At 30.9% G+C, this 118,825-nt stretch overlaps 8 protein-coding genes and 1 non-coding gene across 16 annotated transcripts; 4 read left to right on the top strand and 5 right to left on the bottom strand.

Annotated features, from left to right (window-relative positions):
- The first annotated feature begins 20,434 nt into the window (after nucleotides 1-20,434).
- On the top strand, nucleotides 20,435-21,955 carry LOC108341523 (protein NETWORKED 4A). Its single transcript, XM_017579198.1, has one exon. The coding sequence runs from the start codon at nucleotides 20,435-20,437 to the stop codon at nucleotides 21,953-21,955; it is 1,521 nt and encodes a 506-aa protein (XP_017434687.1).
- A 1,067-nt stretch (nucleotides 21,956-23,022) lies between these two features.
- Nucleotides 23,023-31,983, bottom strand: LOC108341746 (DEAD-box ATP-dependent RNA helicase 20). Of its 3 annotated transcripts, XM_017579391.2 has the most exons (15): nucleotides 31,516-31,983; nucleotides 30,564-30,656; nucleotides 30,265-30,429; nucleotides 30,047-30,142; nucleotides 29,582-29,656; nucleotides 28,660-28,821; nucleotides 27,963-28,043; nucleotides 27,539-27,637; nucleotides 27,287-27,382; nucleotides 25,616-25,747; nucleotides 24,538-24,612; nucleotides 24,225-24,314; nucleotides 24,064-24,138; nucleotides 23,484-23,715; nucleotides 23,023-23,363 (listed from the first exon to the last, which is right to left on the bottom strand). In XM_017579391.2, the coding sequence occupies exons 1-14, from the start codon at nucleotides 31,819-31,821 to the stop codon at nucleotides 23,539-23,541; spliced, it is 1,722 nt and encodes a 573-aa protein (XP_017434880.1). In that variant the 5' UTR covers nucleotides 31,822-31,983; the 3' UTR covers nucleotides 23,023-23,363; nucleotides 23,484-23,538. The 3 variants fall into 3 exon arrangements, with proteins under 3 accessions (XP_017434880.1, XP_052735234.1, XP_017434883.1); XM_052879274.1 differs by lacking the exons at nucleotides 23,023-23,363; nucleotides 23,484-23,715 and having other exon boundaries at nucleotides 24,080-24,138; nucleotides 24,225-24,377; nucleotides 31,516-31,973; XM_017579394.2 differs by lacking the exons at nucleotides 23,023-23,363; nucleotides 23,484-23,715 and having other exon boundaries at nucleotides 24,080-24,138; nucleotides 24,225-24,341; nucleotides 31,516-31,973.
- Nucleotides 31,984-45,041: 13,058 nt separating this feature from the next.
- LOC108341749 (trans-cinnamate 4-monooxygenase) lies at nucleotides 45,042-47,997 on the top strand. Its single transcript, XM_017579396.2, has 3 exons — nucleotides 45,042-46,044; nucleotides 46,747-46,880; nucleotides 47,343-47,997. The coding sequence occupies exons 1-3, from the start codon at nucleotides 45,260-45,262 to the stop codon at nucleotides 47,939-47,941; spliced, it is 1,518 nt and encodes a 505-aa protein (XP_017434885.2). The 5' UTR covers nucleotides 45,042-45,259; the 3' UTR covers nucleotides 47,942-47,997.
- Nucleotides 47,998-48,745: 748 nt separating this feature from the next.
- On the bottom strand, nucleotides 48,746-48,852 carry LOC128197597 (small nucleolar RNA snoR100). The gene has a single exon (XR_008250227.1). It is a non-coding gene; the product is annotated as a small nucleolar RNA snoR100 (small nucleolar RNA).
- Nucleotides 48,853-50,062: 1,210 nt separating this feature from the next.
- Nucleotides 50,063-53,131, bottom strand: LOC108341751 (probable glutathione S-transferase parA). The gene is made up of 2 exons (XM_017579398.2): nucleotides 50,857-53,131; nucleotides 50,063-50,507 (listed from the first exon to the last, which is right to left on the bottom strand). The coding sequence occupies exons 1-2, from the start codon at nucleotides 51,172-51,174 to the stop codon at nucleotides 50,163-50,165; spliced, it is 663 nt and encodes a 220-aa protein (XP_017434887.1). The 5' UTR covers nucleotides 51,175-53,131; the 3' UTR covers nucleotides 50,063-50,162.
- An 819-nt stretch (nucleotides 53,132-53,950) lies between these two features.
- LOC108341748 (oxalate--CoA ligase) lies at nucleotides 53,951-56,956 on the bottom strand. The gene is made up of 4 exons (XM_017579395.2): nucleotides 56,633-56,956; nucleotides 55,482-56,529; nucleotides 54,589-54,692; nucleotides 53,951-54,438 (listed from the first exon to the last, which is right to left on the bottom strand). Exons 1-4 carry the CDS (start codon nucleotides 56,846-56,848, stop codon nucleotides 54,250-54,252), a joined length of 1,557 nt encoding a protein of 518 aa, XP_017434884.1. The 5' UTR covers nucleotides 56,849-56,956; the 3' UTR covers nucleotides 53,951-54,249.
- Nucleotides 56,957-59,890: 2,934 nt separating this feature from the next.
- On the top strand, nucleotides 59,891-69,502 carry LOC108341745 (uncharacterized). Of its 2 annotated transcripts, XM_052878703.1 has the most exons (18): nucleotides 59,891-59,981; nucleotides 60,152-60,640; nucleotides 60,769-60,953; nucleotides 61,216-61,332; nucleotides 61,441-61,477; nucleotides 62,120-62,190; nucleotides 62,364-62,465; nucleotides 62,700-62,754; nucleotides 63,487-63,580; nucleotides 64,558-64,747; nucleotides 65,283-65,442; nucleotides 65,537-65,574; nucleotides 66,439-66,508; nucleotides 66,586-66,654; nucleotides 66,754-66,779; nucleotides 66,919-67,822; nucleotides 67,938-67,987; nucleotides 69,232-69,502. In XM_052878703.1, the coding sequence occupies exons 2-18, from the start codon at nucleotides 60,582-60,584 to the stop codon at nucleotides 69,375-69,377; spliced, it is 2,373 nt and encodes a 790-aa protein (XP_052734663.1). In that variant the 5' UTR covers nucleotides 59,891-59,981; nucleotides 60,152-60,581; the 3' UTR covers nucleotides 69,378-69,502. The 2 variants fall into 2 exon arrangements, with proteins under 2 accessions (XP_052734663.1, XP_017434878.1); XM_017579389.2 differs by having other exon boundaries at nucleotides 59,891-60,640.
- A 12,146-nt stretch (nucleotides 69,503-81,648) lies between these two features.
- Nucleotides 81,649-88,747, top strand: LOC108341743 (B3 domain-containing transcription repressor VAL1). 5 transcript variants are annotated; one of them, XM_017579386.2, is made up of 15 exons: nucleotides 81,669-81,805; nucleotides 81,925-82,033; nucleotides 82,221-82,346; nucleotides 82,906-82,944; nucleotides 83,713-83,794; nucleotides 83,881-83,982; nucleotides 84,654-85,312; nucleotides 85,408-85,504; nucleotides 85,672-85,846; nucleotides 86,131-86,207; nucleotides 86,314-86,730; nucleotides 86,882-86,931; nucleotides 87,200-87,313; nucleotides 87,402-87,469; nucleotides 87,856-88,747. In XM_017579386.2, the coding sequence occupies exons 3-15, from the start codon at nucleotides 82,243-82,245 to the stop codon at nucleotides 88,608-88,610; spliced, it is 2,739 nt and encodes a 912-aa protein (XP_017434875.1). In that variant the 5' UTR covers nucleotides 81,669-81,805; nucleotides 81,925-82,033; nucleotides 82,221-82,242; the 3' UTR covers nucleotides 88,611-88,747. The 5 variants fall into 5 exon arrangements, with proteins under 5 accessions (XP_017434877.1, XP_052735092.1, XP_017434876.1 ...); XM_017579385.2 differs by having other exon boundaries at nucleotides 81,904-82,033; XM_017579388.2 differs by lacking the exon at nucleotides 81,925-82,033 and having other exon boundaries at nucleotides 81,649-81,805.
- A 6,853-nt stretch (nucleotides 88,748-95,600) lies between these two features.
- Nucleotides 95,601-98,151, bottom strand: LOC108341522 (isoleucine N-monooxygenase 1). The gene is made up of 2 exons (XM_017579197.2): nucleotides 97,192-98,151; nucleotides 95,601-96,265 (listed from the first exon to the last, which is right to left on the bottom strand). The coding sequence occupies exons 1-2, from the start codon at nucleotides 98,134-98,136 to the stop codon at nucleotides 95,636-95,638; spliced, it is 1,575 nt and encodes a 524-aa protein (XP_017434686.2). The 5' UTR covers nucleotides 98,137-98,151; the 3' UTR covers nucleotides 95,601-95,635.
- Between the last annotated feature and the right edge of the window lie 20,674 nt (nucleotides 98,152-118,825).

Genomic DNA, 118,825 nt, shown 5'->3' with positions numbered 1-118,825 from the left:
AATGAATAATCTACCACATGTACATGTGACATAATTACAATTTCAATTACATGTTTCTGTGTTTTTCATGGTTTGGTTTATGGTAGACCAAGCAAAAAAAAGTAACTAAGAGTTTATTTATAGGGTACATAGGCCACCCTAAGATATAGCAATGTGACTGTATGTGTTGCATTGTCACTCAACATATTGATGGAAAAGTCATCATGTAATACACAAAGTTACATTCGCAATGTCAGACAACTTCATTCACTTCCAATTTTGGTGTCAATATCAGAATCACAAAAAATAATAAATGATAAATGTAATAATTATGATATTATTTCTTTTAGAGATTACGCTTATTATTATATATTTAGTTAATATTTAACTTCGCTAGTAATGCAATTTAGATACCTGATATCGATTATGTAGAACAATGTCAGCTTTAATGATTTAGGCTGATAATGATAAGAGATTTTTAAGGTTAATAAATATCTCCTTTTGTCATTATAACATAAATTTGTTCATTAGGATTTTTTTCATTGAACCAAATTTAGGATGTGATTCAACAAAAGAAGCGTGATTATGCAAACGTTTAGCTTCCAATGATTCACACCACATGCAAATTCTTGTATGTTCTATCATATATTCAATAGATAAGTGTTTGGAGATGTATAATTAATGTTAAGAGTCCAAATTATAATGTTATTCAATGTGAAAATTGTTTTGAAGTTTGATGTTTTAAGTTTAATGGTTTGTCTAAATGGTTCAGAAAGTATTTGTAGAAGATAATCTGATGTCAAAGTCAATTTAATATTGATAATTAAAAATTAATGGCACAATAAATACAAGATCACTTATTTCCTTACTTCAAATATTTACTTATAGGTTTTAGAGTAAGTTTTTAATTAGTAATAGACTAAGGAAGGATCAATTTTAGGTAACCACCTATCAAAATGTGTTTATTTATGACATATTTTCATTGATAACTCATTGAATAATCTGAATAAAGAATAAAGAATAAAGATTGATTGTTTTATTTGTGGTTAACTGAACAGTCATATAAATAAAATAAATGTTATAACATTAATGTTTGGTTTTTTCAATTTTTTTTAGAAAGTGGTAATATTATTATATACAGTATAAGGGTTTCTTTAAATATTTAATCCAGCTAAAACTCCTATTAGTAGTATTGATTAAAGAACAACATTATTTATTCCATAGACTTAGATTAACTTATATGGTTCGACATAATGTGGTTTTACTAGTGAAAAAGGTTAATTTAAGCTCTCTTTACGAATGAAGATAAATTATCACATTTTACATTATTTTTCTTAAAAAAATAGTAATAGATTGACCCATCTTATAAAATACCGGATTTCCCTTGTATCACTTAACATATAATTAAAAAAAACATTAATTCAAATTGACCCACATGAATTAGTAGATTATTAAAAATATAGATTTACATAAATTTTAAAATAAAAAAAAATCCATTTTTTAGTTTTTGTTATATGTAAAACTTAAGATTCCACAATCAAAACTTAAAATTTTAATATTACATATTTAAAAAATAAAAAAAAAATGTCAACCCAACTTTATTTGTCAATTTTTATAAACTTAAACTTTTATTTTAGGTTGTAAAATTATTTTAGTTTATCTGTCTACTCCAAATTTTCACATCATAAATAATAAGTTGAAGAATTCATGCTTTAATTCAAATTACTTTTGTAATTAAGATTTTTAGTTAATGTTTAGGGTGTAATTTTTAACATTCAATCAACCACATATAGATGAGATTCAAATTTTTACACATTATAAATATTTTTTAAAAAAGGTTTTAATCTAACCCAAGTTGTAATAATATGAGTTGACCTATAAATTAGAAGTGTTTATGCCGGCTCTAGTAAATAAATAGATCCACTAAGAAAAAGGCTATTTTAGGCTTTGAATGACGTGAGAGGTACAAGGGGACAAACCACATACCTAAAGGTGACAACACTTTCAAAGATTATTCAACAAAAACAAAACAAAATACATTTTGAAAACAATTTGAGAAAACGTGATCAGTGATAAAATATTTAATAACATATCTACTGAAATGTTTGTATTTGAATCGTATAAAAACTCATTATATTAACAATAATTATAATTTTTTTTTAAATAAAATCAATATTTAACCTAACAAAATATGCAACTTTGTAATAAATAAAAAGAAACTAAATGCAATTGAAAGGAATAATAAATTTTGAAAAGTGCATAAGGGGATAAAGGAAGGAAGGTTCTGCGAAGGTAATAGCAAACTTTTTTTAATGCGAGTAGTTGTGTTCTGCATCAGATCAGGTAGGCCAAGTATATGTAATACACACTTAAACAAACTTTTGTAAACATTATTTATATTTAATTGAAAAATACATATTATTATTTTCATAAAAAATAATGGTAAAAATAATTTAAAATTTAGACTTTCTGATAGGCTTATTTTTGGGACATGAAATCAAATAATTGGAAATTGGGGAAGATGCCGACTTTCACTGTTCCTTCATTTTGAAGAGACCATTCTTGTGGTCCCACAATTGAAGACTCAAACCCAAATTATCATTGTTTAACTATTACTATTATTTTGATATTCAATACATTTTTACACACAATTTATATTTTCGTTATTTTATTTTTCAATCTCCCTCGTTCTTTACAAATAAAAAGTTATTTTTTTATAATCAAAATACCTCTAAATATTGGTGTAAAAAAATATTTTTTTATTTAATAATATGCAGTTTTATTGTATGGTATAACTTGTATATTATCAATTGTACCATATAACTGTTTGGTCAGTTATAGATCAGATGGTTAATTATTGATTAAATTATTTAGCGAGTCATTAGTGAACTTGACCGATTACCAAACAAATCAGTCGGTCATGAATCAAAACACATTAACCATAATGTTGATTAATTTAAAAATAAAGTATAATTACTTGCAATTAGGCAAAGGTTAATCAAAAACTCACTTCTAAATCTATAAATAGAGGTTTGAAATTACGAGATAAGGTACATTTATTCACTGTTACATTAATTACCAATTATCAAACGTTGAAGTAACTTTGATATTAAAATACTTTTTGAATATATCCTCCAAACGAACAGCTCAATATAATACTTTTAAACAACTTTTGAACTTTAGATCATAAAATACAAGCCAAATAGTTAATCTTAACTCATACCAAAATATAAATTAAAAGTGAAAAGTATAAATAATTTATATTTAACTAAATTTTAATGGAATTTATGAAAGAAAATTTTATTAAATTTAGAGCAATGTTCGTGTGGAAAACAAAAGTGGGTTTGAATGAAGGGAGTAGCATGAGATACACGTGAAAGAAAAAAAGAGAGTAAATGTTGAAAAGTGGGACTTAAGAGGAAATTTCAGGAACAGTGATTGAGAATAGTGTTTAGGAGAAGAGCCAAAATGAATGGAGTTTGGAAGAAAACAAGTACATAAAAACAACCAAATTAATGTTTCATTAAAACCAAAATCCAAAACTCTACCTTCCAAGAAACCTCCCAACACTTTTTCTCATCCCAATTTTAAATTCTTTCTTTCAAATTTCAACAACAAACTTTAACATTTGCTTTCAACTTCCCTCTAATGCTCCTAGATTCTAGAATCTACAATATACAATTTATCGTATTTTTTAATATTCAACTCTCATTTTTATGTTAATAAATAAATAAAGGTTAAGAGTTAAAATAATATATAATTTTATTTATGAAGCAAAAATAATGTATATTTTAATATAATTATAAAAAAATCGCTTTTTAAAAGAAGCTGAAATATAACTATTTAAATTCTTAATATTTTTTGCATATTAAAAAAAGTACATAAGAAACAGTAAAAATTTACATATCAGAATTACTATACTATAAAACTAATATTTTATTGTCAAAGAGTCAGTAAAGAATTACTTTTCATTTCAGAAATTGATCAATATGAGAAATAAAGAGAGACAATAATAAATTTATGTTTTACTACTTAAAGATAAAGAGATGGTAAAGAAAAAACATAAAAAAAGATTTCAAATTTTTACTCTCCCTATATATATTTATTATTTATTATATTTAATTGTGTGTTTTAATATTTATTAAATTAAACAATGCAATTTATAAAATAAACTAAAATAAATTTAAATTTAATTGTTATTATTATAAACATAAAATTCTAAAAATATAATTCTCTCTGGTGGTTGGGACCTCATTCTTTCCGTGTGATGATAGTAATGATGGACACTTTTGCCCCTACCATTTAAGTATAGTTTAGGCACCATGTATTTATTGTAAACAATTATAGTATATGAATTGGTGGCAGATATTGAAAATAATTACATGTGCAACATTAATTTTTGTAATGTACATACAACAAAACATTCCCAACCTCTTTCTGTTTTACTCTTGTGTGATGATTTAGTTCTTAAATCGTCATCTTATCAAACATACAAAACATCATATGTTTCTAAACTCGTACCTCTTTTAAATTTTAAACGTGATTTTTAATATTATGAATGAAGTTCTATGGTTTTACAAAACCTGTGTTTCTTACAATAGCTAATATTATATTTTTGTTCACAATTGTATTATAAATTGTTGTATGATTATTGTTTTCAAGGATTAAAAATTAAAAAGAAAAAAGAAAAACTGTTTTTAAATCAAAATTATCAAGTACGACTATTCAGAAAATAAATTTACTTATGCTATCGATTCTTTTTAATACCTTCATTAAAAAAAAATCTTTACCTTTAAGCTTAGTTCGAATGAATTGGTTTTCTTATATTTCTTTCTACTTTCCCATAAATTCTTATATCTCAAATGATGCAATCAATGATGTAAATTTTATATTTTCAAATATAAAATATAAAATTCATTTTTTATTTTATATTTCAACAATTTATAATATCAATCTTTACATTCTAAAATATAAAAAACATATTTAAGATTGTAAAATCCAAAATATATTTATATTTTAAATTATACAATCAAAAATATGTTTTTTATTTATATTTAAAAATATATAATTTGAAATAAAAGAAATTGTAGATTATTTATTACAAAGTACACAAATTTGAAATCACATTGAATAAAACATGAGCCCACGATGAACAAAGTCAAAGTATCTACACGACATCTTCAAATTGGTGGCATTAATTGCTCCCAAAAGTATAATATTTAAGCATTTAGAGAAAAAACAAATGCTCAATTGGCATTACTAAAACAATCATTTTGATATCTCTTAGTTTTTCTTAAATGAGCTATCAATTTAATCTATTATACGTAAAGTTATCTAGTTCCCAAATCATTTTTCTTTCTCATTTTCTTAATTCATTTTGAAATTTACATTATTAACTTATAGTTTCGAATTATGCAACTACCCCTGTATTGAGCGATTATTACACGAATCAACAATTTTTCTAAGAAATAATTACTTCATTATTTTAAATATCCGATATACAGCTTTTTTATCAGTTGGAATAGTTTTTTCAATGTTTTTTTCTTATAGTTTGGAAACAAAAACAATTTTAGACATACATTTAACATTTAAATGTAGTAAATATTAGCACACGGAATATAACATGTGGAAAATTAAGTAAAACCCGATCTACAAAATTATTTAATCTATAAACAATATTATGGTAAAAGTCATAATTGTAACATCCCAAGAATACAGTGTAAAACTATATAGAGAATAATTACATGTTAACAATATTACAGATCAGTTCAACGCTTGGCGATATACCATTACGGCCCAATGGCCTTACATAACAGCAAAGAATTTAAAAATTAACGCTAGCTACTACCAGACCGAACGTTTACCAAAAATATATTAATACCGCACAGTTTTTACAAAAGATAATGCCAACACCAGACCGAATGCTTTCAAGGTTCGACCTTCACATCCGTTGCATCTTCCAACACTTCTTCCAGTAGTTCTTTTCCTTCTGCTCACATCCACATGAATGATCATTGCAACAGCACAACGATAGGACAGACAACACAGACAAAATGATAAACAGGGTAAACTTATGTAATTTAATTTCTTCCATAACAACAAACAACATTCATAAATAAACCAACGACACTCAAATCAATCATTCATATATTCAAGGCATGCAAAAACGACCACATGACTCTGACTGTCCGGACTGTATGAATCTTGTGTAGCTATGACGTTCGTGTACCCGGGTGATGTAGTAACTGGGATACCCTCAACAGCTGTCACCCGAGGTTGATCCGTTCCGTCCAAGTTAACCTTATGGACTAGGACCTCCTACCATTCCCACACGTGATTTATGCCTCTCTACATGAGAACGAGTAATCATGGAATATCAGGATGAACACCCGCTAAGCTTTGCCCACACTCATACTTTACCAATCAATAACCACTTTCTGAGATATTCCTCCCCGGAATACTCGTTCATAATCCACTATTTCATACACATCACATCTCAATTTTCCTCATACTTAATCATCCATACAATCAAATAAAATAAGATCATACGCTCTTATCATAGTCCAAGTACGACTGGAATAACGCTTCTTAGAGACTAACAAGACTGAGCGCTACTCAGCTACTTCAATAAACAGACTCCTAAAAGTTCAACCGGACGTCACGAAGCCTAGGTCGAGTACTAAGACTCTAGGCCGAACACCTTTTAAAGACCAACACTGATTTACACTAAATACTAATACTGATGAGAAACTATGGAGTAACGAACACTATCTAGTTTGAATGAAGACTCTGATTTTAAGCACAGTAATAATATATTAAAGAAAACAAGACCCAGCGCTTGGTTTAAGACCGAGCCCTATAGAAACCGAACACTATTGGACGAGCGCTGGTCCAAGACCAAGTGCTTATCAGGAACAAGCGCTACTGAGACTGAAAGATTGGTCCAAGACTGATCGCTAATAAACTCACAGAAAACGAATTAATATATATACAGCTGAGCCACCACTTATTATGAATGAAAAGAACGATAACGTCTACGACCTTGAGTAGTATATGACACGTTAACTAAACTGTTCAGGAAGTCTAAAGGAGAACCACACTTAGGCTGATCACTCATATTTACATTCTAATATTATAACACGCTCGTTATTACCATAATTCCTTGTATAAGAGAACCTAATATAGACGGACGCTCGACCAGATTACCACCTTTACTCAGAATACTACAGTTGACGATCAATTCCTATCTCAACTTAATTCACCACATGCATCATTCATCCATCCACATGTCCAAACAAGCAGTGAACACATATCTCATATTCATCAAATAATCAAACAACGTATCATGCAAACATGCCAATGTTCAAACAAGAATTTAAATCAAATTATATAAGTTTCCCTTTCCTCTATACGTAATCGAACGCTCAACGAAGCATAATAGAGCTCCCCTCTACCAAAGAACTAACGTTCGACACTCCCGTTTTGGAGCACTAGACCAACAGAAAATCAGAAACGCTCAGAATTATACTATCTACTAAGGCAACCAGAAAAAGAGGGTTGCATGCAAGACTTAAACGAACGCACTAGAGAGAAAGAGACTCATCGACTCAGAATCATAAACCGATCGGTTTAAATGGAAGCTCTTGACGTCGGGAGTGTTCCAACGGTGCCAGAGAGGTGATCGAAAGAAGAAATGGTGAGGTTTTCTTAGAGAGAAGGAGGAGATTTTAGAGAGAAGAAGGAGAAAATGGTTTCAGCAGGATGGGGAAGAAGAAAGTCATGCAGAGAAGTAGCACAACATTTGAAATTTGGCCTTAAATACTGCCGTCGCCCAAAACGAACGACCACTCTCCTGCAACCATCTGTTCTCCACTAACTGAGACGCTCACTCACTTCTTGACACATAGATCCCACTACTTGAAATTTTTGGATGTGTTTTTAATGAGTTCTGACAGTAATGCAAGAAGAATAATTATCACATAATAAAAAAGAAAGGTCATAAGTGTTTATACTATCAAATTGATCTTCGATGGAATGAAAAAAACATATATAATAAAATTGTAACCCTAGAATATAACCTAAAAGTCGTTATTTATTTAATAATTAATTATGGGAAGTTATATATATTTAAATAGTAATTGTTTTTATCGAATTTTGTGATAACTTTTTTTTACGAATCTTAGCTTTTGAATACCGATATTGTGGAGTAGGCTGCGAACTCCAAGTGTGATGGAAGGGGGGACATCCATCCGCAATTCTATACATTTTTTAATTTATTTTTATTTTCATCACACTTAAAAGTTTTTTATTTTTTTCAAAGTTTTTTATTCTTTATATTAAGCGATGATAAATAAAAATTTCAGGTATTATGATACATCATATATATCCTATATGTTTGAGATAATAATTTTAATATTATTTATATATTTATAATTTTTTTTCTTATAATTTTTTTTATATTTATATATTTATGATATTTGACTAGTGAAAAGTGTAAAAAACACCTACTAAGTAACGACTATAGTAATGTTAAATTTAAATAAAGTATCTATATTTGACTAGTGAAAGTCTAAAAAATCACCTACTAAAGTATATATATTATAGAGGGTTTCTAAACTTAATTGTCTTAATAAGTTTTTTATTATTTCATTATGATAGTTTTATATAGATGATTCTATGTGTATGTTAAATATATTGAATTTTATGAACTGTGAATAAATCTTTTAGTATAAAATAAATTACAACTATTTTGTTAGGGTTAGAGCTATGATTTATGACTTATGGTTTATGATTTAACGTTAAGGGTTAAGGATTAAGGATTAAGGGTAAGGTTAAAGTTAGAGTTATGGTTAGGGTTTAGTGTTAAAGTTAATGGTAGGGTTTTTCATTTAGAGTTTATGGTTTAGGGTTATGGTTAGAGTTAGAATTAGAGTTTAGTAAGGTTATGTTTAGGTTTTAGGCTTCATGGCTTAGAATTAGGGTTTAGGTTAAGGGTTATGTTTTATGGTTTAGTGTTTAGGGGTTAGAATTAAGGTTTAGGGTTTAGGTTAAGATTATGGTTAGAGTTACCATTTATGGTTGGGGTCAAGTTTAGGATTAGGGTCTAGATTTAAGTTTATGGTTAGGGTTTAGGATTTGATTGAGTAAAGAGTATTGTTTAGCGAGAAGCCCAAGTAATACTATAAAAAACTGTTATTTAGTGGAGATTTTTTTTTTAATTTACGAAAGTTTCTATTCTTCACAAATTAATTTGCGGGGTTTCTCAAACTTTCCCAGTTAGAGTCGTGGAATCAATTTGCGGAAATTTTTTATAACTCTTGGGTATTAGATATATATTGGAAGGTTTTTTGTGTGAATGATTTTAACCTCTTTTATGAGTAATTATTATTTTATAGAGATTTGAAACCTCCTTTATTTATAATTACTCACCTACAATTATAATTTCTTAATTTAATGAAATTTGTTTTTATAGTAACAAATAAATAAAATATATAAAATTGTAAAGTACACAAAAATGAATCAAAATTAATTTTATTGATAATTTAAGATAAAGTACATTTATTGATAATTACAATATAAATATAAAAAAAAATACATCATATTTAAGGAACATTGTAAGATTGACTAAAACTTCTAGCATGGTAAAAAAAAATGAGGTCAATTGAAAACAGATGAGCTAATGTTAATGACCTAAATAAAATCACCAGAAAACATCATCTTATTTCAGTTTCAACTTTTAAACAAATATTTACTACATTTAATAGGTACTTCCAACTATGATTGTAAACTTCACCAATATTTATTGTTAGCATATGCTAATGCAAGCATGTAACAAAGCCACCAAGTAAAATACTATTTTATTCATTGCATCAAGAATGTAATGACAATTCGTTGTATAATCAAGAATGAACACCACAAATTAACAGTCATACGTACCTTCCTATTCAACTAACAAGAGAGACCAAAGAAATTCCAATTCTAACATAAAGGAAAGGTAATAAAACCTAAAGCCTCACAAGAAGTTCAATAATCAACTACCATTTCCTTCACGACCTAACAAACATATAACTTGTTTCTCCATCAAATTCAGAAACTCATCAAATAAATTCATTCCTGATGTCATAGCATACAATGTTTTGATTTGTGGTTATCGCAAATCAGGAGATATAAATAAAGCCCTGTAGGTTTTGGAAAGAATGAGTGTTGCTTTGGATGTTATTACATATAACACCATTTTGCGTAGTTTGTGTTACAGTGGGAAATTGAAGGAGGCAGTTGTAGAGGAAGTGTTATCCTGATGTGATTGAATCAAACGCTGCTGATAAACTTACTTTGTCCGCCTTCTTGTGGGATTGATAGGTGGCTTGGTTTTTGATATTTTCTTTGCCCATTTCTTGTAGGCTTTTGATATAGAAAATGAATGAATAGAGGAGAACAAGCGTCAAGAAAATTGAACAACCCAAGTAAAATATTTCTATGTATTAATATGATGAATATCTTTGCTTAAAATAAAGGTGATTGCATAATCTCCCATTATGTTATCAGCTTCAAGATCCATCCCAACTATTCAAAATTCAATACAGTTCTTTTTATCAGTGAAACCCATGTCTACATCAGATGTTTGGTATAAAATTGGACAAGAAATAGATTGTGATATTCTTACCAGCAGCTGTAGTCTCAACAAGAATATCCTTGAATTGGTGTGAATCAAGTTTAGGACCTGAACAAAGCATTGAATAGAATAACCCGCAAAGGGAGGGAAGTTTACCAGATATCAAGCTGGAATCCTTTATCTGACAAAACGTTCTTGCTAATCACAATGTCTCTACCTATTCATTTTACTCGTATTTCTTGTAGAGGTCAATCAAATCATTTTTTTCTGATTTAGATCCCCGATAGTTTGCTCCAAACATCTCAATATCAGCTTCGATGACCTATTATAATCTAAAAGTCAGAAAGTAAAAAATGTATTATAATTTGTGTAGTTAATTAACCTCTTAAAAAAAAAGTTAAAACGCCTGTTTTTATTGGCTTTGAGTTAACAAGTTTTGAGAGAACTTCCTAAATCATGTTTTTATGGAAGTTTTTATAACCTCCGAAAAATAATCTCAGAAAATATAATTTTTTTTTTGTAGTGTAAGAAAAACTATCCTTATTATTTATGGTGTATGATTTTGACTGTCTTGATTAATTGTTTGTGATGATGTTATAAGGAGAGTCAACTGGGTTTTTCTTTAATGTGAATATGTGATTTTTGGTGATGTTGAAAATTATTTTATTAAGGTATTGTGATTTCTTTTAATGTTTTCCGAATTGGTGTAAGGGAAGATATTTTTACTGAAAATTATTTTATTAAGAAGGAATTGTGATTTTTTTGATGTTTTTGGAATTGGTGTAACGAAAGATATTTTTACATTTACGTTGATTATATATATAGAATATGTGAATGATGCTGGTTACGAAAAGAATTTGGCAATTGCTGTGTGAATTTGCTTTATATATATATATATATATATATATATATATATATATATATATATATATATATAATTGCGGATTTAGTTTCTATATACATATATGTAAGAAATTTGCAGCTAGGATTAAATTTTTTTGTGGTATATGTAAGGGGATCTAATTTGTCCATTTGAATATGTGATTATATTGTTATCGTAACTTTGATATATGTTTGATTGAAAAAAATTATTGTGATTATGGGATTTGATGGGTTGGCAAATAATAGATTCAACAAAGTTTTCTATTGTGTTCATGGATGAATTGAAAGTTAAATTGCAAGGGGTTAACTTTATGGTTTTTTTTTTGTTGCTTGGACTACATATATATAAATTATATGATTATGAAATTATGGGTGTAGATTTGGAGGAACAATTTGATAATGGTTATGGTGCAGAATTTTGAGTTTAATAATGATCACGTTTTGCTTTTTAAGTGCAGTCTATGTTATGGTTGTTAAATGTTTAAGTTTTGGAAGATGATACTTGATAATAGACATGGTGCACTGATAGTTCTAGTTAGAAAATTTTACGTTTTAAATCTTGAATGTGCAGTAGTTGAAGGTGTTGTTTTCATTATCCCTATTCATTATTTGAATTGGCAAAGTTAATGGGCCATTTTGTGGAAGTTGAGGTATGGAGTTAATCTTTGTATAGTAATATTTTTTTGGGTTAGAGAAATTATTATATTTGAAATTCTGAAGTTCAATGTTGATTGAACAGTGGGTATGGTTGGATTTTGATGTTAGTTGGTTCAATACTTTGACATGAGAAATTGGTATTAGGTTTGGGTAAAGTTAGGGTTATGGTTTACCGTTGAAGTTAAGATTTAGGGTTTTGAATTTTTATAGTTTATGGTAAGGGTTTAGAGTTAGGGTATATAGTTAGGATTACTGTTTAAGAGCTTATGGTTGGGGTTATGGTTAATGTTTAATATTAGGGTTAAGATTATGGTTTATGGTTTAGGATTAGGAATATGGTTTAGGGTTAGGGATACGATTTATGATTAAGGTCTATGGTGTAGGGTTAGGGTTTAGGGTTTTTATGATTTAATGTTATTTTTTGGGTAAGAGTTTATGATTGGTGTTATGGTTAGGTTATGATTTAGGTTTACGGATAGGATTAGGCTTAGGGATATTGTTTATGTTTAAGGTTAGGGTTACAATTAGTGTTTATATTTAGGGTTAGGGTTTAGTTCTTAGGGTTGGGGTTAAGGTTTATAATTAATGTTTGTGTTATCGTTAGGGTTATGGTTAAGGTTTAAGGTTTATGGTTTAGAGTCACTAGTACAAAAACAGTGTACGCATTCAACGTTCAACCACTGAATAACCAACGTTAAAAATGAGTGGTGACATTTTTGTAAATAAATACAATTATTAAACGTCGTTTAGAATTGTAATTCGACGTAAAAGGATATAAAACGTCGAATGACTTTTAAATTCGATGTCAAAAGGTTAGTGAATTCAATAAAAATTTGAGCGGGAGATTGAAAATTCATTCACTTTATCTTAGCGCGTAATATCCTCTTCTCTTCTCAAACTTTTCTTGAACGAAGTTTGACGAGCATCACATGTAATCTTTCTTTCAATTGATACAAATGCATGTTAATTAATTACTTTATTTATGATTTTTGTTTGTTTTAACCGATTATTTTCGTGCTCTTGTCCTTCATAGACGCATTCTGCTTTCTCTCTCACTATGACAAAACTTTATTCCGACGAACCCACCTTTTGAAGGTTACCTTTCATTTTCGTTTTCATTTTGAAGAACTTATTTGTTGAACTTGTTTGTTGTTTCTTTTTTTTTGTTGAACTTGTTTGTTGTTGTTGTTTGGTTGAACTTGTTTGTTGTACGCAAATTTATCATTAAAAGCCCAAAATATTTGACGTTATACGCGATTTTTGTACTAATGAGTTTAGTGTTAGGGCTAAGGTTAAGGACTAAGGTTAAGGGTTAGGATTAGTGTTAGGATTAGGGTTTATGGTTATGGTTTATGTTTAGGTTTTAGGATTAGAGTTTATGGTTATGGTTTGGTGTTAAGGTTATGGTTTAGGGTTGGAGTTAGTGTTTTAGGGTTATGGTTTAGGCATAACATTTAAGGTTAGGGTTTGAGTTTAGGGTTAGGTGGTTTAACGTTAAGGTTGGGATTTGGTGTTTAAGGTTAAGGTTTAGGGTTATGGATTAGGGTTGAGGTTAGGGTTTAAGGTTTGGGTTACGATTATGGTTAGTGTTAGGGTTAGGTTTAGGGTTTTTGGTTTATGCTTTAGTGTTTAGATTTAGGGTTTATGGTTACGGTTAGGGTTTAGGGTTACTAGTTCAGCCTAACATTTAGGGTTAGGGTTAGGGTTTAGGGTTATGGTTTAAGGTTAAGGTTACATGTATGGTTAGGTTAGGGTTTATGGTTATGGTTAGGATTTATGATTGGAATTAAGGTTATAGTTAGGGTTTAGGAAAGTTTCATGTATACATTATTTCTCAATAATTTACATGGAAAAGTTTTCAAAACATAAAACTAAAATATTTGAAAGAGGTATTTTATGAAATACGAAAAATGTAACATAACTAGTTTCAACTATCTACACTCCTCTATGACTATTTCACTATTGATGTTTTTACTCATATTATCTTATGCTCATATATAATGTACTATCATTATGTGAAATTCTAACAAACACAAAAGACAAGATAAGATAAAATTATTAAATATTTACCAACAGTTCTATATTATAATCATGATAAACTATCATACATATATTTATATATGTTTTACACATTACATTCATAAAATATTTATCATATAATTGTATTGTTATATCATTTCATAATAAAAAGGATAAGTTAAAATTATAAAATTTTTATCAACAGTTGTATATTATGATCATGATAAACGATCACACATACATTTATATATGTTTTACACATTACATTCATAAAATATTTATCCTATAACTTTATTGTTTAAAAATAAATTAATAGTCTCAAATAATATCTCAAAACTTCTTCTTCTTCTTCTTCCTCCTCCTCCTCCTCCTCCTCTTCTTCTTCCTCTTCTTCCTCTTCTTTCTTCCTCTTCTTCTTCTTCTTCTTCCTCTTCTTCCTCTTCTTCTTCCTCTTCTTCCTCTTCTTCTTCCTCTTCTTCCTCTTCTTCCTCTTCTTCTTCCTCTTCCTCTTCCTCTTCCTCTTCCTCTTCTTCTTCTTCTTTGTCTTCTTCTTCGTCTTCTTCTTCTTGCTCTTCTTCCTCCTCCTCCACCTCTTCTTCTTCTTCCTCTTCTTCTTCTTCTTTTCTCTCTTCTTCTTTTTCTTCTTCCTCTTCTTTTTCTTTCATTTTATTCATACTCATTATTAAATAGACGTGAACTATTGAGTACTTCATGTATTGATTAGAATCTAAGACCTCGTTTCTATTATATTCACCATCATCTTTCAAGGGTCCTTATGATTCTGTGGTCACATCTCATACGACATTTATTAATGGGCGGTTGAATAACATGTGGAATAATAAGCCAAACAAAAAGCAAATATTGTTATGATAGGGTCTAACTTATGTCTTGGGTGCGACATTAAGAAGTGAACTTTAATCCTAACTCATCATCATAAAATTGACTTCTAAGGTGAGGTTTGCACCTACATATATACTCTAAATTGGTTTTATCTCTAGTTGATGTAGAACTTCCAACAGTCAAATATACTTATAAGGATCTCCTTCAATTCTCACCTTAAGTATATTTCTCTATGTAAATCCAATGCTTACTAGAGTCAAGATAGTCTCATTCTAATTCTAGCATCAGTACACCTCACACAACAAATCAACAGAAGATTTTCCACCTTTGGAACTATTACATTCTCATACCAAATCATACATTTCAAACCAAAGTAAAAATACAACAACTTACAAGCACATACAACATTAACACTTGGTTCATAGATCGCATCTTTATGAAATCTTAAATTATCAAACCATGTTATACATATATTTCCTACTTCCATCAAAATTCATCACATATCATTTAATTCAATTGAAACATTAATAATACATCATTTATTTTCTATTGCATTAGCCTAAATTTCACATACAACGTTTATATTAAGTACATCAAAATGTTGAATACCATTTGTTTAACCCCAGACACCTAATCAAATATCCCAATGGTTCAAATAAATATTCATATATCTGGAACTAACAATCAAAATTTTAGTTCGATCTAATGGTTAAAGAAGCAAGAATCCCAATTTTTCTAAGATTTCCTAGAACTAAAACAAGATAACGCCCAACACCTGGTGCTTGTTGTAAAGTAAGCGACCAATGGTCCCAAAGTGGAGTCTGGCACCATAAACCACTATAACCACTAACATAGTAGCACCTAGTGGTCCTAAGGTAACGCTTTGGAACTCTAATGCTCACTATCCATGTTCCCACGAATAGTTCCTGATAGTTATATGGTATCGCTTGGGGCTATATCAAAATTTTAGTTCTGAAATTGACTTAATTAAGCTATTTGACTTGACCACTTATGCATATTTAGTTCCTTCTTAGTTTAAAATATCTTATTTTAGTTAAAAAATAGCCATTATTAAATATATCAAATTTGATTATCCTAGCCAAATCAATTTAGTCTCACAGACAATAAAACTAGAACAACCTAAGAACAATGGTTCAAGCAATAAACTCACAATGAAATCTCATCCTTATGCTCAAACAATTTATCGATATAACATATGACAAATCAACTCATACCATAGAATTTATAAACACTCCACGTGCTCATCATATATTAGTTTTTAATCAAACAAAATCATAATCATATATTAGTTTTTAATCATCATATATTAGTTTTTTAAAATTACTACTAGCTTCCCTTACCTGGATAGACACTCTTAGACTAAGGTGCTCCACAGAAACTCTACCTCACATAGGTTGTTTTACCTGCATATAAAAAACTTTAATCAACAATCAAAACACATCTTAATAATCCTAATCAAACAAAGATTCATATTGAACCTTTAAACATTACATGCAATCCCAAAAGAATCCACTGCAACAAATTTCTTAGAATGCCAAAAAGAATGATAAATAATAACTTACTATGTTCAAGATTTTAATTGGATAAGAAGAAAGAAAAAGAGTGTAGAAAAAAAATTTAAAGAGACAGTGATTCTTATGAAATGAAACTCATTTAATAAATATTTATTTAATTGAATCTTTTATAAATAAAATAATTGAATGTAATCATTAAACCACTTATTCTCTTTACCTATTTTCTAGGACCTTAAAACATTCAATAATAATATTAATTATTTATTCTATTCATTTATAACTAAAAAAACTTTCACTATGTCATAATACTCTAAATTCAAGTCAAATGTAAACAAATTAAATGAATAAAACATTTCAAATAAAAAATATTTATAATTATGAAAAAGTTTGAATAATTAATTTCCCCTGTCTTAATTAAAATATACATTAATAGAGAAAAACATTCAAAATTGTCAAATGGTAAGTTTGAAAGTTGAGTCAAGAAAAAATTAACTATGTTTACGTTAAAGTTGATATTTTAATCCATGATTAATATTTTTTTTACATATCTATGTAAAAAAAAAAGTTAAAGTATCATTTAGAACATTAAATTTCATAAAAAAAGAAAAATATTTTTCTAAATTCATTAATAATTTTTCAATATAAGTTTGACTAAATGGTTTGAATTCCTAAAAAGGCTATTTGGTGATCTTAAGGGGTGTTTATTAGAGAGAAGTCTTTTAAGTTTTACAAAAATCTTACGATAAAAATATCAAATTCATTCATCTATGGCAATTTTCAAAATAATTATCAAGAATATGTATAAAATTCTTAGAAATCTTTTTTTATTATTAAGTCTTTCACTATTTTTTTTCCTATGTCTAATATTTTAAACATTTCAAACATGACATTTCCAAAAAAAAAATTCTTAGAAATAAAAAAAATATATATTTTTTGTATATCAAACACTTACATTTAAGAAAGTCAAAAACCAAAATCTATGAAGTTTTCCTTTGTTTTATTTAAGTTTATTTATGTGATGACGCTGTTTTAGTCTCTAAACATAAATATATATATGTTCATATTATAAATTGTTTGCACTTTTCTACTTAATACTTATAAATTGTTTTGTGCCTTTTTTTTATTCTTTTTACTTTCCTTAATTATTCAATTAGAAGCATTAGAATAAAGAGGGATAGAGGTTGAAGAGAAAGCAACACAAAACACACACTCATATCATTCTCCATTTTCATCAAAAAAGTTTCACACACACCAAACGGGTATTTCTTTCTCATTTTAAAATTTTGCTTCTTTGTTCATCGTTTTTATTAATTTTCTTCTATTTTTATTTTATTTATTTTTGTATATATGATGGATTCTTAGCCTTCATCTCATGCTATTTCAATTCATTTTCATTCATTTTCAGTCAATTTGATTTTTACTGTTAAATTCATCTCATGGAGGTGTAATTTGGTTGCTTTCATTTTTATTATAAATAAGTTTTATGTATTCTACCATTGGTATGGATATTTAGCACCTAAATTTAATTGCACACATAAAAAAAATTCTTCAACTTATCATACAAATTTTAGGGGCTAGTTCTGTATTTTCAGATTAAAAAAAAATGTTTCAAAATATATACTCTATGTTATTAATTTTTGCCTGTAGAATGTCAAATACTCTTAAGTCGAATCTTGTATGAAAATTTTCTTTGATTTTTCACATTACCCAAACCAAAAAAATAATGTTATGTTTAAAGAACACAAAAAAAGAAGCTTATGTCAAATTTAAATTAAAAAACTAAAGTATATTTAAGTCTAACTAAAATTAAAGTACAGTTACAAATGTCAGAACATCAAGCATTCAAAATTAATCATGAAGCTAAATTTCATAAAATTTAAGCCTCTAACACACAATAGTGTTTATTAAAAATAGAGCTATTAAAAATAGAGCTGTCAAAATGGCTCACAATCCGCGGATTAATTTAGCCTACCACAGGTTCGAACCGGGTTAAGTTTGAAAAAATTATAATTTTTTATGCGGGTCAGATTTTAACCCGGCTCATTTAAACCTGGTTCATGCGGGTTGAACCCGTGATAGGCCAATGTCCACCAACTCACCTGCCTAATTTTATTTTATAAAATTTAATTTTAATTTTATAAAAAAAATATTTATTATTTTGTTTGCTTGAAAAAATTATTTAAATTCTTTATTTTCATAATTAATTAAATGTTGGCAGTGAAATTTGGGAGTGAAATTTGTTTAGATTTGAATTATAGAAAGTTTATAAAAAAATTTATTTAAAAGAAATTTTAACTAAGTGAGTTAGTGAATCAACCCGTTTACCCACCAATCCATGGTGGATTACACCGGAGCAGTTGGGTAACCCGTTTTGACAACTCTAATTAAAAATAAACTAAATAAATATAATTGACTCGAATATCTATCATCACAATTCATCGAGGAAAGTCATATCAATTATATAATATGTTTTAAAAAAGAAAAAAAAGATATCTCTCAAACAAAGTACAATAACATATCTTTTGTTTTTCATTTTCAGATTGAGTCCAAGAAATAAGTGAAAGATGGAATCAAAAACGTTGCAGTCTTGGATGTGGAGCAGACTCATCAGGTCCAAGACTTCTAAGTGGCATTCAGAAAATCTTAGAAGTATGTAATGCAAATTACAATTGGAATAATCTTGTCATCTGCTTTTTTTATCATCGTCAAAAGCAAAATAAAGAAAAAAGCAAAAATATAATGTCGGGTAAATAATTATTCATCTTTTGCTAAATATATTTAAAATAAATATAATTACAACTTTATTAAATATCACTTAATTATGTTCTATATATAAGTAATTAAAAAGTTGTCAACTTAATAACTTGACCACACCCATATTAATTTTTGATAGGATTGGTGACTTTTTACTACATTAATATAGTTAAAATAATGAACAAATTCATTTAATACCTTTAATTACTTAAATCAAAATAAAAATTGCATGTTATGTTATATTATTATTTAATTAAATATGTTATTAGTTGTTATGGAATTATCTTTAATGTTTTAAATTATGATATATTTTAATATTTAAATTTTAAAAGTAAATGGATATAGTTATTTTAATTTAATAACTATTTTTTTTACTTGTTAAATGATATTTTTGACTGATATTAAAATAGAAACATGTTTACGCTTAAAATATATTTGACATGTTAAAAATATTAATATTATTATATTTATTTATTTTTTTTAAATTTGAGAACAAAATGTAATAAAATTTTGAAATAAAAATAAATTTTAATTTCGTTTCAAATGCGAACTAAAAATATATTTTACCTTTTATTTTGAAAATACATGTCATTTATGATAAGCAAGAAAATTAACAAAATGGAATATTTTGCTACATTTACTATTAGTATTGAAGTCCATGAAGCTCACAGCAAATATTAAGAAATGGTTGTTAGAAATGTAGCAGTGGAATTCCTTAATTAAATCTATCTGTGTGTGTGATAATTAACGAAGCAAAAGGTTATTGTTAACAACATAATCATATCTTCTGTTCTTCGAAACAGACATTTTGTAGCTAGCTTTAACAAGGTTAAGGGCACTACCACATTCTAAACAAGGAAAAGATAAAACAAGAAAACAAAAAATAACGTTGGCGTCATGTTATAACGTCTTCTTTCAATACTGTTCCTCAAAAAACATACTGGACATAAAAGGGGTTCACCATTCCCAACTTTTGTTTGCACTGCAAAAGTTGGGAAGGGTTGTTTGAATCTTGTTTTTTCCATTCGTTTGTCATAGGTTTCTCATCCAAATCTCAAAGCAAGATAATCTTATTCCATAATCGTTTATACATTACATACTTTCCTCCTTGCGAATGATCATGAAAAACATGACAAAACGATCCTTAACCACAGAGATGGAACGCAACGTGAGGCAAATGCAGAAGCTGATTGAAGATAGCGGAGATTCCTTTGCCCAAAAGGCTGAGATGTATTACAAGAAGAGGCCAGAGTTGATCTCTCTTGTTGAAGAGTTCTACCGTGGCTACAAATCTTTGGTTGAACGTTATGAACACAGTTCCACACCGTGTGATCTTCAATCACAAGCTTCTGGTGTTTCAGATTGTGGTTCTGAGCCACCTTCTAGCATGCCTTCTCCCTCTCCGAGGAAGATGGGGCGTCGCTTATCCCCCAACCGTGCCGCGGGGTTCGATGTCTTTCTAGGTTCTGGTGGGAACGTGAATGGTTTTGATGCATGTCCAAAGGATGGAGATGGTTCTTCTACTTTGACAGAATCTGATGAGGATTATTATGATGATAGCTCTTCTATGAACAGCTTTTCAGGATTCTTTGGGAATGGAAATGATCAGAATGGTATGAGCAGAAGGGTGATGGAATTGGAGATTGAGATACCATCTGAGGGGAAAGAAAAACTGTTCAATGAGGAGGAACGTGTGAAAAATGCTGAGGATTTTCGTGCCAGGATCAATGCATATGAACAGGAACTACGGAATGTGAATGAGAAGTTGAGGCTTTCTGAAGGGGAGATTAGTATGCTGAAGAATGAGCTTGAAATATACAGATCAAAGGAGAATTTGAAGGGTGACGTTGGATTATCTTCATCTGTAGAAGGGGTAAGGATGGGAGAGGAATCCTTGGAGTTGAAGAAACTTGGGGAGGAGCTAAGGATGACCAATGAAAAACTTGAGTCTGCAGAAATGCAAATTGTTTCTTTGAAATTTGGGGCTACTAAAACGTTTGAAACTATTCAGCAATTGCAGGAACAGCTTGAGGTGGCTGAGAAGGACGTTGCTTCTTGGAAAATGAAGTTCAACGCTCAGAAAAGAGAAAACTCAAGACTCCTAGAAAGGCATGCAAAGATGAGAACCAATGTAGCAGACCGGGATCATGAGGTCGGGGATTTAAAAGCTCTTCTGTCTGATGTACAACAGAAAATGTTCTTTGAGAGATCAAGTTTGAAGTCTGAAATAGCCAAGTTGCTGGGAGAAAAGACTCTTTTAGAGCAGAAGATGAAAGAATGGGAATGTCAATGCCAATGTTTAGAAGCAGAGATAAAAAGAATCCAGTCTGAAAAAATAGAGATGGGAGAGAGGCTAAAAGGAAATATTGAAAGTGGTGAGTGTTTGAAATTAGAGAGAGATAACCTGAGTGCAGAAGTTGGTTCACTTAAGAAAGTGATAGAATCAAGAGATAATGAGATTGAAGAGGCTCATAAAGAAGTGGAAGAACTAAGATCAAGAGGTAAGATCCTAGAGGAAGAGATTGAGAGGCAAAGGGTTGAGATATTAGGTGGAGCTGAAGAGAAACGTGAGGCCATAAGGCAGCTATGCTTCTCACTTGAGCATTACAGAAATAAGTATGATATACTTAGGCAGGCTTTCAGAGGAAACAAGAGGCTTCTTGTTTCGGCCACCTGATATGTCAACATGCATGTGAACTTGTACAATACCACCCTTCCTTCCTCCTGCTGTATATTTATTCTCTTCATGTTTCTGTGTCTGTCATGTCTTTCTTATACTTTGTGGTGTCTGATGTATATCACCCAAGTTTACGATAATGTAGAACTTAGAAGTCCTAGCCATGTTTCATGGTTTGTGATAATGTGGCTTGTTTGCATATATTTGTTCCAAGTGTCATCAGGTTCAGTTAGGAAGCTCTGCAGGACCAGCTCTTCTTGAGGAGGAGGAGGCCCGTTAGAAGATTCCTCTAAAACTGCTTAGGTTTGTATGCTCTCCATCTTTCTGTTTAGTTGGAAGTTAGTTGTGCTGCATAAGTGAGAAATTATGTCATCCGTTCAGTTCAGAACAATATATGATCATATCTCATTATCATGAGAGTTGTTATTCTTATAATTTCATAATGTATTTCACAATTATAATTTATTTCACAATTATAATTTATTTTCTGTCACTTTCCTCATATAAAGGGAGAACAATGTAATTTGTCTGCATTCATAGATTTTATATAGAAACTACTCGTTACTGAAATCACACACTAAAACTTATAATACAAATTCTTTCCGGTACATGGACAATAAAATCCCCCACAATCAACTACTACGCAGTGGTGTTGTGATGTTCAGAGATTTGAATAGGACATGGTGTTTCGTATGCAGCGAGAAAGAGATACAATGTCCCGAATGTTTCATTAATTAACTGGTCACATAATTAATCTCATTTGATTTGGTGATTGTGATAAACAATCAAAGGTGAAAGATAAATCCTTACCACTACTATGGATCAAATTTATTCCATTGCAAAACCACTACTTTCTCAAAATTGCTTCGATAATCTCGTGCACACAAACATTTGAATCATTTTATTTCTTAATATAAGATTTTGCGGAGAACATCTAATATTTATGCCCAAAGAACGTTGCGTCAAGACCTCTCTACGTTTATTTGGGTGGCATGCTCAACACTGGAAAGTTTCATTCAACATATATTTCGAGGGTAGTCTATGAAAGCTCAAAAGTCCTAACATAGTTGCGAAATGCAGCAAGCAGGATATATATACATTTCATGATGATGATGAAATATCTATGCGAATAGAGGGTTATTTTTTGACGCAAAACAATTAAAAAAAAAAACATGAATATTTCTACGATTACAAAAGATGCACTACCTATATGACTACTCTACAAACCACCTAAGCGTCTAGCAAGCTACTTGTCACTAGTGTGCTAGCTACCTACCACAACGATGCGAAAAGAACACGTAGCGTAGACTTGGAATCTTAACTAGAAACTTCTCCATCACCGTCATCAGCAACAGACCTATAAATGCACTTGGTCTGAAGAACATATCATATCAATAATGCACCAGCACTGCAAAACACAAACAATATGCACGGTGGAGAGGAAAAGAATTGTAGAAAAACCAGAGACCGACCGCTGAGAAGATGGAAACAATCCCGCCCCAAAATAAATAAATGTCATATCACCAACCTTAAGGGCTTTATCAGGTGTCATCAATCAAATGTGGCAAGCACCAGACAACACATTAATCGTCCCAGGCACTATCTGCTGCGCCCTCTCTTTTAATGTTTGCGGCAGTAATCATGAATTTATACTTATCTTCGATATTAATTGAAGCAGCTCCCAATCCTAACTGTTTGGATAAAGCAATATTTGCCTCTTTTTGTGCAGCTGCAGCTTCTTTCTCCTTCCGTCTAGCAACCTACAAATCAAGGGTCCAAAGTCAACCGTGACATATAAGGTTAAATACAATATATTGAAAATGAAAGTTTTTTGGGAGAAATTGAGCATGCTGGACCGTCAGACCCAAACCTCCAGCGCCTATGTATAATAACTAATCAAGGTAAAAATTAATATAGATGTATAACTGTCTAGCACAAGCCCATCTCAATAAAACTACTAATACCGTAAGACTTCTAAACCGCTAGTTATCTGTTTAGTATATCTTTTATTATATGAGTAGAAACTCAGTTCTTGAACCCTCATCTTTAACGGTTTGCGAAATGAACTCCAAGACTCTTAATATTATGGCAGAATAAAAATATAGTACCTTTCCGGTTGCAAATGTCAGCGTGTTCCCAGATTCGGCGTCAGCTATTGCCTTCCTTATATTTGCAACAAGGAACTAAAGAGAAGAACCATATTAATGTTAAAATCTAAAGAAAACATACAGTTCACTTTTTTACAATAAAAAAGGAGAGTAGCAAGCACCATGTCACGATCAGTGTAAAATGAAGTAGCTAATCCAGTTGATCCTGCACGCCCCGTCCTTCCGATCCGGTGTACATAATCTTCCATGGTCTATAATTGAGGCAGCCATAACTGATGCTTCAGGTATGCATTTGTCAAGAAAATTAAATTTGACTGAAAAATACCAGGCACATGAGATGCCAACATAGCAGTTGCAGAAAGGCAATCCACAAATAGTGGAAAATACCTGTGCGCTTTCTGATAATCTTTTCCTAGTGGATTACAGATAAAATTCAGTCATCAATCAATCAGTATATGCTTGAAGCAGAAATACCTTGGGAAGATCTAGATTGATGACATGGGACACTCCAGTGACATCCAAGCCACGAGATGCAACATCAGTGGCAACCTGAATCGTACAATATAGTTAGTGGATAAAAGGTACCTGAGCCTTTTTAAAGTAATTATGCAAAATTGTTAAGATTTCAATATTTTAACAAGATTTACCAAACAGTGTGTTTGGATAAGGAATTTTAAGAAGGTAATTCCATTTATTTTAAGAATTTCAAAAGCTTTATGACTATATTTTTTGGGTACAAAATTTTTGAAAGAAATTAAAATTCTAAAATTTTATTAGAGTAATTTGATTACTTAAAATTAAGAATTTGAAATTCTTCATACTATCAAATTCATATTTTGATCTTCAAAGTTTAGCTCTACCTAGGTCAGGACACACACACGGCTCAACCTAGGCCAGGGCTAACTTAGCTCAACCTAAATCAAGGCCTACTTGACTCAAGCTAGACCCAAATTGACTCAATTCGACCTTACACAATCCCGACCTAGTGCTATCTTACTTGGATTGAACTCGATCTAACATTTCGTAAGTTGAAATAATATTGTTTAATGTAAAGTGAGAAAAAGTTTTGCAAATATAAAATAAAAAAATATTGAAGAACTTTGACCAAAAAGTAACGTCAATCAAGATCAATTACAAAATTTTATCAACATTGACATTTTTAATTTTTAACAATTACTTGATATTTAAATAGATTTTTGAATTTGATGGTAATTGAAATACTTTATCCAAACAATATCTTGATCGTGCAGAAAATACAACATGGTACCTCAATGGGTTCACTAAATTAAACAGCAATTAGATATTTTTATCATAACAGTAACAACTTTGCCCTTAACATTTTCTTCTTTCTCCGTTTGATACAACAAGAAATGTCATTTAGCAATCAGGGAATAAAACAAGCCCAACACTATATTTAGACAAGCCATAGCAGGGTTATTTTCAACGATGTTCTTAATAAGTTAATACTGCTAAATAATGTAGAGAATATCAAATTTTAGACCGGAAGAAATGCTAAAAAAATCGAGTAACATGCACTGGTAGTAGAGATTACCAAAATGTTGGTAGAGCCACTCCGAAAATCATGCAAGGCAGCCTCTCTTTCACTCTGACTGCGACCACCATGAAGAGAAACTGCAGATAATCCTTGAGCTACCAATGCTTCAGCAACTTCATCGCACCTTGTCTATGTACACATTAAAAAAAAAAATAACAAGAAACATGCACACATCAATTTTCAAACAATCTATTCAGATTTTCAAGACCATAAACAAAAAAGTCCATGCATGAACCTCCTGCATAACTATCTATGATTTCCAATTTTCGGAACTAATCCACTTAGATCTTCAATACCCAGACTTGAGACAGAAAATATGAAAAAAATGTCCAGAAGAGCTTAATCATCTCTTAGTTGATTCATCCGTTTACATAGATTCTTACATTTCCATGGCAGTCATTCTTCATTGGCGTCTTCATCAATTAAATATTAAAAATGTTGTTCTACATGGCTATCTTGAGGAAGAAGTCTACATGGTGCAACCTCATGAGGTTGTTGTTTAAGGGGAGTTTGGTTTGGTTTGTAAGTTGCGCTGCTCTTTCTATGGTCTCAAAAAATCTCTCCATGCTTGGTTTGGAAAGTTTAACCACATTGTTCAATCCTTCGGATTGAAAAACAGTGAGGCAAACCGCAAACCACTATGTTTTCTATTGTCATACCTCCCTTGGAAAATGTGTACTTAATAGTGTATGTTGATGGTATAGTTATTATAGGGAATGGTGCTACTAAAATCTCTCAATAAAGGAACACTATGCAATCATTTTCAGATCAAGGATCTGGGAAATCTCAAATATATTTTTTAGCATAGAAGTAGCTCAATCAAAGGAAGGAGTAGTAATATGTCAAAGGAAATATGCTGTACATCAAATAAGAGACAGGATAGGTTTTCTCTAACCTAGAAAGATATAGAAGACTGATTGAAAAACTTATTTATCTCACTTTTACCAGACCATATTTGTCTTTTGCAGTTGAAGTTCATTAATGCATAATCCTTGTATTGATCACTGGAATGTTGTCATTCCTATTCTAAGATATCTCAAAAATTCCTGGAGGACAAGGACTACTCTATGAAGATAAAGGGAATATCCAAATCTTCGGATGTTATAACACTGATTGGGCTAGTTCTCATATAGATAGATGCTCTAGTAAACTATCGTTATCTAATCGTCTACTAAAGTTGAGTATAGGGCAATGGTATCCCTCATTAGTGAGCTTATTATTAGGGCAATAGTTCCTCCAAGAATTAGGTTTTTGTGACATTCAGTTGATGAAGATTTATTGTAATAATCATGTCGAAGGAAATTTGCACTAAGTTTGTTGGATCATATGATCAACTTGCAAATGTATTAACAAAAAATCCTTGAAAGGCCCTCAGATTAAATTTATTTGTTCCAAACCTGGCATATACAATTTGTATGGTCCAACTTAAGGGGAGTGCTAAAATAAATAGGAATTATTATAAGAAGTTGTGTGTTGTGTTGAACCTAATTCCTAAATGTATCTTTCTGAATTCTCTTTTCTTCCCTCTCATATATTGTACTTGATGTATCCAAAGTGATTATAAATTTGAAATACTAAGAGAGGGAAACATGCTCTCTCAAATTTATTCTAATTCCGTTGTATCTTCAACTATATTGATGCATATCAGGATCACAAAACAAAGCATACCTTCCTCTCAACAAACACAATTGTTAATGGAAATGGATGGCCACATTTTTCAGCCTGTGATGCATCCTCTACAAGTAAGTCTAGAAGTCGGTCAATCTACAATAACAATACAAGATTTCAGAACAGAGTGAAAACATGGATCATGAAAACAGAACCTAGAAACATTAAAAAAAAATCTTTGAAACCAATGAAACTAAACTTTTACTCCAACTATTCACAAATATATTTCATTTTTAAAGTAAATAAACAAACCTTCTCGTTTTCAGAAATTTTCACAAGCGTTTGTGAAACATTAGTTGTTGGGCTACTCACTTTCCCCACCTTCACTTGCACTGGGCTAGCCAAGTACTCCTGAAATTAAACAAATGATTGGTGAACCCCAAAAATATTCCTTCCACAACTGAGCATACAAAGAAATATATTGCTAAATACAATATTATCAAAAGAATGTATTTTGGGGATATATTTAATTTTAAGGAAGAGAATCATGGAAAAAAAAGATAAAATAGAAAATCCTAAAAGATTTACTATACTTCAATTACTACACATCTAATGTACTACATGTTATTATCAAGTAGCTAGGCTGCTTACGAAGTTATGCAAAAAGCAAATAATTAATGATAGAACTATTGCATGCCTAAACATCATTTTCTGTCAACAATGAAGGAAACCTGACCTTTGCTAATGCTTCAATCTCCACAGGCATTGTTGCACTAAAAAGCAATGTTTGATGCTTCTCAGGAAGACTTCTCATTACCTGAGGATAATATTAGAATATTCATATTTTCTTGAGTAATCTAGAAAAGGCGACTATTATTAATTTCACGAGAATGCTATATGGAAACAAAATAAAGATTAACATAATATTAGAACTATTGCTGATAACCCATTCCAATGGGACCATAGTATATATACAAAAATAACATACACAAATTTCAAGCATGGTCATAACAGCTAGATCACAAAAATCAAACTAAGGTACAAACTAAATAAACGTTGTAGAAGATTAAATTGGAGAATGAAAATTAAGTTTTGTCGAAAAAGAGACTATTTTTAATGCTATTTTTTCTTCAAAAAGTGTAGAATTGTAACCTCTCTATGCTTTCTGATTGAAGGACATCTTCTCCAGTTAAATGTTTAAAGAAGTGCAACTCAATATAACTAGTTATAGTGTGGCGTCATTGGCTTGACTTCAAAACCGCAACAGTTTAAATAGAGAGGGGAAAAGTTATGAGGAAACAAAAGTTTTGAAAACACCGTAAAGAGAGCACAAACACCACAAATAGGTCACACTAGTTATCTTACATTAGGTATGAAGCCGTCAAGAAAATAAAAGAGAGCCCAAATACAAACAAAAAGCTCAAAATACAGACCTCTCTTATCTGTGGTTCAAAACCCATATCCAGCATTCTATCTGCTTCGTCTAGAACAACAAAAGAAATTCTAGAGAGGGAAGTATTGCCTTGTTGCAAGTGATCAATGAATCTTCCAGGCGTGGCAACTGCTATTTCAATCCCTGCTCTAAGTTCTGCCCTCTGTAATAGAGACCAGAAAGAGAACACAAAGAAAACTGTTACCTTCAAGAAGTATAGCTTAATTAAACTTGAAATAAAATGTGTTGCAAGACTCCTTGGAGAAAAAACTTTTGCTTTGTAGGACACTATTTACAAAGTCCTCATTACCAGCTCCCAAACTAGCCTCTAAACTATGAAACACAATGATACGTGCATTTCCTCCAAATACAAACATAAAATAGCATCCACTAACACTACTAAGAGATACTTCTATACGAACATGAAAGAGCAACCACTACTTAGAGATACTTCACTATAGAAGTATCCAGTGTTAGACATTAACAACTACATCATATCTTTATTTTAATGTTGCATTTGCATAATTATAATTGTATATCTGTATGTTTTATAAATTTTATTATATACATAACTCTGTATCCTGCATGTGTTGTATCCTATACCTTTTAAGAATAGTTGTATCAACAAATTGGAAACACATCATATAAGTCCGTCATATAAATAACATAAATATCAGCACATCAGGAGAGCTGGCTGTGCAAAACTGAATACACAGCGTCTCCAAGTTCCAAAGGAAAAACATAAAATGACATTAAATATTGCAAAAGCTTATGCATAATTAACATACAAAATCTTTTATTATGCTGTCAGATCATACTTAACACATAGAAAAAACAAATAATACCATCATTTATCTTTGTGCAAACTTTTAAAACAGCAGGCAAAATAGCCAAGAAATAAAGATTATGTCAACATTTATTACCTGCTTTTCAATGTTTGTTCCGCCCACAACAATAGCAGTTTTTAATGACTCAAGGGATCTGCTAAAAGCTTTAACCTACCAAAAATCAAAACAAGAATGAAAAGAAAAGCTGATAGTTGGAGAAAGGAAAATTATTAAGTACTAAATAGAAAGGAAAAATATTAAGTTCGAAATGACCTAATGTAGAACATGTTTTCAGGCATAATACGAGAGATGTCAAGCTCAAAACAAAACATGTAATTCAAAAGTAAGATAGCAAGAATCTTGTACTACTACTGACAATATTTATTAAGATCCAAATTTCAAAAAGGTAAAAGCATAGAGAATAGACAATCGGTGAACCTAGACATATGAAAATCATTAGGAGAGAGTTTAAAAATCATTACAAGATGGGAGAAATAAACAATAATTTTGTACCCAGATTACCCATTATTCATCCACAACAAAAACAAATACATATATCACCTCTTTTTCTATTTGTTGAGCTAGTTCTCTGGTAGGAGCCAAAACTAATGCCAGAGGACCATCATTGCGCCGAATTGAAGGTTGGGCTAAGCAATGCTAAAAAAGGAAGGAGAAAAATTAAATCACAACTAAAAGTTTGATCATTTATATTTGCTTTGTTTTTCACAAATATCTAAAGATGAGTTCTGTCCAATATGTCATATCTAATAATTTCCGACCTGTATCATAGGAATTGTGAAAGCTGCAGTCTTTCCACTACCAGTTTCAGCACAACCCAATAGATCCCTTCCACTGAGAGCAATTGGCATGGCTTGTGCCTGGATCGAAGTTGGCCTGGTGTATTCATGGTAAGCAATGTCCTTCATGATACTTGAGTGCAAACACTAAGAACAAGAAGTTCACAATTGCAAACACATTTGCAACAAATTAAATAACAGTTCCAAAAAAAATCGGTACAAACACCTCATAATTACGTAGAAGAATATGACTACGATTAAATGTTAACAAAACTAAATACCATATCAGTAAACGATTCTATTGGTGCAGGTGCAGGAGGAGAATCAGATGCAACAGTAACATCAAGATTAAGCCGGGAACGGACCTCTTCAATCTGGACATGACAAGCACATGAATTTCAGTAACCAATATTTGTTTGTCTAGTCACAAAAAAAGACAAATCAGGAAGACAAACAAACATCGAGATAAAACAACCAGACGATAAATAACAACTCTATTAAAGGTATTGGAAAAGAGTACAAATTGAGACTGTCAAATCAAAGCAGGTGAAAGAGGGAGAGATTATTAGGGCAAAGTAAAAAAGACAAGCAAAAGGAAAAACTCATCAGCGTTCAGAAAACTGAGGAAGAAGAAGAAGAAGAAATTCTGTAATAGTCCTCAATCAACCACAGAGTTGAAGCAAACTTCATTCATTTATTTTCCCGAAACATATCCTACCCGTACTAGGCATAGTTACAGTCTAAATGCAGACAACCTTCCAACAGTGATGTCAACCTTAATAGTCATGTTAATTTTTTCAGCTAGACCAAAAGAAAGCCCTTACTCACTTCATGACAATACCACACTGCCGTACAGTTTCAAATTCAAACAAAGCCTTCAACTTTATAAAAGTAGTCAAAAAATGACTCGGATTGTCATCGTTACAAGCAAAGCATTGCATTTTACTATAAGCCTCGCTCAGATTAATCCGAACCCTCAGTCCTCGTAATCAGCTTCCTGAACTGACAAGCAAATTAGCAATTTCCCCAAACACGCAAACACTTGAATTGAAACACAATTTTCCTCCACCGAGATTCAAGAAAAACCCTAACCACGCGAATTTGAAAAGAAACTCACATTGCTCCCAAAAAATATTGAAATCAAAACATTACACGCAAAGGTCAATAGAGAGAGAAGCCCGTGAGATACGAGACTAAACAGAAAAGACGTGAAAACAGAGATTGGATTGGGACCTGCTCCGGAGTCATACGCGAAGCGCGTTCAGAGGGTTGCCATTGCGGGAAGACGGGGTCAGGTGTGGCGAAAATCCTCGGCGACGGAGGTGCGGCGGAGCTCCGGCGAGAGGCATTGTGGAAGGAGGGGAGCGAGGGAGAGCCATTGGCGTTGGTGTTGTTGTTGTTGTTGGAGGTGAATGCAAGCTTGTGGTGGTTGTTATGGTTGTGGTGGTGGTTGTTGTTGTCTAGGGTTACGGAGGGGGTTCTGGCGGTGGCGACGGTCGCGGAGCCGTTATTTCGGAGGTGCGGAGGCACATACGACATCGTTTGGCGTAATCTTCTTGTTGTTGTAGTTGCTCTTCTTTGTAAGAAATAAAAGGGATGAGGGAGTGAAGTGAAATATGATAACGATAATAACGAAAGAACGATGATGAGTGTCCTCACTCTCTCTCTCTCTCTCTCTATATGGGCTTACAACTTCACCTCGAAACCCAAACTACAAACAAAAACTGGTTTTAACCTATCGCACAAAACCACGTGTGAATTATAAAAGTAAGTTTTTATTTTAATCCAAATTTACAAAATAAAATATATACTTTGTTTGTAAGAAAAAGTATTTGTCTTGATAAAAATATCAGTTATTTTTAAAAAATTAGTTAATAATTATATCATAGAGAATATAAATTATATAAAAAAAAGGATTTTATATATATATAAAGGATAAAATGAGAATAAAAAATGTGTATACAAAAATATATCCTTCTTATATATAGAAAACGGTGATACATCTATATATAAATAAAATGTAAAATAAGAATAAAAATTGTGTATATAAAATGAAGCATGAGAGTAAAATGGAAATAAAAATTATATAACACAAAAAAAAGAACTATCCTTTTTTATATATAAATAAATGATAAAATGAAAATAAAAATTATGTACACATAAAAAAATATCTCTTTATATATAAATTATAAAGAATAAAATAAAAAAATTGTAAAAACAAAAACAGGTATCTATATAGATAAATATAGATATAAAAATAACATTTAAAAATCTTATAATTTGGTTTCTTCGTCATTGTCCACACAATAAATAAGTTAACAATTCAATTTGAACCATGTTCCATTTGTATTTGCTCCTTTTTGTATGAGTCTGCATGATAAATTATTTGAAATTTGTTAATTTGTTCTGTTTTACGTATCTCACGATTAAATGGGCTAATCTACAATTGAAAAACTTAAAAAGTTGTAAGGGAGTATGCTTTAGTAAAATTCATTGTTTATCTTCTATTACAACAATCAAATATCAGAATTATATAATGTTTAACAAATATAAAATTACATAAAGATCACGATTTCTGTATTTTATATTTTTCTTGTCTCTTTTTCTAAAAAGTAATTTCATCTACATTTGTATTTAGTTTAATATAAAGTTATTATTTCCTCAACTTGTATGGTCACATCATTTGACATGCATTAATATATGTTTAAATTGTAATGCAATGCATTCAACATCACTAATTACCATTTGATAACACACTAAAAATAAACTTGTCAAAATAAAATCATAATGAGTTGAATATAAAAGTCAAACTAAATTGTTAAGATAATCCAATCTAACAAATTATTTTTATTATAATATCTTTAGTTCATCATTAATAAATGATACACTTAAATTATATTAATATTTATTTCATTCAACTTTACATGTTTAACAACCTTTTCTCACTAGAATGTAAATAACACTTCAATAATCATAATAAAATTGTAATATACTAGTGCATAAACGCGTCTGACGAAACAAAAATCAACTTAAAAAATGATCAATTTTGTAAATAAAATATCATTATAAGAAGTAGGTTAGATTGGTCGGTTAAATAGGTCTCTGACGTCAAATAAGGTATAGACGTCGACTCTCCCAGACTTCAAATGGTCTGCATACAAAACTGAAAAGTCACTATTTTATTACCTTTAGTCGTCGGCTACAGCCCCCCTCCCCGACGTGTAATTAATTAGACGTCGGCTTCCCTCCACGGACATCCGAAAATATCTCATTTTAAGCTCCATTATTAATTTTTTTACGACATAGACGTTGGTCCCTAGACCAGACATCAAATCCTCCACAAAATCAAATTTAAAAGATCACTTTTTCAGTCATTAAGCGTCAGTTCCCCTTCTCCGGATGTTTGTGAAAATACTCCAAAGTAGCGTCAAAATGAATTTTTTTAGCAATTAGACATCGATGGTGGAGGAGGATAACGTCAAATGTTATTTTTCGTTTCGTTCACGTTTGTCATTGTTACTGCAAGGTATCACTAGTGTAAAATAGGCTTTTTATAGCTATTGTTTATACCTATTGAAATTTATAAGGTATAGAAAATGATGCACTGGTAATATTGTAAATAAGATAAACTATTTTACACCGATTATACTAAAAATAGGTATAAAAGATAGTATGATGACAAAATCGTAATAAATGATAAATAATTCTACACCTATTAGATTCAAAATAGGTATAAAAGTTCATTTTTTATACCAACTACGTTTAAAAACGGAATGAAATATTTTTCATTTTCATGCTTCACTTCCTCTGCGCGCGTTTTCATTCTCATGTTGCATTTCTAATTCGTCTGCAACACTGCGGCCCTTGCGCGCGTCTTCACTCTCATGTTGCATTTCTAATTCGTCTGCAACACTACGACCCTTTCCCGTTAGCCAAATCACTGCTTCACTTCCTCTGTGCGTGTCTTCACTTTCACGCTACACTTCTTCTCCTTTGCTTCTAAATCACCAAATCACTCATGAAAACCCTCGTGCTCTTGGACCGCGACTTCCTAGAAGGGTTAGATCCTCTCTTTTGCTATATTTGGGCGATTAGGGTTCCGCGACAACACAAGAACGAAGAAGGTGCATGATTAAGGGGATGAAATGTGTTTTGGAAGGGTCTTTCATTGAAACTCAGGTACCAAAGCTCACCTCATAACTCACTTTTACATTGAATAAAAGATTATTGATCCACTAGGGTGTTTATAACCATCGTTTGGCTTTGTTGCCATCATCATTTTGATTTCAATGTTTCTTATAATTGCCAACATTTGTTCAAACCGACCTCACAATTCTCCAACCAGAATCTATGATTACTTAATGAAACTTAAAGAAATTATGAGGAAACCAGAATAAAACAGAGGAGAGAAAGAGAAACGTAAGAAAACCAATGCGGTTGGTGTGGGTTTCCTTTCTAAGAAAAACATAAAAACAGCATAGAAGGGAGGGAAGGATGAGGGAGGGAAGGATGTAAGAGTGTGCTATAGAAATTTTCTGAACCTCTAAGAAAGTGAGAGCAAGCAAGGGAGGAGGCTTGGGATTTAGAGCACCAAGAGTAGAGTTTTCTTTGCTGGAAAATGAGGTAGGGGAGCATTAAAATATTTTATTTTTATTTATGTTAGTATTATCATACAATAAAATGATACTGGTTAAATCACATCACAACTGATTAAAAACATGTTGTTACTGATTTTAGCTTGAACAAGTGGCTCTTAGATTGTAGTTAGTTTTTATAAAAATTATTTCTAGGCTCTTTTGTTTGTTTGAATGTGTTTAGAAAGTAGCCATTGGCCATGGTAGTTGTAGGTTTTTGTGAAACATCACCACCAGCTTAGTAGATGAAGATGAAAATAAAAGTTAAATTGAGTTCTTAGAACAAGTGGCCATCTGCCTTCTGTCATTTAGAATTTTGTTATAAATCTTTGCATGAAAGGTTGGGTTCTTGTGCAGGGCAAGATGCCTCAAGATTACATGCGAATGCTTGAAAGAAAGCAATCTAAGCATTATTTGTATCATGGTAAAATTTTGTATACCAGAATTTGCGATTTAATTATACCAGAATCAAATTTAGGCAACTTTAAAACCAATGTAATTTTGTATCATTCATTGAATTTGTTGTTTTAACATTAGATGTATAATTGTGCATAGGAATATGAATAAAGACAATGCTCATTTCCTGTAAGTTTACAAGATTTTCTGGCTGAGATTTCATAATGTTAGAATTACTAATCAACCTTTTGGGATTAGTCAACCTTTGGTTCCAGCTAATCAAAGTTTAGTTCCCAAAAAATAATCAACTTAGCTAGAACTAAGAAGAACTGAGACAGGAAATCAGGAATTTTCTACCTTAAGTGGACCAGCTGAAAGATTTTATTCTAAATTAATATTTAAGATTAGTGAAAAGATTATATCCTGAATTGAGAGTAAAAATATTTCACTCTTCTTTCCAAGAACAGATTCTCTGCTATGTGTTTATGAATGAGCATCCAATTATGTAAATGTGATACAACATTTCCTTCATGCACTGAATATCTAGTTGCTTGGATGATGTGTTTAGGTGTGCAGGGGCTGTTTTTGGAAGTGCAGATTTGTAATATCTGGTTGCGCCAATCTCTTCCTTTGTAGGCTTGCTGTTTTGGTACTTCCAATCATGAAATGATTGACTGGTTTGGAAGCCTGTTGAAAAGTGATTCCAATTTCACTGAATCTACAGATCCTATTACCTTAGAAAGTAATTTCATTGTCTCTTTAACCCTTCCTGCAGTGCTGCACCAACCTTTATCAAATCCCCTTCCTTGAATCTGCATACAGTAATAGAGAATGAGATAGTAGGAAGCTATTTTACTTAACCTCAAGAAAGATAAAATAAAGAAAACGACAAATAATGTTAATTCATTATTATCTTTCAATAGATTTTCAAACGAAGTTAATTGGCATCTTAAGAACATCAGGTTGAACTTTCTTAACCTTTTTTTCCAATCTTTTTATGTATATATTTCAATGTTTGATTCACTTATGCCTTTATTTACCTTTCCTTGATAATTAAGGCTCAACAAGTATTCTAGCAAAGGATTTATGCTTTGGGAGCCTTTACTCAACCTTGATGTCAAGATCTTGGTGGTATAAAGTTCATTCCATTCCCTATGGAAAAAGAAAATCTGTAATGCAAGGGGTGGTGAAATCAATAGCTCCAAAATCTAACTCCAAAGAGTTTTCATCATTTGCCCTACACATTCAAGAGTTTTCTGGTAAGCCTAAAGAAAATATGTAAGTATTTCTACCAAAACTCATGTATTAATATCCTCTGTCCTTTGCATTATTGGCTAAATGATAAATTACTATGAACATTAAATCTGCATGTTATCTTAGTCTTGGGACACATGGCCACAAATAAAAACAAGAAAGAAAGGATAATTAGTATTCGTCACTTTGGCCCTGATAAGTAGAACATATGCTAGATTCTTTTTTATTATAAAAACAAGCAATTCTCTATATGGTCTCCTATCATTATATGAGAGCAGAGGTTGTAGAGGTTGCTATGGTACTATGTACAAATGTCCAATCACCATGCATTGTTAACAAGAAAGCATATAAACTTTCAAGAAAAATGCCATTTGTCCTGCAACTAATATGTTAGATATAATTTGACTTTGAGAGGGTGGCCACTCACTGTGAGTAATTCTGTTTAATTTGTTTTTTTTTATGTGAATTAATATTACCTATCCTAGTGAAGGCCATATTATGTCCTGTTGAATAATTCTGTTTAATTTGTTTTTTATTATGTGAATTAATATTACCTATCCTAGTGAAGGCCATATTATGTCCTGTTGAATGTGATATCATATTTTGACAATTATTTTCTATTAAAATCACATGATTATAAATTTATGTCCCTGAATTTGACCGACCTGATTTTTGTACCATACAAAGAGTACTAAATAGGTTCCTAACATGATTATTTGAATGCACTTCAGGTTTAAAAAAAACAAATTGGTAACTTATTATTATGCCATTAATATTATAATTAAGATATTAAGCCATTAATATTATAATTAAGATATTAAGCCATTAATATTATAATTAAGATATTAAGCCATTAATATTATAATTAAGATATTAAGTCATTAATATTATAACTTGACTCAAAGTATTCATTGTGTAGATATTTGATGACACATTTCCAATGGAGCAACATGTCATAAAGGATGTTCGGGAGCAGTGGATTGCATTTTTTTTAACCATTTGTAAATGATTAGATGTTTCAATATTACATTTTGAATTTAGGAACTATTTTATGTGTAACTATATTAAGTAACTATGTTAGGTAAATATATTTAGGAACTTTGTTAGGTAAATATTACATTTTGATGTGTTATTAATTGAAATAATATTGATTATTTTACTCGTTATTGATTATTTAAACTGTATTCTGGGATTGAATTTTATGTAGGTTTGAATATGGATAGTAGTACATACAAATCAAATATTTTAAAAAAAACGTCACTTTTTACACCGGTTAAATCTATATCAGATATAAAAAGTATTGTTTTTTCACACCGGTTATAGTACCTATTCTAGCACCAGCAGGTATAAAAAAAGTTTTTTATATGGTGTAAATATCAGACTTTTATACCTATTATAAACAGAACAGGCATAAAAGTAAAACTTTCTACACCGGTTCTAGAACAAGTATAAAAAAATTGAAAACTTTCTATATCCCCTACTTCTATACCTACTCAAAAATAGGTATAAAAAGCCTTTTTTAAGAGGTATGAAAAACTTTTTTTGCACTAGTGTATGTTTGATTAATTTTCTTTGCACCGATTAAATTTCATTTGCATCAAATTTTGTTTGCACCAATTAATTTTTGCTTATGATGTAGTTTTGTGCACGAGTTGACAGATCTTAGCGGGAGCATTGAGTAGTTATTCTCCATTGCTTGAAACTCATAGTATATACAATTTTATCATGTGCTAGAATCATTTTTCTGTATTTCAGGTACGGTAATATTGTAAAGAAATTAGAAAAAGAAAAGAAATGAATGTCTGTTTAGAAGGGGTCCTACGTCAAAATTGACATCCGAAAAGAGGATCTAACACGTTAAAATTGATGTCTCCCAATAAAACGTCAGATCTAAATTAAATGTAGAATGTCAAAAATAATCGTCATCAAAAATATTTTTTAAAGTAATGTATAAAGATATTGAGTTTTTCTCATATATTTATAAAATAGTTTAATCTTCACTTGAATTAAGAACTCACTAACACGTGTGATTTATGATATTAAAGTAATCAAATTAAAATTATCATTATTATTATTATTATTATTATTATTATTATATATATATATATATATATATATATATATATATATATTCTGAACATATATTTAGTTAATACGGATAAATATCATAAAATTTTTAAAAAAATATATAGTTTTATATTAATTTTTATTTATGTAAAAAACATTTAGAAGGTCAAAGCCCTCTCAAGATGCATGAAGCTATATCACTATCTTACTCACTCAAATATTACATTTATGTTTCAATCTTATAAGTTTCTTGGTTATATGGCATATTAATCTTATTACATTCATTTGATTTCGTAAATTGTTATTCAAATGATAGTAAATTATATATATATATATATATATATATATATATATATATATATATATATATATATATATATATATATATATATTTATTGATGAAATGCAGTGACCATAATGTGTGAAGAGAGATGAGGAATAAGAAATATAAGGGTGTGCTTGCTTTGAAGACATGATGGTTCATGAGGACGATGAGAATGGATGAGAGACTGGTCCACGTGCTTATATCAAAGAACTTGCATGGGATGAATTTGAGGGAGATTAGAGAAGATTTGCATAAATTTTGAATGTGTTCCATTCTAATCCTTCAAATTTAGTAAAATATGTTTTTATCTCTCTACTCAGTTTGAAATATTAAAAACAATTTAAAAAACTTATTATAATCTCTCAAATGCCTTGAATATTTAAAGTTCAATAATTAGATATCACACTACACTTTTTCAACCCCAATTTATTATATATATACACAATGATACACACGATTACAAATCAATGTGTTATATATTTAACTATACACATAATCATAAATCAGTCCCTCCTTTAATTTCACTTAATGTCTTCAAAAGTTGAATAAACATAGCTAAATTTATGACTTTACCACTTCTTAAAAATAATTATTAAGCACTTAAAATATACACTAGAAGTAAAAAGTCACAATCAACCTACTCATACAGTCATTCACACAAATGAAGATATCATTTTCTACAAGAAAAAATGTTCAGCAATTTATCACTTTCGATATCCTCTTCTACATAGTTTATGTACTATATGAAATATACCGATCAGAGTTAATGGTCATTTATGGGCAGTTAGCAGGTATATTAGCATATTTTAATGGTTTGATTGTCGTATCAAATATGAATATACGACATTATTGCCATATGAAATATGAATTAATGAGACATAGGGTTAAATATAGGGTTAATGTCCAGGTAAAGATATTTTGATCTATCGTAATAAAATAGTGACATTTTTATGAAACATATATGATTTGAGCGTCAGAGTGTCTTTTGCAGGTCAACAACCCATCAGAGTGGATTGCGTTTTTGAAGAGGATTGGACGATCGAAGCATAAAGTAGAGCAAGGAAGTCGACCCTCAGACCAATTCAACCGAAACAGTTTACATATAGGTTAACTATTTTTTTGTCCCTGGACTATTAAGTGATTTTGGTTTTAGTCCCTATTCCAAACTTTCATCTAGATAGATCCCTCACCTTTTTGAAACTCGTGAAATTTGTCCTCACTGACCAATGGCGTTAATATTTTTTTTACGTGCCAAATTGAGTGTCACGTCACCTTTCCCTTATTTGAAAGGTGTCGACCCTCATGGTTTCATGTTCTTCATGCGGGAGGTTTCTCTCCCTTCCCCATTCATAGGTGAGTCACCCACCTAACTGGTCATCCTTCATCGATCCACCCACCAATGGTGTTCCTCACAGCATTGCTGCAAGTGCAATTAGATCCCCAATTTTTCTCACACTTCCTTAAGAGTCATTCACATCCTCGCTTCAAAGAGTTATTCATCATCATTGTCGCCATTCACACTCTCCAACAACTCATGCATCCATCATAATTTTCATGTCACGCCTCATGACAACCATATTCACACCTAAAAACAGAGAACAATCATGGTCCCTTGTGGTCATCCAACACGTATACAGAAAAGATCCTAATTCATTCAAACCAATCCCATATCTTCATGAGCATACAACGTTAAAAAGAAAAATAAAGAAGAGTGATTCACACACAAATTTATCAGATTAATTCAAAACCAACAAAACAGTGCAACATTCAACAAAGACATAATTCCCATAATCATAAAATTGAGGGCATGTCCATAGAAGAAGAAAAGAGAAAAATAGAGGGTGGCCCTCAATCTCGTGTTTGAATGTGTAAGCGGTGGCACCTCCTGCGATAATGATGCGATGTGGCAACAACCCTCATTCAACACAAAGAAGAAGATAAACAAGAAACCCTTGCATGTGAGTGAGAAAAAAGAGAAGGATTTTGCAATGGAGAAGGGTGGTTAAACCCTAATTTCAATTTAATTTGAGACGTTAATTGTACATGTGTCTTGAAGACGTGACACACAGTTAGTCATATTAGAAAAAAAAACTAACATTGTTGGTCATGGAAGACTAAATCTGAGACTTTCTAGAAGGAGAGGAATGAAAATAAATCAAAGTTTCAGAGATGGACGGAAGCCAAAATCGTGTGATAGTTTAAGAACTAAAAACATATTTAACACATTTACATACTATTGAAATATAAACATCATGTCATTTTTAGCTTATTGTATACACACATATCTCAAAAAAAAAATACCAATTATCACTTAAGTAAATTAGTATTCCCATGGACCATATTTATATAAGTTCAAACACAACAAATTTTATTACGTAAAAATTCAATTAATTGATTAAAACAAAACAATAATACAAATATATACATTTATTTTAGTAATATTATCAACAAAATCATACAATAGAAATTGAAATCCTATAAAACATACATTAAACTAATACAAAAATATTACTTGAATGAAATTGTCTTTTGAAGTAATATTGATGGATAGGTCAAAGTTTATACGAGTAACAAAATCTTATAAGAGTAGAATTTTCATAATAACATTCTTTTTATTACTTAAACTATCACTCAAATATTAGACATCACCTCTTCCTATCATAGCATATGAGATAGAAGTTTTATAATATAAATTTTCTTACATAGCCAAAATACATTATTTTAAGACTATACGTGAAGCTCTTTCTCATACTTTTCAACCTTCAATTCGAGATGTTTTTCTTTTGATTGGAGGTGGTTTAAGATGTGTTAAAGATTCAATGTCATTTTCGTTCAAGATGGAAGATGTGTTTTAAAAAAAGACAATATGATATAGTGTAATATATCATGACACACTTTTACATTTATTTGACATAAAGTATAAGGGTAAAATAGTTATAAAAATGTAAAATTTTATATTTTTTCAAGAAAAAAAGGAGTAAAAAGTAAATAAAGATGGTATTAAATAAATATAAAAAATTTAGATATATCAAAAAATCATTTTCTCCCTAATATATGCATTAGACAACAATAAATATTATATTGAATATATATATTTTATTTTATAAACAATGCTGTATATAATAGATTCACCCGTTTTTATCTAGTTGGACTTAAGTTTTCTAGATGTTTACCTTTTTTTTCTAAGCTATTTAAGATTCTAATTTATTTTGTACCATAATATGCTTATCTGCTTAATTTTTATTAATTTTGGTTGAGATATTCTTATCCATATAATATCATATTACGTTAAGTGACATGGTTTGGATAATATATAATTAATAAAATTATACGTAATTAAATTAAAACTTAAAACTTAACCATTTAAAATTATTTTCACATTAATTTTTTTCACAGACAAACCTTTTTAGTGTTATAATTATTTCCTGAGATAAGTAATATGATTGAAGTTCATATAATCTATAAACTAAAAGGACTTGATTTTTTTTACTCAGATCTTAATAGTTTTAAAGTAAATGAAATTTAACATCAAATTTACTAATAAATTTCTAATGGTGTCAGGCGAAGAGAATTTTATTTAGTTGCTGCTTACATTAATTGCAATGATGCGACACTAACATGTTCACACAATTCTGTTTGAAATTAAAAAAAAAAAGGGATTTGATGTGAGATTTGATAGATATCCTTTAAATTTCAACCAATGACATTGTTAGATGTGATATGTGAATAACCCAAGACACAAAACCCTATAATTCAAAAAAAAAAAAACTAATCGAAGAAGAAAATTTTAGACCGTAAAATAAAATAAAAAGAGGGAAACATTGGTTAGAAGAAGAAAATAAGAAACCAAAGAAGAGAAGACAAAAATCAAAATTAAAAAATTACTTGCATAAATATTAAAATAAATGATTTTCAAATATAAAAAACTATTTAAACATGGGATTAAAACATAGAGTTTTTCAAGCATAAAATCAAAAACATAAAAAGCAACGAAGATTAGTGCCCATGTCAGTCTTTTTGCTTTTCGCGATAGAACAAAAACAGATCTTAAATTATTGTGGAAGAACTATCCAATATCTAACCTAATGATTAGCATAAATGGACAAATAACACAGACATCATTTGACTCTCATTTCTTCGACTACGAGTCAAATTCCTCGATATTTATTAACTTGGTGGTGGCTTCTCTGCCCACTCTTAAAAACGCACTTTTAAAACATGCATGTGATATGAAAATTTTGACACTTGTAAGAGTCTAATAAATAATACAGAATTTATCAATTCAAACTTTTGAAACTGAGTTAACATTTTGAATAAAGTTTAAATTTTTTTACAAATAAGTATTAGATACTTTTTAGGAGTTAGACAGCTTGTGAGAAGTGTTGAATATTTAAATATTTTTATAAATTTTTAAAAAGGTTTTTAAGATGAAAGTAATAATGAAAATTTATTTGTATCATCAGTTATTCCTTAAATATCAAAGAGTTTTATTAATTTTTAAAAGATTATAAACAAATTTGACCATCTCTGATTTTATAAATTAATCTAATTAGTTAAACAAATTTTGCCGGTTCTAACTACTCCAAGTGACTATATTGTTTAATTTTACTGAGTTAAATTAATAAGTATTTTAATTCACTTCTTAATATAAAAAATAATTAAATGTTTTTGAAAAATAAGTATACATTATTATTCTCTTATAGAGTATATATTTTCAATATAATGAATATCTGAAAACTTAGAATAAAATTTTTCTTTTTCAAAGAAAAAGTCTGGACGATGTAAGCTTGAGAGAGAATGAAGATAACATAAGAACAATAATAATTCTTGACTATTGTTCTCTTTTTTTTATGTATAAATTTCTACGGAAAAAAATTCATTACTCAAAGAGTAGTAACTTTCATGTAGGGTGGATAACCTTTAAGTACGAAGTCAGATGCTATATTGCTTCTTATAAAGGCAACTGTGCTATTTGTACATATGCACTAGAAAGCATTGAGAAAATTAAATATTTCTATCTCTTAACGTACTTTGATGATCAGAACAAAAAAAAAAGAGAACATAATAAAACAAACAATAGAGTATTATTTTGCATATGCATTAAGAGTTTTAGACGTTCTTAAGTACTTAGGCATTATATGTGTATTAACGTTTAGTCAAGTCTGTTTGGAATAATGTTTAGCGGTAAGATATCGCTTACACATATAACATTTTGCGTGTTTATCCTAAACGGTTCGTTTGATAGAGTTATTTCATTAACCAATTATGTTAAACTTCAAAACAAGGTTTACTTAAACGATTTTGTCTTAACAACTTTTTTAATCAAGAATATCTATTTTTTGACACTTTTTAATCACTTTTAGATATAAAGTTTTGTGAAAAGAATTTTATTCGATAAATAATAATAAAAATAGGTTTAATTACTCGTTTAGATTTAATTTATGTTTTTATAAAAAAAATATCAAATTGGTCATTCAAAATTTTTTAGTCTAAATTTAGTCGTAATTTATGAAAATTAATGCAATTTGGTTTTAATATTTAAAAAATTGATACAATTTTATCTTTTTTCTTAATTTTATTGAAACAGATAATTTTTTTATATCAAAATTGATACTAAGATTATATTAATTATACATACAAAATAAACCATCCTTACTAACAACTTTAATTTTAATAAAAAATTATTGATTTGTTTCAAGAAATTTAACAAAAACAAAACAGACTACAATAATTTTTCACATAATCAAATTGTATCAATTTTTACATATCAAAACTATATTAAGACTTCAAAAAATTGAAAAAATTACCTTAACATTCTTGAACGAAAACATTAACCAAATCAATAATTAAACAAAGAATAAATAAAATTGTTTATTTTCTTATAAAAAATGTATTTCCCTCGCCAACACCAAAGCACGTCGCGGCGCGCGAACAGACGCACCGTTCTTTTCATTCTTACTAAAAGTCAAATTTGACGCCGTTAACTACTTCACTTCGCTCTCTCACACACTTATTACAGTTCCAACAACTCTAATGACACCGTCACACTCCCATTTCTACATAAAGTCCCACACTCTCCCTTCATTCCATAACCATTTCTTACACAGTTTTTTCGCTCTCAAACTTTCTTTCTTGTTCCTTGATCCATCTCAAAGAAAACTCTTCAATTGTGTTCATGTTTTGGACAAGATTATCCTAAATCATTTCATGTATAACTTGTTTTGATTAAAGTTATCTTTAATTTTAAACAGCGTCTATCAAAGTTTATCGAAGAAGATTGGTTTTGGAGTAAGAATTTTGAATGGATCTTCTCTTCTTACCAAAAGTTCTTACCGCGCTTTTCTTTGCGACGGTGATTGCAGTGACGGCTGCAAAGCTTCGCGGGAAGCGGTTCAGGCTGCCACCGGGACCGTTTTCTGTACCGATATTTGGTAACTGGCTTCAGGTTGGCGATGACCTGAATCACCTTAACCTTGCCGACATTGCACGTTGCTTTGGCGACATATTTCTCCTCCGCATGGGGCAGCGGAATTTGGTGGTGGTCTCTTCGCCTGAGCTTGCGAAGGAGGTTCTCCACACGCAGGGCGTGGAGTTCGGCTCGCGCACGCGCAACGTCGTCTTCGACATCTTCACCGGGAAAGGCCAGGACATGGTGTTCACCGAGTACGGCGATCACTGGCGCAAGATGCGCCGCATAATGACGGTCCCGTTCTTCACCAACAAGGTCGTGCAGCAGTACCGCGTCGGGTGGGAGGACGAGGCGGCGCGTGTAGTGGAGGACATACGCCGCAGCCCCGACGCCGCGGCCGGAGGGATCGTTCTGCGGCGGAGACTGCAACTCATGATATATAACATCATGTATAGGATCATGTTCGATAGAAGGTTCGAGAACGAGGAGGACCCGTTGTTTCAGAAGCTTCGAGTTTTGAACGGTGAGAGGAGTCGTTTGGGGCAGAGCTTTGAGTACAACTACGGTGATTTTATCCCTGTTTTGCGGCCATTTTTGCGTGGGTACTTGAAGATTTGCAAGGAGGTTAAGGACACCAGGTTCAAACTCTTCAAGGATTATTTCATTGAGGAACGAAAGTAAGTGGTTTCTTTTAATTTCTACTTTCCATTACTAGGAATTTTATGTGACTTGTTGTGGTTGTTAAGTTTACTGTTTTTTCCAATAAATTACAAAAAAAAAAATGAGATCAAGTTTATAGTTCATGATGGTAATTTTTTGGCGAATGTCGAAGTTCTTGAGTCATGATAAGTGTTTCTCAATAAGAATTGACTGGATTACAAGTGTGTACTAATACAATTTAAAGTTTTGTTAAAGTTTGATTGTGTTCTTTAATAAGTAATTTTATTGGAAAGTTTTAATTGTGTTTTGATGTTGATTTTGTTATAATAGTAATTTTTTGTAAATTTAGCGGTTTGAATTTGTTATGCTAATTAGTTTTCACTATTTTTTTGTACAACTTTGATGTTGTTATTTTAGTATTTGAAAAAATTATTGACACTATATTGTATTGCCAACTCAATATGTATTCTGATATGGTAATTTGCATGTCAACATGTTTTTAAAATGTTAGCTTTTAGATCAAAAGTTAGACTAAGACCAAGATTATTTAATTGACATGGTAAGGGATCCTATTAGAAAAAACAAATTTGCAAAAGGAGACAATGATAAAAGCTATATAACATCAAAACAATAATAGAATCTGTGCACTAGTATAGAAAGGGTTTCAGTTTGACTTTTTGGTGTTGTTTTGTTTGATTTGATGAAATGGAGAGTGACAGGAATCTTGAAAATACCAAGAAAAGGGACAATGGAGGACTTAAATGCGCCATCGATCACATTTTGGACGCTCAGAGAAAAGGAGAGATTAGTGAGGATAATGTCCTTTACATTGTTGAGAACATTAACGTTGCTGGTAATTACCTTCTTTCTCTCTTTTAGTTTGTGTTCAGAACAAATACAAAATGCCAATAGAAGGGAAAAGGAAGGCCTGGACAGATAATAATTTAATATATAATTTTTTTTACAATTTATGATGAAAATATATCAAATCAAGATTCAACTCACGGAATTATTATGCAAGAATGTTGAGGCGTTATTTGTATTATATGAAGCATCTTTTATGGATTTAGATTAAGTAAACAGAAGAAAGGCTTTTCACGTAACTTTTAAATGCTGTAATCAATTATGGGATATGATTTTCCTGCTCCTATTTCCACAGACTGTGGTGACCACTTCATCTTATAGGTATTGGTAAACGGATACCTTGGTAAGAGGGTGATGTTATAAATGTTATAATTGGTAACAGATGCATTATTTTTAGTGAGAGTTTTGGAAGAAAAGTTTTCTGATGGACATAATGTTGAATTTGGAGCAGCAATTGAGACAACTCTGTGGTCAATTGAATGGGGCATTGCTGAGCTTGTGAACCACCCAGAGATCCAAAACAAGGTGAGGGAGGAGATTGAGAGAGTTGTAGGAGCAGGACACCAAGTGACAGAGCAAGACATTCATAAGCTCACTTACCTTCAGGCAGTGATAAAGGAAACTCTTCGGCTGAGAATGGCAATTCCACTCCTCGTCCCACACATGAACCTCCATGATGCTAAACTTGGAGGCTATGACATCCCTGCAGAGAGCAAGATCTTGGTGAATGCATGGTGGCTTGCCAACAACCCTGCTCAGTGGAAGAAGCCCGAGGAGTTCAGGCCTGAGAGGTTCTTGGAGGAAGAGTCGAAAGTAGAGGCGAATGGGAATGACTTCAGATACCTTCCCTTTGGTGTTGGGAGGAGGAGCTGCCCTGGAATTATCCTTGCATTGCCTATTATGGGCATTACTTTGGGGCGTTTGGTCCAAAATTTTGAGCTCTTGCCTCCCCCAGGACAAGACAAGCTTGATACCACTGAGAAAGGGGGCCAGTTTAGTCTGCACATACTCAAACACTCAACCATTGTCGCAAACCCAATATCATTTTAAGCTTACAGCATCACGCACGTTAATCTCTGAAATCGAATTATGGTTTTGAGGATTTCGGAATAAAGGTTATAATTCTCCTTGGTGAATTGTATCTTAAAGGTAATTTATCGACTTCTTAAAAACTTTGCTTAACTCTCCATGTTTGATCCAAGTAATGTAACCATTCTTAAAAACTTACCGTGTTTAAAATTATTTAATTAATCTCTCAACATATAATCGAGAGTAAATACTTATAAGATCTGAAATAAATTTGGGTTAAAGTCTACATGCTAATTAGGTGAGTTGGATTTTGATTCAGTTCAAATCAATTTTAAACTGAGTTAGATTAACTCTGATAATCCGTAGTGGAGGGAACAAAGTTAACAAGTTTGATGTTTTTAAATCATTATAAATCTTGAAATCAGTCAGTCCTTAGCAAAGAGTGTGATTTCATTTTTTCAACTTTCCTATTCTTTTTGAAAAAATTATTCGTTTATTTATTATTTTCTTTCTACATATTTCTTCGGTTCACATTAAGTGACTTTCGTATTTCACATTTTTTCATAATCGTTTTATTTTCTCAACTAAATTTCCTTTTATAATTTTCATACTCTTAATTATTATATTTCGTCGGCATCGTTTGGCCAAAATAAATGTATATTCAAAGATTTGGTATAAATTCAAAACATTAAAAGTGGAATATACCAAAACAAAAATGGGTCAGATTACCCTGAAAGGGTCAAAATCCTGTTTTCAAAAAAATTCATGCGATATAAGAAACTAAAATTGGAAACAGCAATTAAATATTAGAACTGAGATAGAAAAAGATGTAGGTCGCAACCAGGCCCTCCCATCATTGCGTTCATCAGGGAGAGCAGACATATTGACCTAAAAGATCCATTTCCGTGCACACAACCATGCTGCCTTCATTATTGTAATCCAGAGCATCGGCTTATTGTGCACGGTTTCACGTTCTTATCGCACAGATCGCAAAAACATTCACAATTTATCGAATGAATAAACATGCATACTAATACGCAAACCTAATTGATAACCCTAGAAGAGAATAGTAGACGATACGACGCTAACCCTGCGGCTGCAACAATGCTTTATCTATAGACGAGGCTTACAGGGTGAGGTGAGACGCTATTTATAACGGGAGAGAACTGTTTAGGGTTCGCTTGCGCCGTTGGATTGGAGGTCAGTTTGGTGAATTTCTCTGCGTCGCTGTATTTCACGGGCTTCCGTACTTGAGATGCCTGGCCCAAATACAAAGTTGTGAGACTTGGCCCAAAGAATTTCACTCAGCTAATTGTAAATAGTTGTTGAGATATTTTTGTTTTTCGTTATGCCAGTTATTAGATTTTTTAAATTATCAGAATTTATTGGTAATCTACAATATTCATTGAATGAATTGAATTGTTGAGGAAATAATTTTTTTATTACTTATATTTGCCTGAGTCAAAAAAATCACGCTTAACAAATTGAAAATATTTGCAAAATCAATTTTCAGGCAAATTTGATTATGAATTTTTTTCAAAATTTCAAAATTTATTTATAAATCTGCAATATCCGAAATAAATGCCCTTATCCACTTCGAGGTAAAGAAGTCTGGAAGCAAAAACACGATCTATTCAAATGATGTTTAGTCTTCAAATTGTATGTAATTAGTAGTTACTTTTACGGTCACAAAAATAGGTCGTGATTTGAGGATCGGTTTCCAAAAATGGAACGGGTCAAATTGCAAATTTTAATTCTTTAATTGTTTTGGTTTGATTGGCTTAGCTTGTTAAATTAATGGATTAATGTCCTGTTAGTGCTTTTTAATTAAAACAAAAATAATTTACAATATCAATCGTTTTATATTATATTTTTAAAAGATACAAATATGTAATAATATTATAATTTAAATCATTAATCATTAATATTTACAAATTTTACTTATTTATTATAATAAAATAGTTTAACATGTCGAATCAACCTTCTTACCCTCTTGGAGCCACTTTTTTATTGAGATTTTGGTGCACATTTTTTACTTTCTTTTCTGTTTTAATCTATAAATATATACATGGACATATAATTATGACTGATTTTCTTTAATGATAGCAATATGAATGCTTATTAGGTGTAGAAGACATGTAATTTATTTATAAACAAGAGATTCTAACTTCCAAGAAAAAAACACAGACACACACGTAGTACATATACTTCTTACAACGTAATTGTAGTAACAGACATGTATCTACTGAAGTCCATGTCTGTGTTTATATTGCAGGGCAAAAGCATAGATCTGTTCAGGGTGAGGGAGTGATGAGGCCACAGTCTCTTTCTGCATGCACCTTTTGGCCCAAGCCACAAGTGTTGGACACTCATCTTCAATGCTTAGTTTCCCAAACGTCTCAACCGTGTAAAACCAGCTAGTGAAAGGAACAAGAGCCACATCCACATACCCAAACTCTTCACCACCAAAATATGCCTTGTCTCCAAGTTCATCTTCCAGCCTCTTCAAACATTCTATCAGTTCTTTCTTCCACTCTTCTTGCTCTTTACCCTTCCCCGACCATACCCTCTTCACAGCATTGTATACCTGCATCAAACACAATCACAAAATCCTTTATCCTCCTTATAATCAAACTATCTGCTATTAGACTGTGGTCATGTTGGTGTCAAATATGATGGTAAATTCTGTTAAGAATTAGACTGTGGTCATGTCGGTGTGAAATATGACGTAGATTCGGTACATTTTAAGTCTAATTTAATCTCATAAAACCAACTTTATAAGACGAGGTTTCTACTCACTTTAGATTGATCTTATCTCTAACCATGTAAGACTTCCAACAGATTTTACATGTATCTTTGTATGACCAGGACAATATTTACGAGTGAGAAAAACTTGAATGAAGAAAAGTAATTTTGAGTGTATATATATAACTTACATTTTTGTCAATGTAATCGCCCCAAAACCTGGCTTGGGATCGCTTGTAAGGGTCAGAGGGAAGCAGAGAAGATTTGTGTTTCCATGCCTCGTCAATGTACTGAACAATATTGAGTGACTCACAGATGGGTTTTGCATTATGAATCAAAACTGGTATCATTTTGTGAACTGGGTTCATCTCTAGAAGCAGAGAGCTTTTAGCTTCTAAATCTTCTTGCTTGCACTCATACGAGATACCCTTCTCTGCCAAAGCGATTTTCACTCTCATTCCGTAAGAGCTTGGCCAGAAATCCAGTAGAACCACATTGGAATCTGCCATTTTTGCCTTGAGAATGTGTGTGGTTTAGTTGGATTAGTTTTAATCTGAGACTGAGATTGTTCATATGGTTTAGTTGCTTCTGGGTTTGGGGTATTTATGCATGTGCATTACTTGTTTGCCAAGAATGAAACATGGAAGTTTTACCAAAGATGGTGTCTTTGTTCATTTTGGATTTGAGATCTATCTTTGTTATGCTTATTGGTCGTTGTTCAACGTGATCTTTTGACTTCTATTTCAGGGATATCATTATCTGATAATTTTGTAATATTTAATCGTTTCTTTTGTAGAATAAGAGCATACACGATATCTTTATTGGAAGCACTCAGTGTGGAAGGAATAAATTCAGATGCATTTCTTATATTACAAAAGAAATCAAATTTGACACGCTAAGTGTTGAGTACAAGAGTGGGAGAAAGTTGAAGTTAACCATGTTATCAAATATATAGATAGATGTACACTGTGTATGAAAACATATTTCATATCTCTCTTCTCACTAGCTCTTTTATTTTAGGAATTCATCCAATAATACGTGCAATTTTTTTAATTGGTAAAAAGGTTTACTGTCACTTCAGCTTAATGATAACAAAGACCAGGACCGTAATGATTACAAGGGGAGGGATATATCTTGCATACATTTGGTGCCTTCGTGTGTTTTTTTTTGGGTGTAGATCCTATTTTCAATACTACTACCATGCTAACAATCCAGCCATCGAAATTGACCCAGAAGAGAACAAGGTCTTTGAAGAGAACAAGGTCTTTGGAGAGAAGGTCGTGGAAGAGGTCCGTGGAGAGAAGGTTGGTTGAGTAACTCAAATATTAAGTGCTTCAAACGTGACAAGTAAGGTCGTTATGTAAAGAAGTGTTACTAATAAGTGCTTCAATTACAATAAGGTCAGACATTTTGCTAAAAATTGTCAATATGAAAACAAGAAGGAAGAGACGATCAATCTTCTCATAGAAAATGTTGAAGAGAAAGCGATGTCATTAATGATGGGACATAGTTTGAGAGTTGAGTATAAGCAAAGGGAGAACTCGACAAGTAAGCCAGGTGTCATGGAGAATTCAGCAAGAAGGCTGAATACGATAACTCGACAAGTCAATTAAGTAGTGTCGGCTTGACAACAAGGCATCTAGATAGATTAGTGGTGCATTTTGATAGCCCACTAAGGTGCATGGAGAGCTCAGATAGATTGGTGAGAAATCTAGATAGCTTGATAGCAAATTTGGATAGCCTAGGTATCTTGGTGGAGCAAGTGAACAACTTGAAAAGTTTGTTGGGAAACTTAGGTAGCTCAGTGGAGCATGTGGATAGCTCGGTTAACTTAGTAAAGCCTATAGAAAACTCAATGGTACATATATACAACTCGAATATCTTAGGCATGTGGGGAGACAAGCTTGTTATTCAAAGGTCAAAACTTGCAAAAGACGATTTGCAACAAAAATTGAAGTTAGAGGCAATGCAGAGTTACAAACAAGCTTAGATAGAAGAAAACAAGTTTTGAATAATTTGTGCTTGAAACTTGAACAGAATTTTCAAAATTGCAAAAACAATTCCAAGGTGAGAAAGATCATAGAGCTGCATTGGAAGTGCTAGACAAGAAGTTGTGACTTAAAATGGATTATATGTTTGGTTGTGAAGAAAGTGTGAAAATTGCTCAAAAGGAGCTCGACCTATTAACAAGAACCCAAGAATCCGGATAATGACAAATTGGCCACAAAGATAATAAAAAACCTAGTTAACAACAAGTCTACCAAGGTTAAAAAGAAGTTTGTCAAAGAAAAAAACAAATCAATTATCAATAACGAAAAGAACAAGTTAGCCATAATGAAAACAAAGTCAGTCATAAAAGAAGTGAAGAATTCAATCAATCATGAAAGGAACCAAGACAGAGTGAGAGAAATTACTATATGTGAGAAAAGCTGGATGAAAAATAGAAAAATCCATATGATGAATTAAAAAAACATTTAAGTTTATGAAGGGATTTTGCTAAATAAACTTAAATGTAGTTAATTACATTCAATAAGTTTTATTATAATTAATTGTCTTAGGAGATTAAAGATCAGGTGTGATACTTTGTAATGATTATGAGATGTAATAGAAGTTGAAAAGAACAAGAATAAAGGTCTATAAATAAGTCATGTATTCTTAAGAAAAAAAAATGTGACAGCAAATAATAGTATTAAAGAGTATCTTTCAAGCTTTTCAGTTGTCAACTAGATTAAGCTGTTTAGTAGGACATGGTTGCATGTATTGAGACGAATTTCTTTATAAATGCTAGCGACTAGTATATAACTAGCTGTCTACCCACCTTTATAATGCCGTAAGATGATGACCTGATATAGCTAAAGCATTTACTGTTACATCAGCTTTGTGGCAATGAAGACCATCTTTGTTGATTGTCATTCAATGTTAGCACTTGAAGAATCACAATCTTTTGTGCTGTGTAGTGACTTTTTTCCTAGACAGCAGCACATTGCTAGCTATATACAAGTTTTTATATATATTAGTTTTGCTTTCCAGCGTTTTTATCTAGTTATCTGGCTATATCATGTTTGTTTTCTCCAAAAACAATGTACACACTACTCCACAGCTCTCAATTTTGCCTCGATATAGTTTTGCTAAATCAAAATCGATCCTCATAAAGTTGAACGACAAGACCAAGAAGTATTATTCTTCTTGTATCTACCAATTATAAGCTACAGGATATAATTTTACACTGTTAAAATAAATCTTCAGTTTCTCACACATATATCATGATTCATGTAGTAAGAAATGCTTACAAAAAATGATTAAGTATTTAAGATCTATAAGTATTACATTGTGTACCATTACAATAAACTTTGAAAATTACAATCTATCCATTGTATGAAGTATTCGAAGAAATAGCCTCTTCTTCAATGACAATTACCAAATTATTGTTAGAATTTATGGTCTCATGTTTCCAACTATGTACTGGCTAAGTATGTAGGCATCAAATAGAATATTTGGTTTCTTGTATATGATTTTCCTTATGTTTTCGATGTAATTTCTTCATTTTGAAGAAACACAGGCTAAAAGCTGAAGAATTAAGTAGCTCAAATTTGAGAGACGAAATGTTCTGCCACAAGTCGGCGCAAAATCTTTCCTGTGGCAGTCTTGGGCAAAGCATCAGTGAAGAAAACCTTTTTGGGGACTTTGAAGGATGCAAGATTCTTCTTGCCGTATCTTAGCAACTCTGCCTCATCCATGTTTGATCCTTCTCTTGGGATCACAGCACAATATATCTGTTAAGATGTAAAAAGATGTGATCAGTACAATATAGTTAGCCTCAAATTTCTGAACTCTGTCATTTGTTTCTTTTAAGAACACACAGACACACTCAGCTTTTGAGCATTTTGAGGTAAAACTCATAAGTAAATCAGAAAAAGACATACCTCCTCCCCATACTTTGGATCAGGCACTCCGAAAGCAACTGCTTGAGCAATGTCCTGGTGTGAAAGAAGGACAGCATCAACTTCTATTGGTGATATCTTTTCACCTGAAAAGACAAAAAACCTTCATCAACATTTTAAATATGAGTTCTCGGTAACATAACAATACCAAATAAAAAGCCTACATCAAAACATCTTTCAACATCTTGTCAGTTTTGAAATCTAGAGTCAGTTAACATGATGTCAACGCCAGCTAATTAAGTTGTTTAATGTTATTAAATATAATTAACCATGATTAGTTTGAACACGCTCAGGTATTAAGAAGTTTCTTCACCAATTGCGCGTGCCCACAAATTCAGCAAGAATGAAACTCACGTCACCAATGCTGAATTCAACCTAATATTTTCCTTTTAAAACAAAGATTTCACCAACATTTTCAAAGGTAATTTCATAAAATTACACGTTCACAAAATCAATGGTTAAGCTTAATTCAAGCTAATACTTTTCTTTAAAAAGAGTTTGTGTACAGAATTTGAAAACCACTTAGAAATTATTTAATCCTCGTACCCATTCAAAGAAAATAAAAGGGCATTATTATTGCTTCATTTATTATTCTAAGGATTAAATTTAGATTTGAACATATAATGAAAATGTTATCTCAACAATATACATGAATATGTAATATAAGTTTTTATTAGCTAAATTAGTGAGATAAAAATTTAATTTTTATTAACAAATAATAAAATAACATCTAAAAACGTATTTAAATTGTTCTTTTAAAAAGTTAAAAATTCACAAGCAAAATAATACTTTAATTTGTGAATCAAAATTAATTTGCTTTTAAGTAATGAATATAATATAATAAAGAAAGAGTATATGATAGAATGTGGATATACCTCCGCGGTTGATGAGTTCCTTGATCCGACCCACTAGGTGCAAATACCCATCAGAATCAAAGTATCCAATATCACCGGTGTGAAACCAACCGAACTGAAACGCCGCCGTGTTAGCTTCCACGTTGTTTTTATATCCGTTCGTTACATTGGGTCCGCGAATGCAAACCTCTCCACTAACTCCAGCCTCCTGGACCCGACCCGATTCATCCAGTATACCCATTTCTTGGCCTACGGGCTTCCCAACCGACCCGGCCTTGTGGGGCCCATCTTGGGGTAAAGGGTTCGAAGCCATGAGATGCGAGGCTTCCGTCATTGCATAAGCCTCCAAGACGGGGGCACTGAAAGCCTCCTCCAGTTTACCCATGATAGCCGGTGCAAGAGACGCGCTGCAGCTCCGGATGAACCGGAGCCTCGGGTAAACTGGTTCGGGATTGTTAAAGTGGCGATCCAGTATGATCTGGTGTATGGTAGGAACCGCAGTGTACCACGTGGCGTTGTACTTAACCATGTCCTTCCAGAATGCTGAAGCGGAGAACCTCCCTGCCGCCGGCAACGCCACAGCCGCGCCGGCGCCGAGAGAACTCAGCAGCCCGGCGATCAACCCATGCACATGGAACAGCGGAAGCACAATCACCGTCGAGTCAGACTCAGTGAGTCGATACACCGAGTCAATGTTCCTCACGGAAGAGAGCAAGTTGTGCTGGGTCAGCGGCACCCCCTTGGGACGGCTCGTGGTTCCGGAGGTGTGAAGGAAAAGCGCCACGTCAGCAGGATCGTTAACGAGTGACTCAACCGAGTCAAAAGAGTGGCTCAACGAGAGACTAAGCTCGGCTTCTTCGTTTTCGCTTTGGGTCAAAGAAGCTGCGGCGTGAGCGATATTGAGTTTCGAAGCTGCAGCTTGAGCCGGCGTGTTTCCTTCCAGTGATGTGACCAGAAGCTTTGAATCTGAGTCGGATAAGTAAAACTCAAACTCATCGGCCGTGTAAGCTGGGTTTAACGGCGCGGCTGTGGCTCGCGCTCGAATGACGGCTAAAAACATGACAACAAACTGAAACCAAAACAGAAAACAAAATGTTAAGACATTTCTACGTGGTCTTAAAAAAGGATGTTATGGGAATTTAGTAGTTAGGGATTATTATGGGGAAAAGAACCTCGACGGTGTTAGGGAAGACGAGGGCGACGACGTCGCCCGGTTTGATGCCGGCAGCGACCAATCGAGCGGCGGTGGATTCTGTGAGGTGGTGGAGGCGGGAGTGGGTGATGTCGTATTTGCCGGCGACAGAGATGGCTCGACGGGAGGGGAATTTGGCAGCCACGTGGCGGAGCAAGCCGGTGAGTGTGATTGGAGTTTGAATTGTGTCTTTCATTTTGATCTGTTTCCCTTGAAAGATGATAATGGAAGCGTGTTTGTGTGGTGTGATTTGGGAATTTGTGTTGGGTTAGTATATATAGGTTTATAGAGAACGCGCGTTGGGTGACATATGGGGATGAATGGAAGATACGAAAGAGAAGCGAAGTTGGGTACGTGGTAGAGTTGGCATGCATTGACACACGCCGCGTAGTCAAATCTGGCCACCACTCACAAGTCATCTTCTCATAACAAACAATTAAATCAATAAATAAAAGAAAATTAACTATGCATCAAATTATAAACTATAATTTAATCATAAATTATTTATTTATTATTTTAAATGTTGTGTTAATCTTTCTTTTGTGGAGTGATTAGATTATTTAACGTGATTAAAATCCTTAATTCTAAATGCTTCTAAAGGGTGGGTTTTGTTTGTTGTGCCGGGAATATCTGGGCGTGGGTTGGATCAAGTGTACATCTATCTTTTAGAGAAGTACTGAAGTTTTCTTCTTTTGTTTGTTGGTCTACATCCTTTTATTAGCTTTTTCCACTGCTACTTTTTGACAAAAAAAAAGTTATAATAAAAATTTAACATGTAAATCTATGTATATAAAATTAGCCATACAAAATTGTCACAATTTAAAAAATAAAACACAACTTAAATATATTTTTATTTTTATAAACGAGCACTTTTTAATTCTAACTTTTATAAAAAGTTGCAATTTATAAAAGTGATTATTATTCTTGTGTTTTTTACGCCACTAATTAAAATATCCATGTCTAATTATTAATCAAGTTCAAAAAAAAGAAGGAATGAAATCAAATAATATTAATGTGGAGCAATATACTATGTAACCTCTTTTTTATAAACAAAAATATAAAGTGAAATTATGATAATCAACAAAGAATCAAAATCTTTTATTTTTAATAATTTAAGACTAAAGATGTGATTAGACTTATTACTTTGACCACAAGTTTCAATATAATCTCGTTTTCTCTCATTGAAATTATTGAAATGGTTTTATATGTTTTAAACCCATCTAGTATAAGAGTATAAAAATTTCTAACTTACACATTTAGAGTTAGATTAGTCCACGCGTCATAATTATTTTAATTTGTTTTCAACCATTTAAAACATATTTCAATTGCATAAAAATAAATTTTAACTAGTCTGAGATAAAGTCATTTTCACGGATGAAATATTTGCTTTGATTGAGACACTTTTGACTTCATCTTAAAACATGTTATCTTAGTTATGATGAAACATTTTTTTTACTATCTTTAGTCAAAACATCTTGTGGTTGGTCTTGATAAGGGCTTCTTTTCAACCTTTATGAAATTTATCTTTATTACTATATCTTAAGTTTAATCTTGAAAAATCTGTCATGGTTATATGATATTTAAGGTTAGCTTTAGTAAAAGACATGGTTAAAATATAAGCAATAATTCATAAAACTAAGCACAAGTCTAAATACAATCTTGTAAAAACACTTTTGATTTTGATAATAATAAATATTACCGTACTTTTATAAGATTAAATGATGATTAAACGTAGATGGGGTTTAAAGATAAATTAGATCATTAAAGAGTTTAGAGAAAATCTTAAAAGAAGGGTTAAATGAGTGTTTAAAAAACGAAAACATGCCTAAAGAAGCCATAGGCACGAGATTTTGAAGCCTATAGACGAAATTTAAAGAAGTGTTTGACGATACTGTGTCAAGATTGAAGTACATATTCTTAAAAGATTTCTTATGAATCAAAGTTAATATCTTATTAATTATGATTACATTGTGAGAATTATAAATCTTAAGATTTTAGAGTGATTTTTTTAAATGGATTAAGAATGTAGGAAAATTACAAATTAATTTACACATACAATACAACCCCTCTGTTATTAGTGAGTCCATGCATAATAATAAGATGATGAAATATACAAGATTGAGACTTATTTGCAATGTATTATCAAAGTTTATAAGTGTTTATTGTAAAAGTTTATGTGCTAGATGATTTAGAGTAGGAGTTTTATTTATATATTCTTCACTAGTCCAATGAGAATTTAATTCATATATAATCTCTTTGAGAGTTTTTCTTGCAAACATCAAACAAACTTTTGTTGTATTGTTATGAATGTTATTGTGTACATATGACTCTTTGCTGATTTTGCCAAACATTTATAAAAATATTTGTGAAGCATTTCAAAATTATTATACGACCTTCAATCAACATGTATTAGACATTAGTTACATTGTGAAAAGTTTCCAAAATATTTTTAGATCTATACTCCCCTTCATAAAGTTAGTTATCCATTTATTTAAAATATCATTGAGTCAAACTTACTAAAGACATTTTCAACTTGATTTTGTCATTAGTTAAGATGTATTTTCACCAACTTTGGTCAGAACATTTTTTTGATGAATCTTAATCACAATATTTTTTTAAGCTAGCCTCGACCAAGATGTTTTTTTGGGACCTTAAGTAGAAAAGTATTTACTGTTGGACTTCATTTTTATATGATATTATTTTTAACTTATCCAACCAAGCTTGAGACACAATTCAAATTAGACAAACAAATTTGATTCAAATTCAATCAAAACATATTTGATTTTGATCTTAATTAAGACATTTTGTATTGGTCTTTTGATTAAGGTCATCTATTAGTTAACTTCAGGACGACATCATTTGGTCTGTTAAGCCAAATTACATTTCAATATTTATTTCTTTTGGTGTTTTTTTTTTCAATTTTATATTTTATATAATCTTTGACTAAAGCAAACTAGCCAATTTTGTTAGCCAATATGCTATCAAAATTTATTGGCTATTGGCTCTGACGTACGTAATTCCATAGTTCTACTTATCACATCACAATTCACAATAACATACATTACAAAGTTCACACCGAAATTCTGAATATAATGCAGAAAAACTTACGATAAAACAAGTAAAATTTTTCCTAAAACTTTACTAGATAAACTAGGTACTAAAAAAACTTCTTTATATAGCATCGGGTTCAGTTTTTTCCCGCGGTGGCATTCGAGTTCAAAATTTCGGTTTTCGCGGAAACAAAGAGATCCTCAGCTCCACCTTTCAACGATCATTTTCTCTTCATTACGTTCCGAAACAGAAATTCAGATCTCGATTCGCCATTATAGGTATCATTCTTCTTCTCTGTAATTGAAAACTCTATAAATGAGACCGCGTTTGCTTTTAGAATTTCATTTCATGATAATGCTGATTTTTTTGAACTATACTTTTTCAATCGAAATTCCGAACGCGATTGTTTGAACGTTGTGGTTCGGCTTTGTTTCGTGTGAGGTTGTAGATCGCATCCTGCACGATGTTGCAATGGATGGGAGGATCCAGGCGGAAAGTCGCTACTGTGAGTTGGAGTTTTGCTGTAGTTTAAATGAGCTAGTTGCATATTGCAATATAATTTCAATCGAATCGAAATATTATGTGTAATTAGGAAGAAACAAAATCTGTTTATTGTTTGAAGGATTAACAGTATCCTATAGGACCACTGAATTTTTGCATTTGTAGATGTTTTGGAAATCACAAGGTTTTCTGAATGAAAAATGAAAGTAAAAAAATACTAGTCATTGCCTCCGGCGCAAATTAAAAATTTGATTTTCATGTTATGCTAGCTGACGTAGTTGGCGTGACGAGCCATTCAAAATTGCAAATTGTTTAAAAAATAAATTGAATGATGTTAATTTTTCTTCTGATGTCCAAACATTATATCTAATTGATGCATGATGATCATTGGCGCCGGGATGGGAGATTTTCAGTCAAGGAAGTCTACACAAAAGAGGTAAAAGTTTGATGTTATGTTAGTTACAAACCTATATGGAGTTTGGTTGGTTGAGGCTGGGAAGAGTGGTTCTGCTAAAATTGGAAGGTTAGACTGTAGAATTGTAATGAACTCCTTATTTCCACCAGACAGAAGCAATACTTTGAACAAAGAAAGCGTAAGCAACAAAATTTGCATATAATGGGATCAGATAACTGTTATGATAGTCCAGGAATAAGTGGACAAAGCCTCAAGGAACATCGGTCTCTGGACATTCTCAATTTGCTTAACTTGTCAACAAAAGCTCAGCAGTGTAGTCCATTTTGTCCAGAGGGTAAGCATCGAATATTCTTTCTGCATAACAGATTTGTTGCTGCTAATTCCTGCCTTTTGGTGAAGTAGTCATTAGGCTAAAATATTTCATGTTCTGAAAAACTTCCCGAATTACAACCACGTTGGCAGGGAAAAGGACAGCCAGCTAATGCAGCTTCTTTTTTGTTTGCTTTGTCCTGATGACTCTGTGCTTCTTTTCTTGCTTATGTCTTGTTTAATAAAATTACCAATTTCCCCCCATATTAACTGTACAACAACGAAAGAGAGGGACGATGGAGACATCGATATTTCTACCCTGCCAGTCAATGTCTCAACAGATCAGCCAACAATGTTTACCAATATGGATACTACAGTAAATTCTTTCAGATTCGAAGAGGCAAGTACGTGATCTAGTACATTAGCCAACGCAAAAACTATCAAGTCTGTTTGGTTCAATTTAAATGCAATTTGGAACTAAGATGTGAAATATATAATGAATGTATATGCAGGGGAACCTTTGTGCCGCCAGACTGAAACATCACGGAAGTGAGTGATACTTTTACATTGTTATTGCCTTCTAGTATATTATTATATTGGTTAGTCTTAGAGAAATTGAAAACCAAGGGGTTCTTATGAGGTTGGAGAAGGATTGCACTACCTACTTGTAGGTATTGTTTCGTCTTAACTTATTGCTCCACATAGTAATACATCCATGGCTAGCAAACATAAAAAAGGTGTCTGCAACGAAGCTAGAAGGAAATGTGAAAATATTACATTCGCTGTTTTTTTCTGAGTTCATTGTCTTTTTCTTTCCTTTTATGGGTATGCAGGAATTGGGTTGGCGTGGATCAAAAGCTTCTAATCGTTTTATTTATCGAGTTGGTTCAGTCTGGCTTCAAAATTTTCAGAACACTAGATGAAACTAGTCAAAATAAATTTAAAGGCAAACCAAATGACAGATTTTGAAACTGAACCGAAATTTTTATTCATTTGCTTTCCTGTGGTTGTTTTACGGTTTCCTTCTATACTTTTCTGACTTATCTTTAGTTTTCCTTCTCTTTTTGGGAGTTGGACGAATATAGAAAAAAAAATTATAAGGGGATTCTTTCTAAATGTATTGGCTTGGTATTCTTAGGCTAACCTGCAACAGCTTTCGAAAAATTGATACTTTTTTTTTTAACTTGACAGGAGTTCTTCTGATCACCGCAATACTGCCTTTAATGGACCCCCCAATCAATGGAAGACAGTATCCGATCAATGTAAGTAGCATATTATAGATATTCAATTATGTTGTATTTCTTGCTTTAGTAAATTTTAGATTATATCTTAGCATATTTTTCTTTCGAGGCCGCAATGGAATTTATTGAACATTTATCTTTACATTCAAATTCAGCCTTCCTCCTCTCACCTATTGGTTTGTCCTTGTTCTCAGACTCGGAATTTTCTGTTATTGATTTGGTGTGTGATGATGAACCTAATGCCACTGCAGAAAAGTGTCCCACCTGCGAAGATCATGTTTCTTTTTCACTTGAAGGTATATATTGTTTTTCATTCATCTTGGTTCGCCTCCAGTTTCATATTTCGTTATTCGTAGGATCACTATGACTATTGTTATATACTCGTCCACTAACACGTAAGGATATATCCTTTTAGTTGATTTAAAATATGTTCAGATAAAGTGAAACTTTACATATAGCAATTTTATGAAATTGTTTTTTACTCTGACATTTTCTTCCCATATATATATATGTTAATTGAATCCTTCTAGGCCTGGGTAAAGTTGGGACAGAAACGCCAGTTCATTCTCCAGAGCAACGTGCTAGGTGATTAAATTGATGCTTTTTGCATAATTCTATTTTTTTTTGTTTCTTCTCTCTGTAAATTGGTGCAACTTTGCCAATTGAATGACTTTGTGGCTAAATATCTTCATTTAATTACAATGTCGAAAATTTCTTCAGTTCACATTATCACCATATCATCTCACGCATCTATGAAAATTTTAGTTAAGCATATGTTTAACATTTTTCATTTTATACATGACCTGTTACTATTTAATATCCATCAAGGCATGTTAAATTGTTTACGAATAATGATGCCCCTTTTTTATTGTTTAGTAAGTTTTTTCTGTAACAAATACTACAAAGGTAAATTTTATTGCTACCAGTCGCCTGTTTGTAACAAAAAGCAATGGTCTCATTGCTGTCTGAGAGAAGGATGGTGTTTGCTATCTGATAGCCGCCCTTTTGATTTTACTTGTATCCTATTTTTCAGTGTTTAAAAATGCCTAAAAAGAAGCCTTATTTTCATAAAACAATAGGTGTTAGCTATAGTTGGTGTTCTTCTTTTAAATTCCATATCTTATGCCACTTGTAAATGTTCGGGGCTATTGTCCCTTCAGTTTCATGAAAGGTAGGCTTAATGATAGTTTTTTGTTTTAAAATGAACAACATAACCTCACTTGTTCTTTTAAAAAATCGATAGTAGCATTCAAGAATTTCTCTGGTTGTCAAAGATTGATTTTTTTGTGTACGTGTTTTGGAATTTTTTATTTGCAGAATCCCATATAGTTATTCTCCATTGCAGAAGGATGGAAGTAAATCAAAATTGAAGAAAGTTAACCATGAGCTGGATGACATTGAACTTGAAGTGGTGAAGCAAAAAATCATCTTTACGCACACAACACACTTGCATAATCCTATCTGCATCTTCTATAGCTATATGTTCCTTGTCAATCATTAATGATACCTGAACTGATATACATCTTCTACTTTTTGTTTTATCATGAAAAATCAACGAGTTCTTGTTTTATTAAAGTACTTTCATAATTATATCTTATTTTATTTTATTCCAATTCCATGGAATAAAAATTTAGTCTGCCATTGATGACCATTAATTGGCAGGGTACATTGAGAAAATTGTATAACATTGTGTTCGTAAAGTTATTGAACGCTGATTAGTCGAGCCATAAATTAGTCCACAATCTTCAGTGGTAATATGATATTTATGCACAATACTGAGATTGCTGCTTTGGAAAAGTCAGATTAGTGTGTGTGTATATATTGGGTTCTTGAAGAGAAACTTCGGAGAGTTCGGTAATAACCATGACCCAATAAGAGTTGGCTTAATGAATCATCACTTAGTTGTTGCATTTTAATTAGAAACAGTCATGAGTAAGGCGACGGATCTATCGGTTAAGCAGAGATGACTTAATGATTACTGGGAACGATCATATGGTTAAAGATATTAGGGAAAATTACACACTCTCTACCGCTTCACCCTTTTTCAAATTATATTCTCATTTTTTTCTATCTCTTAATCACCTCAATAAAAGCTGCCTATAGCCCTTGGATACAAGACAGCAACCTTACCATGGCCCATGCCACTTATTTTACATAGTATCCCTTAAATTTTTTGAGGGTGTTAACTTTTTACTGCTGTTAATGTTAATCTTTTATTCTATTTTTCCTGTTTTAGTTTTTTGATTTGATCACAGCTGGACTTGAACCTATAATACTGTTCCCCTGATTGATAGACTTCCAATAATTTTCATTATATTCCGCCTAATTAAATTCAAAATGAGCTATGTTGGGTAATTATGCTATTATACATTGTGACACTACTTATAGGATACAATGGTGCAAGATATCAAGGTCTCGCCCATCAGTTCTTCGGACTTCCCATTTAACAAATTAAGGCGAAGCTCAGGAAATGTTGGAAACGGCAATCGTTTTTATGACATTGATAACAGAAATGGCTCTGCCGATAGGGAAAAATTCTTCTACAAGACTGAAAATAGTGATGGAGACTTGTGGAATGGTAATCTATAACTATTTTTTTCTTTCTTATTTGTTATATCTAATTACTTTTCTTTCAATACTTGTGTTCTCTAACACTTTGCTAACATGCATATGAAATAACTTCAACCGATTTCTTATATACATGGTAACTATTTGTTATTCATCAAGATCTATGACATGTAGCAGTAACAGATGAAAAAAAACATAAAACTGAAGAACTGTAAACTAAGAAAAGGAATGAAAAAAAAAACGTGAAATGCATGTAACTTTTAAACTTCAGAAATGACCACATTATTTGAATCAGATAATTTATATTTAAGCACTGGAGCTATTGACCATATCATCATTTGCTTAATGGATTCCGTGAATCGCAAGTCAATGATTCAATTAAACGTATCTATCTGGACCAACCACAATTGTCTAGATTTTCCCATACTTAATGTAGTAAAGATTAGAGCTGATCATTGGTCACATATTTAGGCTTTGCAGTAAATGACATGACTATCTCTTTTCGGTTATTGAAAAAATGTTTCTCCGCCTTTTATGGAATATAGCATGTTCAGTTTTCCTTGATGAGACCTTTGACAACGAGATGGGATATGATACCTCGTGTAAGAAGACTTTTCAAATGGGTTCTAAATCTCCTGAATTATCGAAAAGTGGAACCTACAAATTGGAGAACTATGCTTTTGAAGACCTACTGCCGAAGAAATGGTATTTTCTATACTAGAGAGGGTAGAGCGCACCTTCACTTGTTTCCCCTAATGATATTTTTGACTTAAAGATGGTTGTATGTATGACTATGCAGGTCTTCAGCTGTAGCGATGAAACAGATGGATATGGGCGGTACAATTTGCTTCCTTAAACTACCAAATATAACCTTACTTCAATGTTTTAAAGGTTATTCTTAGAATGGAACACTAATGACACTGACAAGATAATTTAATTTATGCGGCTTTACCTATTTTAATTAATTCGCTACCGTGACCGTAAGTTTCTGTTCTTCTGTTATGCCATGCACCGAAAATTTAGAAATTACCTGGTCATTTTACACTTCATGAACATATTGGGAACCTTATGTCCTACTCTAGAACGACAATAGATACAATTGTCGGTTAAAATCAATTTGAGTTACAATTATGCATGTGTGATCACAATTAACGTTAATTCGTTAAGCAACAGTTTCTCAACCCTTTCCTACCAGCATGTTGTAAATGTTAAGCATCTTCTCTGGAGAGAAACTACATCTACTACAGGACTAACTATTTAGGTGATATGTAAATGTTTTTTCAAACACAAAGACCTTATGACCGTTCTTGTGGTTGTGTTGTACTTGAATGTTAATGTTGGGCACAAACTATTTGACACCTAGCGAAAGAGAGAAATCTAAGTATGATCGAAGATACATATTATAAAAAGAATGGAAAATGATGAAATATTTCGAATCATTAAGTGTATCAATTTATTACTCATTTTCTTATTTAAATTCCGCGCTTACCTGTTTTAACTGCTCATCTTCAAAATTTCGTTTGCTAGATGGATAGTCAATGAGATCCACTTATTCATAGATCTGATGTCATGTAATGAGCATCTGGCATGTATGTTTATGTTTGATTGGTTTGAGTCCAAAACATATTTGACGCAAGTAACGATTTATAAATCACTCCAATATGGTGTTTTTACTCTTTTATGCTTTTTCTTTATCTTCAGAACCACGGTCTTCATTTTCTAAAGACGAATTAGAGGAAGATTTTGACTTTTATGTTGCTAGCAGGTCAAGGTATGAACATTATTCTTTGAAGCTCTGCAATGAGATGAGCATTTTCTTATGTTTTTCTGCTGTCGTTAATGTTACAGATTAGATGGGAACTTCGATGCTCAAAATTTCATTCCAGAAGATGTAAGGGATAATTCGAGCTTGCTGAGGTAAAACCAAAATACTCTTGTGTTTCATGATCATTTTTTTTTTCTTTTCTGTTCCTTTATATTGTCACCTTGTCTGACTGTATGTGGACCTTGTGTCAGCGAAGAGTCAAGCTCATGCGCTGCGGGTAATATAAGTCTCTCTCTCTCCGTCTCTTTTGACTCCCAAAAGCAAACTCGTTGGGGTTATGCATATGATTAGCAGATCTATTTGATTCATAAGGCATAGGTGCTATTCTTAATTGGAATGTCTTCATTTTGTGTCAGTGAGGGGTGACTCCACCGCGCATTCACCAGCAATAATATTGACAGGAGAGAACAGAAGAAAGCATAGAAATGCTTTTTCAAGCCCTAGAAAGCATAGAAATGCTTTTTGTAGCTCTAGAAATAGGTACAGTACCAAGGACGAAAAGTACAGAAGTATGCCAAACTCATCAAAGCCAGTACCATCTCATTTTTCAAACTCTATTCTCCAGGAAGAGCTGGGGCCACGTAACAGTTGGCACTTTGAGGAAAGAAAGCCTTCATTTGATAAAAGTTCTGTTGCCGCCCCATTCTGTCTAGATTTAGAGACAGATTTTACAGTCTTCGGATCCAAGAATAGAATTGAAGATCCTTTTAACGTCTTTAATACCCTCGAATTAAGTGACAAGGCGAGTCCTTGCTTTGGTGGATTTAATAAAACTGCACCTCGTGCAGATTCAGCTCCTTGCAGTTTTACCTCTCAAAAGTTGGCATGTGACTGCTCAGCTGCATTCCCTAATGTTGATTCCTGGCCAACGAGCCCAAGTTTATCTCCAGATTTTCATTTCAAAGGAAAGTCTGAGGATGCTGGAGGTTTTCATTGTGCGACTTCATCTACTGATATGTCAGGGCAGGGAAGTGTTTGCAAAAGCGAGAAACAAGTGAAACTGCAAAAAGACAGACGCAAGAATTTTGATCAAGAAAATGTTTTCATGGGAGATGATGAATTGTCCTCTGAAAAGAAACTAGCAGATGATGCCCCATCTTTCAAGAATCATGAGCAAGAATGTGAAGGAACAGAGGACACAAATCCAAAAGCATCAGCAACTGAGTGTCGTGTAACAGCTGACTCTTCGGGTCATGTGGAGGAGATATCATCATTACTGAAGAGACCTGACAAAGAAGAAAGTCAAGTAGATAAAAGAAAGTATGTCTATTCTTAATTCTACATCTATATCTTTTCTCTTGCCCTGGTGGCAGGGTCAACACTGTCATAATACTTCTTATGAGATATATACTGAGGGGACTGAAATTTTCACCAGGAGCAATTGTGAAGCTGAAACTCTTCTTAGATGTAAAACTTCAAACGAAGGTATGTGATTCATTTTCTTTATCCATCTAATTTCTTTGCTTTTGAAATGAATTCTGTTCACATTTACTTCTGAGGCTAGCATGCATTGAATTTTTAAAAACTTAATATTTGTCAAATCTAAATTCCAGTTGAATTTGAAATCCAAAAATTAAATGGATTTGAATTTTTTTTTTCAATTTAATATAGATTCATATCTATTTATTTTGAATAAAATTGATATTAAAATCGAATCTATCATTTTTTATGAATTTGAGTTATTTGAATTAATTTAATTTTTATATTTTTTACTAAATAATTAAGATATTTTTCAAGATTAAATTGGTAACTTTAAATATAATATAGTGACTAACAATGGTTCAAATTGAGAATAAAAGTATTTAATGTTTGTAATTGAAACTTTTATTCTTTTCCTTTTATGTCCAGTTTAATTATTTTTTCTCATAAAAATTTCTTTTCATTTTGACATGAGATAATATAAGTATTTTTATTTGACTCTATTTTTAATATGATATAATGATTATTTTTGTTGAATTTTTATTTAATATTAATCTTTTTTAGGTTAATAATATATACATACATATATATGAATAACCATATCCTTTATACTTTTTAGGTTTAATAACCTAGTTAACTTTATTGATTTGTTTGTAGGTATGTTCATAAATAAAACAACAAAATAAGACTATGAGGTTATGTCAGACTTTTAAACATTTAAATAAGTCATATTTAGATTTAAAATAAATTTATAATTTGTAAATAGGCTAATAATATCTTAATTAAAATTGTGCTAATGATGTTTAAGTGGACACCAAACAAATCAAGTCTCGATTGAGGCCTAATTGATAATTTCTAAATGTAGGCTGTGTTGATGATATTTTAGTCAATGTTGAATTGAAAATGATTTAGATGAAGTAGAATCAATAATACCCCATTCAAGACCGACTCAACAATGTCCTTCGTCCGAATATTAAGAAACATTTTACAAATCGAATAAGAAATCTTTAATTCAGAATTAAAAAAAATATCTTCACCAAACAAGTTCTTCAAAATAACATTTAATTTTATTTACTATAAAAAAATCTCCAAATCCAATTAAATTAAATTAAAAGTAAAAATATATGAATTTAAATATTAAACTAATTGATTAAAACGTGTCCGTATAAGTATGGATGTAATTTAAATATTTAATTTTTTGCACACATTCCCTTATGTGATGTAGATGCCACACTTCTTTCTTTTTACAGATATGCAACTTTGGTTGCCCGAAGAAAGAAAGAAGAGTGAAAAACATAATAATGATACAATTAGCTTGTCAGGTCAGGTGATGTTTGAAAGCTTCGTCTTTCAGCTTCTGCATGTTCAGAAGGTATTGAAGGAGGCACCTACCTGAAGCAGTAACGCCTTCGTTGAACATAGCAATATCAATAAAATTTCTCTTCAGATGCCTCGTGAACAAACGAACATTAAATCATCTTTTTTTTTTCTCAGCGATCATTCCTAATATGGATAATTTTCTCGGCCAAGTTACTAAAATCGTTCTTTTCTTCACATTTTAATATAAACTATATTCCTGAAAGTAATTTAAGTATACATCTCAACTATATTTAATACCTAAAATTAGTTTGATCACATTTTTGAAAATACGTACGAGTCGTAAAAAAGTACTAAGAAAACTCTATGTTTTTTATAATTTGGAAGAGAGAGATTTAGGGTGAAATTTAAGTTAACTATGGAATATTTCATTGGTTTGTTTAGAGCATGTATTCTACGTTTTGTTGAAAAATGATTTATTAGCGACATAAATTATCTAAAATTTATTTCTATTTATATATAGTGCAGTAGTTACGAAACTTAACAATTTTATTAAAACATTATAGTACTGCTTGCGACAGTATTCCGTGTTTTTGTTAAAAGAAAATATTTCTTTAGTATCAAATTATTTTAAACTAACTTTTTAATTACGTAATTAAGACAATAACAATTTCTCTAGCACATTATACTACTCTAATGACTACTCATCAATTAATACATTGAATATAATTAGTTAATAGGTAATACATTTAATCACAAACCAACTTGATGAAGTCTAGGACTAAGATGAAATCTAAAACTCAATAAAAGAAACTCATTCTAATTTAACACAAAAGCTCATCATGAGGAAAAAGCAAAGGATTTTTGTCGCACTGAAAACGTAAAGTTGATTAGGCTACATATTTATTCATGGTCGTATCAAAACCTAAATAAAGAGTACCATCTTCATTTCATCATATTTAACAAAATATGGGAGGTAAAAATTTGACATGAAACTCCTGTTTAACCAATTTATTTATATTTTAATTATTTTTTAACTTCAAATGCCAAAATATTATTATATGATTAAAACGAATTATAAAGTGAAATTATGAATGACAAAAGGATTGATTGAAAACTGAACGCGATAACAAGAAATCTGTAGATACCTAGGTGTTTAATTCAGTTTATCTTTAATTTATAAGACTCTACCCCTTATTTTATTTATCTGATGAAGTTATTCAATTGCTGAAATAATCTCATTGTTGAGTTGAATAAATTCGAATTCACCATTTTTACGAGTATACGTGTATGATCCGATTCATCTAACCCTACTAATTTCAATGATATGTATGAAGCCAAAAATATTACATTTGCGAACACATTATATATATATATATATATATATATATATATATATATATATATATATATATATATATATATATATATATATATATATATATATATATATATATATGATACATAAACTCTTTTTTTCAGTTAATACATTTTTAGCAAGATATACAAGATTTTAGTAGACAAAAATATCATCATATATCATGTATTTTAAGTTTTAAGGTCAAGAGTATTTGAATAATTTTTCATTCTTAAAACTAAAAAAACAAGAAACTTTCAAATCCTTATTCGCGTCTCTGATTTCTTTCAACCTTTTCTCTTTCATCTCTCTCACTCTAACCTTCTTTTTGTCATCCCTGTAGTAGTCTCAAACCTTTAGTAGCCCCAATTGAAAAAATCAGAAACACTCACCTAACCTTAATTTACCTTCCTCACTTATTCAATTTATTTCTCTGTCATCTCCATCCTTTCTCACCCACACACACAATAACCCACGACACTACAATTTATTGCTCTTGCTCTGTTCGTTTATTTATTTTCCATTTTAATAACAAAATAATTGATGATGTTGATGTTGTTTGATTGGAGGGTTGTGTCATATCTTTTCCCTTCTGATTGTTATTAAATTTTGTTTTTGAATTTTAGAATTAGTAGTTTATCTTTAGGGAGATTTGATATTTTCACTATTAAGTGAAAATATTTTTCAGAAGAAAAAAACCGTTATGTGGAAAGGGGATTCCGGAAGGGGTAAGTCATTGTTCAAAAAATGAATTTTTGAAGTCAATTCTTAAAAATAATTCTAAAAACATATTTTTTGCTGAAAATAATATTTCAGAATATATTTTTCACCTTCGTGCATATAACCCATCGTCAAAACACAACAAAAAATGAAGATCATGCACACCGCACACCGTACTAAATGATTTAATAGGAACAAATTATTGAAGAGAGTTATCAACAGAGAAAATTATTGTTGTTGACTTTGTCCCTTTACTCAGAAAAGAGACCATTGTTTGTTCTCTTTCGAATGTTTCTCGTTCCCTTTCAAATGTTTCATATTGATAAACATATATTTATTTGATTTTTGTAAAAAAAAATAAAAATATTCTAACAAATTACATATGTTCTAGATTTGAGCAGATTATAGAATATTGAGTAGTTTCCAAGAAAAACTGCATTGATATACTAACTAATTAAAAATCAACCAAAAATTAGTAAATTACTCATAATGAACATGTTAACTCTCAGTTGGACCAATTTTCCAAAGTAAATCACATCATGTAAGTTTACTTTAAAAATTTACATCTTCAACTTGTTTGATCAATATAAACATGATGTTGTCATTCTGATTTATCATTTGTCGCAAAAGTGAAATTAAGAAAAACAAAACCCATTGAATTTTAAATTGGAATTTAAACATAATAAATTTGTTACCATCAGGCTCATAATTTAACTTCTACTCCTTTCATTTCTATGATTTTATCAAAATTGGTATTAAGAAACTAAATGCTTTGCAACTATTTCGTGGGGCATTTCTTGTTTTTTTTTTTAGTTTTGAAATTATTGTAGACTTTAGTTTTTTACAAATTTAATATCAGAAGAGAAAAAATATAACACAACCCTCCAATCAAAAATCAACATTAACATCATCAATTATTTTGTTATTAAAGTGAAAAACAAATGAACGAACAGAGCAAAAGCAACAAATTAAGGTGTCGTGGGTTTATGTGTGTGGGTGAAAGAGAGGATGTAGATGAGAGAGAAAAAAATTGGATAAGTGAGAAAGGTGGATCGCAATTAGATGAATGTTTCTGATTTTTTTCAGTTTGAGCTACTGTAAGAATGACAAAGAGAAGGTTATGGTGAGAGAGATTAAAGAGAAAGGATTAAGAGCTACTGTAAAATTATATCCTGTAGCTTATAATTGTTGTCGCTTTTTTTTTTGCGCTTTTGTGCTTGTGTTCGTTCCTCATATTTATATGTTGTTAATATTTGTGTCCAGGTATTGTAGTATTGTGGTGAGATTGTTAATATTTCTCCAAAATGTGGTTTCCATCCTTCTCCATTATTGTTCGCCTTTCATGCTTCCAAAATTCCTATTATTATCTTGAAAATTTACTTTTAATATGAGCCTATAATTTTCTAGTATATTGTTTGTTTTTTGTATGTTGAATACATGATTAATTATATGCTTAGATCATATTATGTTTTGATTACTATTTATGTGTTGAATTTTATATTTAGGTTGTATATGTATAATTAAATAGAAGTCAAATATCATTTCAGAAAAAAAAATTATTTAAAATAAATAAAAATTTTTGGTCTCGATTATTTCTATAACTAAAACAAAAAAATGTCTATGATAGTGATTCTTCTCACAATCGATGTCACATACCTTTAAAATTAAATAATTATATTAAATTAGATAAAGTCTATTGCTTCTGTTGTTTGTTGAACCGAAATAGAAAATAGTTTACGACAATAGTTATTTTTGTTGTCATAAACACAATTTCTTTTATATTTTATTTTCGGTTTAGTGTTTCGTTTTTTTATGACCGAAGCAAAATGTTGACCATTTTGCTTCGATTTATAATCGAACCCAAGAATCCTTATTTTTCACCTCGTCTTAATATGCATTGGTTGTAGAACGCTACTAATTGTAAAAAACAATTATTGAAGTATCACTTCCCTGCACTAGTATTTGTATGTAAAACTTAAATTATTTATGAATTTTAATCTGTATATAATTATTAGTAGATAATTCTGATTTTTTATAATAATGGACTCAATCGACCTTTGGTTTGAGCTGCTTAACCTAGACAAAAACTCGAGTCAACATTTTGCTTGGGTCTATATGGCTTAAACTTTTGCTTAGGACTAACTCGACCTTTAACTGAGCTAACTCAACTCGACCTTCAACCTAGTCGACTCGGTTATTCGATCTAAGTTGACTCTACTCGAGTTTTAGCCTAAATCAACTTGAGTCGACTTTCAACCTAGGTAAACCCCTCAACTTTCAGTCCAGGGCAATTTGGCTTGGCCTTCGTCCAAGCCAACTTAACTCGATTCTTTGACCTAACTTACTTTTGGCCTAAGTCGCTCAACATAGGCTAACAATCAACATTTGTCTGGATCGACCCAACTTGGTTCTTTAATCCAACCAATTCAGGTTGACCTTTGATCTAAGTTAATTCATCTCAATCTTTAGCTCATGTCAACTTTACTCACCCATTAGCTTAGATTGATTTGTCTCGATTCTTCAATCTAGGTTTACTTATTTTAACCTTTAAATTTGACTAACTTAACTTAACATTAGATGTATTTGAAAATAAATTTTATTAATCTTAGTTTAAGTTAGACATAACCTAACCTGAACCAATCTAAACAATTGACTAGATTAAACCTTTATTTTCACCTAAAAGTGATTCACATTTTCAATCAAGAATTAATCTAATCTTTAAAACTTTTATTACTATTTTGCCTATGTTAACTTTTTCTTATATGAATTTCTTAATGTTATAGTTTTTTCCTATGACCAATAGGAACTAAAGCGAAATGTTAAAGAATGAGTCAAATCAATGTAATTTTTATGTTTTAATATTTATAATTTTAGCATTTTAAATAATATATATATATATATATATATATATATATATATATATATATATATATATATATTAATTATGTCTTTAAAATGTGTGCAGCCGTTACGAGAAGGAACAAGTTTAAAAAATAAACCATTATCCAATATGGATGTTGGTACCACCGATTGCCATTCCTATCTCATTCCCATCCAATTATTTTCACACCCAATGCTGCCTTTTCATTAATTATTATCATATTATATACTTTTTCCTTTTTTTTCTTGGAATGGGGTGAATAGTATTTTAACATAATTGATTTTCATCAATTATTTTTCAACTTCTTTACAAACTTATTTTTCAATCATTGAATTTTTTATTTATATCAATTTAATTATAAAAATGATTAAAATAGCTGAATATTTGACTACAATAAATTTTATATATTTTACTCATGTTTAATCTTTAAACTGTTTTTAGTACTTTGATGATATTTAGTAATATTTATGAAATTGTATAATAGGGTTTACATAAGATTATATATATATATATATATAATTGACAGCATTGATAAAGAGTCATAACGTTCATTTGATGTAGGTCGGTGAGAATAAATAATATATTAGTGAGTGGTCCTCACTGGTGTAAAAAACTGCTATCATTCACCAACTAAAGTGTAACAAAAAGTATGATATTTACATTATATACAGATGCAAGTTAAATTAAATTATATTTAGAATCAAAATTATATTTTTTTATTATATTAGTAATTAATGTTAAAATTAAGATAAAACATGTGGTTTTACAATTATAGTTTCCAAAATTACTTTGAAAAACACTTTTACTCAACACGATAATTCAAATTATTATACAAAAGCATGATATTCTGTATTATTTTGTATGATACTGAAATCAACCCTTTTAAATAATTTAAATAGGGTGATTTAATTTTTTTTTGTGTGCACAATCAATGAATATAACAGATTATGGTTTTAAGAAAAAAAAATGATGATAGTTTTGTGGTGGTTTTGTTGGAACCAATTAATACTTTAAGATACATAACCTCATAATATCACTTTTGCAAGATTTTCCTCTTTATGATGTCACCACTTTCAGAGCTTCATTCTCGTAATGTGAAAATCTTGTTGAACATTTGAATTTCATATTACTAACTTTTATCCAAATAATCTTGTTTTTTTTAAGGTTTTATAGGGAAATATTTTATTAATGGATCGAATTATTTTTGCTTTTAAATGGGCTTCTCTATTTTTCTTTAAAACGTTTATTTTCTTTGTGTCAAGTGAAATTAAACATGATAAGATTATTTCCAATGTCGAATAACATTACATATAGGCTATTACTACCCTTTTTTAAATAAACATAAGGTATTATAAAAAAATAACATTTAAATAAAAAAAGGGTATGCCTATATGCCAAACCTTATAAAATAAAACTTTGATGTTAGTCCTAACCTAGTATCTTCTCCTACCCAAAAGTATAATCATAGTAACCAAATAATTAAAAAAAACTTAATATTTTGACATAAAATCATTTAGAATTTAAAATATATTAATATAATGCTACACTTGTTAATCAACTTTTCAATGAAACATATTTTTATAGAGAAATGATAATTATTTTTGATTATAGCAAAGAATAAAATTTGTATTTGAAATTTAATTTATTCTAACTTACTTATATTTTAAAAATATTTGAGGTTAGTTAAGAAGAAAAATGATGAATGTTTGTCCACAATTGATTTTAGGATATTGTCCATGTTATACAACTAACCTAACACAAACATAATTTCTTAATGCAACCTTTCATGTCCCAAACAAACATTTTTAAAATTAAATTTTGCTTTTATATTATCTCATTGATCTAGGTAAGCAAGCCAAATTAATTTCAATTTTTGCAAAGTCTAATCCATTGAATATTGCTTAATATGAACAACCATGAGAAATGTTTAGTAAATTAATCCCATGCATAATTGTGGAGATGGTGATGTGTTATTTTAGCCATATCACATGAAAAAGTCAACATATAAATATTTATATTATTAATTGCCGACTCAAAAGTTTTCCATCAATTTGGTTTCAATGCATTGTGTGAAGAAGAGTGTGGGATAATGTATTATGAATGCATTTTAAATGTTCAATTAATTAATTAATTCATCGGTTTGGATAGTCAATGCATAATTAATAAAGTGTTTCATAATCAATGTATTTTTAATTTACTTTCAAAAGAAAAAGTAGGATTTTATTTACTTCTGTTCTAATTTCTTATTTAAGTGTTTTAAAATAAATTTATTATTATTATTATTTTTTCTCTCCTTTTTTTTGTAAGTATGTATGCACAATATTTATAAATGAAGTGAAAATAAGGATATATAACTCAAAAGGTCTTCATATTTTAAGAGACGATCTCGTCATTACTGTTAGTTTTGTAACAAATTAGAAAGTGAAATGTAAATATAGCATTATGTTTTTAACGAAAAATAAAAATCATTTTTTAGTAAATTAAACTCAATTTATTTATGCTAGTTTCGAAGAAAATTAAACATAATAAATTTTAATTTATAAAAAAAATCATTTTATTTATCTATATATTTATTTAAATAAAACATAAAAATATATTTACTTTATTAATATTAATTTGAGATTGAATATTTTTGTATGTATAATGAATGATGGTGTATGAAAATATATTGAGATAAAACATGTATGATTGATAAGGTGTGATGAATTTTCATTAAGATGAGATATATTGTGATAATTAAAAATTTATGAAAATGATATAAATTGTGGTGACTATTTGGATAATATATGAATTATTGTTTGATTCATGTATCAAACATCACTTATGTTATAACAAAGGCCTTATAGTTTTAGTGATGCTTTAAGTTATATAGATAAAAACATCAAATGGTGAAAATTTGAAAGAGAAGTTCTTAAACATAGCAACATGTGTAATTGTGAAGCATAGACTCTAACTTACATTGATCCTGAATTGTTGCTTTTTTGCTTGCAAATTTAGGGTTTGGATTGAATATATATGTTAGTTATTAATAGAATGTAATCTTCCAAACACACAAAAATGTTAGTTAATATTCTATTTATTAAATACTCTTGTTATATATATCATATAGTTATGCATGTTAATTAAATTTTTATTAAAAATGAATTGTTGTAGCTTATAAATTAAAATATATCCTTTTATTTTTTAAGTTAAAAGGTTATTTTAATAATTTATCCTATATTATTTATCTTTTGAATACTTTATACACGAACAAATATATATAAGATATACAAGTAATAATTTGAAGAAGATGAAAATCCTATTTGTGATTTTTATTTTACGTAAAAGTTTGTATTTATATATTTATGTTTGATGTATGATTTGAGTTATTTTTTCTATTGTTATAAGCTTCATAGAAAATCTTTGATGAATTTATAATATGATAGGTAGTTAGATTTTGGACTGATACAAATTTCACATTAATTAGTTAACTAATATAGAAGTTCCATAATAATTTTTGGTTTGACCAGTGTGAGAGCCCATAAATTTAGTGTTATAAGGGGATATATGTCTCAAAATAAAGAGACCAAGTGTTGCATGAACATATAAATAGAAAATTTAAACAAAGATTGACTCATTATTTTCGGACTCTGTATATCTCTAAGGCAGAATCCTCTACCTTTCCTCTCCCTTCTCTCTAGAAATTCTCACTTCTTCTTCATCTGATCATCAATCAGGCTATGGCTGAGCCTTCCTGGTGTAAAGAGCTTTCTTTTGCACTGATCAAGTTGTTGTTTTGAGCTGGTAAGTTCAATTCCTTTGTCTTTTTGAAAAATCCTGCATTTCTTGTCACATGCAAGCCTTGTGCGATCTTGCATGTGTCATCAACCTTTCATTCTGATTTTGTTTCTGTTTCTGGTTCGGTGGTCGGTTTCCTTTCACCGATCCAAAGTCTGTAAACTGTCTTGGTATCACTTGTGGTTTAGCAAACTGTGGAGAAGTTAAAGTTGTCAAGTTGCTTTAAGGTAAGGGAAGCTAGTTAATTTAATTACTTGGTTTTGATGTATGAATATGTTGTTTGATGATTATGCATGTGTATGAAATTGAATGATTTGGTATTCGGTGTTGTTGGTATGAGATATTGATGATGCGTTTATGATGATTGTGTTTCTGTTTGATTTTAATTTAGTGACCGAGTGAAATTGGAAGGAAGTGTGATAGTAAAAGTAGAGGGATTTGTGTTCGGTCTGAGTTTGATCTACATGGGAAACCTGAGTTAGTTATTTAAAGACTTGTTAGAATCCTGAAGACACTTAGAATTGTACAAAAAACTAGGAAATCTGCTTCTCGGTCATTGAGTTCATGATTCTGCAGAATTGAATCTCAAATCTGTGATGAAACTCTCTTAATGATGTTAGAAAGGCTTAAACAATCTTAATCAAGTGTAAATGAAGTATTTGATATATGTTTGGAGGATTAGAAGTTGGAAGAATGTAGTGAAATTGGTAAGGATTGGTGTTGATCATAATTCTGCAGTATTCTGCAGAATTATGTAGTTCGTTGAGGGTCTTTAATTGACCGTTCGACTTCTCTCTAGAACTCGGTCTTAACTGAGTTCTACTTTTGTGGATTCTTAGTTAATGACCGATCGGTCTTGCAATGATATTCAAGTGAATATAACAGTCGGTCTAGACATAACATTTAATTGTAAACAACGTTCGGTCTATCATAGGCTTTAACTGTTATTGACCGCTCGGTCATGTACTGTCTCAGTAGTGCTCAGTCTTGTACTAGCACTCAGTCTCAATAGTGCTCGGTCTTGCACTAGCACTTAGTCTTAGTAGTTCTCGGTCTTGTACTAGCACTCGGTCTCGTCATAGTACCCAAATTATGTACTTGTAATTGAAACTAAGAGTGTTCGGCCTAATTTAATAGTGTTCGGCCTGATTTAATAATGTTTGACTTAAGCTTGTAGTGTTCGGTATAAGCTCTTAGGTTTCAGTTAAAAGCTTTTAGTATTCGGTTATGTCTAAAGGTAGGTGTTCTACAGTGTTCAGTTATGTGAGCCTCTAGGGAGTGTTCTCCTGTTCGATCTTGATTCAGGGGTGGGACTTTGTGTTTACTAATCAGTTTGATTTGTATAAATGAAGAAGTATGATGACATTAAAGTATGATGTGATTTGTATTATATGGATATGAACGAGTGTTCCAAGGAGGAATATCTCATGGATGGGTATTGAATGATAAAGCATGAATGTGGTTATGCTTAGCTGGCGTTTATCCTGATATTCTGTGATTACTCACTCTCACGTAGAGAGGAGTAACTCATGTGTGAGAATGGCAGGTGGTCCTAATCCATGAGGTGAACTTGGGCGAGGTATAATGGACTAACCTCGGATGGCAACTGTTGAGGGCATCCCAGCTACTACACCATCCGGGTGCAAAAACTTCGTAGCTACACAATTGATACAGTCCGGACAGTCAGAGTAAAAGTGGTCGATCATTGCATGTATTATACGTTCGGTCATTACTGGAAATGTATGTTTGGTTGTTGCATGATTTACATGTTGGTTTTTGTTTACTCTTATGTTTGTCTGAATTATATGTTATCATAGTTAATTAAATTACACTAGCTTATCCTTATTTTTTCTGTTTTGTCATGTTATCCGTTCGGTCGTCTTTGTCATTGCAATGATCACCCTGTGGATGTGAGCAGAAGGTGAGGAGGGTCCTCTAGAACATGCGTTGGCAGGAGAGGATGATTTCCGTTAGAGTAAGACCGTTCGGTCTTATGCTTGTTTTTGTATTCAGTAGAGGACCGTTCGGTTGATACACCTCTTGTATGATCGATTAGTCTGTTCTTATGATTTGTTTCAGTGCAGATTTCTATAAAATTTTAATTTATGGTTGTTTTAAAATAACTGTAAGTTAGCTTTATTTTTATGTAACTATTCTATTTTATTATAAATGTAAAAATCTTAAATATAGTTTACAACTATATTTTTAGGATGTTACAACCAGTATATTAATTCTACATAAAAATATTAAATATGAATTATATTTGAATACAAATACTAAATAGATAAAATATCATAAATTTTATCAGTATCTATTTTTCATATTCATTTAAAGGAATATAAGGGATACATATTCGTACAAATGAATCATGGGTGATATAATTTTTTTTATTTAATTTCCAAAAAAGATTTACAAAATAAACTTATTTTTTCAGTCATGTTACTTTATCTCAAAATTTCACTTTTTGATTAATTTAACTTGACCGAAATGTCAGTAAACTCTAAAATACATGAATATTAATTACTTTTATATAATGCATAATCAAACCTACGTTAAAAAAGTGTATTTAAATAATTGCGGTGTTATTAATTTTACACACATCAAATTTACATTAATTAAACTACTAAATGGTAATATATTATAAAGTAGTAATATGAATCGTGATGCTTAAAGTATTCTCGTAATTAATTAGGGTGCAGTCAAAGTAATTTAATTAAATTATTTAATATTATTTTTATTGGATTTGAAAATTTAATTAAATAGATATATCCAATCTTATACTATAATTTAATATTTTAAAATTATAATTTTAACGATTATTAATCCGTTAATTATATTTGTATCCTTAAAATAACATTTCTTTTTCATAACGTAATAACATTTATTTCAATAATATATTATATATAGAATGTCACCTAATTTATTTTTTTCTTTTAACATCAAGTTATTTATAATCATTATTCTGATTATGGTTAACAAGACGAATAAGTTTAAATTAAGCTACACAGATTCACGTACACATGCATACTTATACCTTATAGTAATACATTATATGTAATAAGGAAAATTAAATTTTCTATAACAATTTAATAAAATAAGACAGAGGAAAGATGAACCATTAACTTTCACATGGATTTCCCATCTAATTTTTTTTTATTCTTTGTCTATCATTAACAATTTCCAATTTTAATATTTTTTAATCCTTCAACCAAAAATCCAGAATTAATAATAATAAATTTAATAATTCTTAAACTAAGTAAGTTTTAATACATTTTGTTAGGAGTTAAGTTAATTATGAAAATTTATTTTTTATTTTGAGTGGTATGAGATATTGTTAGTATTAATGATTACAATTTTTAAACTAAGAATCAACGTAGAAAAGTTAATTTTAAAGACTTAAAATTAAATTTTTTATAATAATAAGATACACGTGCAAGGCATGGATAGATGTTTCACCTAAACGGATACACCGAGGGGTGAGACAAGCGAGTCCAAGTCACAGTCACAGCCACAACGAGACAGCCCCGTGAACTGAGGGTGAGAATATCAGTGTCCCCAAAGTGAAAACATAGTGAAAAAGAAAAGAAAAAAAACGACTTGTGGGCGTTAAGGTTAGCGGTGGTGTGTATGTGTTATGTCTTCAAGTGTCCTGCATGCATTTTATGCATCTGTTGCTTTGCATGCACACACACTCTCTCTCCTCTTTCTCTCTCATTACTTTCTCTCTCTACACAGACACACATCCTCGGTTTCTCTCTCTGTAAAATTTCAGGTCAATTTCCATTGCCTTATGCTGATTTCAGTGCTTTCACTCTGTTTTTCTTCGTTGCTCTGCCTCTATTCTTCCCCAGCTAAGTGTTGATGTAACAGATGATGTGTGTGGTTGTTAAGATTTGAGGAGATAGATTGATAGATAGAGGCAGCTAGCACTGCGAAGTCGGGTTCTTTTTCGTTCATGTGAATGACCCATTTGTTGGTTTTCACTTGGGGTGAGACAAAGGTTTGTTTTTTCGTCTTGGGGTTCTGTTTCATTATAACCCCTTTGTGAATCTTGAAGCTTTCTGCATGGGTGTGTATGGAGTCTGAATAAATTTGTGATGACGGGTCAAAGTGTTTTTTTGTTGTTTTGGTTTTTGGTTTAGGGTTTGTGATTTTGATTTGAGTTTTGGATTGTATTTCTTTGGCAGTGGAATTTTGGATTTTGTATTAATGGGTTCTGATATTTGCGTCGTTAATGGTTCGTGCACTCATGAATGGAGAAAGGGGTGGCTTCTGCGATCTGGTGGATTCGCCCAACTGTGCTGCAAGTGCGGGTAAATTTGAGTCCTTTTCCTTTGAATTTCATCTATTCGTCAATTATGGGAGGAGTGGATGATGCAAGGGTAGTTTTGGGGATACGATTTTGGGACTCGTTCTTGTTGATGTTGTTTTTAAAATCGGATACGTTTTTTGGCTTTTGATTTTGGTGTAATTAGTTTCATGAGGGTTGCAGCTGTATTTGTGAGGCTTGGTTTGGTCATTTTTTTCCCTTCCCCGGGATTTTCTGGTTTTAAGTGTGTCTGTTTAATATCAAGGAACTATCGCATTGATTTGAATAAGAATCACATTAAGTGCTCAATTCAGAGAAGAGTATTTATGCCATGCAATGCTTTTTACTTTTCTGATGACAATATGAAGTTGTTGCTGATTAAGGGCGGGGATCAATGCTGCTAATTTGGGAAATATTTCTAGAGAATGACTTGGTGAGGGTGTTCTGGTCATAATGATTGTGAAATAAAATTTCTTAATTGTTATAGTAAAAAATAGATTTGTATTTTTTATTTCATAATATATATTTTGTTGACTAATGTTGGCTTATATCTGTAATGCTAGATTTATGGAGGAGTGGAAGGGTGACATCCATGAGCCATTGTAAGTGTCATAATGTGGGGATTGTATAAATGGCAATGTGGCGAATATATTGTTTTTTCCTTAATGTGGATGCAGTAAATGCACGATCGGTTCATTTTCAATATTTTAGTTTAGTTCTACTATTCTAACCAAAGTTTTAAGTCGTGGTTTCCTTGCAATCCTTGACATTGCGAGAAACTGCAGGTATATATGGCTGATATGGCAGCTATGGTTGCAGACTGTTTTTAAAACCAGGATTCCAGCATAACTTTTTAAGTTGGTGATTGTTGTCATATGTGTTACTGGTTATTGTAAATAAAAACATTTATTTTATCCCTGATAATGATAAGGAAATTTTAGTTCATGTGATGCACGTACTTATGTATATGTATCTAGCTGAGTCTATTTAGTTTTTAAATAAATGTCACTTACAGTTATTTTTTCTGTTAGATGGTTTCATAAAATTGTACCAGGTTGCAGTAATTCTAGTGCCATGTTTCTTGTTTATCTTGGAAAGTTACTTTTCTTGTTATACCGAAGCATCTTGCTCCTTGATAGTGTAGGGTGTGTTAAAAAGAGTTGATTGCAAATGGTAATCAATAATTGAAAGTATGAATGGATCTTAGGTTTAGTTTTCTTATTGAAGTTTTGTCTTGGTAATGTAATATTTTCTGATTCTGCACATATCTTCCCTCTGTCATAACGATGGTAGTTTTGCTATGCATTTTTATCGGTAATAATTCATTTATTGATTCTTTATATTTTCCACATGGAAATCCTTAATGTCAGATCCGCATACGAGAATTCAGTTTTCTGCAGCAAATTTCATCACCAACAAACTGGTTGGAGGGAGTGTAACTTTTGCAACAAGGTAAAATGGTATTCTATTTTCATGTAACTATTCAGGCATTCCCTTTGTTCCTTAGTCATTGAAGTCTACTTGATTTGGTTTGGCAGCCTATCCACTGTGGTTGCATGGTATCTAGATCTTTGTTCGAGCATCTTGACTTTGGTGGTATAGGATGTGTTAGCTGTGTAAATACTAGCCAACTTAGTACGGTAAGTTTAATCTGGAGTTTTCAAGCTATAATTTTTTGTTATTTTCTATTTAATGCAACATGTCTCATTTATTGCTAAATCTTGAATCTGGAATCTCACTTTTGCTCCTCATATAAATTTCGTCACATTGTTTAATACAATATCGGTCTCTGGTATTAGTTTTGTGTGACTGTTTAGGGATATATTATTGTCTCAGTATTTCCAGTTAAAATGGTTGCCTGCCATTTAAATTTGTAGCTTTTTTGGTTTTTGTATTTTGTTTTTGCATGACTTTTAAATGTGTTGGCTGGATATCTATACTCAAGTGGGGACATTACTTTAGCAATGTTTGATTAGCTGTGGTTTCTCTTTTATTGTACAACAACGCATGTTTGATATCATTCTTTTGCCGCATAATGGAATTGGAATGCATGCATATGCTTCGGATAACTCCTATATAAAAGATCATTGGAAGACCTCAAGCTTTTTGATATATAGAATAGTCTTCTAATTATGTTCAGAACGTTAAATGCTGCTGCTTGCTTGCTGGTTCTTTTAAGTGATCTTGTGTCTTGTTATTCTGCCATGACACATGCAGTTGGCCAAGATTTTGAAGAGAGTTTACTTAGGTGTATTGTTTTTTTTATCCTTTGACAATTTCTCTGGTTCCTTCTATTGATGTTTTTCTGCAGATGAGGAATATTGAAAATCCAAATGGGCCTGTTTCATTGAAAAAAAATAATTCAAGTGATCGGCCTTCTCGTTCTGAGGGAAGACTGTTTGCACGAGGTGTTGATGAAGGAAAGCTTATGCAATTCTGCAAAATTATTGAGGCCAGTGAATCCAGCCGATGGAATAATGCTCAAAAAGATGGCACCATTTCACGTCATGGGCACAACAACCAAGAAGCCAAATGTTCATTCGGGGAAGGAGACATTGGTTTTTCAAATGTGGTGAAGCCATCTGTTCAGTCATTAACATTTGCTACATTAGAAAATAATAGGTCACCATGGGAGATTAAAAACATCCACGAAGCAAATGTGCAACCATCATTGAGTATGTACCTAGGAAATGCATCTGGGAAAAACTCTGTTCTGCCTTCTGCTGGAGAGGCTGTGGAAGGAAGACTTGAGGGAAAAACATCTCCACCTTTTCATCAAGGGCAAAGATCTCGCCCTATATTTCCAAAACCGGTGAAGAGTGGGCTTACCATGAATGTGGAAATAGATAAAGGTACAATTTCTCAATCTCGAGTTGCTCGGCCACCTGCAGATGGCAGAGGAAAGAATCAGTTACTTCCTCGATATTGGCCGAGGATTACCGATCAAGAGCTGGAGCGACTATCTGGAGAGTATCCTTTATATTTTTTATTTGGTTGTTTTGAACATGTATTATAAACTTAGTATACACCTGGCTTTTCAGTAGTTTCCCTTAATGTATGATAAGTTTGAAATCCACCGTTGTGCCATTATTTGAGAAGGTATTAAGTGCCAGTGATGCTGGCCGAATTGGCCGTCTTGTTCTCCCAAAAGCTTGCGCTGAGGTATTTTTGGGGTTTTATTCTTTATTTTTCTTATTTCTGTGCTTGCTTTGTTATCTCTGTATAAGTCTATGGAGAGGTGTTTCTGCAGTTTTTTCTGGTTATAAATTTTGGAATATCTCTTTACCCTGTAATGGCTGAAATAATACAAACTGGCCTATGATTTGCAGGCATATTTCCCTTCTATTTCACAATCTGAGGGTGTTCCTTTGCGAATGCAAGATGTGAAGGGGAACGAGTGGACATTTCAGTTCAGATTTTGGCCAAATAACAACAGTAGAATGTATGTATTGGAGGGTGTGACCCCATGCATACAGGCCATGCAATTACGCGCTGGTGATACTGGTAAGAATAAAGCTAGGGAATAAACCTTGCACATGTCTGGTACCCTAAAGTTTTGTACTTAAGTCATTGTTACATATGACCCTTAGATAGGCTAGCTGTGTGTTATAAATATTGTTCCTATAATCTTTTCAAGACAAATAGAAGAATTCAGTGCCTTGAAAAATTAATCTCTTGTGCATAATTTACTGGTTAGTATGTGGATCAAGCTTCAAATATTGTTTGAGGTTAGTATGTGTTGCAAATCTGAAATAGCTATTATTCTTTTGTATGATGCTTTTATGCAGTAACATTTAGTCGGATAGACCCGGGAGGCAAACTTGTAATGGGTTTCAGAAGGGCATCGAATTCTGCAGATACACAGGTTAGGACAATTTCCATTACTGTGTGGTCTCTTCTTTGAATAATACATCCCTATTATTATTAATTTTCTCTGTTGCTGAATATGATAAATGATTATTGTCGAACAGGAGACCTCCACATCTGCACAATCTAATTCAGCAAAGGGAGCTACCTCTGCTGGAACTGAGAATCTGCCATCAGGAAGTAATAATGCCAATCTTCTCCTTTCAATGAAGGGGAATGTGGAAACTAACTTTAATGGACAAAGAGAACATCCACTTTTGGCTACCGGAACTTCTGGGTTGCTTATAACTGAAACTAATGGGATAATGACAAACAATACTTCACTACAGAGAAAAGTTTCGGTTTCAGAGAAGAAGAAAACTCGTAATATTGGGCCTAAAAGTAAGAGGCTGCTTATTGATAATGAAGATGCTAGGGAGTTAAAACTTACATGGGAAGAAGCACAGGATTTACTTCGTCCTCCTCCTAGTGTCAAGCCAAGCATTGTCACAATTGAGGACCAAGTATTTGAAGAATATGATGTAAGTGCAACAGTGTCAAATGAATCCATGTATTTTTATTTTGTAGGTTAGCTATTGAGAGTTGAATATGGACTGATGTAGTTTGAAGAATTCTATTCAAATTTATTTGCCCTGGCTAATTTATGTGATGTATGCACTTCATTTCATTCAGGAACCCCCAGTTTTTGGAAAGAGAACTATATTCAGTACCTGTTCTTCTGGGTAAGAATCCAACCTTCCTGCATATTTGGCATTGTATTTGGTATATTCGAACTCTACTTTTTTATCACTCAGGATTTAATATTACGTATGCATTTGTTCATCCACCTGACAACTGTTTGGTATTTTCCTGAATTCATGTGCTGTGGCAATAGTTGTATCAGAATTCGGCATTGGATCTTATTTATTCTCCACAAGAGCATTTGGACTTGTTATATCGATGTGAGCAAATTTTCAACTTGTGCATGATTATGTTAACTATGTCATCCAGGGTGAAGGAACAATGGGCTCAATGTGATGATTGCTCTAAATGGCGAAAGCTTCCAGTTGATGCTCTTCTTCCTGCCAATTGGACATGTTTTGACAATGCTTGGGATTCAAGAAGGTGTTCCATTATTATTTATTTTAAGACTACTTCATATGAGATAGTGATAAAATGATCTAAAATTCTTATTGTGACATTATTTTTTCAGATGTTCATGCACAGTACCTGAAGAGCTAAGTTCAGGGGAATTAGAAAGTCTTTTGAAAACCGACAAAGGTGTGATTCTGATATACTGTTGTCATGTTTGAGATTGGGTTGAGGTTGACGTTTCTGTCACTTACAATTGATTGAATGTTCAAATCAAAAGATGCACCATGCAAGTTCTGCATTCAGCACATTATATTGATGTGTTGAATGATGCCGTGTTAATATAATACATGTGAAATTATACTTAGACTCCATCTGGGGGTCTAATATGCAAATTATTATGTTCTTATAACTTTGTATGTTTTGTAGTGCCACATCAACCGCAATTTTACTTTCGAAATAAAAATGAGTCCTCCTTTGACCTGGCAGATTGGGCTACAACTGTTATTTCCTTATATCTATTTTGTCCTGAATGGTTAACACAAAATCTTTGTGCTGTGATCAATGCATTGCAGATTTTAAGAAGCGACGAAGTGATGAAAAGAGCATGTCAATCCAAGAACACATGGCATCTGGCTTGGAAGCTCTTGCCAGTGCAGCAGCCCTGGGAGACAATCTTGTTGACACGGCCGAATCATCGGCCGGAGCCACCACCAAGCATCCCAGACACCGTCCCGGCTGCTCTTGCATTGTGTGCATCCAGCCACCAAGTGGCAAGGGGCGACACAAGCCGACATGCGCATGCAACGTGTGCCTGACCGTGAAGCGACGGTTCAAAACCCTCATGCTGCGAAAGAAGAAACGGCAATCCGAACGTGAAGCAGAAGCTGCCCAGAAAGATCAAGTTCTCCCCAAAGAGGAGTCAGATACCAATGAAACATCAAGAGATGATGCAACTCAGTTGGAGAAAGAGGTAGTAGGACTAAGCAGAAGTCAAGCTGAAGTGGGTGAGTCCAGTGCTGCTGGACAAATTGATCTGAATTCTGATCCCAACCGTGAAGACATGGTAGTTGATTTATCAGCAATTTTCTTTTGTGAATCAGACCCTACTGCAGAACATGAATATATGAACCAAAATGATCCAAGAAGCTACACCAATGAATTGCAGAATGGTGAGAATTCTTCTTTGCACACTCCTCAATCCAATGGAGAAGGTCAGAGACACTTCTCTGATCTAAGAAGCTTTGCATCCATTATGTGGAACCAAGAAAGAAGAGATGAGGAAGACAGTGAACCCAATCAAAACCAAAACCAAAACAATCTTTGTTAACAATTTCTTTATTCTTACATTCAACCCTTGTTATATTTATTTTTACTTGCAGTCACAGTACAGTTTTTGGTTTCTTTTACAGAGGGGTGGTCCAAGATAGTTTCTTCATATAAAAAAATAATGTATTTTTTTAGTCGTATATCTTTGAAGTTCTTTTATTTCTTTCTTTTTCATGGAAGTGAGTCCTGCACATTTCTTTCTTCGACAATGATTTTGTTAATTTGTTTGTTGGTTATATGAATGAAACATAGGAAAAGGTTTACATGTTAGTATGTTTCTCTGCATATGTTCGTGATTATGTACTTTTTTGTTTATATTATTATTAAGCGGCGAGATTCCACGGCAATGACGATGTAACATGTGGTTATTGCATTAGTTATAATTGTCTTGGAATCGATAATAGTTTCTATTTGGGTGTGAAATCATTACAGTTTTAGTTAAATATAGATTCTTTTCAAGAAAAAAGAACTAGAGACGATTAGATTCCAAGGTTCCCGATATTCAAACCTAATGTGGTTATTTTTCAAGATCTAAGTTCGATTTTTCTTAAAATCTAAATTAGAAGGTTTCAATATTTTTTTATAAGCTTTAATTAAAAATGTCTTCTTGTGTTAACTATTTTTTCAATAAATATATTTATTTGTGTTTTTTAGTTTAATAACCAATAAGTCAAATATGTTATATTACAGACTTTTTGAGTCTAATTTGTCTTGTATATATAATAGTCAAAACTTTAATTTGACTTCTAATATATATATATATATATATATATATATATATATATAGAGAGAGAGAGAGAGAGAGAGAGAGAGAGAGAGAGAGAGAGAGAGAGAGAGAGAAAGTTAATAGAAATTAAATTAACAAAAATAGGAATCATGAGAGATTGAAAGTATTAGAATGAATGAATACACGTATTTGAAAAAATTCTTTTTTTTTACTGATAGTAAGGTTAATTTTGAAAAACACATAAAAAATAATTTAGTTATGCTAACTAAACTAACGACTTTTAGTATTATGCAATTAATTAATTGGATTTAATTATATTGTAGAAATTTTTTTTTCTAATGTGTACTTCATAATTTGTAGAAAATGCGGTCTAGAACAAAAATAAATAAACCTTAACTTTCCTCGTAAAATTTAAAAAGATTTACATAAAAATTGAAATAATTTATCAATATAATTAATACTTAACAAATTATATCATAAATTTTTTATTAACATTTATACTACTATTTTAATAATAAATATTTTATTTATATCTTTCTCTTTATTAAATTAAAATAATTTTATTACATAATCGCATTAACTTAAAAATAATTATTAAATTCATATATTCTTTCTTAGCAATATATATCTATTTTTAATATTTTTTAAATTATAGTATTTTAATATAAATATGTGTATTATATTTACGCTAGTTATTATAATAACAATAATAAGTAATTAAAAAATCATATTAAAATTATAAATAAAATAAAAATATCAATAATAAGTACGTTTGTCTTCTCCTTATTTTTATTGTCTTACATCTCGTTTAAATAATACAATTTTTTATTTCTTATTTTTTTTTTATCATTAATCCGATTAGATCATTATTTGAATTCTAGTAATATTATTTTAGGTGTAGAATAGATGATGTTTAAAGATAGAGCTGTCAAAATGGTCATCCGGTCCGGTCTGATCCGACCCACCACGAGTTGGTCATTTAGTGAGCCAACCCAACCCGACTCATTTATTAGTGAGTCAGAAAAATTCGAACCCGGCTTGACCCACCACGGGTTGGTGGGTAAACGGGTTGGCTCATTGGCTCACATAATTATAATTTTTTTAAATAAAAAAATTACAAACTTTCTATAATACAAATCTAAACAAATTTCACTCCCAAATTTCACTTCCATGGGTGTTTAATTAATTTTGAAAATAAGAAAGTTAAATAATTTTTTCAAGTAAAAACAAAATAATAAATATTTTTTTATAAAATTAAATTAAATTTTAATAAAATAAAATTAGGTAGGTGGATTGGTGAGCCCACTCGGCCTACCACGAGTTCAACCCGCATGAGCCGGGTTTAAACGAGCCCGGTTGAAATCTGACCCGCATAAAAAAACTATAATTTTTTCTAACCCAACACGGCTCAAACCCGTGGTGGGCCGGATTAGCTTGCGGGTTGTGACCCATTTTGACAGTTCTATTTAAAGGAGAAGATTCACCTTGTCATGTTTAAAGTTTATGATAATGTTATTCACGGTTAACTTATAAAAGGAAGGAGGGTACTATAGAAAAACAAGATAATTCCTTTTTAAAGTTTAATTATTGTGAGTGAATGTTTGCTGAAAAAAAAGGCTTTTACTTTCTTTTTTATAATAAATAATTTGAGATCCATTTGAAAGAAAATATTAAAAAAAAAGTGTATACCACCTACCAATAAGCTATTTAAACAACTAAGCGTTGAAGTTGTTTTATTGAATGTTTGTAAGCAATTCGATAATTTAATTTAAACTAATTGAATTGGTTTGTGGTACAATTTAAATTGAGAGGTGTACCGTATGAGCAGACGGCTAGACAACCAAGACATTCTCTCCTCACCTACAAGCCGGACGACCTTGGCGTCCAAAGAATGATCAATGATCAATGAGAAGCATGATCAGTCCGGACATCCAAGGACGAACGGCGGACCTAAAACGTGTTAGCAAAATAATGAAGAAGAAATTTTGATGATGCCCAAATCAAGTCAAGAACAACCATGAATCATGAAGAATGATCTTTGAAGACTTGTAACCTTTTGTAATAATTGTATGAACATAGGAAAATTAGTAGTTTCATGTATGCATTCAAAAGTGATGTAAAAAATAAACCAGAAGCAAAAACTGTGCAGTGCTAATCGATTAACAAGAGGTGTTAATCGATTAGCGTTAATCGATTAACAGAGGGTGTTAATCGATTTTTCCAGAGAGCCATGGAGAAGCCCAGCAGTGCAGTGCTAATCGATTAACAGAGGGTGTTAATCGATTAGCGTTAATCGATTAACAAGGGCTGTTAATCGATTAACATAGTGAACGTTTGAAAAACTAGCCGTTTTTAGAGCCGTTGAAGTATCCGTTGGGTTGTTAATCGATTAACCACTGTAGCTAATCGATTAACACTGATAGAAAGGTTGAAAACGAAAAATGGAGGAGCCTTTGGATGAGTCTATAAATAGACTCTCATTTTCTCTCAACAACAACTCTTCCCTTGTGCTAAACATCTCTGAATTCTTTGAGAATTGTGTGCTCTTGCTCAGCTAAGGAAACTCTGTCTGTAAAGTTGGTGAAATACTGCTACGGTGATAGAGGAATAGCTGGTTCATCCTTGGTCTGTCTAAGGAAGTGTTCGGAAGAGGAAGTCATCCTTCGTGAAGTATTCGGAGGAAGTGTTTCATCCTTTGTGAAGATTCAAAGGAGGTGTTGTTTCATCTCTTGTGGCTTCAAGAGAGGTGTTTTCTAAACTTTTACAAATTGTATCTGTGTGATTGTAGTTTGTAATAGTTTTGTGATTAGTGAAGTGTTTATCTTGTTTTGAGATAAGCGACTGGACGTAGGATTGGTAAGATCCGAACCAGGATAAAATCATCTGTGCAAATTTCTCTCAACCTTACTCTATTTTATTGTCTTTATTATTTGCTAAGTAAGTTTAATTGAGTAGAAATTTTTAAGGCACACGTTTTTAGTAAGAACCAATTCACCCCCCCTCTTGGTTTGTTATCCCACGCTAACCATTTCGCTGCGGCCGCTCTGACAAAACCATAATTAGGCTTTCCTTGAAGATTAAGGTAAGTAAAAATTAAAGGTATTGAGCTGAGATATGGCCGCAATTAAGACTTCACTAATCTCAAACCCACGACAAAAACTATAAATACAGGTTAAAGGTAAGAGGTAGATGGGACACATTTACTGTGCATTTATTACTAGTTCCAGATTACCGAACGGACAATTTACTGACTTTAGCATCGAATAACCTTTGACAGGTACACCTCCGAACAGTAGATCAAAGAAGATTCGAGTTGAAGACCAAACAGTTGAAGAGCAAAAAGTGTGTAGGAGTTGGAAGTAACTCGACCTCACATCCGAAACAAGTATAACATAAATATATTAGACAAGTCATTCCATACATTGATTAGATGAGTTTAGGAATACTTTGATTAAACGAGTTATTGATGAATTGATCAAACAAGTTAGTAATACACATTAGACAAGTCATTCATATATTGATTAAATGAGTTTAACAATATACATTAGACAAGCTTTCATATACACAAGTTAGACGAGTCTATTAATACACATTAGACGATTATGTTCATTCACTAATTAGATGAATCTAGCAAAGTACATTACACAAGTTTGTTCATACACTAATTAGACGAGTTTAACAATAAACATTAAGCAAGTCTTATAACAAACATTAGATGTGTTTATCCATACACGGATTAAGTGAGTTTAGCAAATATACATTAATCGTATCTATTTATACACATATTATACAAGTCTATTAATACACATTAGATAATTCTATTCATTCACTTATTAGATTACAATACATATTAGACGAGTCTATTCTTATAAATTAGATGAGTCTATCTATATACTAATTCGATGAATAGCATTAGATAGTAAGCAAATTTATTAATGTATTGATTATACGATAATAATACACATTATTCAATGTTTATATACTAATTTGTATTCATTTATAACAAATATAATTTATATAATCTCAATTTTATATATTTTTAGTCAGTTTACTTTATATTTTCGTATATTATAAATAACATGTTAAAGTGCAGAAAGAAAGAAAACGTGTCTTATAATGAAATTCTTAGTTATCGTGTCTATCAAACTATGGTAGTGATCTTCCTGGATAAAGTATTCACCTGTTAATATGATATCCTTTAGCAATTTAATTTAAAGATAGGATAAGCAGTTTTTGAAAATTTATTTTGTTAATATTGGAATAATTTGTGAAATTAATGCACCACCAAAAGATAAAAGTGTCTTTTAATGAATACGCAGGTGGGGTATGTGTGTTTGAAAACACAGTACTCGCAGTGGGTGATTGTAAGTCATAATTAATGTTATTTATTGTAAGCAGTTAGCAAAATTGTACCAAGCCCTTTCATTATGACAATATCGTCATGTGAATATAATAATAAAAAAATTGATGGATATTAAAATAAAGATAATAAAATTTAAATAGAACTTAAGCCTGTTGTTTAAACATGATTTTCATGGATTCGTCCAACATAGAAAAAGTCAAACAAATATTTTTAAATAAATTTTAGTCTAAATAAAAAGTTAAAATTTGATATTTTTTTAAAATTTTGATATATTTTAATTCTCAATAAATAAATAAATATAATTTTTTTAATTAAATTAATTTAATTTATTTTTGCTTGTTAAACAATATTTTAAAATGACGTTGAATTGGAATATGATAAAACAGTGTAATCAAATCAAAACTCATCTTAAAATACATTTGATATTTTAACAAAAATTTAATATAATTGAATTAAAAGAACTATTTCTATATAATTTTTAAATTTGTAAGAAAATGTATCAAAATTTAAAATAAGAATGAGTTATAATTTTATATACTAAGCATATTTAATATATATTTTTAATTTTCTTCGCCTAAAACTTGGGACTGCTTACCAATATAATTAAATAGATCGGATATAGTTCTATTATGCATCATGATCCAATTTCTTATGGTTTGATCTGATCTATACTCAGGACTCACATTTTGGTAATTAAACATGAAATCTTCATGAGCAGTTAACTCGTTCTATATAATCAAATTGTTGATTGCTTTTCTAGATCATGTGTGTCGGTATAGGTAGTACAGTCTTCTATTAAAACGAAAAGTAACTTATATAATAGATTGATTATAGGGTTTGTTATTGTCGGCTTCTAATAAAACTATAATAAATCTTAAAGAAAAATTATGAGAATATGTACTCGTAGTACTTGAAATCAATTAAAAGAATTACAAATTTTGAGGATTATATAATATTTGTAAAGATTCATATAAAATACAATAAATTCACTCAGTGCTCAATAATCTAGTTAGAAACTGTCAAAATCATTCCGAAGATACTTTTAGCTGAAACAAAACAAATAATAAGCAGATTAAAAGAATATCATATGATAAAACCACTCCTTTAAATTACTTAAAATTAGATTTCTTTTGATAAATTCTAATCATATAATCACTTAATTAACTTTTTTAAATCTTAATTTCTTAATAAAATTAACTTCAATTAATTGATCAAAGGTTGTACCCCATATTATCAATTAACTAATATTATATAACAATAATTTTAAATATGTTGATTAAAATTAATTTATTCTTACCATCAAGTCATATTAGGTTTTCTTTCTAATATTTCAAGTTTAAAAACATTTTCAAATTATATATATAAAACATCAATTGTCGAAATAATTTTATTAGTTTGTTTTTTATTTATCTTAATTATTTCCCAGAAATTTCATCATAAACTTCAAAGTTTATAAATACATATTGATTCCACGCCTTAGAGTATTTATTTAATTTTTCTCACTCACTTCAATATTCATATATTCCATATTTGTACAGTTGTTATTAACTTATATATAGAATAATCTTTTAAACTGGAAGAAGGGCAAACTAGGTAATAAAAAATGAATTTAAGCTTAACTCAATTCCACAAAACCGGCTTATAAGGTGAGGTTTGCACCCTACTTATATATTATAATTTGGCTTTATCTTTAGTCGATGTGAGACTTTCAACACACCCCCTTCACGCCGAGGGTATAAACATCTTGAACGTGATAGTAGAAATTAATAAGTGATCCGATAGTGACCCGACAACGGATGAAAACAGAAATGTCCACTTAGAACTCGTTAGAATAGACTTTAACCATGACTCTGATACCATATTAGAAGTGAGTTTTAAACAAAAGGTAAAGCACACGTACAAGTATTTCATTTGCATGGATTTATTCACTCATTACTTATATGTAATACAACTCTGGTGCTAATCTGGGTTTGGCTTCTAACACAAGTGGCTCAGCAAGCATACCACCATTAGCAGACTTAACAATCTTGATACTTGATACATTTGGAGGTGCACTCCAAGAAAAGGCATGAATCAACCTTGCCAACAACATCACAGTCATGGTGGAGCCAAGTAAGATTGCAGGACAACCTCGTCTTCCTGTGCCAAATGATATGAACGTCAAATCTGGTTCTGACAAAACAACCATAGATCCATCATTCTTTTCATGACGTTCAGGTTTGAACTTGTGTGGTTCATTCCACACTTTAGGGTTTCGTCCAAGTCCATGTCTGCTTAGAAGTACATGACTACCTTTTGGAATAAAATAGTTTCCCACCATTGTGTCATTGCTTGAGACATGAGGAGGATTAAAAGGCACCACTGGATGAAGACGAAAAGCTTCTCTCACACAAGCCTTTACATAATTGAGTTTTGGAACATCTGATTCCTGCACCATCCTTTGCTTACCGACAACCTTGTCTACTTCATCAGTAGCTTGCTGAAGTATATCCGGCTGATTTATCATTTCTACAAGTGCACATTCAACTGCATTGGATGGATTGTCTGCTCCTCCAAGCATAAGTTCCTGTACAGTGCTTCTATTAGTGCATATATATTTGTACAGTGAAATTGTTGATGCATTTACAATAGAAACAAAATCAGATATTTAAAGAATTGTTATAATAAATTGAATTAGATAAATATTTTTTAAGAGAATACATAAGATTTCTAAGTTCATTTTCAACCTCTAAAAAATCTTCCTAAAGGGAGACATATGTGAGTTTAATCTTAAAAATAATTTTTGCTAAGAGAAATTTATATATAGATAAAAATTGTCAAAAATAAATAAACATAAAACAAAAATTATTAGAGAAGAGATGTCCTATTAGAGAAGAGATGTCCTAATTTGAAAAAAGACCGTCCCGATTAGAGATAACTTCTCTCTATATATGTTTCTCTCTCTCTCTCTATCTATATATAAATGATATAAAAAATTTCAATAATTATAAACTAGTATTTTAGTTTGTGCAAACATGCATTTTTTTTGTGTAATTTAAATTCATAGTAGATAATATATATTTGAATATATAAAGTATATTTTGAATTTACAACATAATTTAAATTATAATTTAAAAATGACTATAATTATGGACAATTTTATAAAAATAATAATATTTAGTGACACAAATAGATTGATAAGAAAAAAAATTATTAGTTAATTATTTGTTATCAACTTATTTAACTAGTTTATAAATTAATGTAATCAACACAAAAACATTTAATAAATATACCAAAATATTCTATTTTAGAAGTTTATAGTTTATAAGTTATAGAACTAGTTGAAAAGCTAAATTATAATTCACATGTTAGTTTCTACCTGAAAAGCTCAACTTACAAAGTAAATAATTATTTCTTTTTTAAAAGTAAGTTATTAGATTAATCTATAGCAAAAAAAATATAATTATATTATTAAAAAAGTGGCACTAAAAGTGATAAGCAGTGATGTATTACTATAGTAAGGGCCTTGATTTCCTTCATTGTGAGAGTACGATTGTCATTGTCATCTTTGAGTGAGATCAGAACATCCAACAAGTCTTCTTCAACGTTCTTTGCTCCATTCTTCCATTGCTTCATTCTCTCTTCAATCATTGGATCATGATACTTCTCCATCGTTCTCATTGCTTTCTTCACCTTCCTCTTGTGCCCATCCAAATCAAAAACCCTCAACAATGGAAGATAATCAGAAGCAGAAAATGCATAAACGTGTTTAAGCAATGTGAAAATATTATTCACTTGTTCTACTTCTTCTGGCCCTGGCCCTCCATCCACCCTACCCTTTCCAAAGTACCTTGTATTAAAAATCAACTTCCTCGTCACATTGCAGCAATAGTGCTGTGAAACATCTCTGACGTTCACAAGGCCCCCATCCTTCACATTGTTGCATTTGTTGTACACATAAAACATAATGTTATCAGCTTCTTCGTTCCTTTTGTGTTGAAAGCAGTGGTGTCTGAGAGGGGAGAACAAGTCGTTGACGAAGATTCTCCTCATTTTCTTCCATTGCTCCCCAAAGGGTACAATAGCTATGGTCTTATAACCACTGGACATGATATCAGTGGCCATGGTCAGTGGTCTTGAAGAAAATTCAGCATCGTGCTTTCTCAAAAACTCACAAGCAATGGAGGGACATGTGACTGGAATTACATGGACATTTCCTAGACGAATGCATGCAATTTGAGTGTTCATATCTTGCATGAGATTGTGTATCCATTGAAAAACAGGTTTGTTTGAAAGCATTTGAGGAAGGTTACCAAGTATAGGCCATGGTTTAGGACCTGGAGGCAGTTTAGGCTTCTGAATCATGTGATATCTCAAGACTCTGATGATGGTAAAACCACAAATCACAACAGATAAAGAAATGATAAATGATTGAAGGTGCAGGGGGAGGAAACCCATAGATATACTGGGAATTGAAAAGGAAGAAAATGGTAAGTATAAGCTGTGGTGACTCTTGGCTAATCATGTGCCTATTTATAAAGATTACTAAAAACGGTAATGGTTGCGTGTCAAATCCATTGTAAATTTTTGTTGGGTGTATAACTGTCAAATGTCGATTCCATATTTATGCATAGTTTTGGTTTCCATAATTATAAAATTGGAAACTATTTCACCTAAAATATCAAATATATGTTATATCAAAATTTATCTTAGTTATATGGTGGTATATCTTTTCAAACTTAATTACGAAAAAACTACAAATTTAGTTGATTATCTAATTAAATTTTGGGAGAAAAACCGATGTGTTTCAATTATTGGTTACTTTTTATTGCAGGATTTTTTTCTGTCTCACTATATCCCTACATTTACTTTGTTTTTGGTTTTCTCTATTTACGAGATGTAGGTGAAAGAAAAATACAAAGAATTGGACCTAAACTAAAAATAATTATAATTCATTTATACATAGGACAACTAAATCTTTTTTAGCTAAAGATTTTTAATCATAGAAAACCAAGCCAAAATTTAAATCTAAAATTTATAATTAAAATCTATTTAAATATTTTACTAAAGACACACACATGGGTGAATCTAGAAAAGTCTAGAGTTTGTAAACATACAGTTTATTTTAAACTTGTAAAACTATAAATATGGTTACTTGAAATATATTTTATATTGAAGAAACAATACTTCAAAGATTAAACATGAGTAAAATATATAAAACTTTGTAGTCAAATATTCAACTAATTTAAGCATTTTTATAATGAAATCAATATAAATAAAAGATTCAATGATTGAAAAATAAGTTTGTAAACAAGTTGAAAAATAATTGATGAAAATCAATTATGTTAAAATACTATTCACCCCATTCCAAGAAAAAAAAAGGAAAAAGTATGTAATATGATAATAATTAATGAAAAGGCTGCATTGGGTGTGAAAATAATTGGATGAGAATGAGACAACAGGAATGGCAATAGGCGGTAGCAACATCTGCACCCTTCTTTTGCCTTCCGCCGCCATTCGCTTTCATAAAGGCTACACACATTTTAAAGACATAATAAACAAATATATATATATATATATATATATATATATATATATATATATATATTATTTAAAATGTTAAAATTATAAATATTAAAACATAAAAATGACACTAATTTGACGCAGTGTATAAGATTTGGCTTTAGTTCATATTGATTGTAGTAAAAAGCCTATAAAATTAAGAAATTCAAAATAGAAAAAAATTAACAAGACAAAATAATAATAAAAGTTTCATGAACTAGAACTAATTCATGGATTGGTCCATGTGAATCAGTCTTAGGTTAAAATAGTCTTATGTTAAAATAGAAAATGTTCATTGGATAGTTTAGGTTGATTAAGGTTAGATTATGTTTAGGTTAAATTAAGATTAATAAAGTTGATTTAAATACAATATTTATCTAAATTAAAGGTCAATATAAGTATATTCGTATCGAAATTAAGACAATTATATTATTTGGTTATAACTTAAAAGTCCTTTATAATAAAAAAATTTATACACTAATCCCAAAACATATTTAATTTTTCAAATCTTATATGCTTAAAGAATTTGGTAAATGTTGCTCGAAAACCAATTATACATAAGTGAACGGTCACACGTATCATTATCTTTCATGAGACTTTTGTAACCCTTGATAATTTTTGCACTCAACAACTCAACTATTTTACAAAGTTCACAAAAACATAATGAAAAATTCTTTTTCTATTTCTATCAACAAAAGTTGGTGTGCAAAAAAAAAATTAACATAAAAGTTGTCAAGGCTAGATTTCATTCACTTTATTCTCATGTATACATAAACATCTCAATTCCATATTTAATTAAAAATCAACTCACCAAAATACTCAAATGCTATCCCTAGAGACTTTGAGCCTATAATAACTCATAAAGTTTCAATTCTTTGAATCTTCAACAAACAACTATGCATTAAGTTCAAGAGTCTTAAGATTGCTAATGAATCATGTTCTATCCCTAGATACAAACTCCATTAAGTATTTAATTTCAATTCTAGGTTCAAAAGACACTTTCAAAAACCTTAAGAACCAACAATCAAGCCATTAGGTGTGAGCTGTCATCTTCACTAAGCGAGAAGCCAACTTGCCCAGTGAGTTGATAAGTGTCAAAAAGAGTTGTTTCACACTTATAAATGAGCTCAATCTTGTAATTATTCATGTTGTTTCTCATTGAAAAGTTGTATTAGGTAGTAGAACGTTATGTTAAACATTGTACAGGAAAGGTTGTTATTTGGATTGTTGTCAGCAATTTCTCACAAAGCGAAAGCCAAAATTCCCATTGTCAGAAGGAGGAAATTCGCATAGCGCACCAATACTTGTGCATTGTGCGAATATCATCAGTTGAAGTGCAGTAGTTAAGAAAAATTTGCACAACGCATACACACATGTGTGTTGAGCGAATTAATGAAGTTAAGTGGCTTAAAAAGACGTGACAGAAAGACAGAAAATATCTTCTAACGCAAAAACAAAGCGAGAAAAATACTGGAGTCTTCAGGACAGGATCAAGAGACCTTTCAAGACATCAAGACTTCATTTTCTGCAAGGAATTGCTGTAAAGAGTACGTTTGAGATGTCTAAGATAGACTAAATTTTCTGTTCATTGGAATTGGTTGTATGACGATACATTAATGTAAATTTTCTGTGCAATATATGTTTCTGTTCTTGTTCTTTTCTTGACTTGCTTTTGATTATACGGAAGTATAATTCTCTTTAAAAGTTCTTTTGTACTGGGAAGTATTTTTAGAACCAGAAACGTAAGAAAAGAAACTAAAAGTATCTACGCTAGGAATAACTTCTGTGCTTTTGGTCATTCTCAACATCTGAATTTAATGAAAAATTATCTGTTGAATTAATTAAGGAATTAATAATTTAATAGATAATTTTAGAACTTGTTTTAAGGAATTAAACCAAGATACTCTTATGTGAATGCTTGAACAGAGAATGTATGTTGTCTAGGATTTTACTGTAATGTTCGTCAAAGACCAATTTCAGTGATCTTTTATCGTATTTTTCAATTTTAATTTTTTTTACGTTGTTAATTTCATGCTAATTTCCAAATTGAAATCATAAATATTATCATCGGTAATTGATCTTGATAAATAATTTTAATTGAATAACGTGACTCAAATTTCCTTGGGAGAACGATACTTTTAACTTAATTCACTATATTACTTGAACGATTTTGTATACTTGCCAAAAAGTTATCAAGTTTTTGACGTCCAATGATGACTTTTTGGTCATCCAAGGGCGATCCGTGGCAATATAACCCACTACATGAGTCTTTTCTTCATGTTTGTAGCGCTAGGTGCAATTTTAGTTCCCCTAGAAAGAGTATTTGTCTAAAAATCATTATTTCTTGTCTAATCATGCTTTCTTGAGTTTTAGTTTGTTTTCATCTATCGAAATTGCTTCCTATTGACTTATTTAACACACTCAAAATAGAAATTAAGGGTAAACAAACGTAAAACAATTAAAATACAAAAACAAGGCAAAACAAAGAAAACTTGAGGATTAAACAAGATAAAAACTACGAAGAAGTTGATTTTATTAATCGAAACAAATAAAAAAATAGGTAAAAATAGACGTTATTAATAAAAGTATCAACAATCTGATCTTTAGTACTACACTGTACAAGTCCATTGTTCGTTTGCATACTTGGTTTCTTAGAAAATGAAATTTTGTTTTAATATGTACCATGGAATTCTTTGAGAGGTTGATGGAAAATTTAATAAAAATTTGTATATGTTTCTCATACTACAATTTCAGTTCTCCAAGCAAGGTTTCAAGCCATAGACATTGGCAAGTGACCTCTGCTGTTGTAATGTATTCTTCACAATAGAGTACTATCACATTACTTATTTGAGCACTAAAAGATATTAATGTATTCGAGCAAGTAGTAATATGTGCTTTTCCTCCACCTTATCATTAGAATCAGACCAAACTTCTAAAACGCTCCCAACTCCATTATTCACTCCAACCTATTTTAGAAAATATATACCAAGATCATATGTCCTTAATATATGTTTAACTGCTTTGACAATTTTGGACTATTCATGAACCTACTTATCAACCTAACTCCACAACATATATATGGTATCATTACACAAATATTCGAGGGAACCTACAATCTATCTATACAACACTGCATCAACCCCCTCTTCTTCAATTTTTTTTCGGTAAGTTATGATTTCATCATGACTGATATATGTTCTAGATTGCATTATGACATTTTGAACTTCTCCAATATTTCACTTGCATTTAATGCATTAAAATCCCATGTGAATTATATAGACAAACCCGAGACCAAGGAAATAGTTGAAAACACTGCTTTTCAAATGTTGTTTTCATTTATGATTTGAACTCGTCAATTTTGTGCTATAATCTCCTATCACCAACATAGCATCTACATAAAAATAAATTATGAGCAATATGCTTGGTTTATTTCACATATAACTTAAATTCAACTTACACATAATACTGATTTGACACGTGATTTTTTTTTAAATTAACTTTTTTAAAAAATAAAAAAATAAGTTACAAATTTGCACATAACTTTGTTCACAATCAGTTAATTATTTAAACTATATTAAGAAAAAAAGTCAAATTAAAAAAATAAAACTAAATTAAAAAAATAAATAAATTAATATTTAAATAATTTTCCTTTTATTTACAAGTGGGGCATTTAGGGTTTGAAAAATACAGCAAAGAGAGAAGTCATAATTAATGTTATTTATTGTAAGTAGTTAGCAAAATTACCAATCTCATTGATTATGACAATTGACCGCCATGTGAATAATATAAAATATAAAGAAAAATGAATATAAAAATTAAAATAAGAAAATAAATATAAGGAAATTGAGACCTAAGTTAAAGGCGATGATTAAACAAATGATAAACAAATTAAAAGAATACTATGTGAAAAACGCATTGTGATAATTTTAAAATTAAAAATAATTACATTTGTGGGATATCATAGAGTCTGTTGCAATGTGCTTCGGTTTAAGTAAATTTTGAAGTTACTTTCGGTGTAGCTTCTTTTTTCTCATTTATTTTTTCTTTTATTTTATTTTTCTTTTGCTGCGACTTTTTCATTTCTTCTTATTCTTTCGCCTTTATGAATGGTTTTACTTTGAAAGCTTTCTATCCGGTTAAATTAGAGTTTATAATTTTTCATATATAAGTGGTCCAAAATTTTCATTTTTTTTAAATCAATAATGCGATTGTTTTTGGATCTTAGTCATAAAAATGTATAAATATCTGTATTGAATTATTTTTCTCATCCTTGTATCCTATGTTTAAATTTTAATATTGAAATTAATTGTTAAATGTTTTTATTGAACTTTTAAATTAAAATTTAAAACACAAGAATAATAAAATTGTAGCCAGTAATTGTTTATTTTAGTTCACTCATAAGAATGACGTAATAATTAAGTTATTAGTTTGTTTCTTATTTTAGAAATTAAATTATAGATATTTTGTACTGATATTTTAATACCGACACACTTTCACATCATACTGTCTCATTGAATAATAGTAAATGACAAAATCAACTATTCATGTTATTAATTGGATTTATCAGCATTTAAAGTTTGTTATAAAACAGTTTTGCAAAACTATTTCCTTTTTAGACAAAGGAACTATAACACATATATTTTAATCTAACATAAATAATTTTATAATCAATGCATATTACCTAAAGATATTGCAATTAACTGTGATATAACAGATATTGCAATTTTAAAATATAAATAAATAAAGTTTAGATTGGCGAGCTTGAATATATATATATATATATATATATATATATATATATATATTACACTAACACAAAAATAACTTTTAACGTATGTTATTTTAGGCTTTTGATGTCTATTAAATGTCCGATGTCATAGCGAGAGAGGTTAGATTGATATGTATGTTGTTTAGATTGATGTATGTTGCTTTTGAACAGATGTTAATTGAGCTGCTGTTTTTCTAAAGAAAATTCGCAATCTTCCACTAAAACCATGAGAAATCAATATCGAACACAAGAATACACCACAAAAATGTTTAGAATTTTAGAAGTAGTTAAAAGTGCAACAACCAATGAAAATGCAACATAAAAACCCCAAAATGAAACTAACAGTGAAGGTGAGTAAACAAGTGTCGTTGTGAGGATGAGGAGAGAAACACACATAATTGTCGCCCCAGTTTTCCTAGAACGTTCCCAAGAACTGCACCAAATTCAATGAAAACAAATTTTAATCAGTGCAAATGAAAGATAATGGTTCCAAACGTAATATAATCGGTGTAAAATAATTTTAAATGGTGCAAAGTGGAAGAAAACTTACCTGAACATTAATGACGAACGAGAGAAAGTAGAGGAAGAAGTTGAACGCAGAGAGAGAAAACGCGTAATCGGTGCTCGCGTCCTGGAGTAGGTAAAAATGCAAAGTATTTGACGTTGGCCCCCCTTCCCAGCCGACGTCTCAGTGCTCTAAGCGTAACCCCCTTTCTAGCCAACGTCTAAGTGGTAAAAAAGTTAATATTGGTGCCCAAAATAAGGTAATTTCAAACCTTTTTTACGTCCATGGGGAGGGGGACTGACGTCTAAATGGCAAAAAATTTAATATTGGCACCTAAATGAGATATTTTTGAACATTTTTTAAGTCTGTGGAGGGGAAGCTGATGTCTAATTCCATTTTATGTATGACTTGGGGGAGCCGACGTCTATACCTTATTTGACTTCGGGGGCCCATTTAACCGACTTCTATAATGTTATTTTATTTGAAAAATTGCCACCAGTCACTTTTCACGTCAGATTGCCTTTCCTTAAACGTTAAATGCGTGACGTTAAATGCTATTTCTGCACTAGTGGTATTTTTCTAAGGAACTTCTTAGAAATTTCTAACAAAACTAGTAAGAAATTCTATAAATAGTAAAAAATAAATCCATGATATTTTTAGAAAAGGAGAAAGCATGAAACGAGGAGGAAGAAAAATAAGAGAAAATGTTGTGTGTTTTGGAATGCGAAAAATGTTCTATTTATAGAGTGTGAGACAACTCTTAGATGAGAAACTTGGATAAAGACTATTGTCACAATAATAAATAATAAATAATAAATAATAAATAATAAATAATAAATAATAAATAATAAATAATAAATAATAAATAATAAATAATAAATAATAAATAATAAATAATAAATAATAAATAATAAATAATAAATAATAAATAATAAATAATAAATAATAAATAATAAATAATAAATAATAAATAATAAATAATAAATAATAAATAATAAATAATAAATAATAAATAATAAATAATAAATAATAAATAATAAATAATAAATAATAAATAATAAATAATAAATAATAAATAATAAATAATAAATAATAAATAATAAATAATAAATAATAAATAATAAATAATAAATAATAAATAATAAATAATAAATAATAAATAATAAATAATAAATAATAAATAATAAATAATAAATAATAAATAATAAATAATAAATAATAAATAATAAATAATAAATAATAAATAATAAATAATAAATAATAAATAATAAATAATAAATAATAAATAATAAATAATAAATAATAAATAATAAATAATAAATAATAAATAATAAATAATAAATAATAAATAATAAATAATAAATAATAAATAATAAATAATAAATAATAAATAATAAATAATAAATAATAAATAATAAATAATAAATAATAAATAATAAATAATAAATAATAAATAATAAATAATAAATAATAAATAATAAATAATAAATAATAAATAATAAATAATAAATAATAAATAATAAATAATAAATAATAAATAATAAATAATAAATAATAAATAATAAATAATAAATAATAAATAATAAATAATAAATAATAAATAATAAATAATAAATAATAAATAATAAATAATAAATAATAAATAATAAATAATAAATAATAAATAATAAATAATAAATAATAAATAATAAATAATAAATAATAAATAATAAATAATAAATAATAAATAATAAATAATAAATAATAAATAATAAATAATAAATAATAAATAATAAATAATAAATAATAAATAATAAATAATAAATAATAAATAATAAATAATAAATAATAAATAATAAATAATAAATAATAAATAATAAATAATAAATAATAAATAATAAATAATAAATAATAAATAATAAATAATAAATAATAAATAATAAATAATAAATAATAAATAATAAATAATAAATAATAAATAATAAATAATAAATAATAAATAATAAATAATAAATAATAAATAATAAATAATAAATAATAAATAATAAATAATAAATAATAAATAATAAATAATAAATAATAAATAATAAATAATAAATAATAAATAATAAATAATAAATAATAAATAATAAATAATAAATAATAAATAATAAATAATAAATAATAAATAATAAATAATAAATAATAAATAATAAATAATAAATAATAAATAATAAATAATAAATAATAAATAATAAATAATAAATAATAAATAATAAATAATAAATAATAAATAATAAATAATAAATAATAAATAATAAATAATAAATAATAAATAATAAATAATAAATAATAAATAATAAATAATAAATAATAAATAATAAATAATAAATAATAAATAATAAATAATAAATAATAAATAATAAATAATAAATAATAAATAATAAATAATAAATAATAAATAATAAATAATAAATAATAAATAATAAATAATAAATAATAAATAATAAATAATAAATAATAAATAATAAATAATAAATAATAAATAATAAATAATAAATAATAAATAATAAATAATAAATAATAAATAATAAATAATAAATAATAAATAATAAATAATAAATAATAAATAATAAATAATAAATAATAAATAATAAATAATAAATAATAAATAATAAATAATAAATAATAAATAATAAATAATAAATAATAAATAATAAATAATAAATAATAAATAATAAATAATAAATAATAAATAATAAATAATAAATAATAAATAATAAATAATAAATAATAAATAATAAATAATAAATAATAAATAATAAATAATAAATAATAAATAATAAATAATAAATAATAAATAATAAATAATAAATAATAAATAATAAATAATAAATAATAAATAATAAATAATAAATAATAAATAATAAATAATAAATAATAAATAATAAATAATAAATAATAAATAATAAATAATAAATAATAAATAATAAATAATAAATAATAAATAATAAATAATAAATAATAAATAATAAATAATAAATAATAAATAATAAATAATAAATAATAAATAATAAATAATAAATAATAAATAATAAATAATAAATAATAAATAATAAATAATAAATAATAAATAATAAATAATAAATAAATAAATAAAAATTGAATCTTGCACCAAAAAACGTTTTACTAATAATAATGAATAATAAAAAATTGACCGTTGACTTTTAAACGTTGTCCACATTGAAATTTAATGTTTCTTTACGATAAATTATTATTTTACAACATTTTATCTCATACTTTTAAGAGACTGACAAAATGATTTCATTTATTAATAAAAATAAGAAAAGTTAAAAAATAAAATTATTAGAACTAAAAAGGTGTAACAAGTTAGAATATATGTTCTAATGGTATGAATATGATGTGATATACATAAAAAATAATCTTATAATTCCTAACTCAATATCACAAAATCATAGTTTTGATACTATGTTAAGAAGTAAGGAGTCTAACTCAATCTCACAAAACTAGTTTGTAAAGTGAAGTTTGCATCTACTTATATACTATAAATTGGTGTTATCTCTAGGTGCACTAGTGCAGCGAGGGGATTTTACCGCGGTTATTTTTCACTATACGTCGCGGTTTACGAACCGCGGCATATTCAGCCGCGGTAGTAAGTCAGAGACTTTAGACCGCGGTTATGCCCGCGGTATATAGGTTTGCGGAATATGCCGTGGTTGTCGAAGGAACCACTATCTAAATCTATTTTTTTTTAAAAAAAATTTGTCCATATATGCCGTGGTTCAACCGCGGCAAAAGACTCCAGGATATGCCGCGGTTCTTGCACTAACCGCGGCCATATGTCTCATTTTAAAAAAAAACGAAACACTATATGCCGCGGTTGTGGTTACAACCGCGACATATTCCCCTGCAGTTTTTTAAAATTGCAGGTATGTTTTTGTGATATCCACTACCACAAAAACAGACATGCATATAAAAACATGTACATAAATTCAATTTGAACATAACAAACACATGTCCAAATGTATTTCAACATCAAATAAAGTTCAAAGTCTAAGAAAATTCAATCTAATCAAATGCAATGTTTAAATCTAAAAGTTATTGTATAATCTAATTATATACTTCGCAGTAGCGTTCCTAATGAATAATAGTGACTTCTCAGGAACTGGTGTAGTAGTCTTGAATCTCTGCAAAAGACAATTCATATTAATTAGTGTATATGAATTCAACATTTGGGAAAGAATCAAAATTTGTTAAAGTTAAATATTACCGTTTCCCAGCGACTTGTGATGTGAGAACGAACAATATGGGTCATCCAATACATTACATAGTATCCGCACTCATATGACCCATTTTGTCTGTTACACTACAATATATCATCACAGTTGATAATAGTTAGTGAATAACATTAAAATAAAACAATTATAACAAAGTATGGCTTTAGCATATGTCAAACCTTGAGAGAAATCCAAGCAATCTTTCTACTATTAACAATTGATCTCCCACCCATCATTATACTTGCTGGAATAGAACTGTATATGAAAAAAGATAATAGCATTCATTTATATAACAAAGAAAGTCCAAACATTGAGGTTCTTACCAATCAATTGCTTGTCTGAGTTGTGTGGGAGGAGGCCTGTGCAATGAACAGAACCACAAAGCATAGTTGTCTTGCATAGACATAACAAGAAGTTGCCAATGGCGCCTGAAATTCATAATAACGTAACTATTAAATATTAAAATCACATATAGAACATTATTATGTTAACAAAGTTCACTTATCCGAATATATAAGGCAAAAAGTATATTTTCTTGCCCCTTCCAAAACTTCTTATCAGATTCATGTTGATCTGGTCAAAATCATTTGATTCATGAATTGATTGGGGATCAATGAATCCATAATCATCAGAATGCCCCAACTTGTTACTGACCCCAGACATATACCTGAAATCAAAAATTAACTTTGATATAAGGATACTTGATATATAAATCAATTTTATATATAAATTATTGGTCATAGACTTACATCGTCCATAGTTGAATAATTGAAATATTCAACTCTTGTGTTCCCGACGCAAGCTTACGGACATCTTGGCTATTAAGGTATATTGGGACCTCAGAGCCTGTCCCAAATACATTAGCATCATATTCAACCTCCAAAGGCTTATCATCAAGGATGTCAGCAAGTATATGCAATGAAGAAAGAGGGTCATCCTCAGATAGAGGAATCTTGTCTTGTGCCTGCGTCTGTTGTTACATGAAAAGATAAGATAAGTTTTGACATCAAAAACCTTTAAAATTGAGAAGTGTAAAGAAGAATTTCATACCGAGGGGTCAGAAACTGGTTTAACCAAAAATTTAGGCCAAGTGATAAACGACTTATATGCTTGTTCCACAGTGAAAATCTCTTCCGTGGACAGAGGAACCGAGGCATCTGGTATGATCATTTCATCCACTGAGACCTTCACCTCATCCTCTAATAGTTGCATACCATGACATACAGTCGCTGACCTAAACTCTGTTCCACGAGCTACCAGCACCATCTCAGTATCCTCTAAAATGTATAGCAGACATGGACTACCATCGTCCATGTCATCCTCTGGGATGGCTGATGCGGAACAACTTCCTTTCCCGCTTCTCCCTGTCAGAGTAAATGTTAGATTATACAAAAGATAGAAATAATTGCACATAAATGTTTATTAAGTTTACCTGTGGGAGGGGGAGGGATAACATGTTCCTCTATAGGAGACGACACCGGGCGCATGCTCTAAAACTGCTGCTGGAACATGACGTGGAATTCAGCCCTCACCTCGGCCCTGATCTCCTCTCTAAGGTCTTCTCGGACCTTTTTTGTGATCTCTTCTGTCATCCTTTGTGTATCGCTGTATGAATATGAAGGCTGACGAGAAGAGCTCCCAAATTAATCTTTAATTCCTACTCCAGGACCTGCAGCACGTACACGTCCAGGGTGCTCAGGTCGTCCAATCGCAGCAACAAGAATATCCTGGCGACCCTCTGGAGTGAATTGGCCTTGGGAGCTCTGCTCAACCAAGACGTCCTGTAACATTACAAAACACCATCATTCTTTAAATAGTTTAATGTAGTATGTATAATGACAATACTTATTATTTTAGGAACAATGATAACTTACAATTCTTTCAGAAATCTCTCGTGCAGTGTCGGAAGAGTAGGTGCCCGATGGTCGCATACGGGCCAACTTCCATTTCTCATGTCTAGACGGTGGAGAAGGAGGCTGAGGAGGGCTACCACCCTGAGATGGTGGTATAGCATCTGCCTTTTGCTTGAGGATTTTCTCCTCAAGCTTCCTATACCCACCACGAGATAATAGGTGGGGGTTTTTGTTGTGAGCACTTGTTCCTTGTGCTTTGCTTCTAATTGCCTGTCACATACACATTAATTAATTAGTTCATATGATATATATTTGTTAATGAGGAATTGAATAATATGAACTACATTAACCTGTCATTCCTCTGACATCCGACTCTCTTTAAAAAGCCGCCAAGTCTCCTCATCAATGGACTTATATGAACTACATGGACTTTTATGTTTAAGGTGTCCAAAGATGTATCTTGATGTCAACTTGCTTTTAAAGTTTCTGAAATTTTCTGCAACAGTTGACAAACACTTACTTCTAAGTGTTGTGACATTTGGAATGTCAAATGTCAGCTGAAAAAAACATAATAAAGTTGTATTAGTACAAAATTATCAATATAAACAAATTTTAATTCAAATGCTATTAACTAACTTACCAATATATCTTTCCAAATAATGTTCCGATCAACCTCGGACACATGATCAAAAGATGGAATGAGAATGCTAATCTTATCACGTGCCACCACTCCAAGGTATGATCGGAAGTCATCTGCATGGGGGCCAGTTGCCACACCCGTGGTGACATTCACATTCACCGGAGTTCTTTCACCACTATTTTTCCTGATCAATAGTTGTTTCATCCTAGTGGGTCCTCTAGTGGATCTGGTTGGGGGAGCCTCATCCCCTGAAGAATGTGGATGATCAGCCATATATCTGTCAAAATAAATAACAACATTAAATTTTATTTCAAGACTTATGTAATATCATATAAATTAACAAAACATGTAATAGTAATCATAGGAAATGTATAAAAGGAAAACTTATGATATATTAATAAAATACTTATACAGAAATTGAAAATTCATACATAAAAATATGGATTCATCATATGTATATTCCCTCATCATGATCTGACCGAATTGCATGTACATTATCGTCAACTAGAGATTGGTCATCCAAATTTGTTGTAGTTTGAAATGAATGGTTGTCAGCAATATAAATATTAATCAGATTGTCTTCGTTAACTTCAATTTATTTTTTGCCTTGAAGAGCAACATACCAATGGTCAGACGTAGGATCTTTGACATAAAAAACTTGAGATGCTTGATGTACCATGATAAACGGTTCGTCTCGGTAACCCACCTTGCGAAAATCAACCAGTGTCATACCCGAGTCATCTAGTTTCACACCACTCTTATTGTCAAACCACTTACACTTGAACAATGGAACAAAAAACTTGGTGTAATCAACCTCCCATATCTCTTCTATTATACCATAATATATCATTGATCCAAGTACAGGAGATTGATCTTTTGATGTGGAAAATTGAAGTGACTCAGCTTCTAAACTGACTCCACTATTTTGTACTGTGCTTTTATCATCCAAAGTCTTCGTATAGAATGTGCAATTATTGACTTCATAACCTGTACAACACACGACATCAAACTTCAAACCATTTGCAAGCCACAATAAAGTTTCAGAAGGATGTGGCTCTTTGTCAATTTCAGATTTGAACCAAGACATAAATGTTTTGTTATGCTCCATCAATTGCCATTTCTCTGATTGTCTTGGATTTTTATTCTTAACAATGGCTTTGTGTGCTTCCAAAAAAGGGATCACCTCATCTGTGTTGTTCAATATATAAAGATGCGCTTGCAACAATTCTTCGCGATCTTTTGTCACCACATTGACACCTCGGATGCTTTTACTTGTAGAAAATTTATTCAACCATGCTGTGCGAGGAACTCCTATTGGATTCGTTGATGTCATGTAATCTGAACAAAACTCGATACTTTCTTCAGCAATATACCTTTCAATCATCGAACCTTCAGGACGATATGGATTTTTAACGTACTCTTTCAAAATCTTCATATAACGCTCAATAGGATACATCCATCTTAAGTATACCGGTCCGCACAACTTGATTTCTCTAACCAAATGAACAAGTAAATGTACCATGATGTCAAAAAAAGATGGAGGGAAAAACATCTCTAGTTGACACAAGATGATAACAATCTCGCCTTGAAGTTCATCTAACTTTGTAGGATCGATGGCTTTACTACATATTGACGAGAAAAATGAACACAACCTGTTTATGGTGTGCCTAACATTTTTGGGCAAAATTCCACGAATAGCCACCGATAACAACTGTTGCATTAAGACGTGACAATCGTGAGACTTCATGCCAACAAGCTTTAAGTCCTGCATCGACACTAAACTCTTCATATTTGAAGAGTATCCTTGTGGTACTTTGATACTCTTTAAACATACACAAAAACTTATCTTTTCTTGTCTAGACATTGTGTAACATGCAGGGGGCAAATAAGTACGTTTACCAATCTCCTTGGGTGTCAACTCGTCTCGGATATTCATGTCAACCAAATCCAAACGAGCATTCACTCCATCTTTTGTCTTTCCCTGAATGTTGAGTAATGTACCAATCAAGCTATCACACACATTCTTTTCTACATGCATCACATCTATGCAATGTCGAACATCTAACTTTGACCAATATGGAAGATCAAAGAATATTGATTTCTTCTTCCAAGGGGTCGTTACAGATGACTTCTTGGATGTTTTCCCAAATACATGATGTATTTTATTAACTTTTTCAAGAACTTGAAGGCCAGTAAGTGGATTTGGTGCTTCGTCCCTCTCTTGATCTCCATTGAATGCTTTTTTTAACCTTCGATATGGATGATTACGTTTTAGAAATCTCCGATGACGCAGATACACCGTCTTTCTTCCATGTTTCAATTGATGAGCTGTAGTGTTTTCTTCACATATAGGACACGCTTTATGACCCTTGACACTGTATCCTGACAAATTACCATAAGCAGGAAAGTCATTAATGGTGCAAAATAACATTGCACGCATCATAAAAGTCTCTGAAGTGAATGCATCAAATATTTCAACCCCATCAACCCACAAAACCTTCAAGTCTTCAACTAGTGGGCTTAGATAAACATCTATGTCATTTCCAGGCTGCTTTGGACCAGATATCATCATAGACAACATCATGTACTTCCTCTTCATGCACAATGCAGGAGATAAGTTGTAAATTATCAATATAACTGGCCAACAACTCAGATTACCAAATGGGTTCATTCCATCAGTGGCTAAACCAAGCCTAAGATTTCTACACTCTTTACCAAATTCGGGGAATTGTCGATCAATATTTTTCCATTGCTTTGAATCAGCTGGATGACAAAGCAGCCCGTCAATTTTTCTCTCATCTTCATGCCATCTAAGGTTTTTAGCATCTTTGGGATTTACAAACAAACGCTTAAGTCTAGGCACTATTGGAAGGTACCAAACAACTTTCAAAGCAGATCCATTTTTTTTCTATCTGACCATTATCTTCACTATTGTTTTTTGACTTGTATCGTGATAAGCCACATTTTGGACACTTTGTCAAAAATTCAAACTCTTTCCTCTACAAAATGCAGTCATTGGGTATCCTTTTATACTCCATACCCATTGGACAAAGAATTTTCTTCGCATCATAATTACGAGTGGGCAGTGTATTTCCATCTGGCAACATTTCATTCAACAACGTCAACAGTTCTGTAAAACTCTTATCAGTCCATCCATTGCTCGCCTTCAAATTCATGAGCCTTAACACCGCTGACAAACATGTGAACTTAGTTGAACCGACATACAAAGGTGTTTCCGCATCAGTCGACATCGTCTCATATACATGAGCTTTGGCAAAATTTTCTGCTCCAACATCGCGGATCATGTCCTCCAATTTGTCTTCATCAGGTCGATCTTCTTCCATGGTGGAATCAGTAACATTTACAGTTTGAGAGTCAGTGGGAAAATGCATTTCTTCGCCGTGCCATATCCATGTTGTATAGCATCTTAGGAAACCATCACATATAAGATGTTCTCTAATTTGAGTTGCGTTCAACTTTCTCCCATTCAAACAGTTCACACAAGGACATCTAAACTTCACTTCATCATCACTTCTCCCCTCATTACGTTGTGCAAATTGTATAAATTCCTCTACACCTCTCTCGTACTCAACACTAATACGTGGTAAATTAATCCAATTTCGATCCATATTCCTAAATATTACATAAAAAGATAAGCTACTAAAAATCAAACTAGCAATTTCATACATATCATTGAAACTTAGTGAATAATATTTTAAGGTTTATAAATAATGCAAGAACTACAACACACATTACCAAAACTATACCATACATTACCAAAACTATAGCAATTTCATGCATTACCAAAATTTTAGCAAAAACTATACCATACATTACCAAAACTATAGTAATTTCATACATTACCAAAACTATAGCAATTGTTATTATGCAAAAACTAATGAAGAAATCATGTTAAGAATGCAAAAGGACATAAATACCTGGAACAGGGGCGGCGCAAAAGCTTGGTGCAACAATGGGGAATGGCAGCGGAGAGGAATGAGAGGCGTTTCAAACGATTTTGATCGGCTAAAACTGTTTCTTATCGTCAAAAATGGGAAATGACCGAACAATTTCGAGTTTAAACGGTGAAGAAACGAGGTTACTGATATGGGCGGGAGAAGAAAACGCGAAGTCCAGCGAGCTTTTGCGCGAAGAAGACGATACTGTTCCAAAGTTTTATTTTTTAACTCTGAACAGGGGAATCTACCGCGGTTCACTACTTACCCGCGGTATAAGAGGGTTGTATGTCGCGGTTTCACAACGAACCGCGGCCTATACTCATTAAAAAATAACCGAAATGACATTTTTGAAATTATTTTTAAACTATATGCCGCGGTTCGGAGGGCAACCGCGGCATATTCATCTAAATATTTCAAATTCATTTTAAATTAATTTCAGGTAGGAGAATAGGTCGCGGTTAATCTAAGAACCGCGGCCTATACCCAGTAACGTGCTGAATACAACTGACTCCCCAACTTCCTTTTGGGGAATATCAGTAGATGACAGGGGGTATATGCCGCGGTTTCTCAGAGAAACCGCGGCATCTACCCCCTGTAACTTCTGAAATTCTCTGACTAAGTCAGCCCCTGCAATAAATTGGCGTCAAAGGGGATGGTTGAGTGGCGTATATGTCGCGGTTCCCCTCTGAACCGCGGCATATTCGTTCGATTTATTTACAAAACTGCCACCGCGCACCATTATGCTGCGGTTTCTAGTGAACCGTGGTATAATGTGCGCTGTAAAAACCCAATTTTTTACTAGTGGTGGTGTGGAACTTCTAACACTGAAATATGCAAGAATCAATTAAAAGTGTCCAATTTTTTATAATTTTTGTTCAATTTAATCCTTTTCGCTGACCGTCTCTAAATCATTATCAATATAGTGTCTAGGTCAGCTACCAGTAAATGAGTTGTTAGTTTTTTATATACATGACAACTTAAAATGGAAATTCGATATTTAAAAGTGATTTTATTCAAACAAACTTCTATCCTCGCCATTGTCGTGCCAGAATCCATATCCCTCTATCGCTACAACTCCATCGTTGTTGCATTATTGTCGTGAACTCGCCCCCCTCGTCCGTCCACCTTCTGTGCATTACCCCGGCCAAAAGATTTCTGTTTGCAACCTCAACCCCTCACTTCCTCCACCGTCTCCCTCAACTTCATCTTCCACCACTTGGTTTCTGCCGCCTCCCTCAACTTCAAGGCATTAGGATGTTCTGTTAATACTCCATTTTGTAATAGGATGTTTTGTTCTCAAAAAATACTACACTATATTGACATGAATGATGATTTTAATTAGTGTGGAATGGCTGCGTATATTGATATGAATGATGATTTTAATTGATCACAATTTCTTTGAAGCATATGGTGGAGAGTCAAGGGTCTTCAACTGCAAAATCTCCACTGGGGACATATTATCCTTGAACTCAGTCGTAACCATTACCAATGACCTTAATGACCTATGCTACGCTGTTCTAGCAATTTTAAGGTCTTGCTTTGCCAAAATGGAAGTAACAACCTCTATGATTATTTTAATTTAATTCAATAAATATACATATATACAAACAAAAATATGAGTTGTCTTTTCATGTTTGAACTAATGGTGCCAATTGTGAGATTCAAATACTGATAATGCAAGCTTTAAGATTCAAATATAAACTTGAATTTTATTTTTTTGTTTTGGACTGATAAAACCAACATAAAAGTACGAACTGTAGGTAAATATCATTTATCGACACAGGATAGGATAAAATCCGTATTACGATTAAGAACTGTAGATAAATGAAACCAACTTTTGACCCTCCACTATTTCTCCTATCTTTTGGTTGGGATATAAGAGTTGGAAAGAGCATTTTCACATTAAAAAACTCCCTTTATGTTAGCCATACACATTCAACAACAAGCATATTCTTAGGAGAAAATCATTCACCAGTCTCTCAAAACTGTAACATAGCTCCTATAGGATTATTATTAATATTATTATTATTATTATTATTCAATTGAAGGCAGTACTGAGATAGTTCTTGACAACATTTTCATTCAATATTTGCAACACTCTGGTGTTTGTAAGGCCTATGTATCTTGGTGTCTTGAACTGATTTGCAACAGATCCAAGTGCCACGTAATGGTCAAGAATCTTCTGGAATGTTCCTCTCCTCACAAGTCGGAGTTCAAGGGCACCAATGCAGTTGACTTTGCGAGAATTGGTGTAGCCAGCATCAACAAAAGACTTGTCCAATGCAGTTGCAGCATCCACCAAGCACTTCTTCACTTGCTTCTCCACTGATTTCCCAGAATATCACATAATGGCCTTGCTCTTTGGACAAATCTATGTGGCTTGTGTAATCTATAACTTCTAATTTCTCCTCTGCCAACAATTGTGATGTTTCTTCCGCAACTATCTGCAAATCTTTCTCTGTGTTCTTGTCAATGTTGATGTTAAGCAGAAGATTGCTGCGTCTAACAAACTTCACTTCTGGAGCTGAGTAATGGAACCCCATAACCTTCACCACATCTCAAAATCGGTACCTGTACAAGCCTGCAGATTATGCCAAGTTATAACATTGATGATCAGTATATACATATATACAAATACCAGGAAGAATCTTAAAATTTAGATATGTATAATATCTATCACTACTCTATCTACACTGTGCTACTGTGCATTGTGTTTATTGTATGTCCAATTTTATCTGTTAGAGTGGGGTAAGATATCTTTCAAAATCTGTATGTATGATCCATACACAATTATATTCAATGTAGATGGAGCACAGATCAATAAATACAGGAAGAGGAAAATTAAGGAATTTAATATGCCTGAGAGTGGAGAGAGGCAGCGGATACCAAGTGGTGGAAGATGAAATCGAGGGAGGTGGCAGAGGAAGTGGAGGGTCAAGGTTACGGATGGAAATTCTTAGTAGGCGGAGGAGGTGGACAAACTCACGACAACTATGCGGCAACGATATCTCCTTTTTAATTATGTATATAAAAAATTAACAACTCATTCAACTCGTTTAATGATGGTTGATCAGGACTCTGTCGTTGATGATTTAAATTCTGTTAGAGAAAAAGATTAAATTAAATAAAAATTACAAAAATTAGAATTATTTTAAATGCTGAAAAAACTTGAGAACTACTTTGAACAAAATAAGAATAAAAATAGGTATTAAACCAAAAACTATCAATAGCTTTCAATCTTTTGCCAATGATATATGTAAAAAGCATGAAATGTGTTATGTGTGAGTGTGGATGTTGTCTTCTTTCAATGGATCCAACTTTTGAAGTAAAATTTTTTCTTACATTTTGCTTCTCACGTTTTTAATTTTCTTAAACTTTACCATTGTTGTAAATATTTAATATTGTTACTAAGTCATATATATATATATATATATATATATATATATATATATATATATATATATATATATATATATATAACGGATATGCATTGTAAATAAATATGTAATATGAAAAGTAATAATTTTATTAATGATATTTAATCATCATTAGTGACTCTCCTCGGCAATCATCAACCTTCACCTCACTATTTAGTAACTTTTTT

Source organism: Vigna angularis, chromosome 6, assembly GCF_016808095.1.
Source record: "Vigna angularis cultivar LongXiaoDou No.4 chromosome 6, ASM1680809v1, whole genome shotgun sequence".
Classification (NCBI taxonomy): domain Eukaryota; kingdom Viridiplantae; phylum Streptophyta; class Magnoliopsida; order Fabales; family Fabaceae; genus Vigna; species Vigna angularis.
This window is presented reverse-complemented; position numbering and strand designations above follow the sequence as displayed.

Bases quoted from the DNA above. Each gene is read 5' to 3' on its own strand.
- LOC108341746 (XM_017579391.2), bottom strand. From the start codon at position 31,821: ATGTCGTATGTGCCTCCGCACCTCCGAAATAACGGCTCCGCGACCGTC. The intron at 30,143-30,264 runs GTCGGAAATTAT...TTCCTTTTTTAG, and splicing joins TCACAATTCCTATGATACAG to CATTGCTTAGCCCAACCTTC. The intron at 27,383-27,538 runs GTTTGTTTATTT...TTGTTATTGTAG, and splicing joins AAATTTCTGAAAACGAGAAG to ATTGACCGACTTCTAGACTT.
- LOC108341743 (XM_017579388.2), top strand. From the start codon at position 82,243: ATGGGTTCTGATATTTGCGTCGTTAATGGTTCGTGCACTCATGAATGG. The intron at 86,208-86,313 runs GTTAGGACAATT...ATTGTCGAACAG, and splicing joins CGAATTCTGCAGATACACAG to GAGACCTCCACATCTGCACA. The intron at 87,470-87,855 runs GTGTGATTCTGA...AATGCATTGCAG, and splicing joins TCTTTTGAAAACCGACAAAG to ATTTTAAGAAGCGACGAAGT.
- LOC108341751 (XM_017579398.2), bottom strand. From the start codon at position 51,174: ATGGCAGATTCCAATGTGGTTCTACTGGATTTCTGGCCAAGCTCTTAC. The intron at 50,508-50,856 runs GTAAGTTATATA...TGTTTGATGCAG, and splicing joins GCGATTACATTGACAAAAAT to GTATACAATGCTGTGAAGAG.
- LOC108341522 (XM_017579197.2), bottom strand. From the start codon at position 98,136: ATGGGTTTCCTCCCCCTGCACCTTCAATCATTTATCATTTCTTTATCT. The intron at 96,266-97,191 runs GTAATACATCAC...AGCACTGTACAG, and splicing joins AAATCAAGGCCCTTACTATA to GAACTTATGCTTGGAGGAGC.
- LOC108341745 (XM_052878703.1), top strand. From the start codon at position 60,582: ATGATGATCATTGGCGCCGGGATGGGAGATTTTCAGTCAAGGAAGTCT. The intron at 62,755-63,486 runs GTGATTAAATTG...TTTTATTTGCAG, and splicing joins TCTCCAGAGCAACGTGCTAG to AATCCCATATAGTTATTCTC. The intron at 66,655-66,753 runs GTAAAACCAAAA...ACCTTGTGTCAG, and splicing joins GATAATTCGAGCTTGCTGAG to CGAAGAGTCAAGCTCATGCG.
- LOC108341748 (XM_017579395.2), bottom strand. From the start codon at position 56,848: ATGAAAGACACAATTCAAACTCCAATCACACTCACCGGCTTGCTCCGC. The intron at 56,530-56,632 runs GTTCTTTTCCCC...TTTTGGTTTCAG, and splicing joins TCTTCCCTAACACCGTCGAG to TTTGTTGTCATGTTTTTAGC. The intron at 54,693-55,481 runs GTATATCCACAT...TTGTCTTTTCAG, and splicing joins GGAACTCATCAACCGCGGAG to GTGAAAAGATATCACCAATA.
- LOC108341749 (XM_017579396.2), top strand. From the start codon at position 45,260: ATGGATCTTCTCTTCTTACCAAAAGTTCTTACCGCGCTTTTCTTTGCG. The intron at 46,045-46,746 runs GTAAGTGGTTTC...GGAGAGTGACAG, and splicing joins TATTTCATTGAGGAACGAAA to GAATCTTGAAAATACCAAGA. The intron at 46,881-47,342 runs GTAATTACCTTC...AATTTGGAGCAG, and splicing joins TGAGAACATTAACGTTGCTG to CAATTGAGACAACTCTGTGG.
- LOC108341523 (XM_017579198.1), top strand. From the start codon at position 20,435: ATGGAACGCAACGTGAGGCAAATGCAGAAGCTGATTGAAGATAGCGGA.